The sequence below is a fragment of the Eptesicus fuscus genome, chromosome 24 (assembly GCF_027574615.1).
Source record: "Eptesicus fuscus isolate TK198812 chromosome 24, DD_ASM_mEF_20220401, whole genome shotgun sequence".
Lineage (NCBI taxonomy): Eukaryota > Metazoa > Chordata > Mammalia > Chiroptera > Vespertilionidae > Eptesicus > Eptesicus fuscus.
In genome coordinates, this window is record NC_072496.1 from 557501 (window position 1) to 677041 (window position 119541).

The 119541-nt window shown below is 65.2% G+C and overlaps 8 protein-coding genes and 1 long non-coding RNA gene across 11 annotated transcripts in view; 3 read left to right on the forward strand and 6 right to left on the reverse strand.

The window, feature by feature from the left end:
* ARL8A (ADP ribosylation factor like GTPase 8A) overlaps nt 1-3989 on the forward strand; it is a 9502-nt gene extending 5513 nt beyond the window's left edge. Inside the window, exons 4-7 of one of the 2 annotated variants that reach the window (XM_054713104.1) lie at nt 1806-1899; nt 2028-2095; nt 2325-2395; nt 3883-3989. In XM_054713104.1, coding sequence (XP_054569079.1) covers nt 1806-1899; nt 2028-2095; nt 2325-2395; nt 3883-3893 — 244 coding nt within the window. In that variant the 3' untranslated portion in view covers nt 3894-3989. Of the gene's footprint in view, nt 1-1805; nt 1900-2027; nt 2096-2324; nt 2396-2898; nt 3021-3882 lie in introns of those variants that run through there. The other variant, XM_054713103.1, reaches the window with a different exon arrangement.
* A 3738-nt stretch (nt 3990-7727) lies between these two features.
* GPR37L1 (G protein-coupled receptor 37 like 1) lies at nt 7728-11968 on the reverse strand. The gene is made up of 2 exons (XM_028136959.2): nt 11321-11968; nt 7728-8546 (listed from the first exon to the last, which is right to left on the reverse strand). The coding sequence occupies exons 1-2, from the start codon at nt 11951-11953 to the stop codon at nt 7728-7730; spliced, it is 1452 nt and encodes a 483-aa protein (XP_027992760.2). The 5' UTR covers nt 11954-11968.
* A 29813-nt stretch (nt 11969-41781) lies between these two features.
* ELF3 (E74 like ETS transcription factor 3) lies at nt 41782-45756 on the reverse strand. Its single transcript, XM_054712933.1, has 8 exons — nt 45537-45756; nt 44453-44674; nt 44136-44231; nt 43860-43988; nt 43612-43701; nt 43387-43503; nt 42934-43129; nt 41782-42458 (listed from the first exon to the last, which is right to left on the reverse strand). Exons 1-8 carry the CDS (start codon nt 45715-45717, stop codon nt 42347-42349), a joined length of 1143 nt encoding a protein of 380 aa, XP_054568908.1. The 5' UTR covers nt 45718-45756; the 3' UTR covers nt 41782-42346.
* Nucleotides 45757-50683: 4927 nt separating this feature from the next.
* RNPEP (arginyl aminopeptidase) lies at nt 50684-61912 on the reverse strand. The gene is made up of 11 exons (XM_054712909.1): nt 61446-61912; nt 57834-57974; nt 57235-57383; nt 56357-56473; nt 55571-55806; nt 54613-54726; nt 53837-53949; nt 53609-53717; nt 52680-52904; nt 52165-52307; nt 50684-51389 (listed from the first exon to the last, which is right to left on the reverse strand). Exons 1-11 carry the CDS (start codon nt 61872-61874, stop codon nt 51231-51233), a joined length of 1935 nt encoding a protein of 644 aa, XP_054568884.1. The 5' UTR covers nt 61875-61912; the 3' UTR covers nt 50684-51230.
* On the forward strand, nt 61358-62621 carry LOC129148271 (uncharacterized). Its single transcript, XR_008555335.1, has 2 exons — nt 61358-61473; nt 62229-62621. It is a non-coding gene; the product is annotated as an uncharacterized LOC129148271 (long non-coding RNA).
* Nucleotides 62622-63977: 1356 nt separating this feature from the next.
* TIMM17A (translocase of inner mitochondrial membrane 17A) lies at nt 63978-68474 on the reverse strand. The gene is made up of 6 exons (XM_008159974.3): nt 68398-68474; nt 66637-66736; nt 66481-66544; nt 66204-66332; nt 65454-65564; nt 63978-64374 (listed from the first exon to the last, which is right to left on the reverse strand). The coding sequence occupies exons 1-6, from the start codon at nt 68421-68423 to the stop codon at nt 64289-64291; spliced, it is 516 nt and encodes a 171-aa protein (XP_008158196.1). The 5' UTR covers nt 68424-68474; the 3' UTR covers nt 63978-64288.
* Nucleotides 68475-72900: 4426 nt separating this feature from the next.
* Nucleotides 72901-89368, forward strand: LMOD1 (leiomodin 1). 2 transcript variants are annotated; one of them, XM_054713138.1, is made up of 4 exons: nt 72901-73225; nt 86915-88018; nt 88071-88400; nt 88842-88944. In XM_054713138.1, exons 1-4 carry the CDS (start codon nt 72959-72961, stop codon nt 88866-88868), a joined length of 1728 nt encoding a protein of 575 aa, XP_054569113.1. In that variant the 5' UTR covers nt 72901-72958; the 3' UTR covers nt 88869-88944. The 2 variants fall into 2 exon arrangements, with proteins under 2 accessions (XP_054569113.1, XP_054569112.1); XM_054713137.1 differs by having other exon boundaries at nt 86915-88400; nt 88842-89368.
* A 1399-nt stretch (nt 89369-90767) lies between these two features.
* On the reverse strand, nt 90768-93191 carry SHISA4 (shisa family member 4). The gene is made up of 5 exons (XM_008159998.3): nt 93060-93191; nt 92361-92532; nt 91866-91999; nt 91408-91572; nt 90768-91204 (listed from the first exon to the last, which is right to left on the reverse strand). The coding sequence occupies exons 1-5, from the start codon at nt 93103-93105 to the stop codon at nt 91158-91160; spliced, it is 564 nt and encodes a 187-aa protein (XP_008158220.2). The 5' UTR covers nt 93106-93191; the 3' UTR covers nt 90768-91157.
* Nucleotides 93192-94959: 1768 nt separating this feature from the next.
* On the reverse strand, nt 94960-115771 carry IPO9 (importin 9). Its single transcript, XM_054713136.1, has 24 exons — nt 115578-115771; nt 110244-110305; nt 109946-110032; nt 109135-109336; nt 107921-108009; nt 107244-107330; nt 106793-106912; nt 106590-106690; nt 106405-106463; nt 105870-106021; nt 105028-105126; nt 104301-104407; nt 103918-104057; nt 102381-102540; nt 100656-100882; nt 99541-99689; nt 99046-99174; nt 98230-98505; nt 97895-98061; nt 97459-97592; nt 96792-96914; nt 96437-96547; nt 96266-96342; nt 94960-95814 (listed from the first exon to the last, which is right to left on the reverse strand). The coding sequence occupies exons 1-24, from the start codon at nt 115735-115737 to the stop codon at nt 95704-95706; spliced, it is 3129 nt and encodes a 1042-aa protein (XP_054569111.1). The 5' UTR covers nt 115738-115771; the 3' UTR covers nt 94960-95703.
* Between the last annotated feature and the right edge of the window lie 3770 nt (nt 115772-119541).

The following is a 119541-nucleotide window of genomic DNA, read 5'->3' on the forward strand; positions in this document are numbered from 1 at the left end:
GGCTCAGGGCTGACCTCGGGGTCCCAGGCTCACGGCTGACCTCGGGGTCCCAGGCTCACGGCTGACCTCGGGGACCCAGGCTCAGGGCTGACCTCGGGGACCCAGGCTCACGGCTGACCTCGGGGTCCCAGGCTCAGGGCTGACCTCGGGGACCCAGGCTCACGGCTGACCTCGGGGACCCAGGCTCACGGCTGACCTCGGGGACCCAGGCTCACGGCTGACCTCGGGGACCCAGGCTCACGGCTGACCTCGGGGACCCAGGCTCAGGGCTGACCTCGGGGCCCAGGCTCGGGGCTGACCTCAGGGTCCCAGGCTCAGGGCTGACCTCGGGGTCCCAGGCTCACGGCTGACCCCCAGGACCCAGGCTCACGGCTGACCTCGGGGCCCAGGCTCACGGCTGACCTCAGGGACCCAGGCTCACGGCTGACCTCGGGGTCCCAGGCTCAGAGCTGACCTCGGGGACCCAGGCTCACTGCTGACCTCGGGGTCCCAGGCTCAGAGCTGACCTCGGGGACCCAGGCTCACGGCTGACCTCGGGGTCCCAGGCTCAGAGCTGACCTCGGGGGCCCAGGCTCACAGCTGACCTCGGGGGCCCAGGCTCACAGCTGACCTCGGGGACCCAGGCTCACAGCTGACCTCGGGGACCCAGGCTCAGAGCTGACTTCGGGGTCCCAGGCTCAGGGCTGACCCCCAGGGCCCAGGCTCAGGGCTGACCTCGGGGCCCCAGGCTCACAGCTGACCTCGGGGACCCAGGCTCACAGCTGACCTCGGGGACCCAGGCTCAGAACTGACCCCCGGGGCCCAGGCTCAGAGCTGACTTCGGGGACCCAGGCTCACGGTTGACCTCGGGGTCCCAGGCTCACAGCTGACCTCGGGGTCCCAGGCTCAGAGCTGACCTCGGGGACCCAGGCTCACGGCTGACCTCGGGGTCCCAGGCTCACGGCTGACCTCGGGGTCCCAGGCTCACAGCTGACCTCGGGGACCCAGGCTCAGAGCTGACTTCGGGGACCCAGGCTCAGAGCTGACCTCGGGGACCCAGGCTCAGAACTGACCTCGGGGACCCAGGCTCAGGGCTGACCTCGGGGTCCCAGGCTCAGGGCTGACCTCGGGGACCCAGGCTCAGAGCTGACCTCGGGGACCCAGGCTCAGAGCTGACCTCGGGGACCCAGGCTCACAGCTGACCTCGGGGACCCAGGCTCAGAACTGACCTCGGGGACCCAGGCTCACAGCTGACCTCGGGGTCCCAGGCCAGGCTCACGGCTGACCTCGGGGACCCAGGCTCACAGCTGACCTCGGGGTCCCAGGCTCACGGCTGACCCCGGGGACCCAGGCTCAGGGCTGACCTCGGGGTCCCAGGCTCACAGCTGACCTCGGGGTCCCAGGCTCAGGGCTGACCCCCAGGACCCAGGCTCAGGGCTGACCTCGGGGACCCAGGCTCACGGCTGACCCCCAGGACCCAGGCTCACGGCTGACCTCGGGGACCCAGGCTCACGGCTGACCTCGGGGACCCAGGCTCACAGCTGACCCCCGGGGCCCAGGCTCACAGCTGACCTCGGGGACCCAGGCTCACGGCTGACCTCGGGGTCCCAGGCTCAGGGCTGACCTCGGGGCCCAGCTCAGAGGCCTGGAGTGCCTGCAGGTCTCATGTCCATCAGCCCAGGAGACATCCCCGGGGCCCCCGCCAGGCCCAGGCGCACAGGCCCCAAGAGCCAGAGGTGGCCCGGAGGACACAGGCCCCCGCCCCGGCCGCACTCCTGCCCGCCCTCTCACCTGTGAAGTCACGGCCGTGCCACCCCGTCTCCCAGGTACATGGTGGACGCCGCTGACCAGGAGAAGATCGAGGCCTCCAAGAACGAGCTGCACAACCTGCTGGACAAGCCCCAGCTGCAGGGGATCCCGGTCAGCTGCCCCTCGGGGTCCCAGGGCGGCCGAGGACATGGGGGGGCGGGCGGGCGGGCGGAGCAGGCGGAGGGCAGAAGCCCGGCCACAGCGCCCCTGGACCTGGGCCCGTCCTCCCTTCTCTGCAGGTCTTAGTCCTGGGAAACAAGCGAGACCTCCCGGGAGCCCTGGACGAGAAGGAGCTGATTGAGAAAATGTGAGTCCCGTGACCTCTCTCGCGAGCTCCCCAAACCCCCAGGCACCTGAGAGCCGGCCGGCGAGCTGCTGTTCTCAGGGATGGCCACACGGGGGCAGCAGAGCCCACCCGCCCGGGAGCCGCCTCCTGCCTTGGGGGGCCGACCCCAGGCCCAGAGCAGAACCCCAGCCCCTGGCCTAGGGCCCATTCATCTCTGGTTCTCTCCCCCCACCCCCCCCGTCCCCCCCAGGAATCTGTCTGCCATCCAGGACCGAGAGATCTGCTGTTACTCCATTTCCTGCAAAGAAAAGGACAACATTGGTGCGTGGGTTTGGGGGGGCCAGTAGTGGGGGGCAGGGGAGGACGGGAGGGGCCCCTCTGGGTGATTCAGCGCCCGGGCCCCCAAAGCCCCCACTCCCTCCCTTTCCTGGAAGCCCAGAGCGCGGTGGCTCTCCTGGGGGTGGGGGTCAGGCAGTTGGAGGCCACATTCTTTTTTTCTTTTTTTAATGTACTTACTGATTTTTTTAGAGAGGGAGAGGGAGAGAGAGAAACATCGTCAGTGGGCTGCCTCCCGCGTGCCTCTGGTTCCTGGGTCGATGCTGGACCTCGGAGCCACGCCAGCCGGGGCGGGCGCCTCCCAGACCCCTCCTGCTCCGGCTCTCAGCACCCCGACGCCCCCTGTCCGGGGCTGTTCCGAGCTGGATGGCTCTGAGCTTTGATGCCCTGAGGATGGGTCCTGTCTGCAGTTTGGGGAGCCCTGGGCCTCGTCACTGCCCCCGGGGGACGCCCCCGTCACCCCCTCTCTTCTCCCCCCCCCCCCCCAGACATCACCCTACAGTGGCTTATCCAGCACTCGAAGTCACGGAGAAGCTGAGACTGCGGCGGCCCCTCACCCTCGGACCAGGGACCCACCCGCCACCCAGACCTGAAGCCGAGCTCCGCGCCCCCCCCCCAAACCCCACCCCGCGTCCCCCCAAAGCCCCACCACCCCGCATCGCTGGTGTGGGGAGGGGCCCTCTGGGGACCCCAGAGTCCTGTTCTGCTGAGGTTTGAACTCCTGTTTTTATTGTAAAATAAATCGCTCCCCCTGGTCCCCTAATCTCCCCCTTACCCGGCCCCTCTCCCCGGCCCCTCCCCCACCCTGCTTCCCCCTCTCAGCAGCCCTGGCCCCAGCCCCCCGCCCCCCGCCCCTGTCCCCCGTCCCCCATCCCTGTCCCGCCCTCTTCAACACTTCTGTTATCGTCCTGTGTGTACAGTATATATATGTATATATATTTTAATTTTTTAATTTAAGCAAAGACTAAAATCAACCATTCGATGGTGCGGGGGGCCAGGCGGGGTCCGGGAGGGGCGGCCCGGAGGGGAGGAAGGGTCGCGGGCACCACGTGGGGCAGGTACCAGCCTGGTCACTGGTGGCCGTCCCACGCCCTGCGCACGCCCGCCTCCCAGCCTGGCGTCCCCGCCCGCATGTCACCTCCCCACGGAGCCCCCAGAGGCATCCCTCTCGGCCCCCTGCCTCCTCGGGCCCCCGGCACAGCCAGCTGCCCGAGACCACCAGGCCCGGGGGGCAGGGGCCCAGCACCCCATGCCCGTATGCCCAGGGCCCTGTGGCCGCAGCCCCGGCCCCTCCCAGGCCTCCCCCCACCCCCACTCGCTTTCTGTTCTCGTTTTTTTTTTTTTTTTTTACGGTCGCACAAGGAGGGCGCTCAGCATGGGGGGCGGCTCTCCGGGTTCTGTGTTTGTTTGTTGGTTTTAATTTAATGATTTGTAAAGTGATGGTCCTTTTTATTTTTTAATATACGTTCCAGCTCCTGTTTAACCTCTGTTTGGAACACGATTCTTGTCACTGTACATTTTTTTTTTTTTTTTTGCCTCCTAACAACAACATGAATAAATTAGCCATTTTGTGCTGGGGGGTGAGGTGTCCGCTGTTTTTCCGGGGGGCCCACCCGCACCCCCACCCACGGGCACCAACGGCCACAGGGAGAGGGGGAGGCGGGCGCCCACGGGTTCGCAAGGGCACTTCCCGGGGCGCCTCCCACGGGGGTGCCCCGCCCTCGCCCGCCTCCTCTCTGCTGGCCGCGGCCAAGTGGAGCTCAGGGGTCTGTTTAAGGGACCGCCTGGGGCCTGGGGCATCGTGGGGGGGGGCGGGGCCTCTGTGTCCTCACAGCCCGGCTGGGACCCTCCCCTGCAGCCTGAGTGGGTCCCCCACTCCCCACGGCCCAGCTGGAGCCGCTGACTGTGCCCAGGGCAGAGCTTGGCGGCCTCCCTCCTGGGCTGGGAGGGGCAGTACCCTCACCCCCCTGCTCACCTCCAGCCGTCGGCCCCCCCTCCCCGACCCGTGTGCCCCTCCTGGGCGCCCACAGCTGCCGGCCCAGCTCACCCGAATCCTGAGCCATCTTGACCTAGTTTCTCAGGAGGCCCCGCCTCCCCCAGCCTCCTCCCCCCCCCACCCCCAAGTGGTGCTCGCTCACCTGGCCCTGCAGGAAGGCGGAGCTTCCAGGGCCTGAGCCGGGCCCAGCTGCCCTCCAGGTGGGGCTCTGAGCCGCCGGGGCTGCCCTGTTGGCTCTGAGCTGCCCCAGCCGTCCACACCCCCACGCCCTCCCCCGCCCCGCCCAGGCCTCTGCCTCCTGGTCCTCGGAGCCGCCCAGACGTGGCCTTCCTCACAACATGCCTCCCCGCCCCCCCCCCCCTGGGAGGAGCGTGGGGCTGGGGTCCCCTCTCCAGCGACAGGCGCTGCCCTGGCCTGGAGCCTGGGGAGCAGGAGGGGCTGTTTGGGGCTGACGGCCCTTCTCGGGGCTGCGTCCTGCACGGGGGGGGGGGGGGGGGGGAGGTTGGAGCTGGGGCATGCAGTCGGGCCTGCACACGGCAGACGCCCGAGCACCACGGGGGAGAACCGGAGCGGGGACGGACCTGCATCCGTGTCCATGGTCCCGAGTCCGCAGCCCAGACCAGGCCGCCTCTGGCCCTGCAGAGCTGAAGTCCCGAGGGGAAGGCAGGGGCCGGGGTTACCCCCCACCCCCACCCCCATGCTCCTCGTGTTCTCATCCCACCGGCGTGGGGAGGGAGGCGTCCCCCGACTCCGACAGCAAAGCTGAGCAGAGACTTTCAGCGACGGTGTCCGGCTGACCGAAGTGAGGCGATGGCCACCCCCCCCAAATGCACGGTCCCCCACCCGCCTGCCCGCTGCGGGGGGGGGGCGGAATCCATGGGTCGACCCCCTCCCACCCAGCCCAGGGCCTGAGGGTGCTCTCCTGACGTCCGTCCTGGGGAGCGAGTTCAGCGTCCAGCTCACAGCCGCCGCCCACCCCTGTGCCCAGTGGGGGACCCCTGAGCAACAAAGGCCACATTGTCCCCCAGCCAGCCGGCCGCGGGGGTGGGGGGTGCAGGACAGTGTCCGTTCCCAAGGCCCCGCGGGCCTGCTGGCTGCTATGCAGGCCTTAGCGCTGGCAGGCAGGCGGGGCAGAGGCTGGGCACAGCCTTGGGGACCCCCCCCCCCGCCCCACTCAGCCCTGGAGCTGGCCAAGCCCGAGAGAGAGGCAGAGGGTGCCCTTTGTGGAAGAGGCCCCCAAACAGGATGCGGAGGGGTCCCCCCCGCCCCGCCTGCCCTCCATCCTCAGCTCTGCCCAGATCCGACTTCACCTCGATTCACCCCGGCCCCCTCCTCCCTCGGGGGCATCCAGGACCGGGGACGAGTTGGAGGAAAAGCAGGCCTGCCATCACCCCCTGTCTACCCTCCCGCCCCCCCCACCCCCCCGCCATCTTCAGTCTCCACAGACAAAGCTGGGGCTGCCATCGCCGCGGCAACAGGTCCTCGGAGGGATGGGTGGGTCACCTAGCAACGGCCTCCCTCCCTCCCGGCGTCATGGGCCCGGGGGTGGGCGGGTGCCAGGGATGGAGAACAAGGCTGTTCAGATCCCAGGGCGTGGGAGGGGGGAGGAGGTTTGGGGACAGGGCGGGCTGAGGACAAGGGGTGTGGGGGGGGGGCGGGCTGAGGAGAAGGCGCCCAGGGCCCCGGGCACCCCGCCCCTCCCCACGGGGCCCCCAGGGACCCTCTGAGCCCCCAGGCAGAGGTTCTAGGTGGGCCCGGCGGGCAGACTTGCCGGCGGTTCTGGGGTTCGGAAGGCAGCGGGACCCCGGGGCCGGGCGTGGTCATGGCGGGGCCGATGGTCCCCCGTGATGTGCCCGGTGCCAATTCTCTGGGTCCAAACAGGCCCAGGCCGCCCGCCCGAGGGGGTGGATGCCCAGGGCAGGACCAGCAGGGAGAGCTGCGGGGGGGGGGGGGGCAGGGGGGGGGCCCCGGGGAAGGGGGGGGGGGGGGGGGGCAGGCCGGGGACAGACAGCTGCACCCCTGTCGTCCTGAGTAACAAGAGGAGCTCTCAGAGGCAGCGGCTGGAAGCCCGGGGCTCACGGGGGGCGGGCGGCTGCTGGTGCCCCTCGAATGGGGGCTTTGTGGAGAGGGGAGCGGGGGGGGGGCTCCGGGGGGCCCAGCTAGCTGGCAGCCCTCTGACTCCCCAGGGACCCTGGCTGAGCGCCCTCCATCCACCTGCCCCTCTGAAGCCCTCGGCCAGCCCGGCCGGCGCGGCTCAGGGGTGGAGCGTCGACCTGTGAACCAGGAGGTCAGGGTTCGATTCCCGGTCAAGGGCACAGGCCCGGGTTGTGGGCTCCATCCCCAGTAGGGGGTGTGCAGGAGGCAGCCGATCCATGATTCTCTCTCATCGTCGATGTTTCTCTCTCTCTCTCCCTCTCAATAAAAATACATGTAAGCCCTCACCGGTGTGGCTCAGTGGACAGAGCGTCGGCCTGCGGACTGAAGGGTCCCGGGTTCGATTCCGGTCAAGGGCATGGACCTTGGTTGCGGGCACATCCCCAGTAGGGGGCGTGCAGGAGGCAGCTGATGGATGTTTCTCTCTCATCGATGTTTCTAACTCTCTCTCCCTCTCCCTTCCTCTCTGTAAAAAAAATCAATAAAATATATATTTTTAAAATACATTTAAAATAAATAAGTAAAATAAAGCCGTCAAGCCACAGGTGGCCAGGAGTCCCCCCGGGCACCCCTGAGCACCCCCAGGACGGGCAGAAGGAAGTCCAGTGGGCACAGGGCTAGTTCCGTCTACTTTATTGTTTTAAGAAAGGCCTTCTACGGGGGAGGGAGCACCTAACGAGGGGTGTGGGGGCGGGCGGCCCAGGGCACCGAGGAGGACGAGGACGAGGACGAGGAGGAGAAAGGGAAGAGAAGCCTCCGGAAGGAGAGAGGGCGCCAGGAGGAGGGAGGGTCCAGGCTGGGACGAATCGGGTGCAGAGAAGAGCCAGGTCGGGCTGGTCTCCAAAGAGCCCCCCCCCCCCGATTCCGGGATGGGTGGGGGGCGCGCAGAGGGGCTCAGGGAGGGCACCCCTGGGGGGCTGGGACCAGCGGAACTTGGGGCTCCCAGCTGGTGGGACGGGGAGTTTGGGGCCGTTTCTAAGGACCTACAAGCATCACAGTCCGCCCCCGGCTGGGACAGGAAGGCCCTGCGTGGGGAGGGGCCCCAACTTGCCCGGACCCTCCACACCAGGCCCCCCCCCCCGTCCACCTCCGGAGAGCCAGCCGGCCGGGCCGTCCCAGCCAGACCCGCGGGGACGGGGACACGCGCAGGCCCCCCGGGGCCCGGCCTCAGCAGGGCGTGCCCAGGGGCAGGCGCGCGGGCGACTCCCTGGGCTTGTGGAAGTAGATGGAGGAGGACATCTCCGTCTTGAGCTTGCCGTCGGCGCCGGGGGCGGCCCGGGCGTCCGCGGGGCCCCCGCACGCCTCGCAGCAGCAGCAGCAGCAGTCCAGGAAGGCCCGGCCCAGCGGCCGCGACACGCACAGCAGCAGCACGGGGGTCAGCGCGCCCTTGAAGAAGGCGGAGAACTGGGTGACCAGGCCCAGCAGGCCCAGGGTCTGGGGGCTCAGCTCGGCGGCCAGGTAGGCCCGCACGAGGTTGCAGGCGTTCTCGGGCAGCGTGCACAGGGCGTACACCGCGGCCAGCCCCACCACCGTGGCGTTGGGCTGGCTCTCGCCCTGCCCGTGCTTGGCCGCCGCCGGGCACGCCGCGGGCCTCCGCCCCCCGGGGGGGCCCCGCACGCGCCAGGTCACCAGCTGGCAGGTGACGGTGAAGAGGACGGGCAGGCAGAAGTAGCAGCCGAAGCACCACCACATGCGGGCGTGCTGGTAGGTCATGACGAGCGAGTAGAGGGACTCGGGCAGGCCGGCCGAGGGGCGCATCACGCAGGCGTCCTCGGCGCCCCCCGGGGCGGGCTCCCGCGCCAGCTGCCACAGCAGGAGCTCGGGCACGGCCAGCGTCATGGAGCCGACCCAGATGACGGCCAGCTTGGCCAGGATGGACCGGCACCGCTCGGCGGGGCGCGCCTTGGGCAGCGTGCTGGTGGCCACGTGGAAGCGGTCGATGCCCAGGGCGCAGAGGCTGAAGGTCGTGACCCCCAGAGAGGAGACCTGGGCGAAGACGGGGAGGGAGAGGGGAGCCCCGGGTCAGACCAGGGGCTGAGCGGTGGGGGGAGGGGGGGGCGGCAGGAACCGCCCACGATGTGCACGGAGCATTTGGGGTTTTTTTGTTGTTGTTGTTGTTCATCCTCCCCCCCCCCCGAGGATGTTTTCCCGTTGGTGTTTAGGGAGAGCGGAAGGGAGAGGGAGAGACGGAGAGAAACGTCGACGGGAGAGAAACGCGTCGAGGGGTTGCCTCCTGCACGAGCCCCGACCAGGGCCCGGGCCGGGGAGGAGCCTGCAACCGAGGTACGTGCCCTTGACCGGAATCGAACCCGGGACCCTTCGGTCCACAGGCCAGCGCTCTATCCACTGAGCCACCCCAGCCAGGGCTGCACGGAGCATTTTGTGCTTGCCAGGCACCTCCCCTCTGCCGTCAGGTCCTCGCAACAACCAGCCGCCTTCAGAGCAGGGAATGGCACCCGGCCGGCCGGCGAGGCTCCGTGGTTGAGCGTCAACCCAGGAACCAGGAGGTCACGGTCCCATTCCCGGTCAGGGCACACGCCCGGGTTGCGGGCTCGATCCCCAGTGGGTGGCGTGCAGGAGGCAGCCGATCTATGATTCTCTCTCATTGATGTTTCCATCGCTCTCTCCCTCTCCCTTCCTCTCTGAAACCAATAAAAATACATTAAAAAGAAAAAAGAAGAGGAAGAAGAGCCCTGGCCAGTGTGGCTCAGTGGATAGAGCGTCGGCCTGCGGACTGGAAGATCCCGGGTTCGATTCCGGTCAAGGGCATGGACCTTGGTTGCGGGCACATCCCCAGTGGGGAGGTGTGCAGGAGGCAGCTGGTCGATGTTTCTCTCTCATCGATGTTTCTAACTCTCTATGCCTCTCCCTTCCTCTCTGTAAAAAAATCAATAAAACGTATTAAAAAAAGAAAAGAAAAGAGGAAACTGCTTGTCAGGACAGACCTTGGAGGGCAGAGCTGAGGCCCCACGGGCAGCCGGCCTGGCCTCTCTGGCTGGGGGGTGAGTGTGGGCCCCCCAGACACTCTGGCTCCTGAAAAGTGTCTCCAAGGCAGAGTCCACACAGGGGCTCAGGAGTCCCGGTCTTTGCAGGTTACATGGCCTTGGTCCTGCCCCCGTTACGTGCAAATGCCTGGTCTCGGGGAACACGCCCCGCACACACTCACAAACACACACTCCCATGCTCACCCTGGCCCTGTCCGGAGCAGCCGGGCTTGGCCACGTGGGGTCGCGAACTCGCCCACCCTCCCCGTGGGCGCCCCCTGAGCCGACAGGAAAACCGCCTGGGAGCCAAGAGGAAGCCGCCAGGGCCGCCGCCGCGGCGAGTGCCCGGGAGAAGAAAGGGAGCCGGGCCTCCCGCCGTCCGAGGACAAGGACCACACAGGACTGCGCTCGGCGCCTCCGCCACGCTCGGCCCTCCCGCTCGGGGACGCGGCCCCCCACTTGTGAGCGGGGCCGCCGGGCGTCCTTGGTGAGACGTGCCGACCCCCCGCAGGGCGGCCGCGGGCTGGGCAAGCCACCGGCTCTCTCCTCCTCCCCCTGCCTCTCGCCGGACATCTCAAGAGTCATTCCTGCCCTGACCGGTGTGGCTCAGTGGATAGAGCGCCGGCCTGCGGACTGAAGGGTCCCGGGTTCGATTCCGGTCAAGGGCATGTACCTTGGTTGCGGGCACATCCCCAGTGGGGGGTGTGCAGGAGGCAGCTGATGGATGTTTCTCTCTCATCGATGTTTCCAACTCTCTATCCCTCTCCCTTCCTCTCTGTAAAAAATCAATAATATATATATTTTTTAAAAAGAGTCATTCCTGAGACCCCCCCCCCCTTGAACTTGGTCCTGGACTTCCGCCTACCACCCTTCCTACAAGGAGGGCTCGTGGGTGACCGCTGCCCTCCAAGAGGGGAGAGGGTGGCGAGGAGGCCTGGGGCCAGAGGGTGGGTCAGGGTGGGTCTCCGCATACCAGCAACCCCTCCCCAGGCCACTTCCAGGAAAAACCACCATCTACCGAATTCCTCTCATTCTAAGCCCTTTATCCTAAGCACCACTTAATCCTTCAAGAATTCATTCCGTCCTGGCTGGTGCCGCTCAATGGTTAGAGCATCACCTCCCGCGCACACCCAGAGGCCATGGGTTCGATTCCCGGCCAAGGACACCTTGTCCCTGGGTCGCAGGTTTCGGTCCTCGGCCCCGGTCAGGGCTCGTGGGGGGAGGCGACACACCAATGGATGTGTGTCTCTCACATCCATGTCTCTCTCTCTCTCTCTCTCTCTCTCTCTCTCTCTTTCTCTCTCTCTCTCTCTCTCTCTCTCTCCTCCCATCCCTGCTACTGCCTCTGAACATCCATGGAGCCTGGCTGCCATGGGTCAGGGGTTGAGCATTGACCTGTGAACCAGGAGGTCAAGGTCCGATTCCCGGTCAGGGCACCACCGGCCCGGGTTCGGGCACCGGCAGGGGACCCTCGGGAGAGTCAGGCGCCCGAAGGACGGAAAGGGGGAGAGGTGGCAGGGGCCAGCGCAGAGACAGAGCGGGGACAGCCGCCCTGAGCCGCTCCCACAGGGGACGCCCGGCTGCCCCGCACCCAGGCCCTGCACCCCGGGGGGCCGCTCCCCCCGAGAGCCACCCGCAGCCAGTTCCCTGTGTGCCCCCTGGCCCCGCTGGCAGGAGACGCAGCAAGACTGCGCTCGGGCCCCGGGTCGCGGGGTCGCGGGGTCGCGGGGTCGCGCGCCCACACCTCCCACGGCTAGCGGCCCCCCAGACACCCACCTCCAAGAAGGGCACGGCCCGGCAGGACGCGTCCCCCAGCAGCCGCTGCTTGGCGAGCTCGTTGAAGATGACGATGGGCAGGCAGAAGAAGAGGACCAGGAAGTCCCAGAGGGCGAGGCTGGCCAGGATGGCATTCCAGGCGCTCTTCAGCTGGTAGCTGTGCCCCACCACGCACATCACCGCCAGGTTGCCCACGATGCCCACGGCGAACACCACCAGGGCCAGCAGCAGGACGGCGTAGGCGCCGTAGGAGCGCTGGGTCACCGGGTACAGGGGGTTCTGCATCTGCAGCCGCTGCCCGGGCACCCCCGTCGGAGGGCCCCCCGGCGCTGGCCCGCTGCCTGGGGCGTCCCCGGTGTCGTCCGGGCGGGGGCTGGTGGCCGCCCAGGGCTCGGTGGGCTGCGGGCCAGCGGGGGGGCGGAGGGGCCGGGGGAACTCGGCCCAGGCCTCGGGCACGTACTTCTGCACGCCCCGGGCCTCCTCGTCCTCCGTGCCTCTCCGGGGCCGGCTCCTGGGGTCCAGGGCCCCGGCCGGGAGCCTCCCGGGGTGCAGGGGGGCGTCCCCAGGGACGCCGCTCAGCCCCGCAGCCGACACCGCCGCGAGGGAGACGGCCAGCGGCCACAGCCAGCGCATGGCCGCCGACGGCAAGAGGCAGCTGTCCCGCGGAGAGCAGGTGAGGGCAGGGGCCCCGGCGGTGCCCGAGGACCAGAGAGAGGCAGCTGGCCGCTCGGTCCGCCCCCGGGAGGCGTCTGGCATCACCACCCTCCCCGGTGGCCTCCAGCCGCTCCCGCCCGCCCCGCCGGCCGCGGGCTGGGCAGGGCCCTCTGCTGGACACACAGCTCCCTCTGCTGCCCTGCAGGACACTCCTCCTCGGGCCCCACAGGCGACAGCGTGTCAGCCCCGCAGCCCTCAGGGGCCGCCCGCTCCGGCCGCGGGAGCCAGACGGGACCTGGGTCCCACGGGGAGCAGGGGCGGGACCGGAGCTGGGACCCCACCTGAGGCAGCCGCTGCGCCTGCCGCTGTCACTCACTGGGCACGCAGTCGGCCCCTGTGCGCTCAGCTGACATCCCGTCTCCCCTCACAGCAGCCCGAGGGGGGCGGGGGGGCGGGGTGAGGACAACATGGCCGTGTTTGGGGTCAGAGACCCCGAGGCTGCAGAGCAAGGCGGGGGCCTGGCCCAAGTCCAGAGCCGGGGCACGTGTCCGTCGGCCGGGCCCCTGGCCGCACCAATGCCCTCGGAAAGCAGAGGCAGTAAAAAGCCTCGCCCGGCCCGGCCAGCGTGGCTCAGTGGACAGAGCGTCCACCTGCGGACTGAAGGGTCCCAGGTTCGATTCCGGCCAAGGGCACATGCCCAGGTTGCAGGCTCGATCCCCTCCCAGCAGGGGACGCGCAGGAGGCAGCCGATCCGTGATTCTCTCTCATCATTGGTGATTCTATTTCTCTATCTCCCTTCCTCTCTGACATCAATAGAAAATACATATATATTTAAAAAAACAAAACAAAAAACAAACAGAACACCTAGCCTGGCCCAGCCAGCGTGGCTCAGGGGTGTCACGGTTTGATTCCTGGTCGGGGCACCTGCCCAGGTTGCAGGCTCCCTCCCCAGTGGGAGACACGCAGGAGGCAGCCGATCCGGGGTTCTCTCTCATCATTGAGGTTTCCATCTCTCTCTCCCTCTCCCTTCCTCTCTGAAATCAATAAAAAAAATTAAAAAAAAATTTTTTTTAAGTGGAAACAGGTCCAGCCCTGACAGGTGTGGCTCAGTGGACAGAGCGTCGGCCTGCGGACTGAAGGGTCCCGGGTTCGATTCCGGTCAAGGGCATGGACCTTGGTTGCGGGCACATCCCCAGTGGGGGGTGTGCAGGAGGCAGCTGATGGATGTTTCTCTCTCATCGATGTTTCTAACTCTCTATCCCTCTCCCCTCTCTCTGTAAAAAAATCAATAAAATATATTTTAAAAAAAATAAATAAAAAGTGGAAACAGGTCCGGAGAGGAACAGAGCCGCAGCCAGCTCAGACCTCGGGGCCCAAGTCGGGCAGGTGCCACGAGGGGTCGACCTGGGCACAGGCTGAGCCCCCTCTGCTCCTTCGTCGCTCCCCTGGACGTGCCCCCGTCACCCCGCGCTGCACGGAGGCGGTGCTGGGTGAACTCTGACCCCCGAGAGGGCTTCCCTGGTTCCGTGGGGTCGGCGGGACCAGCAGAGGCCACTAGGGGGAGACAGAGGTCCAGTAACCGGGCCTCGCTCCCCCATCGTCCCCTCCCCCGCCTGGCCCCCAGCCCTCTGCACCCCGACACCAAGTGCCAGGGGATGTGCCCCCCCCACCCCTCACTCCCCCCGAGGGCGCCCCACATGGGCCCCCCCACAACGCTCTGCTCCTGTCCCAGCTGCCGCTTCGAGGGCCACCCCTCCCTGCAGGCCAGGTGCAGGCCGGTCCGAGTCCCCGAGGCCAGCGGGAGGCGAGACTCCTGCCCCTGGGAATGTCTGCCCGATCCCAGGGATTCCCCATCCTCCTCCCTCGGGATTTCCCCACGGCCGGGGACAAAAGGGTGCTTAGGTGGGACGGGGTGGGACAGAGGCGGGGGCTGCCCCGGGGCCTGGACGAGGGAGGCCCCGGGCGGTCACGGGTGCCACTCGGAACCTCGGGCCGGGCGGTCCACGGGCGGGCACCCACCCGCCGAGACCTGGGTCCGGAAGGAGACCTCAGGCCCTGCCCCTCCGGTGCTGGGGGGGTGTCGGGGGGGGGAGCTTGGCCAAGTGCTTGGCCTCTCCGTGCTGTGTTTCTCTGCGCCGGCCCCTGGTCGCGAGCACGGCTGAGGGCACCTACGTCGTCCCGGCCACACGGCCCGGCCCACTCGAGTGTGAGCTGTGGGCGGCGGTGAGCATCACCCTCAGCGACAGACTTGGAGAGGGAGGCGGCGGCGGCCGGAGAGGCCTGGGAGGCAGACTCTGGGCAAGGGGCGCTGGCATTTGTTGGAGAAGCGTTTGCCGAACACGTCAGGCGCCCGGCACGAATCGAGGCCCAGGAGCCCGTGTCGCTAAATGAGCAAGGAACCTCTGTTCGCACCCCTCCGCGGACGGGGAGCTCACTACCACAGAGGGGGTCACCCTCGGCAGGCGGCGGCCCTCTGGGCTGGGACCTGGCTCTGAAGCCCTGCGGGGCGGTGGCGGGGGGCGGGGGGTGGGGAGCCAGCCCCGGGCTGGGACTGCCTGGGAGGTGGGGGAGTGCCAGGGTCCTGCCCCCCGAGTCCCCCCCCCCGCCCCCCGCCCTCTGGTGCTGTTGCCACCGCCTCAGGGAGCCGGCGGGACAAGCAGATTATTCATTGCCAGGTGCCCTGGTGTCCTGACCAGGCTGCTACCTCAGCACAGAAGAATGCTGGGGGGGGGGGGCGGGCAGAGGGTTAACCCTTCCCGGCAGCACCCGCACCAGCCAGGACGGCTAAGCTCCTTCTTTCGGGGTCTCTGAGCCCACGACGGGGCACGGTGGTCCCCCCCCATCTGGCTGGTGAGTCCTCCCTGGACACAGCACGACATCCAACTCACAGCCCGGCCGGGGTGACTCCGTGGTGGAGCGTCGACCTAGGAACCAGGAGGTCAGGGTTCGATTCCCGGTCAGGGCACAGGCCCGGGTTGCCGGCTCCATCCCCAGTAGGGGGCATGCAGGAGGCAGCCGATCCGTGATTCTCTCTCCTCCTGGAGGATGGTTCTATCCCTTCCTCTCTGAAATCAATAAAAATATATTTATTTTTTAAAAAAAAAAAAAAAGAATTCACACAGTTCTCCTCCCCTCCCGGCTGTGCGGCCGCGGGCGGGTCCCCGGGTCACGTGACCTGCCTGACCCCAGTGCTCCGGAGGGCGTGTGAAGACGGTCACACACGCCTGGGGGGGGGGGCTGTTCTGAGCGGTTTGACAACCGAGAGGCATTGCTGACCCGCAGTGGGTGTGCGTGAAGGTGGACCCCCTCCTCCCTCCTCACGGGGTGGGGGTGGAGGTGGGGGGGGGGCCACGACTTGGATGGCCGAGGGTCCCTGGGCTCATGAAGGAGGCGGGCAGGGAGCCCCGAGCGGACGCTGGACCTCAGACCCCGCCCGCGGCTTCCCGTCCCTCCCCCGGGGGAACCGTTCATCCACCTCCGTCCACCTTAGTCATCTCCCGGCCACCGAGACCCGAGACCGGGCTGGGAGTGCCCACGTCAGAGCCACACCCCCCGAGGGAGAGGAGGAAATTTCCCAGATGCAAAGGAGGCTAAAGATAGCCGCGGAGACCCCGCCCTCCCCTCGGCCCCGTTCCCTGGTTCCCTGGAACTGGCAGGGTCACCTCGCGCCCCGGCTGCCCCAGGTCTGGGCAGGCTGGCCCTGTGGGGGAGGGCAGGGTTTCTGGCCCCAGGAGAGGCCCGGCCCTCCCCGGCCCTCCTCGCTGCAGGGCCCCAGGACTCGGTCCCCCCGCTGTCCTGCCCCCCGACCGAGTACACCCACGGGTTGCACATTCCCCGCATTTGCAGGGCTGGGCTGGGCGGGCGGGTTCCAGCGAAGGCCGTGCCTCGGGGCTCCGTACCACAGCCCCTGGTCCGGCCGGCGTGGCTCAGTGGTTGACCATCGACCTAGGAACCAGGAGGTCACGGTCAGGGCACAGGCCCGGGCTGCGGGCTCCATCCCCAGTGGGGGGCGTGCAGGAGGCAGCCGACCCATGATTCTCTCTCATCACGGATGTTTCTCTCTCTCTCTCTCTCTCTCCCCTCTCCCTTCCTCTGTGAAATCAATAAAAACACATTTTATAAAATAAAATAAAGAAAAAATATCCGCCCTCACCGGTGTGGCTCAGTGGACAGAGCGTCGGCCTGCGGACTGAAGGGTCCCGGGTTCGATTCCGGTCAAGGGCATGGACCTTGGTTGCTGTGGGCACATCCCCAGTAGGGGGCGTGCAGGAGGCAGCTGATCCATGTTTCTCTCTCATCTGATGTCTCTAACTCTCTATCCCTCTCCCTTCCTCTCTGTAAAAAAATCAATAAAATATATTTAAAAATAATAATAATGATAATTAAAATTAAAAAACCAGCCTGCTCTATTTGGTCAAACACTTAATGAACTCACCCAAAGGTGGATCTATTGCGACCGCCGGGTCCCTTCTCTTTTGCCCATTTCTGACCCAAGGGGGGGAGGAGGTGGCCGTGGCCAAGGCCAGAAGGCACACGCATGTCCGTGCGTGCCGTGCGTGTGTGTGCGTGTGTGTACGTGTGTCTGTGTCCTTGCAGACCGGGGTGTAGACCGGGGCCCCTCCCCGTGTGCGAGGGGTACGGAGCCGGGCACCTGCGGCCGAGGGGGAGCGTCGGGCCGGGCGGGGTGCGGCCAGCAGGTGCCGCAGGGGTGCCCCCTGGAAGGGCGACCGGGCCGGCCCGTGTGCTGCGGGTGAGTCAGGTGGCCGGGCTCCCGGAGCCGAGCGGATGGGCTGCCCGGCGCGGGCCCTGCCCTGCGTTATCTCCGAGGCCTCCTCCCGCCCGCCCGCCAGACGGACCCTGTTCCCCGGACGGACGGGCAGTGACGCCCTCGGCGGCCGACTCTGGGTCAGTGGGACGAGCCCTTTGGGCGGCTTTTTCCCAGCAACACGCGCGTTCACCCTGACCTCCGTGCTCCCCGACGCCTCTGCCCGCCCGCGGCCAGCGCACCTGCTGGGGGTGACCGGGCGGCCCGGCGGGCGGTGGCTGTGACCTGCACGGCCACGGAGGGACCGGGAGACGCCCCTGACACGGACCGGCCGCCCACACATGTTGGTGGGAGGTCCCTTCTCGAAACCAAAGTCCAGAGGCTGGGAGGGGCCCTGGGGACCTGGCCGGGGGGGGGGGCGGTTGCCATGGTAACTTGGCAAGCTTCGGAGGGTCCGGCAGAGAGGAGGGGAGAGGCCAGGGATCCTTGGTCCAGGGCTTTCACACACGCGTGGATCCCGGCCCACTCTTGGTCCAGACTCAGGCCCCGGGTGCACTGAGACAGACAAAGTGAGGTCATGACAGCGACACGCTCTGCTCAAGGTCACAGGAGTGGACACGGGGTCATCCGCCCCCTAGAGCGCGTGGCAAAGCCCACTTTTAAAAATTATATATTTTATTGATCTCAGAGAGGAAGGGAGAGGGAGAGAGCATCATGGATCGGCTGCCTCCTGCACGCCCCACACTGAGGATGGAGCCTGCCACCCGGGCCTGTGCCCTGACCGGGAATCGAACCCTGACCTCCTGGTTCCTAGGTGGACGCTCCACCCCTGAGCCACGCCCACCCGGCGGGCAGAATACAAGTGTTGTGTCTGGACTGTGGGGGGCCGTCGAGGGGGGACCTGGGCCGGCCCCCGCCGGCTCCCTGTGGCTGCCAGGCTGTGGGCACCCTGGACTCGGAGCCCCTGTCCGCCCGGCCTGGCGCGGCCGCACCCCGGGTGCCCGGGCAGAGGGCCAGAGGGGATTTTCCACCTGCCCGCTGTGCCGTCTGCGCCGTGGTCTGGAGCCGGGCCTGCGGAACGGCCGCCCTCGGGGAGCGCCCCAGTTCTGGGGCTGCCTCGCCCGGGGATGGCCAGCCCGAGCCTCCCTTTTCTCCTTCAGAGCGGAGCCCAGCTGGGTGAGCAAGGAGAGGAGGCTCCGTGGCTGAGCGTCGACCTAGGAACCCGGAGCTCAGGGTCTGATTCCCGGTCGGGGCGCAGGCCCGGGTTGCGGGCTCGATCCCCAGTGTGGGGCGTGCAGGAGGCGGCCGATCAACGATTGCAGTTTCTCTCTCTCCCTCTCTGAAGTCAATAAAAAAATGTATTTTTTAAAAGGGGGCCTTGGGCCCTCACCGGTTTGGCTCAGCGGATAGAGCGTCGGCCTGCGGACTGAAGGGTCCCGGGTTCGATTCCGGTCAAGGGCATGGACCTCGGTGGCGGGCACATCCCCAGTAGGGGGTGTGCAGGAGGCAGCTGATGGATGTTTCTCTCTCATCGATGTTTCTGGCTCTCTCTCCCTCTCCCTTCCTCTCTCTAAAAAAATCAATAAAATATATTTTTAAAAAAGGGTGGGGGGCTTGGATCATCCATGGGAACCCTGCCTTGTCCAGACGGGGATAGTGAGCGACGGACACGCCCCAGGTCACAGAGGGACGCGGTGGCCGAGTGTCCAGGCTCAGGACCCAGGTCCCGACCACACCTTCCCGCCGTCCCAGCCCTCTCTCCCCTGACCTCACTCCCAGCCCTGACCCTGACCCTACACCCCTGGACTCGCTTTCTCGGGGTTTGTGGGCCCGGCCGGCCCTCCAGGCCTCCTCATGAGAGTGAGCAGTAGCTCAGTCACCCCCACCACCCTCAGGGTGCCCCCCCCCCAGTCACCCCAGGCCGGCTGAGCTCCGCCCAGCAGCCTCGGGTTGAGGGTGGGCTCCCGGCCGGCCGGCCGCTGAGAAGTGCCTACAACCCTGGATGGCCCCTCCTCCCGGGAGGAGGTCAGAGACTGGACGGCAGGGCAGGGGGTCCTGAGGCCTGGGCCTCCAGAGAGGGACGGAGCCGGGGGCAGGGGCAGTGAGGTCCACCGGCCCCCAGATCACTCGCCTTGCTGGGGAGCCTTACGACCCCTGACCCCTGGCCTGGCCTTGGGCCACCCGTGGGGGTGAGGTCACGGCGCCCCGTGTGTATCTCCAGCGAGTGCACCTGCTCCGGGGAGTAAACAGCAAATGGGAGGCCCGGGGCAGGGGCGGGGCTGAAACTGGGTGCCAGGAGCAGGTGAGTCACATTCTCACTAGGTGGCCACGAAGGAGGGGGGGAGGGGAGGGGGGAAGGGGGGGAGGCAGATCCCGGCCACAACACAGGCTGAGCCAGGCCCCACACCCCTCCTCCGGGACTCCCGAAAGGTCCTGGGAAAACGGCACCTCCCGCCTCTTCCTTTGACTGAGTTAGGAATTGCCACGCCCAGAGAGGTCAAGTGACTGGTCTGGAGACACACAGCACAGCATTGCCCGGGGGCGGGAGGGGACTCCCCAGCTGCAGGTTCCTTCTATCCTTGGAGCCAAGAATAGAACTCCCAGCAGGCTTGCCCGGCCCAGCCCCGTCCTGGCCCCTCCTGCTGGGGAAAGATCCGTAATCACAGATGTTGCTAAAGAGGCGGCTTAGTCCGGCCGGCCGCAGAGCTGCCCGGGGACAGGGGGACGAGGCCCCTCGGCCTCGCTGACGTCAGCCTCAGCGTCAGCGTCAGCGGGAAGGGCCATTCCCAGGAGCCCAGCCCCGTGTGTGACATCATGACATCACGGGGTGGCGGGGAGAGGAGGGCGAAGAGACCAGCACAGCCGCCCGAGGGGGGCGGGGGCAGGCCCACGGCGGGGGGCGGGCAGAAACTCAGAGTGCTTGCCGCTGCCACCTCCGCCCCCTGAAACCGGGGTCTGGTGCCCACCCCAACCCTGTGGCTGAGTCAGCCCCGGCCCGTGACGGGCAGCATCGGCCAGGCCTGCCCCGCGGCCCGGCGTTGTGGTTGGGGTGGAATTCGCAGAATGCCGAGTTTCAGGTCATCCTGGCACATCTCGGCGAGTCCCCGGGCGGCCGAGACCCGGGCAGGTTTCCGGCCTCCCCGAGCCTCATCTGGAACTTGGGGTGAACTCACCGCCCCCCCCAGCAGGGTCCTCGTGACGAGCTGGCGGGTGCCCCGCGGACCACGCCTGGTGCGATGCCGTGCGGGCTGGATTCCTGGGAGGTTAGAGGCAGACGTTGTAGAAAAGGACCGGGACGCTGACCGGCCAGCGTGGCTCCGTGGCTGAGCGTCGACCTAGGAACCAGGAGGTCGCAGTTAGATTCCCCGTCGGGGCACATGCCTGGGTCGGGGGCTCGATCCCCAGGGGGAGGCGTGCGGGCGGCAGCCGATCCATGATTCTCTCTCATCATGGATGTGTTTTTTTATTTTAAATATATTTTTATTGATTTTACAGAGAGGAAGGGAGAGGGTTGGAGAGTTAGAAACCCCTGAGTGAGAATCATTGATTCAGTTCCCTGGGCCGACACTCCATCCACGGAGCCAAACCGGTTAGGGCTCATCATTGATGTTTCTCTCTCTCCCTCTCCCTTCCTCTCTGAAACCAATGAAAATATATTTTAAGCCCTCGCCGGTGTGGCTCAGTGGAGAGAGCGTCGGCCTGCAGACTGAAGGGTCCCAGGTTGGATTCCTGGCCAGGGGCACATGCCTGGGTTGTGGGCTCGATTCCCCAGTAGGGGGTGTGCAGGAGGCAGCCGATCCATGATTCTCATCATGGATGTTTCTTTCTCTCTCTCTCCCTCTCCCTTCCTCTCTGAAATCAATGAAAATATACACTGAGTGGCCAGATGATGATGATCTCTGAACGCATAATCATCTGGCCACTCAGTGTAGATCCTATAGAATAAAAGGCTAATATGCAAATTGTCCCCTCGACAAGGAGTTCGACCAGCAGGCAGGCCGGCCAACCGCCCATTTCCCCTCCCCCTGGCCAGGCTGGCCGGACCCCACCCATGCACGAACTCATGCACCGGGCCTCTAATATATATGTATATGTATATGTATATGTATGTATATATGTATATATGTATACATACACACACACACACACACACACACAGAGTGGCCAGATAATTATGCTTTCAGAGATCATCATAATCGGGCCACTCCGTGTATTTTTAAAAAAGAAAGGAAAGAAGCATCGTCCTCCAGTGAAGCCACCATCAGGAGGAGGCCAGCAAGTTGGGATGGCGGGAAGCCGGACGACTGACTGCTGGACCTCTGACCTCCACCAGCCGAGACGCGACCTCTGACCTCAGGCTGAGAGGGAGAGGTGAGCCCAGCCCAGAGGCGGAGACGGGTCTCCAGCTGCGAACAGAGAGTCACACGGGGAGGAGCCGGCTGCTTGTAGCATCGGAGGCTCGTCCGCCGCCGGCTGCAGACAGACGCCCCCAGATCAGATCTGGAAAGAAGGCAGCAGCCCAGGGCCTGGTGGTTCGAAATCCCCCGGCCAGGCCGAGGGTCACGGGTGCCGAGGGGCGAAGCCTGGCCGACCAAATACAGGCTGTGGTCGTGGCCGTGGGCGGCTGACGTCCAGTGCGGGGAGGGTGCCCGGCGCTGAGTCGGGACAGAGAGGTGACCGGACTGGATGGGGTTTCTCCACGGTCTCTCCCTCTCTCTCTCTTTTTTTTAAAAATATATTTTTATTGATGTCAGAGGGGAAGAGAGAGAGAGAAAGAGATAGAGAGAGAGAGAGAGAAACATCCATGATGAGAGAGGATCACGGATCGGCTGCCTCCTGCACGCCCCGCACTGGGGACCGAGCCCACAACCCGGGCACGTGCCCTGACCGGGAATCGAACCCTGACCTCCTGGTTCACAGGTCGATGCTCAACCCCTGAGCCACGCGGGCGGCCAGGCGCGCCCCGGTGTTTGAAGTCCCCAACAATGGCAGGAGGACAGAGCCGGGGCAGGTCCCCGAACCAGAAAGCATGAGGCCCAGGCCCTGCCGGTGTGGCTCAGTGGACACAGCATCGGCCTGCAGACCGAAGGGTCCTGGGTTCGATTCCGGTCAAGGTCACGGACCTAAATTGCAGGCTCCTTCCCTGGCCTGGGGCCTGGTCATCAGGGCGCGTGCAGGAGGCAACCCGTCCATGTGTTTCTCTCCCATCGGTGTTTCTCTCTGTCTCTCCCGCTCTCTTCCACTCTCCGTATGCACGGAGTGGCCAGATGAGGATGATCCCTGAACGCATAATCACCTGGCCACTCAGTGTCTATCCTATAGAATAAAAGGCTAATATGCAAATTGTCCCCTCGACCAGGAGTTCGACCAGCAGGCAGGCCGGCCAACCGCCCATGTCCCCTCCCCCTGGCCAGGCTGGCCGGACCCCACCCATGCACGAATTCATGCCTCTAATAATAATCTGGCCACTCGGTGTATATCAATGGGAAAATATCCTCGGGGTAGGATTAACAAAAAACAAACAAAAAAAAAATGAGGCCGAGTAACCAGAAGGTGGTGGCAGACAGAGGGGAGGTGGCAACCTTGGAGGGAGGGAGGGAGGGGTCTCACCGGCCCCGGGGGAGTGACAGCCCTGGCCCCACCCAGCCCTGCCCCCAGGGGCCCCCTCCCGGGAACACACCCAGCGGAGAGCCGGCTGGAGCAGGATGGGGCAGGGACCGGGTCAGTTTCAGCCCCTTCTGGGGAGGGAGGAGGCAGGCATGCCCGGCCCAGGTGGGGGGGCGGGCGGAGGGGACTGCCAAAGTCAACAGCCGTCTCCGTGGGCAGGGACTGGCCTGGCACCTGCAGGCCCGGTGCCCAGCCCACAGGCCTGGGTTCCGGCCTCTCCCGGCTCCGCTGGCGTTTCCCGCTCTCCCCGGTTCTCTGTCTGCATCGCACAGTCTGGTCACTGCCTTTCAGGACCACAGACCTGCCCCCCCCCCCCACGCCCCCGTCACCCCCAAACCCCAGAGGAGCCTCAGGAGGAGTCACCCCGAGGACAGAAACCGCCTACCACACACGCTCGGCGGCCACGCTGGCCTGACCTTTCTCTCGCCCCGGCCGCCCACCACAACGCACACAACCTTTAACCCGTCGCCCCTCCTCAGCCGGCTCCCGGAAACCTGGTGTACGTGATCCCCACCCGAGTCTCCTCAAGACCCCTTGCCCTGCCCGGCCGGCGTGGCTCCGTGGTGGAGCGTCGACCTAGGAACCAGGAGGTCCGGGTTCGATTCCCATTCAGGGCACGTGCCCGGGTTGCAGGCTCCATCCCCAGTGTGGGGCATGCAGGAGGCAGCCGACCCATGGTTCTCTCTCATCGTGGATGTTTCTCTCTCTCCCTCTCCCTTCCTCTCTGAAATCCATACAAATATATTAAAAAAATAAAAAATAAAATAAAAAAATCCATGTGCCCCAGGAGCGGACGGTGGATTTAACTAGCAAATGGGTGCAGGGTGCCCTGGGCCCGGGCAGAAGCCCCCAGTCCCTCCCTCGCTGTGGAGGGGGCCAGGCTCGCGCCCCCCCTCTCTCCACGGCCTGTTTTGTTTTGCAAAATCAGGTGTTTCCTCGCCCCAGAGGCGGGCAGGTGGCGAGCAGCAGGCCCTCCCACCAGACAGACCCTGCGTTCAGGGCCACCGCCTCCTGCAGCCTGCCCCTCGCCCTTCCCTCTCCCAAAGGTTCCCCGAGCTCCCCCCACCCCCGGACGCTCTGCACCCCAAATCCCTCCTCCCTGGCTGCGACTGTTTGCTCAGGGTGGGGACCTGGCCGTGAGGAGCCAGCCTTTTGCCCACACAGAGGCGGGGGGGGGGGGGGTTGCTGAGCGCCCCCATGCAGCCCTCACAGGGATAAAGCCTCCTGCGTTCGGAGCTGTGCACAAGGGCCCCCCCCCCCTGCTCCCCCTCCTGTCCTGGCGTGCCCCTCGCGCGGGCGGGCGGTGGGAGGGCGCTAGTGCCCTTTGCCCAGGTGGGGGCCAGGCTGAGGGGGGCCAGCAGCTGCCTCGCCCAGCCCTCCCCTGCCCCCCCACCCCGGGCGGGGCTGTCCTTCTGCCCGTCCCCCCCCCCCCCCCCATAGCTCAGTCCCCGGGCGGGCGGGCGGCACAAAGGGCCCTTTGTCTGGGCTGGAGATGGTTCTCTCCGTGTGGAACCGCGGGCTGGGGCTGGTACCACGCGGGGGGCGGGGTCAGGGCCTGCGGCGGGCGCTGGGATTAGGGGGCCAATCCCCGGCGCTGACAGCCCTGTCCTAGGCCCCAATCCTCACCTGCTGGGGCCCCGGGCGCACGCCCCTCCTTCGGCGGATGGGGGGCGGGGGGGGGGGGTGCCTCCCGCCTGGCACCCGGGGCTCGGTTTACAGCCCTGCCAGCGGGGCACTGGGTGTGAACGTGCGGAGAGGCACTGCCTGGTGACAAAGGTAGTGCCTGCTTTGGCCCGGGGCCACCCCTCCTCCCAGAGCCTCCGGGCGGGGGGGGGGGGGAGGGGGGGGAGAGCGGGGGGGGGGGGGGGACCAAGCCCTCCGACGCCCCGGGCCGGTTCTCCCATTTGCTTTGGCACAAGGGAGTCTCTGCCCAGAGAGTCAGGGCCCAGGCCCCGCTCTGCCCACAGCCCTGCAGCCTCTGCCGTCACCACCTGCAGCCCGTGCCCTGGGGTCTCCCCACCTCCCCTCACCTCCCCGATGGGGTCCACGGGGCGGGGGGGGGGGGGACCCAGCCTCCAGGGGGCTTGTCCTGGGCCCGAGGACACACAGGTTCCAGACCAGACGTTCCCTGTGCCTCCACGGGCGGATCCCATGCAACTTTTTAAAGAATCCAACCGCCCGGCCCGTGAGGCTCAGTGGTGGAGCCTTGACCCCTGAACCAGGAGGTCAGGGTTCGGTTCCCCGTCAAGGGCACAGGCCCGGGTTGTGGGCTCGATCCCCAGTAGGGGGCGTGCAGGAGGCAGCCGGTCCGTGATCCTCTCTCATCATGGATGTTTCTCTCTCTCTCCCCCCCCCGCCCCCTCTCCTTTCCTCTCTCTCTCTAAAATCAATAAAAATAGGTTTTATTTTAAAAAGAGAATCCAACCAAAACAAGCCCCTGGAGATGGAATCGGGTCCTCCCTCAGGGCGGGAGCCTCCTGGGCCAGCAGCGATGCCATCGCCAGGAGAACAGAAACCACGCGACCCGCCTGACGAACCCTTCGGGACAAAGGCAGGGGCATGTGACCTCGCTCTGCCCCTCGGTCCTGCCTCTTCCTTATTCTGGGGAGATTCGGAGATTTCACTGGTGAATTTAGAAATGAAACACGAGAATCACCGAGCTAGCCCAGTACAGCCCATTTTACAGATGGGCAAACTGAGGCTCAGAGAGAGGAGGGGAGCCCCGGCAAGCTCAGGGTTCCACCTGAGGGCCCCTGGCCGCCGAGAGACCGGGCGGAGGACCCGACCAGAGGCGGACAGGGACCTGGGGACACGCCGGCTCCCCCGCCCGCCGTGCCGGGGACCTGCCGTGGGGGGGGGAGCTGTTGAAACTGGCAACAGGCGAACAGGCCAGACGGGTGACCTAACCCCGGGCATCTCACGCCTTTATCAGTTTCCTCCGAAGCCCTTATCTCCCTGGACTTAAAGCCGAGCGGCTGCTGTCTCCACCCAGCCCGGGCATTTATCAGGTTCTAGAGTAACAGCCTTCCAGGCTGCCGGGGGCCCGGTGCCAGGGCTGCGGCCTGGCGTGGGGACGGCGTGCGTGTCTGCCCGCCCCTCCCTCACCCAGGCCCGAGCCCCTGGTCACCGTCTGGGAAGAGCCAGGAGACAGGGGGGACCCCTGTGAGGCCACCTCGGGCAGGTTCTGAGCTAAAACTTCCATTTTCTTTATTATTATTATTATTATTATTATTTTAAATATATTTTATTGATTTTTTACAGAGAGGAAGGGAGAGGGGTAGAGAGTTAGAAACATCGATGAGAGAGAACATCGATCAGCTGCCTCCTGCACACCCCCTACTGGGGATGTGCCCGCAACCAAGGTACATGCCCTTGACCGGAATCGAACCCGGGACCCTTCAGTCTTCAGGCCGACGCTCTATCCACTGAGCCAAACCGGTTTCGGCTCTTTATTATTTTTTAAAATATATTGTTATTGATTTCAAAGAGGAAGGGAGAGGGAGAGAGAGAAGCATCAATGATGAAAGACAATCACGGATCGGCTGCCTCCTGCACGCCCCCCACTGGGGATCGAGCCCGCAACCCGGGCCTGTGCCCCGACCGGGAATGGAACCCTGACCTCCCGGTTCCTAGGTCACGCTCAACCACTGAGCCACGCCGGCCAGATGGCTGGGCTCATGCAAGTATTTTTTTTTTAACTGTTTTTGAAAAAAAAGGGTCTACACCCCCCCTTCCGCCCCCCGAAGACCGGACAAGCCTCCAGCTTCAGGGGAACATCCCCCTCACTGTGAGTCTGTGCAGTCTCCCGGGACGCGGCCCCTCCCTGGGACACGGTGCCCCTCTCCCTCCCGGGCCTGGGCCAGGGCAACCTCTCCATCAATCTGTTTGTTTTCTACGCGGTGAGTTTATCACGCCCTGTCGGCGGCCGGGGCAGGGAGTGCACGCCTCTGACAAGGCACGCAGCCGGTTGCGCGGTGACCTGTTCGTTTGCCGTCTCCACCCAGATCGCGCTCCCCGGGGGCCGGGGCCGGGGCCGGGACCGGGTCCTCCCACGCACGTCGGAGCCCCCCAGCCTGGCCCAGAGCAAGTGCTGGGCTCCGTGGGGGCTCATGGAGGGAGGGACGCTGCTTCGAACCCTCCCTTTCCCTCTGAGTCCCCTGAGACCAGTTCTGCTCTGTCCCCAGCCCCTCCTCGCCCCCCCCCCCCTCCGCCCTCTGCAGCCAGTGGGGACTCAGGCAAGCCCACCGGTTAGTACGGCCAGGGCATCCTCAGCTTCAGTTCCCACCTGGAAACATCACTGATGTCTCTCTCTCCCTCTCCCTTCCTCTGTGAGATCAATAAAAACATATTTTATATTTTATATATAAGGGTCCAGAGGGCGGTGGGATAACCCGCCTTCACCAGTACCAGCTCTGCCTTCTCTGTTCCGTGCGCCTCTCCCCGGGGGACCTGCTTGCTCCCTTCTTGGAGCCCCCAGAGCTCCTTCATTCACCGGCTGGTTTATATTTAAACATTAATGTGTATCGAGCCGCCGCAATGCCCCGGGCGCTGACACTTAACGGTGAGCAATGGAGACGGTAAGACACGCAGCCCCTGGGGTGGCCCTCACCTCGGACCGGGTGGTAGGACAGTCAGTCACGGGGGGATGGATTCGTCCCACAGACTCTTCCTGAGCACCTACTGGGTGCCAGCCCTGGACTCAGTGCTGAGGACACAGTGGTGCCCAAGACACAGGCCCTGGTTCCTGGTGGTGGAGGAGACAGGCACGGGGAGGGCTCGGACGGACGGACGGACGGATGGATGGATGGATGGATGGATAGATGCATGGGCAGATGGATGGATGAATGGATGGATGGACAGATGGATGGACGGACGGACGGATGGATGGATGAATGGACAGGTGGGTGGATGGATGGATGGACGGATGGATGGATGGACAGATGGATGGATGGATGGATGGATGCATGGGCAGGTGGATGGATGAATGGATGGATGGACGGACGGACGGATGGATGGATGGACGGATGATGGATGGAAGGACAACGGATGGACGGATGAATGGACAGATGGATGGATGGATGGATGGATGGACAGATGGATGGATGCATGGGCATGTGGATGGATGAATGGACGGACGGACGGACAGACAGACGGGATGGATGGATAGTGGATGGATGAACGGATGGATGGATGGATGGATGGATTGATTGACAGGTGGATGGATGGATGGACAGATGGATGGATGGACGGACAGACGGATAGATGGATGGATGAATGGATAGATGGACAGACGGATGGATGGATGGATGGATGGATGGATGGATGGGCAGGTAGATGGATGGACAGTAGATGGATGGACGGACGATGGATGGACGGATGAATGGACAGATGGATGGATGGATGGATGGATGGACGGACAGGTGGATGGATGGACAGACAGCTGGATAAATAGCTGGGTCAGGGGAGAAGCAGTGAGAGGGAGAGGGGGAGGTGGGGGCTGCTGGGAATGTGCCCCACAGCTTTGTTTCTGGACTCTAAGCTCCACGAGACCAGAACCCTGCCCAACTCGGCCTCCCTCAAGCCTCAGTCCTGCCCAGGCGTCTGTCCCACGGATGTAAGCGCGTCCCCGCTGTGTCTGGGTGCACCAGGGGCTCCCATCCAGCCTGCCCAGCCCCTCGCCCTCCCAGACTCCCCCCTGTCCACCTGTCCGCCTGTCCCTGTCCGCCTGTCCATACAGCTGAGGAGCTCTGGGGAAGGAAACCAGACGAGGCAGGTCCACTCGCTGCCCACCCGCCTGCCTGCCCCCAGGCGACGTGTCCCCTGAGGAGCGCAGAGTCCCCGGGCCACCCACAGACACCCTGCGGATCGGCCCTCCTGGGCACCCTGCCTCCTAGGAGGACCCTGACCAGACAGGAGCAGGGACGGCCCGTCAGGCAGGGCGACCAGCCCCGCCCTCCGCAGTCAGGGTCGCCCGGGGAGCTGCGGGGAGGTGACCACCGGCCGAGGGACAGCTCCAGCCCCTTCGAGGAGGGTGTGCTGGCCGGAGCCCGCAGCACCACGCCCGCCCCACGCCGAGACCAGCTTGGGTTTCGCCGGCGTGGCCATGGCGACCGAGCGCTGGGTGGGAGGAGGCCTGGGGGCGGGACCAGCACGGCAGGGCCCTGTCTGGGCGCTCTGAGCGGCTGGGGGTGCAGAGGTCTTGGTTGTCTCAGGGGCCAGGGTCTCGGGGCCGCCTCCCACCCCGTCCACTGCCGGGCGCCTCAGCGAGCCGCTCGGGGCCTGCCCAGACTTGCTCTGGCCGCCGCCCCCCCAGCCCCGGTCCAGCCTCGCCCTTCCCTCTGCTGACCCCGGGGCCTGGGAACAGCTGCAGACACAAGAGGAGCGGCCCCGGGCCACCAGCGCCCGGCCCGCGAGGCATCGCCAGCCTCTGAGCAAACACCTGGCGCCTCCACCCTCGCTCTGTGCCGCCCTGTGTGCCGTCTCCACCACGGCCACCCCGGCCCCGCTCCCCGCCGTCTCAGACGCGGCCGCCGGAGTGAGCTTGGACATGGACATCACATGATGCCTCTGGTCTCCTCAGAAGGACTGCCCAGCCCAGCCCGGCCGGTGTGGCTGAGCATGAACCCAGGAACCAGGAGGTCAGGGTTCGATTCCCGGTCCGGGCACAGGCCTGGGTTGCGGGCTCCATCCCCAGTGGGGGGCGTGCAGGAGGCAGCCGATCCATGATTCTCTCTCATCATGGATGGTTCTCTCTCTCCCTCTCCCTTCCTCTCTGAAATCAATATTTTTATTTATTATTTTTAAAATATATATATATTTTATTGATTTTTTACAGAGAGGAAAGGAGAGGGAGAGAGAGTTAGAAACATCGATGAGAGAGAAACATCGATCAGCTGCCTCCTGCACACCCCCCACTGGGGATGTGCCCGCAACCAAGGTACATGCCCTTGACCGGAATCGAACCCGGGACCCTTTGGTCCGCAGGCCGACGCTCTATCCACTGAGCCAAACCGGCCAGGGCTCAATAAAAAAAAATTTTTTTTAATACACAATGGAATACTACGCTGCGGTAAAAAAGAAGGAATTCTTGCCATTTGCAACAGCATGGACGGAACTGGAGAGCATGATGCTGAGCGAAATAAGCCAGTCAGAGAAAGATAAATATCACAAGATTTCACTCATTTGTGGGTTATAATGAACAACATACACCGATGATCGAAAACAGATCCAGAGACAGAGAAGCATCGATCAGACCGTCAAACCTCAGAGGGAAGGGAGGGGAGGGTGGGGGTAAGGGGGAGAGATCAACCAAAGGACTTGTATGCATGCATATAAGCCTAACCAATGGACACAGACACCAGGGGGTGAGGGCATGAGTGGGGGGGGGATGGGGGAATAAAGACACATATGTAACACCTTAATTCAGTGGTCGGCAAACCGCGGCTCTCGAGCCACATGCGGCTCTTTGGCCCCTGGAGGGTGGCTCTTCCACAGAATACCACGGCCTGGGCGAGTCTATGTTGAAGAAGTGGCGTTAGAAGAAGTTTAAGTTTAAAAAATGTGGCTCTCCAAGGAAATGTCAATCGTTGTGCTGTTGATATTTGGCTCTGTGGACTAATGAGTTTGCCGACCACTGCCTTAATCAATAAAGAAATTTTATTTTTTAATATACTTTATTGATTTTTTTACAGAGAGGAAGGGAGAGGGATAGAGAGTCAGAAACATCGATGAGAGAGAAACATCGATCAGCTGCCCCCTGCACGCCCCCTACTGGGGATGTGCCCGCAACCAAGGTACATGCCCTTGACCGGAATCGAACCCAGGACCCTTCTGTCCGCAGGCCGACGCTCTATCCACTGAGCCACACTGGTGAAGGCAAGAAATTTTTTAAAAAGTTTTAAATGACAGCCCACTCTTCACCCCAGGCCACCAGGGCGTCTCCTCCCACCTGCTGCCCTTAGCTCACAAGGCCCAGCTTCTCCCGTGTCCAGGCCCGGCTTCGGACCCCTCTCCCCCCACCCCACCCCCACGCGTCCTAGCCCGGCCTCCCGCATGCAGAGGCCTCCATCACGGCCCTTCTGAAAACAGGCCGGCCGGGACGCGGCCGCCAGCACGTCGCCTGCCTCTGGGAGCGCATACCTGCCTCCGCTGTCTCATCCCGTGTCCTTTTCCCCGGGTTTATCAGTCCCCTGCCAGCTGGGTCGGAGGCCCGAGGGCCTGGGCCTGCTCCCTCACGGTCACATGCATGTCAGCCTGGACACGCCGCACGGGAGGGAACATTTTTAAGGAATGAGCGATGGGAGCCGTTCGGACACCGCATCCACGCTCGGGCCTCTTGGGAGAAATCCGATGGAAACTCGGAGAAACTCGGAGCTCGGACGTCATTTGCTCCGGAAGGCCATTGGAAAAGCCATTTGTTCGAAAACCGAATCATTTTTTAAAAAATATATTTTATTGATTTTTTTACAGAGAGGAAGGAAGAGGGATAGAGAGGTAGAAACATCGATCAGCTGCCTCCTGCACACCCCCCACCAGGGATATGCCCGCAACCAAGGTCCATGCCCTCGACCGGAATCGAACCCGGGACCCTTCAGTCCGCAGGCCGACGCTCTATCCACTGAGCCAAACCGGTTTCGGCTCATTTTTTTCCCATTAGGAATCCTGTCAATGGCTCAGCCAGCGGGGCTCGGTGGCAAGCATTGACCTATGAACCAGGAGGTCACAGTTCCCTGGTGGGCTCGATCCCCAGGGTGGGGCGTGCAGGAGGCAGCCGACCAGTGATTCTCTCTCGTCATTGATGTTTTTTATTTATTTATTTTTAATGGATGTAGAGAGGAAGGGAGAGGGAGAGAGAGAGAGAAACATCAAAGATGAGAGAGAATCATGGATGGGCTGCCTCCTGCACGCCACGCACTACACTGGGGATCGAGCCCACAATCCAGGCATGTGCCCCCGACCTGGAATGGAACCGTGACCTCCTGGGACTGTGACCTCCTGGGTCATAGGTCGAAGCTGGCTTCAGGGCTAAGTCTTTAATTGTCTGTGATCACTGGGTCTTCCACACCCTTAGCGACATTAGCATTCCAGACGGCCTCTTTATGTTTTAAAATTATGCTAATTCCCCAGCAACAAACGCTTTTGTCTCCTTCTGTTTGTTGTCTGAGAGATGGGTTTTGTCATGCGAAGGTGACCCTTGATAGGGCAGTCCCTTCAGAAACCTGGGTTCGCCCTCACCGGTGCGGCTCAGTGGATGGAGCGTCGGCCTGCGGACTCAAGGGTCCCGGGTTTGATTCCGGTCAAGGGCATGTACCTTGGTTGCGGGCACATCCCCAGTGGGGGAGTGTGCAGGAGGCGGCTGATCGGTGTTTCTATCCCTCTCCCTTCCTCTCCGTAAAACATCAAGAAAAAATATTTTTAAAAAAACAGCCTGGGTTTGGAGGGAGACATTTTTCCTGTGAACAACTTGGTCAAGAGCCGAACTGGTGGAGATGGGAGACGAGGTGGGAGGCGTTGGAGAAACATTCTGACCGCTCGGGTCTCGAGGCTGAAGTGCTAGTGCCTGGCGACCAGGGGACAGACCTCGAGGAGGTCAAGCTGATGACAGAGGGAATGGGGGGCGGGAGGCGGGGAACACGGGAGGTCCAGGCCCCAGGGAAGGGCTGGGCGTGTGGCGGGCGGTCAGCACGCCCGTGGTGACTGCGTGTCCGTCCCTCCGTGCCGAGGACGAAGGGCCGGATGGACAACACCCTCACGTGAGCTCGGCCGCTAATCCTGGGGAGGAAGAGACGTCCATTCTGACTGAGTCACACCCACCCCAGGCCCTGACCCCACCCAGACCTGCCCGGGGCGGGCGAGAGGTTCTGCCTCCCGGCTCTCCTCCCCCTTCTCCCCTGGCTCCCTGCACAGCTGCCGACGGCAAGGTCACGGTCACCCACCCCATGCCCTGGCTGCGGAGCGAAGGGGCAGGATGGAGCCCAGCCCAGCCCAGTGCAGCCACCAGGCTCTGGGGCACCTCGGAGTCTCTCATCAGGGGGGCCAGGGGACCCCACTCTTTTTTATTTTAATCCTCCCCCGAGGGTATTTCTCCGTTGGTTTTTGGAGAGAGTGGAAGAGAGAGGGAGAGACAGAGAGAAGCAGCGATGTAGGAGAAACACACCGATGCGTTGCCTCCTGCATACGACCCCGACCAGGGCCTGAGCCGGGGAGGAGCCTGCAACTGAGGCACGTGCCCTTGACTGGAATCGAACCCAGGACCCTTCGGTCCGCAGGCCGATGCTCTATCCACCGAGCCACACCGGCCAGGGCTCTTTTTTTAAAAAAAATTTGTTCTTATAAATATATTTTTATCAGCGTCAGAGAGGAAGGGAGAGCGAGAGAGAGAGAGAATCATGGACCAGCTGCCTCCTGCACGTCCCCAACTGAGGATGGAGCCCACCACCCAGGCCCGTGCCCTTGACCGGGAATCGGACCCTGACCTCCCGGTTCCTAGGTCAACGCTCCACCACTGAGCCACGCGGGCCGGGCTGTGGGTCCCGCTCTGACTCCGTGTCTCTCTAGACCTCAGTCTCCCGCCAGGAGCGGCCGGCTGAGGACGCAGGCCTGGGCCCCCTCCCCTGGCTCTGGTGACGTGGACACACCGACTCCCCGGACTCCCCGGCCCCCGAAGGCATTTCATCCTCCGCTGCCTGGCACCGGGCTGACAGGGAGGGAGCGGAGCCTGCTCCCCGGGGCCCCACCCCCAAGGCTTCTGCCCAACCTGTCGGGCAGGTGTGTGTGGCTCGGAGCCAACGCACTTACGGGAAGGAAGGATGTAAACAGAGGACAAGGGGCAGGCGGAGGACAAAGGTGGCCTCGCTCAGCCCGAGTCTGCTCCCTTCTCAGCCCGGCGGCCGGCACCCGGGGACCGGGACTGCCCCCGGAGCCCAGCACGCAGCGCCCCGAGCTCCCCCATGGCCCCCCCAGGACTCCCCTTTCGCCTCCCCTGGGCGGCCGGCCCCTCGGTCCCCCCTCCCAGCCAGATCTCTGCCCCGGGGGAGGCCCTGTGGCTCAGCCGATGGCCGGGACACAGCCCCAGGGCACCAGGGGCTCAGGCACTGGCCAGAGGGTGGCATGGGGCGCCCGGAGGGGAGGGGGCACGTTAGGGCTGGTTTTCCATGGCGAGGAGTGGAGAGGAGGAGGAGGGGGAGGAGGACAGAAGGCCCGGGATGTCGGGGGGCCTCAGCCACGATCCCCGATCCCCTGGGAGTCTCCCTGCCTCCAGGGTCAATGCACGGAAGATGCCTCTGAGGACTGGGCCCCAGGAAAGGCAGGGAGGCCATGCATTCCGCGACGAGGCATCGGCTACCCCACGCCCAGGGCCCGCTCCTCAGGGAGCAGAGACCCTGCCTGCCCACGCACGCCTCCTGGTCGCGGGACAAGGGGCATGAAAAGAAATGCATCGCCCTAACTGGTGTGGCTCAGTGGATAGAGCGTCGGCCTGCGGACCGAAGGGTCCCAGGTTCGATTCCGGTCAAGGGCATGTACCTTGGTTGCGGGCACATCCCCAGTGGGGGGCGTGCAGGAGGCAGCTGATCGATGTTTCTCTCTCATTGATGTTTCTAACTCTCTATCCCTCTCCCTTCCTCTCTGTAAAAAATCAATAAAATATATTAAATACAAAAAAAGAAATGCATCGAGCCCGGCTGCTGTGGCTCAGTGGTTGAGCGTCGACCTAGGAACCAGGAGGTCAGAGTTCGATTCCCAGTCAAGGGCACATACCCGGGGTGTGGGCTCCATCCCCAGTAGGGGGTGCGCAGGAGGCAGCCGGTCCATGATTCTCTCTCATCACTGATGTCTCTCTCTCTCCCTCCTTTCCTCTCTGAAATTATAATAAAAATAGATTTAAAAGAAAAAGAAGAAAGCCCAGTCTGGGGTCTGCAGAGGCACCAGGTGACTCACGATGGGAGACCCTGTGTCTGGGAGAGACAAGCCCAGAACCCAGAACCGAGGGGCCCAGGAGCGGGGAGCCCTGTCCTGCAGGACCAGGAGGACAGAGCCGGCAGGCAGGGGTGGGCGGGGCCGCACGTAAGCTCCGCCCCCAAGACCGAGCAGGTGTCCTTCCTGGGCTCCTGGCAGACTTTGGACTCGGCTGGCCGTCCCCTTGGTGAGCGCCTGATGGGCAGGGGTGGCTCGGCCGGCGGGCGACACCTCCAGAGAGGAGGCCCTGGCCCCTCGCCAAGCCGCGGCGCCATCCTCTCCCGCGTGTCCGACGGGGCAGGGCCCGAACAAAGGCATCCAGGGATGGCCACCCGCTGCTGACCCACATCCACGGAGTGGCCAGATGACGATGATCTCTGAACACATCATAATCTGGCCACTCAGTGTCTATCCTATAGAATAAAAGGCTGATATGCAAATTGTCCCCTCAACCAGGAGTTCGACCAGCAGGCAGGCCGGCCAACCTCCCATGTCCCCTCCCCCTGGCCAGGCTGGCCGGACCCCACCCATGCACGAATTCATGCACCAGGCCTCTAACACACACACACACACACACACACACACACACTGAGTGGCCAGATTATTACGCGTTCAGAGATCATCATCATCTGGCCACTCCGTGTATGTCCAGGAAGCGATGACCGGGTGAGCCATCTCTCCAGGAGCTGAGCCAGTCGGGGAGACCCTACTCAGGGCAGGATCCGCGCACGGAGGGGACCCCTTATTATTTTTAAAAAATATTTTTATTGATTTCAGAGCCGGAGAGAGAGAAAGAAACATCCATGATGAGAGAGAACCAGTGATTGGCTGCCTCCTGCATACCCTCAAGCCCTGAGTCACACACACACACCCCTGTTTTTTTTAATCCTCATCCGAGGATTTGCCCATTGACCTTGGGGGGGGCGGGATGGAGAGGGAGGGAGAGAGAGAGAGAGAGAGGAGAGAGAGAGAGAGAGAGAAACATTGATGTGAGAGGGAACATCGATGGGCTGCCTTCTGCAGGTGCCACGACCAGGGGTGGTATCCACGCCCCAGGGTATGTGCCCTGACGGGGAATCGAACCGGCCACCTCTCAGTATAGGGGGCGGCACTCCCACCAACTGAGCCGCCTGACGGGGTTGTGTTTTTTGTTGTTCTTGTTGTTTTTATTTCTAATGCATTGATTTCTGTTCATATACTTTTTTACGGATTTCCGAGAGGAAGGGAGAGAGAGAGAGAGATGGAAACATCCACGATGAGAGAGAATCATGGATCGGCTGCCTCCTGCCCGCCCTGCACTGGGGATCGAGCCCACACCCCGGGCCTGTGCCCTTGACCAGGAATCGAACCCGGGACCCTTCTGTCCGCAGGCTGATGCTCTATCCACTGAGCCACACCGGTCAGGGCCACTTTTTTTTTTTTTTTAATTTTAATTTTTTTTTAACAAATGTTTCCAAAATGGAAAGCGTTTGTCTTCTCCTTTGTTCTAAGAGCAATGCAGGCGTTCGGTGAGAGACACTTCAGGCCACGCACAAAGCCTGCTCCCACCGCCCCCCCCAGGCACCGGGCCTCTCCCCCGGCCGCTTTCCACGCACACCCACGCCTCAGTCACCCCGCCCCTTCCTAACCGACGTCGGGACATCCCCGCCGGCTGCCGTGTAACCAGCCTCCCCGCTTAACCGCGTCTCGCAAACCACACTCCACGTCTCCACGTAGCCAGACACCCTTCTTTTGAAGTTGTTTAAACCGATTTTAGACAGAGAAGGGAGGCGGTTGCCTCCTGCCCGCACCCCGACCGGGGATCGAACCAGCGACCTGGGCAGGTGCCGGGCCAGCGGCCTTTCGGTGCACAAGACGAGACGCCCAAACACCGGAGCCGCCACGCGGTCCGGCTCCAAGCATTTCCTTCGGAAAACTTCTCAGACACGAACTTGCTTCGTGAAAAAGATCCCCGTGTTTTTGTTTTTTTATTTTTATTTATTATTTATTTTTTAAAAAATATATTTTATTGATTTTTTACAGAGAGGAAGGGAGAGGAATAGAGTTAGAAACATCGATCAGCTGCCTCCTGCACACCCCCCACTGGGGATGTGCCCGCAACCAAGGTACATGCCCTTGACCGGAATCGAACCCGGGACCCTTCAGTCCACAGGCCGACGCTCTATCCACTGAGCCACACCGGTTTCGGCTGTTTTTGTTTTTTTAAATACATCGTTTTTTGTTGATGTCAGAGAGGAAGGGGGAGAGAGAGAGAGAGAAACATCCACGATGAGAGAGAGAATCATGGGTCGGCTGCCTCCTGCACACGCCCCGCACCGGGCGTGGGCCCTGGACCGGAATCGAACCCGGGACCCCTCCAGTCCACAGGCCAACACGCTATCCACTGAGCCACACCAGCTAGGACCGTGCCCCTGCTTTTTAAGGCTTTTAAACACTGTCCTTGGCACACACCTGGGCCGAGGGCTTGGGGCCGGCCTCACCAGCTCGGGCCATCGGGAGAGATCTCTCCACACGGAGATGCTGGAAAGTCAGTACCTCCCAGAGTCAGCATCGGCTCACGTTTCAAACAATTCCCCTTCGGAGCGTCCCGTTCCTCAAACCCAGCCCTCGCCAGCCAGCACCAGCGGCCCCTCGGGGCCGGACACCAGCGGAGGGGACCGGGCCTGGGAGGGCAGGGCGCTAAATCCCAGCATGCCTTGCAGGCACCGGGGAGGATGAGGGTGGACAAAGGATGCGGGACTGTCCCTGGGTCCCCGGAGGCTGGCAGGTGAGGCTGAGTCACGAGGGGCCTGGGCGTGGCTGCTTGGACCCGCGCCAGAGTTGACGCGAAGGTTCCAGTAACGGGTGCTGAGCTGAGCTAATTGCTGCCGCCGCCCTGGCCCATCCCTGCACGTAGCAGGGGGCAGGGAGAGGGGGGAGGGGGAGGGAGAGGGGGGAGAGGAGGGAGGGGAGGGAGGGGAGGGGTGGAGAGAGAAGAGGAGGAGGAGGAGGGGGGAGGCAGGGAGGAGGGGGATGCATAAGATGAGGGGATACTCCTAACAGGTGATTTTTTAAAAAAATGCATTTTTACTGATTTCAGAGAGGAAGGGAGAGGGAGAGCGAGAGAGAAACATCCGTGATGAGAGAGACACATCGATCGGCTGCCTCCTGCACGCCCCGCACGGGGGATCGAGCCCACGACCCGGGCCTGTGCCCTTGACCGGAATGGGACCGCGACCTCCTGGTTCCTAGACTGACGCTCAACCACGGCGCCACGCCGGCCGGGCCTAAGGTGGGCTTATGAGGATCTCAGAACTGGGGAACCCACTCTCGTCCCCCACAGGCTCCAGGCGTCCCCGGAACCAGACCTAATGGAACCAGCAGCCAGGCATGTGTGTCTGTCCGTCCGTCCGTCCGCGGGCCCTTCTCCAATGCAGGGCGCGTGGTGGGTGCCGGCGCCGCTCAGAGCAGAGCCGGGGGTGAGCTGAGGGAGGGGGTTCCAGCTGAGCTGCTCCCCAACCTCCCTGGACCCTCAGCTTCCCGTGGCCCGAGGGGTCGAGGGGTTGAAGGGTCGGCCTGGCTTGCAGACCTGCTGGGGGCTCATGTAGGGGGTTGTTCAGGCTCCAGCCCTGCGTGTCCCCTTCCTCCCGAGTTCCTTTGCTGGGCAGGGAGCCGGGGGGCACGGAGCCAGGGGGCGCGGAGCCTGGGGGCGCGGGGCGGGGAGCAGCACCCAGCTCACAGGGAGATGAGGAAGGAATGCCTGATGGACAGCGAGCGCTCGCCTGGCACGCTGCTTGACATCCAGCAGGTGCTCAGTAAGGGGGCCTGCTGCCCAGCATGTAGCTCAACAGGTGAGCGTCGAACTAGGAACCGAGAAGCCGACGGTTCAATTCCCGGTCAGGGCACAAGACCGGGTTGGGTTGTGGGCTCGAACCCTCGTGGGGGGAGGGCGGGGGGGGCGCGTGCAGGAGGCAGCTGATCGACGATGTTTCTCATTGATGTTTCTCTCTAGCCCTCTCCCTTCCTCTCTCTCTAAACTATATTTTTTAAAAATGAATTGGCGGAGGGGGGGGGCCCTGCTGTGTGACTTTGAGCAAGTCTCCTTCTCTGAGCCTCGGTTTGCTCGTCTGTAAAATGGGCTCGGGTACCTGGATCTGGGCGTCCGAGCTGCCAATCCCGGTTCGATGGGAAAGGGCTAGCTGAGGGTCGGTTCTTCCTGCGGAGACTGGTTCGGGGAAGACGTACAGGAAGTGCCGGTGCAGGGGGAGCAGGTTCTGCCGAGCCGAGCGGGACCCAGGTGGACCCGGCTGCTGGCCAGCGGCGGCCTCCGTACGTGGTCAGGGCCGTGGCCCCTCGCAGCCCGCCCTGGGGAAGGGGCTGGCCGGGGTCCAGACACGTGAGATCGCCACAGCCTCTGCTGTCTCCAGAGAAGCCACAGACCCGCTATTCCCTGGGACAGAGATTTTAAAACCTCGGCACCTTCCTCCTCCGAGGCCTCCGTCCCTGGGAGGCCAGGCCAGGCTTGAGGGAGAGAGTCCGCTGGACCCCAGGCAGGAGCTGAGCAGGTTAATAAAGGGCTGGGCCAGCAAGCCTGGGGGGCTGAGCGTGTGACTGTGTGAGTGCATGCGTGTGTGAGACCTATGTGTGTGTGCATGCGTGTATACACACGTGTGTGTGACTGTGTATGGCTGTGAATGTGACTGGTGTATGCACATGTTGTAACTATAATGTGTGAGTGCATGTGTGTGACCTATGTGCGAGTGTGCATGTGTGCACACGCACGTGTGTGTATGCGCATGTTGTAACTGTCGTGTGTGAGTGCACATATGTGTATGGCTATGCATGTGCACACGTGAGTGCACAGGGGCGGGGGTGGTGGGGCAGAGAGCCACCGGCTGTTGAACAAGTCTTTGCCGGCACCTGCTCTGAGGGGCCGAGGTGCGTGAGCCCGTCTCTGCCCAGGGCAGGGGTGCTGTCGACGGGGGAGGGAGAAGCGTGGACACACGCCACCGGAATGGATGGCAGACTGAAACAAACCCTCAAAACACAACCACGGACCCACCTGGCCCAGGCGAGCAGGTCAGGCCAGTTCCCCTGAACTGGGTGGAGGGAGGGCCGGGGGAGAATCCGGGAATATTCCCCGGAGGCCCGAGGGCAGGCACACCCAAGGGCGGAGGGGTGACCTCCCGGTGACCTGCCCGGCAGCACCAGATCTCACCGGAACAGATAAGAGCTGACCAGCTGCTCGGGGCAGGACCGAAACAGCCCGGCCACACCCGGGGAGAGGCCGCCGGGGAGAGGGGCCTGCAGAGGCTGCTGAGCCGGGCCGAGGGGAGGAAGGGTGCTGCCCCCCAGCAGAGGGTGCCCAGGAGGGGTGGGGTGTGGGGGGAGGGGGAGAAAGGCCAGCCCAGGGTGAGCACCCGGCTCTGCAGGGTCCTGGGGACGAGGGGCAGAGGCATCTTAAGAAACATGTCCCGCCCCGGCCGGTGTGGCTCAGTGGATAGAGCTCTGGCCTGCAGACCAAAGGGTCCCGGGTTCGATTCCGGTCCAGGGCACGTACCTCCGGTTGCAGGCTCCTCCCCGGCCTGGGCCCTGGTCAGGGGCGTGCAGGAGGCAGCCCATCGATGGATGTCTCTCACATCGATGCTTCTGTCTCTCCCTCTCTCTAAAAATCCATGGGAAATATCCTCGGGGGAGGATGGAAAAGAAGAAACATGTCCCTCTGGGGGAGATGGGGACCCCTCCCGGGGCCACGGCGGGGGCGGGGGCTGCCCCTGGGCTCCCCCCTGCAGGCAGGATCCCGGCTCCGGTCCCCTCCTCACCGGCAGTGACCTTGGGCCCGCCCCGTCTCCTCGGGGCTGGGGTGCGCAACAACCGCGATAATGGGGCGAGGAAAGCACCTCGTAAACCGAAAGGGGCCGAAGGTCAGCGTGGAGCCGGGCGGGGCCTCCCTCTGCCGGTTTCCCGCGCGCCGTGGGCCCCGAGCGCAGGGGGGGCTGGAGGCGGGCGGGGTGCCTGTGCCCCTCGTCCCCAGGCGCATCCTCCCGTCTTGGCCACCAGCAGGGTGACCCCGAGGTGACGTGGGTGCAGAATGAGCTCGGTGCCGCACGTGGGGCTTTGCAGGTGGGGGACGCGGCTGAGAAGCGGACGTCCCGGGGCGCGGCCTGGCCAGCTCGGGAGCCAGGTGTGTCTGGGGTGAAGCCGGGCCCATCACCTCGGGCGTCACTTGTGCACTCAGAGGCACACGCCTTCTGAGGGCTGCGGGGGGTTCTGGGGTTCACCCAGCCCCCCTTCCGTCCAGCCGCCCCCCCCCCACTTCCCCGCTGTCCTAGTTCCGTAGCCAGTGGTCGGCAAACCGCGGCTCGCGAGCCACACGCGGCTCTTTGGCCCCTTGAGTGTGGCTCTTTCACAAAACACCACGGCCTGGGCGGGTCTATGCTGAAGAAGTGGCGTTAGAAGAAGTTTACGTTTAAAAAACGTGGCTCTCCAAAGAAATGTCAATCGTTGTGCTGTTGGTATTTGGCTCTGTGGACTCATGAGTTTGCCGACCACGGGCCGTAGACCAAGCCCCCCCTCTTCGCACACACACACTCGAACACACTCACACTGCATGCACACACTCCCCATGCACACACTCCCCATGCACACACATCCCCATGCACACACTCTCCATGCACACACTCCCCATGCACACACATCCCCATGCACACGCACATGCACACACCTTCCCCTCAGAGCCCTGCCTTCCTGCCCCACATCCCTCCAGCGAATCCTCCACTTCGCAGACTTCCGACAGGGGCTGACGGCGTGCGCCCTGGAGTACGCCGCCTCCAACTGCAGGGACGTTCCCGGAGGAAGCTACGTGCCGGGACCAGCCTGTGCGCAGCCCCGCGGCGCTGTCCCTGTGCCGACGCAACAGCCCGGGGCCGGCTGAGCCCGAGGTCAGGGGGCCAAGCCCCGCGGCCGTGCCCTGGCGCACTGAGCCTCACCGTCTGCATCTGTGAAACGGGCCCGGCACCTGGGATTCCGAACGGCCGTCGCTGAGTCCGCGTCCCATGACGAGCCGGACAGACACTCCACTCGCAGCCAGCGTGGCGGGAAGGCAGACGCGCCTCCTCCACACGCACGCCTCGAACTCCTACCGCGTCAGCTGGACCCCCCCTCCCAGCGGCCCGAAGGGGCCCAACGTGGCTCACGCAGCGCCGTGTCCCGGCAGCACCGGCCCAGCTCGGCCCGTGGAGCTCCCGTCCCGACAGCCTCTTCCCCCCGAACGGGGTCCTCTTTCCTCCCGGCCCCCGTGTCCCTAACCAGCCCTCCTGGCTCTGGGACCCCCCCAACCCCACACGCCTGCCTCCGCCTCCCCCTCTGGCCTGCAGGCCCGTCGTCCCCTCCTCCACCCACGACCTGAGCGGATGCCCGTGCACAGGGAGTGAGACGGCGGTTACAAAAAGCTCAGAAGGCACTTTATTGGGGGGTTCTCTGTGCCCCGCTCAGGAGCCGGGAGCCGGACCATCCTGAGCGTCAGGCACCCCCGCCCCCCTGCTGGCCCAGCCCAGGGCCGAGAGCGGTCAGGGGGACGTCTTAGAAAAAATAGACCTGTCTGTACACCTGGCACATCTAAGGCACATAAATTAGGGCGTGCTCTGACCCCCGCCCGCGGAGCCCACGCACTGGGAGGGAGGCGGGCCGGTCCGGGGCGGAGTGCCGGCCCCGTCCCCTGGTTCCCGGCGCCCCGGACCTCCCCGCCTCCCGGCCTCCGTCCGGCACCGGCAGGAGGAAGGTGGTGTCGGCAGCTGGTCCGGACCAGGCGTCCGGAGGCCCCGTAGAGGCCACACGTGCAAATTGTCACCGAAACAAGTCACTTCACACCCAGAGCTTGTAACTCCACGAGGCGGCGGCGAGGAGGCCCAGGCCTCTGCTTCCCCCACAGAACAGTCCTCCCGTCGGCCCATGGATCGGGGCCACGGCCTCGAGTCCACGCGTCTGACGCGGGTCCACTCGGACCCTCAGTCCCGACTCCCGACCTCCTCCTCCTTCCAGCCGCTGGAGTTCCTGCCGAACTTGTAGACGAGGCGGCGGCCGTCCACGCGCTCCAGGATCTCCCGCTTGTAGTAGTACCTGAGCGGACGCGGGCGTCAGAGGGCCCGGGCAGGGCACGCCCCCAGAGCCCAGCCCCCCCATGGCTGCCAGCCCCCCCGACCTGAGCTTAGAATTGCATTCTCTCTACGGCTCTGCCTGGGCTCGTCACGAACCCACAAACTTCAGGCCCAGAGACGAGCAACGTGACCCTTTCAACTGGGCACAGGTTTGGGGCGTGCGGGTCAATAATGGCCACTGAGGCCCAGCTGTGAAGAAGGCTCAGGGGCTGAGCATCGACCGAAGAACCGGGAGGTCAGGGTTCGATTCCCGGTCAGGGCACAGGCCGGGTTGTGGGCTCCATCCCCGGTGGGGAGGGGTGTGTGCGGGAGGCGGCCGATGCGTGATCGAACCCTACACACTTCCTCCGGTCACCGTGTACCCCTCAAAGTTGGCGGCCGTGCCGGGAGCCCCCCGCCGCCGCCCCGTCCCCCGCGGTGCCCGCGGGCAGCCTCACCTCATGGCCCGGCTCAGCTTCTCGTAGGTCATGCTGCTGTTCTTCTTCTTCTGGCCCCACAGCTGGGCCACGGCCTCGGAGCGCAGGAACTTGAACACGCCCTCCTGCCGGTTCTCCCACTTCATCAGGCCCTCGTGCCGCTCCGGGTGGAGGAGGATGTCCCGGATGAACTCCCACAGGTGGGTGCCTCTGGGGGCTGCAGGGCCCACGGCCCGTCAGCTGCCGCCGGGGCACCCCGCCCGCCCGCCGGACCCGCACATGCCCCGCCCCCCAGCGCCGTGGGCCCGGGATGCTTTCCTGCTCCAATACTAGATACAAGAGGGACTGACACGCGTCCCCCCAACAGCTGGTGACACTCAGCAACTAAGGGACCCCCAGAGCTGGTCCCGCTCGGGGGAACAACACCCCCAGGGACAGGAATGAACAGCCGGGCCGTGCAGGGTCCGTGCTCACCGTGCTTGCTCTTCCGGCCCTCGGCGCCGTCCCGGGCGTCCCTGCTCAGCTTCCGGGGCCGGCCCCGCTTCCGCTTCCCGTGCTTGGGGTCCCCCTTCTTGTCGTCGGGGAAGTCGGCTGTGGCCGGAGGAAGTCAGGGGGGAAGGTCAGGGGGCAGGTCAGGAGTGAGGGGTGAGGGCGGGGGGCGGGGGACGGGCAGCCCCCTGGGGGACGGCCTCTACTCACCCCTGGAGAAGAGCTTGCTGTCCCTGGGGTCCAGGTCCATGTCGCTGCCCCCCGAGTCGGAGGAGTGGGAGCACCCAGAGGCACCAGTCCCTGGGGGGGGGAGGCGGGTCCGAGTGAGTCCCTCACCGCCCACACGCTCCGCGGACACGGACGCGGACACGCTGCCCAGCCAGCCGGCCTCTGGCAGAGCTGGGAGCCAGGGGCGGGGACACCCGGGGGGGGGGGGCTGCCGCCCGGGGAGCCCTCACCTGCGGGGGAGCCGGTGGAGCCGTCCGAGCTGCCCGGGGAGGGGGCCCCCGCGCCGAAGCCGCCCGCGTGGTAGGGGCTGGGCTGCAGGCCGTCCTCCGGCGTCTCCGGCCCGAAGGGGCTGCCCTGGTCTGGGAGGAGGGGAGAGTTCAGACCGGGCGGGAGGGACGGGCAGGCCAGGCGGGGCCACCAGACGAGTGACCTGCTGACCGTTCCGGCCGGGAGACAGGTGTGGGGGAGGGGCGGAGGGATCGGCGGGGGGCGGGGCGGGTGCTCACCAAAGGGGCCGGGGTCCCCCAGCGTCTCCTGGAACGAGGTGCTGTCCTGCTCCAGGAGGTCCATGATCCAGCTGAGCTCGTCCGGGAAGCTGGACGCTGAGGGGGAGGCAGGTCAGAGCCCGGCCGCCCCCCTTCCCCTCCCCCTCCCCGGGGGCTCCACTGGGGCCGCCCATCCGCCCCACAGTCACGTGGACCCCAGACCTCACCGGGACGCGGGGACCACCCTCGGCCCAGCCTCCCAGACTGAGAGCTGACCCCAATCCCGCCGGCACCCACAGTCCCGTGGAGCCCGGACTCGGGGACCCCCCCGCACTCACTGAGGTCCCACAGCTGGGCGTAGAGCTGGTCCCCCAGCGGCCCGAAGACCCGCCGCAGCTCCTCGGGCGCGCAGCTGCAGAGCGCCGCCCCGTCCATGTCGCAGCGCGAGAAGTCGATGGTGCTGGCGTCAAACTTGTGCTTCTCCACCTGGAAGCTGATCCAGTCGAGCACCTGGGCCTTCGACCAGAACTGGGGCTGCTCCCGCGACCAGCTGGCCTTCTCTGGGGGCGGGGGGGGGGGGGCACACGAGGGTCAGCCGCCACCGCAGACCCCTCCCGGGCAGGACGGGGTTCACGCCCTCGCGGGCACTGCCACCGGCAGCAAGTCCCCCACCGCCACGCGGACCCCCTCCCGGGATGGGACAGGACGGGGTTCACACCCTCTCCCGGACCCGCCACGCGGACCCCCTCCCGGACCCGGTTCACGCCCTCGCCCGGGCACGGCCACGCTGACCCCCTCCCGGACCCGGTCGCGCCCTCGCCCGGACCCGCCACGCGGACCCCCTCCCGGACCCGGTCGCGCCCTCGCCCGGGCACCGCCACGCGGACCCCCTCCCGGACCCGGTTCACGCCCTCGCCCGGGCACCGCCACGCGGACCCCCTCCCGGACCCGGTTCGCGCCCTCGCCCGGGCACCGCCACGCGGACCCCCTCCCGGACCCGCCACGCTGACCCCCTCCCGGACCCGGTTGCGCCCTCGCTCAGACCCGCCACGCTGACCCCCTCCTGGACCCGGTCGCGCCCTCGCCCGGGCACCGCCACGCGGACCCCCTCCCGGACCCGCCACGCTGACCCCCCCCTCCCGGACCCGGTCGCGCCCTCGCCCGGGCACCGCCACGCGGACCCCCTCCCGGACCCGCCACGCTGACCCCCTCCCGGACCGGTTCGCGCCCTCGCCCGGGCACGGCCAGGCTGACCCCCTCCCGGACCCGCCACGCGGACCCCCTCCCGGACCCGGTCGCGCCCTCGCCCGGGCACCGCCACCCCCAGCGAGTCCCCAGCAAGAGGAGCACCTTCTGCCTGACCCCCGAGCCACCTGACCTCAGGGGGACCCCTCTCCACAGCCGCACCCCCCAGAGACCCACCTGGGCCCCCGGGCGGCATCTGGGGGGTGCTCAGGGGCAGCACGAGGTCGTCGGCCCCGAAGGCGGCGGCGGCGGCGGCGGTCGGGGGGGCCGGGGCCGGGGCCGGCGCGGGGTCCTCGGGGCTGTACATGGCGCTGAAGTAGTTGCTGAAGACGTTGCTGATCTCACAGGCGGCGGCCATGGGGCTCCTGGGCAGAGGGGGCAGGTGAAGGGGGTCCGGGAAGCCCGGGTGGGGCCGTGGAGGCCCCCGTTTTTCAGGACACCCCGTCTTTACGCCGGGCCCCCTGATCTTAGAAGGTGCTGGGGGACCCCCGGGCCCCGGCTCGGCTCCCGCCTCGGTCGCCGGGGCCCTTGCGTGGGGCTGACCACGTCGTAGCCACCGTCCCCCTGGGCTCTGGGAACCTCAGGACACCCCGCTTTCCGGCACCCCGCGCACCTGCTGGGGACTCCAGAACCAGAACCCACCACTCCCGGCCCGGGCTCGGAAGGTGGGGACCTACCGACGCGGCGGGCGGGCAGGCGGGCGCGGCGGGCCGGGGCGGTGCGGGCGGGCGGGCGCGGCGGGCAGGCGGGCGCGGCGGGCAGGCGGGACGGCAGGCGCCAATATCGCAGGAGGCAAAACCTGAGCAGGTACTGCGGCCGCGGCGCCGCCCGCACCTAAATAGGCCCCGGAGCCCCGCCCCGCCGCGCCGCGCCCGCCTCCGGAGCGGCCACCTGAGCTGGAGGCTCATTGGACCAGGGCATTTCCTGGCCTTCGGCCGGGCGCCGGCCCGAGTGATTTGCATATTCGGTGCCACTTGGCCCGGCCGCCCGGGTGCTGGGAAGTCAGGCCCGGCTGGTTTAATCATTGTCAGACGGCTCTCCCGCGCCCTCCGGGCGGGCACGGGGCACCGGCCTGGGCGGGCGGCCGCGGGAGGGTCGCCCGGAGGGGTCGCTCTGCACTTCCCACCGGCCACACTCAGGCTCAGAAGTCCCTCCAGGGGGTGGGGGGGGGGCAGGGTACCCCTGGGGGACATGGGCATCTGGGGGGCCACGCGGGGAGAGAGGACCCCGAGGTTCAGGCGCCCAGGGGGCATTCATGGGGAACAGGCCTGCTCCCCCGGCGCTGCCCAGCTCCCTGATGGGTGGCTCCCAGCGGCCCAGCCCGAGGGCCCGTGTGCTGACACCCGTTTTCCCCGCCGGCCGGGACCCTGTCCACGTATCAGAGCTGTGGCGGCCACGTCTGCCCAGAGCCAGATCCGCAGCCCCCGCCAGCCCGCCGCCCGGGCAGTGGACGGTGCAGGAACCCACCTGGTCACCCCGTCTAGTCTCTTCGCGGCTCACCTGCCGCTCACCGGCACCTCTGCTGCCCCCTACTGGCCAGAGCCCGAATACCGGTGTCCAAAGGCCAAGAGGGGATGCTTGGTGTTTACCTTGAACGTGGTCCCCCTTCATCTTCCCTCGTCCCCACTTTGCGTGTTTCTAATGTATTTTTACTGATTTCAGAGCAGAGGGGGAGGGGGCGGGGGAGAGGGAGGAGGGAGAGGGAGAAGAGAGAAACATCAATGATGAGAGAGACTCATGGACCGGCTGCCTCCTGCACGCCCCCCATGCTGGGGATGGAGCCCACAACCCGGGCAGGTGCCCTGACGGGAACTGAACCGTGACCTCCTGGTTCCAGGCTCACCCACTGAGCCACCCTGGCGGGGCGGTCACCCCCACTTTGTAGACGAGAAATTGCAGCTCAGAGCCCAGGCCACACGGAGCTGGTCAAGTGGTGGGGCTGAGAGTTGAGGCCACTGACGGGGCTCCTGCCCGGCACACGCCTCCTGGCTCCAGGACCCCCCACACCCCCCGCGCTCAGCTCCCTGGGCTCTGTGACGTCCTCGTGCCTGTGGTTCTCTCTAGGCCCGGCCCGAGCTGGTGTGCTCAGTGGTTAGTGTCAGTGCAACGACCCAGAATAGCAGGTTCGACTCCCGGTCAAGGGCATGGACATCCGTCGCAGGACCGATCCCCGGCCCCCACAGGGGTGCGTTTGTGAGGCAGCCAATGGCTATGTCTCTCTCTCTCTCTCACTCCCACCACTCTATCTCTTAAAAAAAACAACGTAAAAAATACCCTCGGGTGAGGATTGAAAAACACACAAAGGGCCCGTGTCCTACAGACCCTCCCCATTGAGATCCTGGGCGAGGGGGGGGGGCGGGGGGGGGCAAGGCGAGGTGGGATGATGGAGTGGGAGGCGTGCTTTCTGGTTTCTCCCCAACTGTGATTCTGCACCTCAGTTTCCCCATCTCTAAAAGCAAGGTTTAGCCCGGCTGGCGTGGCTCAGGGGTTGAGCGTCGACCTATGAACCAGGAGGTCACGGCTCGATTCCCGGTCAGGGCACACGCCTGGGTTGCGGGCTCGATCCCCAGTGGGGTGCGTGCAAGTAGCAGCCAATCAGTGATTCTCTCTCCTCATGGATGTTTCTATCTCTCTCTCCCTCTCTGAAATCAATAAAAATATATTTTTTTTAAATGAAAGCAAGGTGGCTTGGACTTAACCCCCAGGTCTCTCCCAGCGTCTGCCTCTTGATGGAGCTGTGACGTGGGCCCACAATCACCCTCCGGCTCCTCCGTCACTGCCCAGCCAGGGTGGCCCAGGGCCCAGTGCGGCCGGGGGTGCAGGTGCAGCGTCACTCCAAGGGGGGTGCCCCCGCCCCCCCCCCAGCTGCCCTCTCTAACTCAGGAGTCCAGCCCAGGGAACCGGCTTCCCGCCCCCCTTGTGTTGGAAGCTGCCGGGGGCCAGGAGAGGGGGTTCAGTCCCGGGTCTCCCCACGGGGCCAGGGGAGCCAGGCTCTGGATTTTCCCAGCGCCTGGGGGGGCCTCCCCCGCGGGGCAGAGCCCGAGGCGGCTCACCCTCCACCGTCACCCAGGAATGTGGCAGAACCAGCTCCCAGCCAGGCTGCGCCCTGCGCCCGCCTCGCAGGGAAGACGCCTGGGGACGAGGCTCTCTGGCCTTGAAGGGGCTGCGAGAAACGGGGGCCCTCCCCTCCAAGGACTTATTTTTTAATGTTTTTATTGATTTCAGAGAGGAAGGGAGAGAGAAGAGAAACATCCATGAGGAGAGAGAATCCTGGATCGGCTGCCTCCTGCACACCCCCCACTGGGGATGGAGCCCTCACCCCGGGCCTGTGCCTGACCATGGCCTCCTGGTTCCTAGGTCAACGCTCAGCCACGGAGCCACGGCGGCCGGGCCCAGTATTTGTGCCTTCGTAGACAGTGATGCTGTGAAATGGGTGGAGCGGCCCAGGACAGTGCCCTGGAGGGAGGGTCGGGTGGGAGAAGCTTCCAGGTCAGAGGTCAGAGGGGCTGTGGGATGGGGGTGGGGCCTCCTGATGAAAGAGCCAATGAGCAGCCCCGAGGCAGGTGCGGAGCGTCAGGACGGCCCTGGACCGTCCGGCCTGCAGCCCGGAGACCAGTCTCCTCGCACCGTGAGGACCACGTGGGACAGACGCACCCACCACTCCGGCCGGTTACGTGGTCGTAGTCCTCGCTCGCTCTCGCAAAGACCGAGAACAAGTCTCTTTCCTGCCGCGCTGGTTCCTCCCAAGCCCAGGGCAGGATGGGGAGAGGCCTGAGCTGATAACCTCCCCAAGGACACAGCCACAGCCGGACACAGCCACAGCCACAGCCGGACACAGCCACAGCCGGGCAGAGCCACAGCCGGACACAGCCACAGCCGGGCAGAGCCACAGCCGGGCAGAGCCACAGCCGGGCACAGCCACAGCCGGGCACAGCCACAGCCGGGCACAGCCACAGCCGGGCAGAGCCACAGCCGGGCAGAGCCACAGCCACAGCCAGACACAGCCACAGCTGGACACAGCCACAGCCGGGCAGAGCCACAGCCGGACACACACAGCCACAGCCGGGCAGAGCCACAGCCACAGCCGGACAGAGCCACAGCCGGGCACAGCTGCAGCCGGACACAGCCACAGCCACAGCCGGGCAGAGCCACAGCCACAGCCGGACAGAGCCACAGCCGGACAGAGCCACAGCCACAGCCGGACAGAGCCACAGCCGGGCACAGCCACAGCCGGACACAGCCACAGCCACAGCCGGACACAGCCACAGCCGGGCACAGCCACAGCCGGACACAGCCACAGCCGGGCAGAGCCACAGCCGGGCAGAGCCACAGCCGGGCACAGCCACAGCCGGGCACAGCCACAGCCGGACACAGCCACAGCCGGGCAGAGCCACAGCCGGGCAGAGCCACAGCCACAGCCAGACACAGCCACAGCTGGACAGAGCCACAGCCGGGCACAGCTGCAGCCGGACACAGCCACAGCCACAGCCGGGCAGAGCCACAGCCGGGCACAGCCACAGCCGGACACAGCCACAGCCGGGCAGAGACACAGCCGGGCAGAGCCACAGCCATGGCAGAGTAGGCTTGGGCTCAGGGGTGCCCTGCATGTAAGAAAGGCAACTTAAAAATGTATTTAGCTCTGGCTGGTGTGGCTCAGTGGATAGAGCGTCAGCCTGCAGACCAAAGGGTCCCGGGTTCGATTCTAGTCAAGGGCACATACCTCGGCTGCAGGCTCCTCCCCAGCCCGGGCCCTGGTTGGGGTGCCTGCAGGAGGCAACCAATCGATGTGTTTCTCTCCCAGCGATGTTTCTCTCTGTCTCTCCCTCTCTTCCTCTCTCCCTAAACATCAATGGAAAACATCCGCGAGCGAGAATTAACAAGGATTTAAATATTTCTTTGCAGCCCTCCCCTCCCCGACCCCGGACCCCCACGTGGAGGCAGGAGGTCAGAACCCAGTCACCAGCGTGAGGTCACCCAGGCTCAGGCGAGCGAGGCCCCGGGGCTGGCAGGGAGGCTCCGGAAGGACACACAAAAGGCACGTCCACACGTCAGCCCAGACGAGACGAGGAACCGCCCTGCAGGGGAGTGCAGGGACCGGGTGCTGCTCCTTTGCCCGCTTCTCCGGGACACGTGATAAACCACGTGGCTGTGGCTTTTTTCACGCATGTGCGGGACCCCACGCCTCCTGCAGCCGGAGCTCCCCGAGGACGGGGACACTGCCCTTGGGGTCTCCCCAGTGACCGTCCTGGGACGCCTGCACAGGGGGGCACCGAGGGGAAGAAATTCCGCAGCCCCTCGACCCACAACTCCAACTTACACACCCGTCACTTAAAAAGATTTATTAAAATGCAGATTCAACCCGAAAAGGGAGCGGCCCAAACGCAGGCGTTTGCACAGAAAGCCAAGAAGTAGCCAGAGGGCCCGGCAGGCGTGGCTCAGGGGTTGAGCGTCGGCCTATGGACCAGGAGGTCACAGTTCAATTCCCGGTCAGGGCACAGGCCCAGGATGTGGGCGCGATCCCCCGTGGGGGGTGCAGGAGGCAGCCGATCATGATGCTTCTCACTCATCATGGATGTTTCTCTCTCCCTCTCCCTTCCTCTCTCTCTAAAAAAAATCATTTAAAAACATATTCTTTTTAAAAACCAGCCAACGGGGAACAGAGTCTCTGCCCTTCCCCACGGAGCAGCCCGCACGGAGGGCCGTGGGGGTCTCTGGTCTCGGGGTCCAGAGCAGCCCCCACGAGTCACAGACTCGGGCCCGGACACCAGACCATCGAGGGGACGCACCTCAGAGGGGGCTGGAGACGGGACCGGGGCGGAGTGTTCCGGAAGCCGGCACAGCGCGGCACGCGGGGCGGCGCGGGGACAGCCTCTAGCTGCCCTTGGGCGCCAGGATCTGCTGCACGTAGTGGACCACGTTGCTGTGGAGCTGGGCGGCCGTGGCCGCGAAGGTCTCCTTGGCGAGGGCCCGGGCCGCCTCGCTGCCGCCCATCATGGCGTGGTACAGCGGGAGAGTGTACTTCTGCTTCCCCTGCAGGACACACACACGTGCACACATGCGTGTGGCCGCGTGGCCTGCCCCGGGGTGGTCCAGACCCTGCCCGGGCCAAAGGTCCCCACGGAGAGGCCAGCGCTCACCCCGACCCCGGGCAGCAGGGCCGTGGGCACCGGACCGGACCCGACAGGCGGGCTCCCGAGGCTCGGAGCACAGATGGGGACAGAAGGCCCGCCTGCTGCCCGCCAGGCGGGCGCCGGGGACAGAGCGTCGGCCGCTCTGCAGGGTCCCGGTTTGGTTCCGGTGGCAGCTCCCCAGCCCTGGTCGGGGGCGTGCAGGAGGCAACCCATCCACGTGTCCCTGTCACATCCACGTTCCTCTCTGTCCCTCCCCTTCCCTTGCATTCTCTCTAAAAACAATGTGAAAAGATCCCCGGGGGAGGATTAACCAAAAAGAAAAAAGAGGGAAGAAAGAACACCCAGGACCCAAACGCACACAACGTGAGTTCCCATGAGTCCCCGAGTCCCCGAAACCCAGGCCGCAGTGGCCGGACCTCCCGCCTGGACGCGCTCGGGCACCTGAGGCCTGGCCCGTGCCCAGCAGGCGGCCCCCAGGGGCCTGGGAGGCAGCAGGGTCTGAGCCCTCCCTGCCACAGGCCCCGGGGCACGGGCGACATCCTCAGTCACTCACCTCCTTGTCCTTGGGCTGAGGGCAGACCCTCCCCGCTCTCCACCCTTCCCCCTGCTCCAGGGGAGGGCGAGGACCCCGCGAGGGAGCTGCGGGCGGTGGGCCCGGGGACTCAGGGACCCACCTGGCTCTGCAGGAAGTCCCTGACCTTCCCGAAGTCCTCCTGGAGGTCGTTCTTAAGGACAATCTGGCCCCATCGCAGCCGCAGCTCCGCGTTGCGGGCGCCTGAGACCTTCGGGTACATCTCCCCCAGCTTCCTCACGTTCCCTGGAAGAGAGAGGGGTCGTAGCTTTCTAAGTAACTACTGTGTATTACTTAGCCTTTTTTGTGTATATTTTTTATTGATTTCAGAGGAAGGGAGAGGGAGAGAGAAACATCAATGATGCCTGGCCATCGTGGCTCCGTGGCTGAGCGTCGACCTATGAGCCAGGAGGTCGCGGTTCAATTCCCGGTCGGGGCACAGGCCCGGGTTGCCGGCTCGATCCCCTGTGTGGGGTGTGCAGGAGGCAGCCGATCCATGATTCTCATCATGGATGTTTCTCTGTTTCTCTGTTTCTCTCTCCCTCTCCCTTCCTCTCTGTAATCCTAAGAATGTATTTGTGGGAAGGGGTTGGGGGGAGAAATCGCCCCCTTTCTTACCGGGCGGCAGAGGGGACTTCTGGAGGACCTTGTCCAGGAAGTACACCAGCTGGTAGGTCTTCCAGGGGGCGATGTCCACGGCCTCGATGGCCGGCACGTCCAGCTCCGGGGCCGCCCACAGCTGGGCCAGCTCCTCGGCGGGCTTCATGAGGGCGTCCCCGGGGGACAGGTCCGGGAGGAACGGCGGCCAGCCCGGCGTGTTCAGCCAGCGGTCGAACTCGAAGCCTGGAGACGAGACGCCACCAGGAGGTGCTGACCTCCCGGCCAGCTCACGACCCCGGCCCCGGCTCCCGCCACCCCATCCCGGCTCCCGCCGCCCCATCCCGGCTCCGCCGCCCCATCCCGGCTCTGCCGCCCACCAGTGGGGCCGGGCCCCTTGCTTCGCCTCGGCACCCGTTCTGTGTGAACCGGGCGAGCCCTGCCTCAGTCGGCGGTGAGGACCGGACACAGACAGTGGGGAGCTCTGCCCGCGGCCGTCAGCGTGATGAACTCTCATTGGCCGTGGAGGCTCGTGACCTGGAAGGCGGGCCTGGGGGCGGCCGGTGGGTGCTCAGCGGTGCCACCCGGCATCAGGGGTGCTGCCTCCCCAACCCCACAACGGGGGGGGGGGGTGTCCAGCACCCCCTCTCTGATGGGACGGCCTCCTCTCTCTCAGGCAGCACTGGGCCTTCCCTCCCGGCATGAGGCAACTCCCTGCTCTGCTCCGGGGCAGGGCTGCGGCCCCTCCTGCCCCCCGGGCTCCAGGCCCAGCCCAGGGTGTGAGCCAGGGTCCAGGTTCCAGGAAAAGGAGGAGGGAAGAGCCTGGGGCCTGGTCGGTTCCCCGGCGCCACCTGCTGGGCAACCTGTGCAGCGTCCTCTGGCCGGACAGCGGGCAGGACGGCCAGATGGTCAGACAGCCCCTGCTGCCTGGGGGCCGGGCCCCTGCTCACCTGGAATGGCGTCCACCTTCCTCTGCTTCAGCTCCGGGAAGTACTCCAGGTAGAACTCCAGGAGGTCGTCCGCCATGATGCTTTGGAACTTAAACTCATTGACGTAGGCCTGGGAGGGAGGAGGTGGGCCCGAGTCCCAAGGTGGGGAGACGCCCTGCGCCCGGAGCCGCCTTCACCCCTGACCTCAGCCCCAGCCAGCTCCCGCCCTGGCCTCCCCCCCCCAGGTACCTTGAGAAACCTGTCAAACTGGTCCTGATCGCCCACCAGGTGGGCCAGGTAGGAGACGAAGCAGAAGCCCTTCTCGTAGGGGGTCTCGTTGTAGGTGTCGTCCGGGTCGACGCCTGGCAGGGGCAGCGGGCGAGCTCTGAGCCTTCGCCACCCGACCCCTTCGCGGCTGCGCCCGAGCTCCAGGCTCAGCTCAGACGGAAGAGGTCGAAGCAGCCAACCCCCGGGGACAGCGAGACAGGACCCCGGACCCACCCAGGCCTCCCGCAGGCACCTCAGAGGGACCTTAAAGGGCCAGTAACTGTGGAGCCAAGAGAACAAAAAAATCAGCCCTGCCCTGGCCGGTGTGGCTCAGTGGGTAGAGCGTCGGCCTGCAGACTGAAGGGTCCTGGGTTCAATTTCGGCCAAAGGCACATGCCCGGGTTGCGGGCTCGATTCCCCCCCAGTAGAGGACGTGCAGGAGGCAGCCAATCAATGATTCTCTCTCATGACTGATGTTTCTATCTCCCTTCCTTTCTGAAATCAATAAAAAAAATAAAAAAAAAGAAATCAGCCCTGCCCGGCCGGAGGGCTGGCGTGGCTCCGTGGCTGAGGGTTGACCTATGAACCAGGAGGTCACGGCTGATTCCGGTCAGGGCACACGTCTGGGTTGGGGTGGTGGGACAGTCAGGACTGAGGTCGGGCTGCAGGGCTTGGCCCCGCCCCGGGGGAGGGTCCTGGGAGCTCACTGACCAATCCCATTTGGGGGAGGGGGTGTCAGAGGGCGGGGCCTCCTGGACCTGGTTCGATCTTCACCCGCAGTTTGTTGAGGGGGTGCTCCTCCCCGGTGACGTCCATGTGCTGGCGGAGCAGCGCCCGCCCCGTGGCGGCCTCCAGGCAGGTGTAGGCAGCGCCTGGACCAGGGAGAGCAGAGACCCAAGAACAGGGTCAGTTCAGGCCGGCTGTCCTGACAGGAGGCTGCGCTGCCCCCTGGTGGCCACAGGGAGGAGGACAGACTCCTGAGCTCAAGGCCCCTCCCCAGGGGTGCACTTTCACTCTCAGAGGCGTCACCGGAGCTAAGAGAACAGGGCATTTCACTCCATGTTCCCATCACACAGGAGCAATATCCCCCGAGACTTTCCCAGCGGGTCTACGCCGCCTCCTGGCTCCCAGTGACTGTGGGGAGAGAGTGTGTGTGTGCGTGTGTGAGGGGGGCGGGGCAAGTTCCTAAACGCCCAGCCTGTCCCACGGGCGCCGCGGGCACCTGTGTGCTGGCAGGGCTCTCGGTGGCCAGTTAACAATCGCAGACAGACAGCCCAGCTGGCGTGGCCCCGGGGCCGGGCGTCCCCCAGGAGGTCACGGCTCGATTCCCAGTCAGGGCACCTGCCGGGTTGCGGGCTCGGTCCCCACGGGGGGCGTGCGGGGAGCAGCCCATCAATGATCCTCTCTCATCATGGTGTTCCCGTCTCTCGCTCGCCCCTCCTCTCTGACATCAGCACATCCGGGCTCAATTCGAGGTCGGCCGCCCCCGCTGAGGGACCAGGCCGGTTCTCATTCTCTCTGAGCCGGAGGGACCCAGTCGTACACGGGCACTGGGAGACCGCTAAAGGCCGCGCTTCCCCGCGTGACCGTCATAACACGGCTCCCGGGAGACCGCTAAAGGCCGCTCTTCCTGAGCCCCCCTCCCGGGCACCAACGCCTCCCCTCTGTGCCGTGTGGACCCCGAAGTCCAGGGGGTCCCGGCGCCCAGGCGCTCACCGAAGAGGCGCGTGGAGATGCGCCGCTGCGCGTACATGGTGAAGCCCTCGTTGAGCCAGAACTCGCTCCAGCTGGCGTTGGTGACCAGGTTCCCGAACCAGCTGTGCGAGACCTCGTGGATGATGACGTCGGCCAGCGAGCGGTCCCCCGCCAGCAGGCAGGGGGTGACGAAGGTCAGGCAGGGGTTCTCCATGCCCCCGAAGGGGAAGGACGGCGGCATGAAGAGGACGTCGTACCTGGGAGACGCGGGGGTCGTGAGGCCCCGCCCGGACCGGCCCGCCTCCCTCCCCGTCCTGGACACGGGACGGGCCGGGGCTCAGATGGCGCCAGGCTCCTCAGTCCCAAGGGCTCGCTGGGACTCCCCCCCTCCCCGCCCCCTGCCTGCTCCCCAAAACCTGTCCCCTCTTCTGCTTCCAAGCAGCACCCCCAAGCTCGCCGGGGGCCACGGAGCCATCACTCTCTCTTTTTAAAGTATCTTTACTGATTTCATAGGTCGATGCTCAGCCGCTGAGCCAGGCCGGCCGGGCTGGGTAAGCTGTTCTAAGGAGCCCTGGGTGCCAGCAGCTTCCAGCAGACCGGGGGGGGGGGGGGGGGGGATGAGCTGGCAAAGGTCCCGACCTCCGAACTGGTCCGGTTTTACCGCCCGGGAACGGTCACCGGGCCCCGCTCTGCACAGGGATCCGGGTCTGGCTCGCCCCTCCCCCTCCCCTCCGGGACGGGGCGCTCTGCTCCAGGGGGCAGGGGTGGGCTGGGGAGCCGGGACATGACCGTCCACAGGAGCCTCACCTGCCCCACACGTAGGGTCCGAAGAGCTTCTCTCCGGCGGCCAGGAACTCCTCGATCACCCCGTCATACTCCTTCCTGGCAGCCTCGACCACGCAGGGCTCGGCCCACACCCGGCTCCTAGGGGCGGGCGAGCAGAGAGGCACCGCTGTTCCCAGGCCTCCCGAGAGCCCGGAGCACCAGGCCCAGCCTCACGGCGGAGCCAAACGCCAGGGCAGAGCGGCAGGAGCCGGAGGCCGGGCCCCACCGAGCACGGCCCATGGGACGGACAAGGGACCGCGGGAGATTCAGCAGCCGGCCGCCGCCGCGGAGGGAGGGTGAGGCTGCGCCCAGACGCGGGGCCTCAGCTCCGGGGTGGGGTTGCCTTTTGCTTTAAAGGTCTGAGGGACGGGAGCGTATCAGGGGCCGGTCGAGATCAATCTTTAGCCCAGCCAGCGGGGCTCCGTGGGTGAGCGTCGACCTACGAACCAGGAGGTCAGGGCACAGGCCCGGGTTGCGGGCTCCATCCCGTGTGGGGCGTGCAGGAGGCAGCCGGTCCATGATTCTCTCTCATCACGGATGTTACTCTCTCCCTCCCTTTCTCCCTCCCCCTTCCTCTCTGACATCAACAGAAACATCTTTTTTTGAAAGATCGACCTTCAGTCCTGCTGCCTGAGCCCCGACCACACTCCCAGGGGACCCAGGTCAGCAGCTGCGACGGGAGGGGGGGGGGCCCGGCGGTGACCCCATGGCGGACACAGAGTTAGAAACGGACGGAGGGAGACAGGAGGAGGCAGAGCAGGGCCTCCAGGCCGCGCGGACACTGCAGACCGAGGGCTCAGGCGCCTCCTCGCCTCGGGGTCCAGCCAACCCTGCCTGGGGCGGGGGGGGGGGGTTCCTACCTGGGCCCCACCTCCGCCGAGACCAGGTCTCCGATGGCCAGCGCCACGAGGTAGGAGGGGATGGGGTGGCTCATGCGGAAGAAGAACCCGTGGGGCCCTCGCCGCTCCCAGGTGTCCGCACTCATCACCGCGGTGAAGCCGTCGGGGACCTGAGGGGAGCGGAGGGGCCTTCGCTGCAGGGACTGGCGAGCGCGGGACCAGCCACCTGCCCGGGGACCGCAGCCGCCCTGAGTCCTCCTGGGGATCCCCCGCCCGCCCCGCTGCTTGTGCTACACTAAGGAGATTCAGCCCGGCCGGCGTGGCTCCGTGGTGGAGGGTCCACCTAGGACCCAGGAGGTCAGGGTTCAATTCCCGGTCAGGGCACAGGCCCGGGTTGCGGGCTCGATCCCCAGTGGGGGGTGTGCAGGAGGCAGCCGATCCATGGTCCTCTCTCAGCACGGATGTTCCTCTCAGCACGGATGTTCCTCTCTCTCCCTCTCCGAAATCAGTAACGATAGATTTAAACTGCGGGACTGGGCACAGGCGAGGGTCCTGAAGGCGGAGGAACCTCTCCGGACGGAGGTCACGCACAGCGGCCGGGCCCCAGGGCCGCCCCTCACCTGGACGAGGGCGGAGTACGGGCACTTGACGGCGGGCGTGTCGAAGCAGGGGAAGAAGGCGCGGTTCAGCACGGCCTGCCCCTGGGTGTACACGAACGGCTTCTCCTTCCCCGCTGTCTGCTCCGGGGCCAGCCAGCACACCTGGGGGACAGGCATTTCAGAACTGAACCCCGCTTCCCCGCCCCAGCTCAGCCCCGCCAGGGCGGAGGGGCGGGAGGGAGAGGTCCCAGGTCACCCCCACGGAGCCTGAGGGCTCTGGCTGGGACCATCTCTCCTCCCGCGTGTCCCACCCACCCTGGCACCCTCGCCACGGTGCAGCACCCACTTCGCAGGGCAGGCACCTCAAGGGGCCCGCCTCTCACCGTGCCCCACGGGTCACCTCACGAATCCCAGACCTGGTCTCTGACCCTGTCACCCTGTCTCCCCCCCCATGTCCTCACCAAAAAAACTAAAACCGCCCTAGCCGGTTTGACTCGGCGGATAGAGCGTCGGCCTGCCCCTACACCCAGGGGCAGGCCGTGCTGAATCGACCTGGGTTCGATTCTGGCCAAGGGCACATGCCCGGGTTGCGGGCTCGATCCCCAGCAGGGGGGTGTGCAGGAGGCAGCCGATCCATGATTCTCTCTCATCATCGATGTTTCTATTTCTCTCTCCCTCTCCCTTCCTCTCTGAAGTCAATAATATTTCTTTTAAAAAAAGAAAACCACAGCAGCTGCACTTGAGCTGGAGACAGGAAAGCAGAGCCCAAGTGGAAGGAGTCTGTGAGTCCAGTGTCTTCTCCCCTCTACACGAACCGTCCCGGAGTAAGTGCCCTCCCCACGAGGGGCGCTGGCTGCGACTCTGCATTGTTTCCCGTTAACCCTTCGGCCTGGGCCGACCGGAATGCCCACCCCACGCCCCGTCTGCACCTGCAGCAGGAAGTCCCCGAGTGTCCCAGCCAGCGCCGGGGAGGGCGGCGGGCACGTTGGCGCCCAATGCCACGGAGAATTCGGGAAAGGACAGAGTTCCAGGAAGTGGCAAGAGAAAGCGAAACTCTGTGGATGGGCCTCGGCGCGAGCAGGACTTGGAGGACGGAGAGGAAGGGAGGAAGGAAGGGAGGGAGGAAGGGAGGGGCCGCTCGGGGTGCACCATGCGGAAAGGCGTGGGCGGATGGGGGCTCTGTGACCTGGAGGTGGGCTCTGGTCGAGGTGGGCGCCTACCTGGGCAGGTGGCAAAGAGGGCTCTGAACACCCCATGAGCATGTTTTGTGTGTGAGAATTTTTAACGAGACCCCGGCAGAGATGGAAAGAGGGGATGCAGCGGAGACCCCGGCAGAGATGGAAAGAGGGGACGCAGCGGAGAAGCCGGGCAGCCCTGCTTCAGCCAGGCGACCGGCTCAGCGCCGAACAGCCACCTCCACACTGACACCACCTCCCTCGACAGGACGGGACAACACGGCACGTGAGACTTCATTCTGCCGTAAACCTACAACGGCTGTCAAAAATAAAGTCTATTTTTTTTTTAAACCAAAATCCCACAACCCCAGTCTAGTGATGAGAAAAACATTAGGCAAATCCCAGCAGAGGGACATCCTACGACACACCTGACCGGTACTCAACGCCGTCACGGTCACCAAAAACAAGGCACGTCTGGGAAATGGTCACAGGCAAGGGCGGCTTAAGGGGAGAGGGCAGTTCAATGTGCTGGACACTAAGGAACAAACCAGGACGTCCGACCAAACTGCAGACGGCAGCGGATACACTGTATCAGCAGGAGCTCTGGCTGCTACAAATGTATCTCCGTTGTAAAGGCTCCCAGGTGGAACCGTGTGTGTGGGGGGGGGGGGGGGGGGCGGGGGGTATGGAGGTATGTGAAAACTACCATCTGCTCAGTTTTTCTGTTGATCTAAACTGTTTTTAAAAATAAATGCTATTCGCCCAAACCGGTTTGGCTCAGTGGATAGAGCGTCGGCCTGCGGACTGAGGGGTCCCGGGTTCGATTCCGGTCAAGGGCATGTACCCCCCAGTGGGGGGTGTGCAGGAGGTGGCTGATCGATGTTTCTCTCTCATCGATGATTCTAACTCTCTATCCCTCTTCCTCCCTCTCTGTAAAAAGTCAATAATTATTTTTTTAAATGCTATTCATGAAAAAAATGAAGGCGTTGACCATAAGTGCTCACACTGAGTACTCAGTGGGTACCAGGCACTGTATCTGGCTCAACTCACTGAACTTCCCTCAAGCAAGCACACAGACTCGTCACTGGCACATCGTAAGTATTGGCCGTAAGTCCTTACTCATCATCCCTGCTTCTTGTTGTGTTTTCATCCTCACCCGAGGACACTGTTCCCATGGATTTTTAGAGAGTGGAATGGAGAGGGACAGACGGAGAGAAGCACGGATGCGGAAGAGATACATCGACGGGTTGCCTCCTGCATGCCCCTCGACCAGGGCCCGGGCCAGGGAGGAACCTGCAACCGAGGTACGTGCCCTTGACCGGAACCGAACCCGGGACCCTTTGGTCCGCAGGCCGACGCTCTATCCACGGAGCCACACAGGCCAGGGCTTGCTTTTTAAAAACACGAAGAAAAGAGAATGAAGGAGCAGGCGATACATACACCATAGAAGGAGTCCGAAGTCCAGGAGAGGCACAACCCCTGTGGTTAAGGTGAGAGCCCTCGCTGGGACGGCCGAGAGGAGTAAATACAAGTGCCATCGAGGGAGACTTCCCGGTGCAAAGGACAGTCTGCAGAGCGTGCACCTCCGCCATCGCGCCCAAGTGCAGACGTCAGCGGATACAATGTATCAGCAGGAGCTCTGGCTGCTACAAATGTATCTCCGTTTAAAGGCTCCCAGGTGGAACCGTGTGTGTGGGGGGGGGGGGGGGGGAGTATGTGAAACTATCGTTTCCATATTTCATTTCGGGTGCACACGTCCTACCGTAAGGTCCATGTATCCCCGAGCGGTGAAAGGGCAAAGGGCAAACGGCGAAGCAGAGAGACCCCTCAGTCCCAGGCAGGCAGCCTCCTGGGGAGCTCACAACCCACCCGTCTCCGGAGAGGGTTTTCCTGCTCCGACAGGTGCCGGCCACACAACCTCCCGTCCTCTATTCCCAGGGCTTGTCCCCCGCCCTGTAAGACTTAGGGGTCAGCCAACAGTGAGGCCACGTTATCACACACTCTAAGTCAGTTCCGACTCTGAAATCCTTCTGTTAATCGAAACCAGGACTTCCCAGAAGTCCACGCATGTCATGATCCGCCCGAGTCAGCATCGCCACCATCAGGCAGAAACCAACGGGCCCCAACGCCCTGGGACAGCCAGTTCCGTTTGGAACCGCACAGGACAAGGTTCCTTTCTCGGAACGGAACTGGTCACGCGGGTCCCGGGAGGGACAATCTGGACAGGTCACCGCAACGGCCGGGAGGTGCCCAGCCCGCGGCTGAGCCGGCCAGGCGCCGGAGGAAGGAAACCGGGGCGGCCTGCCTGGAGGAAGAGGAGGCGGAGGGGGGAGGACGCGGCGGCGGCGGAGGGGGGAGGACGCGGCGGCGGCGCAGGGGGCTCGGGGCCTCGGGCCTGGGGGCTGGGCGATGGGACCCTCCTCCTCTCCCTCCGCGAGGGGCACCCGGGCGAACTCACCCCGGGCCCGGCATCGCCGACGCGGTAGGTGAGCAGCACCTGGCAGCGCTCGCCCGCCGGCAGGGGCTGCGGGAGGCTCAGGCACAGCGCGCAGCCGTAGCGCGCGAAGGGCCGCGTGCAGAAGCTCACGGGCTCCTCGGGGCCGGGCGGCTCCCCGGGGCCGGGCGGCCCCCGCCGCAGCGCCGCCGCCGTCACCTCCAGGCTCGGGTGCGAGTCCAGCCGCAGCTCGGCCGCGCCCGCGGGCACCCGGCAGCGCAGGTCGAGCACCGCCGTGCCGCTCAGCGTGCGGCTCGCGAACTCGGCCCGCAGGTCCAGGTGCAGGTGCAGGACCTCGAAGTCTCGGAAGCTGGACGCCGAGGCCACGTCCTCCACCCGCGCCGAGTGCAGCACCCGCCGGGCCGCGCCGCCGGAAGCCCCGCCGCTCGCCATGGTGCCGGCCGCCGACTGCCGGAAAGCCTCGCCCGCCGGCCTCGACCGCGAGCCCGCGAGCTCCGCCCCGAGCGCGGGCCCCGCCCCGAGCGCACTGCGCCGTCGCGGCCACGCCCCCAGCAGCACCTCTCCGCACAGGCCACGCCCCCAGCAACACCTCTCCGCGCAGGCCACGCCCCCTCCCGAAATCTGAGCCGAGACCACACCCCCGTCCCGGAGTTTTTCATAAAAGGAAATAGTATTGTATCATGTTTCCCAGTGTCCCAGTGTTAAAATACTTTTTACTTTATGCAATGCTTATTGGTTTTTTAAAAACTCCATATAAGGTCAATTTCTCTTTCTCTTCTGTCGCAGCGGTTAGGGACTTCGATCAGCTGGAGAACGCCTCTGCGGTGGCGTCGATCACGGTGCTTGGTACCTACAGACGTTCCACATCCGCCTGGAAACGGCTCCTTCTCTGAGCAAAGCGCACGCACCACACCGCAGCCGTGAGGCCGGGAGCCGGGACAATGTTCCTAAGCCCCGCACAGCCCGGGCCTGGGCTCAATGTACTCACTTTCCAGGCGAGAAAAAGGGCGTGACAGTCCATGTGCTGTGCAGCGCCTGGGGGGACAGAGCACTGTGGGGGGACAGACCCGACGACCACCCACCTCTTCCCAAACTGCCCTCGTTGCCATGTACCTTTAAATACCCAGGATGTCACACCCCTTGGACATTTCAAAATAAAGGGCTGGAGACCTTCCAGAATTGATGAAAAGCATGAGTTCATCAAGGTTACAGGATACAATACAGAAAATCAATCGTTGTAACCAACGGTATTTCTACTTAATAAAATTTGAAATTTGAAAAGTACTATTCAAACAGCATTCTCAAAAATGAAATGCCTAGGTTTAAACCTAACAAAATATGTGCAGGATGTTTGTGCTAAAAAGATGACACACTGACAAAACTTAATTCCAGTAAAACTTCCAGCAGGTTTTCTGTAGATCCGACGGTCTCACGGTGGAATCTGAGGATCGGGAAGGAGCAGCCGCCGCTGAGAGAGATGAACAAAGGCGGAGGGCCCCGCTGCCCAGTGTCCAAACGCACTGCAGGGTGACTGCGGGGCAAGGGTGACTGGGACGGGCAGAACCCACAGCGGCCACCGGTTCACACTGTTTACCGAGCACCTGTGTCACCCGGCTCCTGCTCCCAGGAAGCCGCCCCGGCATAGCTTCTTCCTGCCCCTCCCCAATGGGTTACGTCTCAACTGCAGGCTCTGCTCCTGAGCAAGGAACCCGCCAGGCCAGGGTCCTGCACGTGCAGGGACAGCGTGGGAAGCTCTTCAGAAAGCACGGGTCTTCCCCCTTTTCCGGCTTTTCCCCCACCCGCCCCCAAGTCCAGAAAACTCACTTGTGCCCAAGGATCGCTCAGATACGCAGAGCTGAAGACAGTTAACCAATAAAATGGCAAAACGTGGGCATCCCCCCACACACACACAACCCACCAGGATCAGGGAGCCTACTTTCTGAACTGATAGCCTTTAGGGGTTAGACCTTAACCAGGCTCTCTGCATTCCCGCCCTTGTCTTTAAACTGCTCTCCTCTGCACCGGCCCGGCTGAACGTGAAGAGCTACAGACGGACAAGAACATCTGCACAGACACGCAAACGCCGGCAAGCACAGCATCAACAGCCACGAGAACGCAAACCAAAAGCAAGAGACAGCACTCGCCTGTCTGGGTTGGCTACGTTTCTGAAAAAGGAGAGAAAGTGCTGGCAAGAAGGCGAAAACTGGAACCCCCTGCGCAGCCGCTGGGGGACAGCGTGGTGGTTCTTCCCGTGAAACACCAGGAAACCTGCTCCGGGCGCAGGGCCGGCGGGGGAGCCGGCTCCGGGAGGGAGGTGTCAGCAGCCTCCCGGGTGGAGTTGGAGGAGCTGACCTTCCGCGCACAGGGGAGAGCTGGCCTCGGCCTCCCATCAGGAGGACCTACTGCGGAAGGCGGCGGACTGCACGCCTCCTCACACCACTCACTCCAGGGAGGCGCCGACCCCAGACCCCGGCCTTGAGCAGGCCCTGCGTCACGGGCGTGTGCGCGGGCGAAAGGCGGAGTCTGGGACTCATCGAAGGAGCAATCTCCAGGGGCTTTATTGTCGGACCGACAGCACACGAGCCCGGCAGACGCCCAGAGGAGACGGCGCCACGCTCACCGCTGTGTGCCCGTGGTCCTGCCTCTTCCTGAAGACATCAGACAGCTACTCTGATCATGAACGCACTCCAGGGCGAATAAATAAGTGGATTCTCTTTTAACCCCCCACCCCGTGTTCCTTTAAATAGAAAAAATGCTAATGTCCCTTCGTGGCCTCTTTGGCCGCAGCTGTCCCACCTCCGGTCTGGAAACCGCCGGCACTGGTGTCCTGAGGCCGCGGAGAAGTCCTACTGGTACTGCCGATAGTCTCCAAACGGCGAGGACGGCAGCGGCGCCGCAGGCAGCTGGGAGGGGTCGTCCGCAAACTGAGGCCCTGCAGCGCAGAGGAGAGGATTTACAGACCCCGTGAACGTCACAGTTAAGAACAAGCCCCCGGGAAGTAAAACCATCCACGCGCTGACACGTGTGTGCATCACGCTGCAGCCCGCGTTCTCCGAGAACCTGCCAACGCCCAGGTGGGCCTCCCTCCGCTCCAGAGGAACAGTCCTAAGTGTGGGAGCCAGCTAGCAAGTGGCCGGACCACAGTGCGAACCCCAAAGTAATGGCTGCACACGAAGCAGGAGCGCGAGGGCCCAGTCCCACTGGCGTCCGACGGGCAGTGCGTCTGAGACCTGCCCGGACGCGGGATCTCTCGCGAGTGCCTTGGGAAAACAAATCAAACGGGGAGCTACGATCCACTCCTAAGTCTACGTGGAATCTCGTCCACGCTCCCAAATAAGTTCCAAGCACCGTGTCCCCCTGTTCTGCACACGGCCCCCGAGAGGCAGGTCAGAGTTCACTACTGCATCCCGGAACGCCCGCAACACCCCACGTAGACAATCGAGTTGTCCACAGCTACAAGGCAGGCACACGCTCACAGCTAAGCACATGTCCCCTGACACAACGTAACTTTCCCCCATTCTTCGGAAAACAGGAACCATCAGCCACAGAAACCCTTTCCCGGAGAACCCACAGGGCCTCCGGACAGGAGTCACTTCCCACCACCTCACAGCGAGTGTAGCTGTGAACGTGCTGGTCGCCTTCCCGCCGGACGCAGGTCCTCGTTCACACGTATCGCCAGCACCTCGGACAGGGCCTGGCACACCCCCACGGGACAGGCGTGGACTGACCACCACTCTAGTCATACACTGTCAAGCCCCTCTACCACGACCAGCAATTCCTAGCAGGAGCCCGTGGGGACCACCAGGAAGATCAGGACTTACCCGACCACAGCTTTTTGGCGACCGTGTTGGACGCTCGCTGGGCCAGCGCCTATCGGAACCCTCTGACCCACAGCACATGAGCACATAAAGCAAGCCCCAACGACCACGTTAGCCGGCAAAACGCGTTTTCTTTAAACGCCAGGAAACCATTCCCACCATCTGAGGGAGGGATGAAGCAGAAGAGACTCACCATTGGGGAACTGTGCGGAGGCAAATCGCGTCAGCAAGATGCCAGCTCCTTCGATGAGAGCCAGAAGGATGCCGCCCATCGCGGCTGACCCCACCATGGCCACCGGCCCGTCTGGGAACACGGACAAGAGAGAGACCGCGTTAACAGAGAGCTGGCTGACGCAGACGCAGCCAAGGACAGAGCAGTTCATGGGCTGCACCCGCCCCCTGCCCACGCCCTCTCTCTGCCGAGGCCGGGGGCCAACAGCCCCACCCAGCGCCCTGCCCGTCCATGTCAACAACCTTTCCTGGGGACGGCTGTGCCCCCCATTTGTGTGGTGTGGGCAGAGACCCCCCGAGCCACAAAGCCCAAAATAGTTACTACCCGACTACACACAGGCTGCTGACTCCTGGCCTGAACCATGGAGCCCGAAGGGGTTCTGGTCACTCTCTGTCCCAAAGACCCCGAAGATGGTTCTCTGCACTTTACCGATAACAACCCCGTGTGACAGGAACCAGGATTAATTCCAGAGACTCGAGGAGGAGGAACAGAACAGAGCTGCTCTTAGCCACTGTGACGTGCGGGTCAGGGCTCCACGCTCCCTCTGGCACATTCCTCACAGATCCGCTTACTTCCCCCCAAATCACCATATACGTTTGTTCATGCTGTGCCAACTGAAGCGATGCCCGTTGGACACAGTCCAGGCGTCAGTAAATTAGGCACAGAGGGGCTCCCCGCGGCCGTGTCCGCGGTGTCCGCACGAGCGCTTACTTCTGGCGGCCAGGATGGCTCCGGTCAAGGCCCCGCTCGTGATGGAGTTCCAGGGGTCCTCCTTCCCTCGCACCTGAACCAGGCTGCAGTCGATCATGGAGAACAGACCGCCCCACACCGCAAAGCTGCCTGTTTTACGTCCAAACAAAACAATCCAAGTTTCACTTTTTCATCTTAAAAGTGTCGTCACAAAAAACACGTTCAGCCCTAGCCGGTGTGGCTTCACCTTCACGTAAACAGAAACGTCCGGGGCACAAACGGGACACCTGCTTCTTACCTCCCAACGGCGGAGCCCTGGTTTTGATGGCTGTCAAACTCCCTCGCAGCCGGTGGCTCACTCCCTGCGGAAAAGCAAACACACGTGTATTCAAAGGGCCATCAGTGACGGCGGCAAACCCAGGTCTCCGCGGTGATAAAGCAGGACACCGCTTACCACTGGAGAATTGCGAAAACCTTTGACCGCTTGGAAGATACCGCCGCCGATGGTGCCCATGGTAAAGGCCCCACCGCAGTCGTCCACAATTCGCCAGGGGCTAGGGACAGGGAAGAGAAAAGAAGAAAAAGGAGAGACCTTACTGCTCATTCTCATTCATAAACCTTACAACGGTCTTTGCTAACACAGCAGGGTCCTCTGCGACCAAGACACATCTGTATCCTTACGTATCCTGCCCCAAGTCACCTGAGCTGGGAGCGACGGAACCGGCTAACACTTTACTAGCTGTACCGGTTAATAATGCGGATTTTTTCCAATAGATGGAGTCACACGTATGTTGATATGTATGCGATGTGACATGTGTGCTGTTTTGTTGTATTGCTCCTTCAGACGACCCCTTGTTCCGATTGACGGCACACGCACTGTCTGAGCAGCCCTTCAAAACATACGAAGGAGTGGAAAATTGGGTCTCTGAATGGTCTGCCTCAAAACAAGAAAAGTTCTGTTGGGACGGTACCCACAAATGACCTGAAAGATGGGGGAAATGTGTAGCTAGCAATGGATATTACTTTGAACAAACCACCTTTTTTAAAAAATGTATTTCTTTTTCTTTTTTTAAAATATATATTTTATTAATTTTTACAGAAGAGGGGGAGGGATAGAGAGCTAGAAACATCGATGAGAGAGAAACATCCATCAGCTGCCTCCTGCACACCCGCCACTGGGGATGTGCCCGCAACCAAGGTACATGCCCTCGACCGGAATCGAACCCGGGACCCTTCAGTCCGTAGGCCGACGCTCCATCCACTGAGCCAAACCAGCCAGGGCGAACAGAGCACTTTTGATGGTTCTCTTGAAATTCTCCCGTTTTTTTTTTTATTACAAAACCCGTATGATTATTCACCGGTATCCGCATTTTTAACCGGCAAACAGTCGACCCACATTATTAACCGGTACACCTAGTAACAAAAGTCGGGGGGCGGGGGGGGGGGGGCCTGTGCAAAAGCCAGCAGACAATGTACAATGTAAGTAACGTCGGGGGGTTATGTTATCCGCAGGAATGTGACCCATCCCTGCCCTGACAAGAGACAGGTGATTCGCCCCAACAAGGGGGTTTTTCTCACTTAGGACCCCAGAAGCCTTCAACGCAGGCAACCTGGAAAGGCGATCCCGCCCTCTGCAGTGACCTACCTGTGTGCCTGCCCTTTTCACGCTTTTATTCCCTGAGCCTAACAAAATGCTGAGCGGGGGGCCCTCCCTCCGTAACTGCTGAATGAATGAATGAATGAATGAATGAGTGAATGAGTGAATGAGTGAATGAATGAATGAATGAATGAGTGAATGAATGTCCCTTCTGGGTAAAACCGTCGCCCACTCCTGGGAAAAGCCCCGCCCGGCGGGCACGCATCGCCACACGCAGGCCTCGGGAACGGCACCCCCGAGACCAGGGACGCGTCCGAGGTCACCTCGGCCGGCAGCGGGGGGGGACCAGGTGTGACCCCCACACAAGGTCGGCGCGGCCCGGGGGTGAGAGCCGGTCGGAGGCCCCATCGCGCCCAAGCCTGGACCGCTCGCCCCGGTCCACCGCAAGGTCACGGGGGCGGGGGCTCCGAGCGGGAGGCCCGCGTCGGGGGAGCCGACGGGACGCTTCAGCCCGCGTCGCCCACGGCTCCCGGGCCCGCGTCGCCGACCTGGGAGACTGGAGGCCGAGGAGAGCGGCGGGCGACGGGCAGGGCCAGGCGAGGACACCGGTCAACTCACCAGGGCTCCCGCGCGTACTCCTCCATCTTGACTCGGGCGCGCGAGCGACGCCGGGAGAGCCGGGCAGGGCCCGAACCGGAAGCGGAAGTCACCCCAGAGGAGGGCGGGAAGGCCTGTGGGGATTGGCTCTCCGCTTCCGAATCGCAGCCAATGGGAGCTCGGAAGCATGGAGCTGGCCCCGCCCACGTCCCCCAGGCGGCGGGTGTGGCTGCGGGGCCGGGGGTTCCCGGTTTCCAGTCCCCGAGGCGCGGGGTCCGGAGGGAAGCGCGGGGTCGTCCCGCTGAGGTTGGGGCTCCCCGGCGCCCCAATACGCCCCCTTCCCCTAGCACGTTGGCTGCGGGCTGCGAATGAATGCCGCCTGCTCGGCTCGACCGGACCGCGAAGCTCTCGCCGCCGACACGCAGCCCCCGGGCCCCGGCGCCTGGAGCGGAGCGAGGGGACCGGGAGGGGCCCCCGCTCGACGGCGGGACGGCGACCTCAGTCTCTGCGGGGCCTCCCTCCAGGGGTCCCCGGAGGACGTGACCCGCAGGCCGGGGACCCAGCGCCCCCTAGTGACCGGGGACCGGCCTCGCCCATCCGGGCCGCAGCCTGGAGAGGATGGACCAAGTACGTTCACCTGGGACAACGCGGGGTCGCCCCCCCAAACCCCCCCCCCCCCCCCCCGGCAGCCGGAAATCCGAGTGTAACTTAGGATCCCCCCAAACTTCACTGTAGATAGGGTCCTGTGGACCGGAAGCCTCGCCCATGACACGCGTGGGTCCGTTAGCACGTGTCCTACAACGAGGGCGCTAGAGGACAGGAAATGTCATAAGAAAATCGTGGGGGGCCGGTGTGGCTCAGTGGATAGAGCGTCGGCCTTCGAACTGAAAGGTCCCAGGTTGGATTCCGGTCAAGGGCACGTGCCCGGATTGTGGGCTCGATCCCCAGTTGGGGGGCGTGCAGGAGGCAGCTGATCCATGATTCTCTCTCATCATGGATGTTTCTCTCTCTCTCTCTTTCCTCTTCCTTCCTCTCTGAAATCAATTAAAATATATATTTTTTAAAAATCGCAGGCAGCCTGACCGGTGTGGCTCATTGGATAGAGCGTCAGCCTGTGGACTGAGGGGTCCCGGGTTCGGTTCCGGTCAAGGGCATGGACCTTGGTGGCGGGCACATCCCCAGTAGGGAGTGTGCAGGAGGCAGCTGATGGATGTTTCTCTCTCATCGATGTTTCTAGCTCTCTATCCCTCTCCCTTCCTCTCTGTAAAAAATCAATAATATATATATTTTTTTAAAAATCGCAAGGAAGAGGAGATACATTGGCAGCACCTCGTGTCCCCGTCATCGAGTTAATGCGAGAGGCACCGCCTCCATCGGCGTCACCCCCGAGGTCGCCTTCAGGGGATGTGCCAGAGAACCCACCACAAGTGACGGAGCGGTTCAGGAATCCTTCTTCCCAGCCAGACACTCCCCCCCGCCCCGCCCCCACCCACCACTCAGGAATAAACCCGGTCGCCCCAGCGGGTTTGGCTCGGTGGATAGAGCGTCTGCCAGAGGACTGAAGGGTCCCGGGTTCGATTCCGGTCCAGGGCATGTACCTTGGTTGCGGGCTCCTCCCCGGCCCGGGCCCTGGTCGGGGCCTCTTCTCTGTCTCTCCCTCTCTCTTCCACTCTCCCCAAATATCAATGGGAAAATATCCTCAGGTGAGAAAAAAAAAAAAAAAGTATCTTTAAAGAAACACACACACAAAAAAAAACAACCACACAAAGAAAACCCCGATTGTCATGGTCAAGGCTCACCCACAGGCAGCCCCAGGGTCTGGGGCTCCAGTCGGTGGCTGGGGCTGTTTGCTGGGCAGGAGGTACAGACGGGGTGTGTGTGTGGGGTGTGTGTGTGTGTGGGTGTGTGGATCTCTCCTCTCTTCTGCCCTCTTCCTTAGCACGTGTCACCCCACTTCCTACATTCAGTGACCGCACACCCCTTCCTCAGGCAGGTACTCGTAACCCCCTCACTGCCCATGCCTCGGGCTCAGAGAGGCGTGAGAAGGCGCTCAGGGTCACACACCTCAGACCTGAGCCCAGGTCATCCGACTCCGGAGCCCGTGGCCTTCTCTGCTTTCCTGCACCGCCCCCCCCCACCCCCCACCCCCACTGCCTTCACAGACGCTGAAGCGAGTCTCGGAGAGAAAGGTGGCTCGCCCAGAGTCGCCAGGCCGGTCCACAGCAAAGCCAGGACCCCACACAGGTCGGTCGGCCGAGAGAGGTCACGCTTTGGGTTCTTATCGTGGTAAAGCTGGTGTATACGGTTATCTACACTTCAGCCCTGGCCGGTGTGGCTCCGTGGATAGAGCGTCGGCCTGCGGACTGAGGGGTCCCGGGTTCGATTCCGGTCAAGGGCATGGACCTTGGTTGCGGGCACATCCCCAGTGGGGGGTGTGCAGGAGGCAGCTGATGGATGTTTCTCTCTCATCGATGTTTCTGACTCTCTATCTCTCTCCCTTCCTCTCTGTAAAAAAGCAATAAAATGTATTTTTTTTAAATGGTGTTTATGGCCCTGGCTGGTTTGTCTTGGTGGATAGAGCATCGGCCTGCAGACTGAAGGGTCCCGGGTTCGACTCCTGGTCAGGGCACATGCCTGGATTGTGGGCTCCATCCCCAGTGGGGGGCGTGCAGGAGGCAGCCGATCCATGATTCTCTCTCATCCTTGATGTTCTCTCTCTCTCTCTCTCTCTCTCTCTCTCCTCTCCCTTCCTCTCTGACATCAATAAAAAATGTTTTTAAAAAAAGATTATCTACACTTCAGGGGCACAACATTATCATTCTTTCAAAGTTATTTCTAAATGTACTTTCATTGATTTCAGAGAGAGAGAGAGAGGAAGGTAGAGGGAGGGAGAGAGAAACATCCATGATGAGAGAAAACCATTGATCAGCTGCCCCCTGCACGCCCCACACTGGAGATGGAGCCCGAAACCCTGGCCTGTGCCCTTGACGGGAATCGAACCCAGGACTCTTCAGTCCGCAGGTCGGCGCTCTATCCGCTGAGCCACACGGGCCAGGGCCACACGGAGGTAGTAGCGTCCCTCCCTGCTGGCCGCACAGACACCGATGACGCCCCGGGCCACTCACAGGCCTCCTTCCCCGCTGCCTCCTCCGCCCGCCTCACCTCCGCCTGCCGTCCCACCTGCCAGCACCCTCCCCGCCTCGGCCTCCACCTGAAGCTGCACCGCCGCGGGCATGAGACGCTCGGCCAGGCTTCGTCCCGGCCGATCCGATCCCGGGACCCGGCAGGGGCCGCGCCTCCGGCTCGGGTGGCGAGACGCCAGGAAAGATCGAAGCGTCTGCCCGATGGGTTACACGGGCTTCTCGGCGGCCGCGGTGCTGTGGCAGGAGATTGAATGTCGGTGGCCGCGCGAGGCGGCGGCGTGAGGGGTGCGCCGGGGAGCGCCCTCCGAGGCGTGCCAGGCCCGCTGCAACCGGATCCCTCCCGGTTATGTTTCCCTGAAGACGCGGGGATGCGGGGAATCGTGCTCTGGACGGAGACGTGGCGGCCACCTGCCCCCCCCCCTCACCCCCACCCTCCCCCTCGCTCCCTAAGGAATCCCCACAGACGCCGCAGGAGCGGGAAGAAGCCGAGGGGCAGGGAGGGAGGTTTGAACCCCCTTCCAGGAGCCGGGGCTTCCTTCCTGGAAACGGCACTGATGGCCCTTGAGCACGCTCCTGCCTGCACCCCACTTTCTCCCCCAAACAGCCCGCCCGCTTCAGTTTGCTGCACGGGAGGGCTTACGGCTGGCCCTCTAGGAGCGGCCAGAGTCGCTGGGGCCTCCGATGCTCGCACCCAGGCTCTGGTTGGCAGGGACGATGGGCGGGCGGGCGGGCGGGCGGGCCGGGAGGTTTCCAGGATCCTGAATGGAATGTGTTTCCTGGGGCTGCAAAGGGCTGGGCACCCCTCCACACCCCCCGCCCCCCGCCAGGACCAAATACAGGAGGAAGGGTCAGTGGACCTGGTACCGACCACAGGACATCCAGGCAGCCTGGTGGTGGTGTTGGGGGGTGGGGGGGTAACACATGCACTTGAACCCCTGCACCCCGCGGCTGGCCGGGCTGGCCTGGCGCAGGCCTGCCCCGAAGGCCTCTGCATTTTTGCCTCTTTTTCTCATCGCGGGCGGCTTGTCTTTAAAAGGCTAAATGCTCGGCACTAAATTTGGTCACACAGCGCGCGCTCCAAGATTCCCTGGAATGTCCTCAAGTTTCAGCCTCTGACAGGGCGGTGGGCCCGCCCCCTGCCCCCCTCCCTCCGGGGGATTGGCCCGTCCTCCCCGGGCCGGGCAGGCGCCGGGCCCCATTGGCTGCTGGCAGGCGGCTGGTCCACTCGCCCCGGCCGGAGGCTGCAGCTCCCAGGGACTCGCCCAGCACCTGCCTCGCGCCCGCGGGCAGAGGAGCCCGGTCCTCGAGCAGCCGGGGGGTCACTCCCACGCCCATCAGCTCCGTCCAGACCCACCTGTCCCGCCCGCAGCGCCGCCCCCCCCCCCCCCCGACCCCAGCACGGCCACCGGTGCCCCCAAGAGCCGCGCCCCGTCGCCAAGATGTCCAAGGTGGCCAAGTACCGCCGGCAGGTGAGCGAAGACCCCGACATCGACAGCCTGCTGTCCACGCTGTCCCCCGAGGAGATGGAGGAGCTGGAGAAGGAGCTGGACGGCGCGGACCCCGACAGCAGCGTGCCCGTGGGGCTGCGGCAGCGGAACCAGACGGACAGGCCGGCCACGGGCGCCTACGACCGGGAGGCCATGCTCAGCTTCTGCGAGGAGACGACCAAGAAGCTCATCCGGAGGGAGATGTCCCTGGACGTGGACGTGAGTGAGGGGCCGCGGGGCGAGGGGCGGCAGGGGGGGCGGGCGGCCCGTCACCTCCCGGGATGGACTGTTCCAGAAGGACCCTTTTGAGCGGGCGTGGGACTCCCCCGGTGCCCGTGTCGGGAGGGAGGGGTGTGATGTGCTGGAGGGACAGCACCCCGCGTCAGAGGGGCTGCGGGGGGCGGAGAGGGGGGGCGCTGGAGGCGGCCCTGAGCGTGGCCCCCACACCCGTGGGCTCCTTCACGCGCCCCGCCCGCTGTGAGGGGAGGAAGGACGGGTGCGCCAGCAGGAGGAGGCGCTCAGCCCTCCCTGCGGGGACCGGGGACCGGGGACCGGCCCATGCCAGGAGGCTGGGCGGGTGGGCTTCCCACAGCCACGGAGCCCGCAGGTCTGGGAGGCGGGGCCTGTGTGGCTTGAGTGACATTCCCAGGACGGGGCGGCACTTTCTGGGGGAGCCTCCTGGGGGAGCGGCGCCTCCTCCCGTGAGCTCTGTGCCAGGGGCCAGGCCCCTCTGCTGGGCAGGAAGGTGGTCCCAGCAGCGCCCGCGCCCCCATCAGGCTGGGCAGGAGCCAGCCTGCCCTCCATCGGGGTCCCGGGTCCTGCGGCGCCTCCTCCTCTCGTTTGTGAGTTTTCCTGGGACAAACCGCTCGCTCCAGCGAGGACGGCCCCCGGCCCATCCGCACCTGCTGCCTCCCTCCCACCTGGTCCTGTGCCAGGGGGTCCTGGCAAGGAAAGGCCGGTCGGTCCCTCCATCCTCGTCCTGTTCTGCTCCCGGGGGGACCGAGGCCCAGGCCTTCCCCACCCCCCCCCGCTCCCCCCACGACTGTGTCCTCGCAGAGGAGAGGAGGGCGGTGTTTCTCGTCACAGGCGCGTGGTCACCGCAGCCCTGACCACAGCGAGGGGGTGGGCGAGCGGGAGGAGGGGCGAGGGAGGAGGGAAGGGAGGACGCGGGCCTGGGCGCCGGCTCTGCCCCCACCCCACGGGGACCCTGTTTGAGGTTTAGGAGGTCGGGAGGCAGGGGAGCCCGGAGGCTCGGGGCTCATCGTCCTGGGGGCCAGGCCGTGGCCTCCGAACACGACGGGCACATTCTAAACCGTTTGCAGGAAAATGAGAGGCTCAGGCGCCCCGCTGTGGGGCCTCCTCAGGAAGCAGAGAAAGGAAGGAGACGCCCCCGAAGGCGTTGGCACCTCTAAGTGCCCCGAGGGCCCCCCTCCCTGCCCCCCCACCCCCCGTCCGTCCGCTCCTGGGCCCGCAGAGTCCCAGGCTGAGCTCAGACGCACGCTGATCCCGCCAGGGGCTGTGAGGATGCTCTGGAGGTGTCTTCTCACAGCCTTTCCCTCGGCCAGACCCATGCAGCCCGCCCCCCCCCCGGCCCCCCCACTTGTTTATGCCCACGGAGCCGGGCAGGGGAGTGCGCACGCGTGCGCTCACACGGTGCCCCTCCGGGCCGCTTCCCCTCGTGGCCATGTCTGTCCTCACCCATCCCAGGGCTGCGAGGGCCGCCTGACTGGTCAGAGTTCAGGGTGCATCCTGAGCCTGGGGCAGGGTCCTCTCTGTTAAGTCGGGGGGAATGGGGGGTGAACCCCAACAGGTGGCCACGTCAGCAGAGTGGCGGGGGTGTGGCGAGCACCCGAGTGTGAGCAGCGGCACCACGGTCTGTGGAACCCGCTCACAGGCCACCTACCCGCTCCGTCTCCCATCGACGAAGCGCCCACTCGGAGGGCTGTCGATGCTAAGGGGCCGGGTGGGAGGGGCGGGCTCTGAGCCGGCGTGCAGTGGGCACGCCGTGACCGTGACCGCCGCCACGAAACTACCAAGTCCCTGGAGGCCAGACCCAGAAGTCGGGGAGCGAGCAAAAAGCAAACCTCCCCCCACCCCCTGCCGGGTCCCCCCAGGGCGGTGCACGCCCAGCTGGCTGCTCCCTGAGGAATAAACTTGGGGGGGGGGGCGGGGACTTCACAGACAGCAGCAGGCAGGGCGGGGGGGGGGGGGTGGGGCTCTCGCTGACCTGCCCTGGACTCCACGAAGGAGCTGGAGGTCGATCTAAACAGTGAGGCCACCTCCGCGGACGCGAGGGGCATTTACAGAGAGCCTGCCGTGCGCCCCGCACCCTCACCTGCCGCTCTGTTTAAGCCGCACGGATCTTGGGAAACAGGCCGTTTGTCCCCATTATACAGATGGGGACACTGAGGCCCCAGGCGGTGGAATGGCAGCCCCGGGTCACACGGGGAGTAGCCAGCCTGCCTGGCTGAGGACTGTCCCTCCTCCTCGGCCGCCCCAGGCCGGCCTGAGCGCGTCAGCTGCTCGGGGTCCCGGGTCCCGGCATGAGCTGCTGCAGGTCCCGTCCCGTCTTGTCGGAGGAGCAGTGGCTGCCGCCAGGCTGGCCCGTCCCCCAGGACGAGGAGGAGCGAACGGTTAGCCGGGTGTGGATTTAGGGAGCGTGTCCTGCCTGGGCATCGGGGGCGTGAAGGAGTTCGGTTAATTCCTCGGAGGCGGGACGATGCCGCTGTGGATAAACGTTGTCAAGGATCCTCACCTTGTAGACAGGGAAACGGAAGCGCTCCTGGAAAACCGGTGGGTTAGGGCAGCGGTCGGCAAACGGCGGCTCGAGAGCCACAGGCGGCTCTCTGGCCCCTTGAGGGTTTAGCCAAGGCCAGCGTAGGAGGACCCTAATGAAGTTAACCACAATGCACCTACCTATATGGTTTACGTTTAAAAAATGTGGCTCTCCAGAGAAATTTCAATCGTCGTACCGTTGATATTTGGCTCTGCTGACTCATGAGTTTGCCGACCACTGGGCTAGGGGATCCGCTTTAAAACACTGAGGGAGTGGGGGCGTGGAGGGGGAGTGGGGGGCGTGGAGGGAGAGTGGGGGGCGTGGAGGGAGAGTGGGGGGCGTGGAGGGAGAGTGGGGGGCGTGGAGGGAGAGTGGAGGGCGTGGAGGGAGAGTGGGGGGCGTGGAGGGGGAGTGGGGGCGTGGAGGGGGAGTGGGGGCGTGGAGGGGGAGTGGGGGGCGTGGAGGGAGAGTGGGGGGCGTGGAGGGGGAGTGGGGGGCGTGGAGGGGGAGTGGGGGGCGTGGAGGGCAGCCCCTGGTGTGATCCCAGCCCCAAGGGGTACCCACCTGTCCTGCCCGATGTCTCCTCTGCTCTCTCACCTCGGCTTGTTGAGTGAAGGTCAGTGGGGTCACGGTGAGGGGCGGGGCTTGGCAGAGCTGACCCGCCCTCCCTCCCCCTAAAGGGGCCGGCTCTCACCCGCCTCTGCCAGCCTGGCCCTCCCTCAGGTGGAGGACAGAGCCGGGCAGGTGTGCAGCCTGCAGCGCCGTGAAACCCGGCCCCTGGCTCAGGTTTCGGGAACTGGATCCCCAGTGTGTCAACTCCTGTGTCCTCCGCCCTCAGCCTCCTCCCCGCTCCTGCCTCCATCGCCAGGGCCAGAGCCTCCATCCCCAGGCCAGAGCCTCCATCCCCGGGCCAGAGCCTCCATCCCCAGGGCAGAGCCTCCATCCCCAGGGCCAGAGCCTCCTCACCTGGGCCAGAGCCTCCATCCCCAGGGCCAGAGCCTCCATCCCCAGGACAGAGCCTCCATCCCCAGGGCCAGAGCCTCCATCCCCAGGACAGAGCCTCCATCCCCAGGGCCAGAGCCTCCATCCCCGGGGTCTGAGCCTCCATCACCAGGGCCAGAGCCTCCTCACCTGGGCCAGAGCCTCCATCCCCAGGGCCAGAGCCTCCATCCCCTGGCCAGAGCCTCCATCCCCAGGGCCAGAGCCTCCTCACCAGGGCCAGAGCCTCCATCCCCAGGGCCAGAGCCTCCATCCCCAGGGCAGAGCCTCCATCCCCAGGGCCAGAGCCTCCATCCCCAGGGCCAGAGCCTCCATCCCCGGGGTCTGAGCCTCCATCACCAGGGCCAGAGCCTCCTCACCTGGGCCAGAGCCTCCATCCCCAGGGCAGAGCCTCCTCACCAGGTCGGGTCAGCAGGCTGGGAGGAGGCTCTTTAGGCCCCACGGTGAAGGGGGGACTTGAGAACTCCTCCTGGGCCAGCCTCCTGACCTTCTCCCCCCACCTGCCCTGGTCATGCCCAGCACCCACAAATCCCCGCAGGGAGAGGGTGCTGCGGAGATGGGGGGGGGGGTACCGCAAGGATGGGGTAACACAGGGAGGGGGTGCCACGGGGATGGGGGTGTACCAGGGGATGGGGTCCTGCTGGGATGGGGTGCTGCGGGGATGGGGTGCCGCGGGGATGGGGTGCCACGGGGAGGGGGTGTGCCAGGGGTGGGGTGCTGTAGGAATGGGGTGCCGCGGGGATGGGGTGCCACGGGGATGGGGTGCTACGGGGATGGGGTGCCACAGAGATGGGGTGCCGCGGGGATGGGGTGCTGGGAGGGCCTCCCACCTGCAGCTCTCGCCCTCAGACTGCCCTCTGCAGGGTCCCAGGACACTGGGCGGCACAGCCCTCGGTTAAGGGGATTAACCCGCCTGCTACTCGCCCAGAATAGCCCTGCAGGGGGGTGGGAGGGCCAGAGAGGGGGTGGCGGGGGCAGAGGGGGGGCAGAGGGGGAGGGGGGCAGAGGGGGAGGGGGGCAGAGGGGGGGCAGAGCGGGGGGGGGGGCCGCTGACCCGGAAGGGGGGCAAAGCAGGCGCCCAGCGAGGGTCAGAGGAGGAAGGACGGGAGGGACAGCTCCCCAGCTCCTGCCGGGAGGACGTGAGGACGGTTGGGGGGGGGGGCCGCTCGGCACCCTCACTCCCGCCCACACTGCCCGGCCCGTCGCCTGTAAACGCGCTAAAAAGTCAACCTTTTAAAACCCTCTCATGCGGCTGAAAAGATGGTGGGACGAGGGACCAGGAGGGAGAAGTCTGGGTGCGTCCTTGCCCCCCTCCCCCCCTCCCCCAGGCTCCAGGGCGCGGAGAGGAGGCGCCTCGGCGGGGCTCAGCCCACGGTCCCCAGGGCCCCGCGCACTGGACGCCCGGTCGGCCGTCTCCAGGGCGCTGTTTACCAACAGCGGGAGGGGAGGACGGCCTCTGCTCCCCGCCCCCTCCCTCCCCTCCCCTCCTGCTCCCGCCCCCCTCCCTCCCCTCCCCGCCCCGTCCCCCTCCCTCCCCTCCCCTCCCCGTCCCCCTCCCTCCCCTCCTGCTCCCCGCCCCCCTCCCTCCCCTCCCCCTTCCCCTCCTGCTCCCCTCCCCGCCCCCTCCCTCCCCTCCCCCCTCCCCTCCTGCTCCCCGCCCCCCTCCCTCCCCTCCCCGCCCCGTCCCCCTCCCTCCCCTCCCCTCCCCGTCCCCCTCCCTCCCCTCCTGCTCCCCCCCCCCTCCCTCCCCTCCCCTCCCCGCCCCCCCTCCCCTCCCCGCCCCCCCCCCCCCCCCCCCTCCCCGCCCCCCTTCCCCTCCCCTCCCCGCCCCCCTCCCTCCCCTCCCCTCCCCGTCCCCCTCCCTCCCCTCCTGCTCCCCGCCCCCCTCCCTCCCCTCCCCGCCCCGTCCCCCTCCCTCCCCTCCCCTCCCCGCCCCCCTCCCTCCCCTCCTGCTCCCGCCCCCCTCCCTCCCCTCCCCGCCCCCCTCCCTCCCCTCCCCTCCCCGCCCCCTCCTGCTCCCGCCCCCCTCCTGCTCTCCTCCCCGCCCCCCCTCCCCTCCCCTCCAGCTCCCCTCCCCGCCCCCCCTCCCTCCCCTCCCCGCCCCCCCTCCCCCCTCCCCGCCCCTCAGAGCCCTGGCTCCTCACTGGCCTCTCCCCCAGCCCTCACCTCCCCATCGAGGGGCCGCAGGACCCCCGCCCCCCAAGCCCCTGAGCGAGCAGAGGCAGAACGAGGGGGGTGCGGCTTCCATGAAGCTCTGGGACAGGATGTCCTGGGCCGGCGCTCTCGGTGCTGAGCCCAGCTGGGCCTGGACCCGGTCCGGTCCGCTCTGCTGGTGCCGCCGGGTGAGCCGAGCAGCGGCTCCCTCTCTGAGCGGGGTCCCACCCGCGGGTGGAGGGCGCCCGTCCTGGAGGTTGTGGGGTGAAGCCCTGCAGGCGCCGGGCTGGGAACCGGGGGGCTGGGCAGGCGATGGCCGTGGGGAGGGCAGGACGCGGCGGCGGAACCCGCGGGGGCCAGGAAGGCACGTGGGGGGCGGGGGGGGGCGGGGAGCCTCAGGTCCCAGGGGGCCGCTTCCGCACCCGAACCCCCGGGAACCGTCCCCACAGCAGCCAGGCCTGCTCAGCGTCAGGGGTCTCCCCTCGACCTTCCCTCCCCAAGGGGAAGGGGTCCCCGGGTCCCGCCCCACCCCTCCCGGTGGGCACGGCGCCCGCCCACGCCCCGCTGCGCCCCCGCAGCCTCTCGCCCCAGCCCCCCTTTTCCTGATTCTCGGGGCGTCTTGTCTGCGTCGCATGTGGTACCGACGGCAGGGTTTTCCTGCGTGCGCTTTTGTTGGCATAGAAGTTACACACCAGGGCCCCCTCCTCCCCCTGGGGTCCCCCCTCCTCCCCCGGGGGCCCCCTCCTCCCGCGGGGCCCCCTCCTCCCCCGGGGGCCCCCTCCTCCCCCCGGGGCCACCCTCCTCCCCCTGGGGTCCCCCTCCTCCCCCCGGGGCCCCCTAGCTGACTCCGCCCCACAGTCAGCCGCGCCTGCTGGTCAGTCCTGCACGCAGGACCACACGGTGCCCTTTGCCTCTGGCTCCTCCCACGCTGCCGTCCGTCCGTCCGTCCGTCCGTAGCAGCTGTTCCTTCGGGGCTGTGCGGTCTCACTGGGCGAGCGGGCCACGCTTTATCGGCCATTTCCACTCTCGGACGTTTGCGCTGCTCGGTTCGAGGGATTTGCCATCCACGCTGCTGGAGCGCGCGCGCTGTGACGTCATCTCTGCTGGAGCGCGCGCTGTGACGTCATTCCTGCTGGGCGTGGACCTGGGGTGGATTGCTGGGTCCTAGGAGGTGGTGGTGACTCATGTTCTCAGCTGCAGACAGAGGCCACGCTGCCTCATGGAGACCTTGGGAGGGTCCAGTGCATCGGTGTGAAGGTCAACGCATGACCTGTGGGGAGTGAGCTTTAACTAACGGGGCCATCGCCCTCACTTCCGGGGACGCCCCCCCTCAGGGGACGGAGCCACCGCGTCCTGTCCTCACCCCTCTGTGAACAGGGACACTTGCCCGGCTGGCGTGGCTCAGTGGGTGAGCATCGACCTGTGAACCAGGAGGTCAGGGTTCGATTCCCGGTCAGGGCACATGCCCGGGTTCCGGGCTCGATCCCCAGTGGGGGGCGTGCAGGAGGCAGCCGGTCCGTGATTCCCTCTCATCACGGATGTTTCTCTCTCTCTCTCCCCTCTCCCTTCCTCTCTGAAATTAATTTTTAAAATATTTTTTAAAATTTTTAAAAAGGTGACACTGGACTAAATAAAGCCCAGGTCAGACCCTCTGCCCCAGACTGGACCTTTCCGGAAGGGGGTGGGGAAGGCGTGCCCACTTCCTGCCTCCCATCCCAGCCGCTCGCGCCCGCGCCCACTCCCGTGAGGACAGACCTGCTCTCCTGTTTAGCTCGTGTCTCACCTGCTCGTCCTCAAGCCTCAGCCTCAGCCTCAGTCCTCCTGCTTAGACCCCCTTTCCTCACCCCCGCCCCGGAGGTGCCCCAGCTTGTGCCCATGGACCCCGACTCCCTTCCGAGCTGCAGGTCCCCCCTGGACGGAGGAGCTCCGGGGGTTGAAGCCGGGCCGCCCGCAGCCTCCACAGGTGCCCTTTCACCTCAAAGGGAGTCCTTCTCTGACCCCCGCTGCCTTCTCCCCGCCCCCCCGTCTCTGCTTTCACCTCGCGGACGGCCTCGCGTCCTGTTTCACCGGGGAACCTGAGCTCAGGTGCGAACGCCGTCCAGGTCCCCGTCTGCTCCCTCCACGCGGGCCTCCGGCTCCCGCCCGCCCCCCACCTCCTGGATGCTCGGCGTGACTGTCCCCCTGGGATCTGTCTTGGCTCCGCCCTCCTGTCCTCCTCTCTGTTCCAGCTCTGTCCTCCAGGAGGAGGCCACGCCCCCCAGCTGGTCCGTCTGTCCGTCCATCCGTCCGTCCGTCCGTCTCTCCCGCCAAGGGCTTCCCTGTGTCCCGCACCCGCCTTCTCTCCGTTTTCAACCCTCACCTGAGGGCGTGGTTTATCGATTTTTAAGGAGAGGAAGGGAGGGAGACATCAGTGTGAGCAGCATCGACCAGCTGCCCCGACCCTCACCCGAGGCAGCGCCCTGACCGGGAACGGCACCCACAGCCTTCTGGGTGCACAGGACGGTGCTCCGACCACGGAGCCCCCGCCGGGCCCTCGCGCCTCGCACGCACACCAGCGCGGGTCCGGCTTCATCTGTGCTCCCTGCAGGCGCCGAGGGCAGGCCTGGCTCTCCCTCGGCCCCGCGGGAGCCCAGCGCCCGGCTCAGCGACGTCGGGAACGAGCGCAGGAAGCGCAGGCTGCGGGCGCCATCCCTGTCCCACGAGGCGAACCCGGCTGTCCGCCCACCGCCCTCTCCTGGGTCCATCCCTCTCTCCTGGGACGGAGGACTCCGCGTCCCAGTCCTCGCCCGGAGGGAGAGCTGGCCCTGGGCCTCGTCCGTCTGACAAGCAACCCGTGAGCGCCGAGCCAGCGCGCGTGCTGTTTGTGCTGGACAGAGGCCTCCGGCCTCCCGTGGAACAGCTCCTCCTCCTGCTCCGCTGCCCCTCCCCGGGGACCTGACATTTCCCGGCTGACTCACCCCGCTCGCCTGCGATCCCCGGGCCACGGGCCCCCCCAGCGAGGACCTTCATCCTCGGCCGAGGCCGCCACCCCCCCCGCCCCCCCGTATCTGTCCCTGAATGCTGGGCGGCTCGGCCCTTTGCCTCCAGATCCAGACAAGGGGCAGGAGGGGCCTCAGGAGCGGGTGTGAGGAGGCGGGCATGGGGCCCAGCGGTCGGGCACGCCTGGTGCAGGCAGACGTGTGCCCAGGAGCTGGGAGGTGGGCGCAAAGGCAGGCAGAGCCCAGGACCAGCTCTCTCAGGCAGGTGCCGCCACAGCGCTGGCCCCAAGGTCGCCTGACCTTCCCAATCCCCGCCCCCCCCCCCCCATGCCAACAGCAGGCCGCCCGGATGCGCAGGAGGCAGGTCCTGAGGAGCGCGTGCCTGAGGGCGGGGCCCCGCGATGGGGTGGGGGCGCACAGCCGGGCCGGGACGGGCACCTCATCCTCCCCGCAGAGCTGGCCCGCCTGTCCCTGCCCTACTGCGTTCCAAGTCCCCAGAGCCCGGGGACACCCCGCGCCAGGGGTCAAGGCCCTGCATCCTGGCCTTAAAGGCGCAGTGCCCGGCACGGGGCGACCCCCGGGTGCGAGGGCTCCTCCCCACGGCGCTGAGTGCGGTCCGCGTCCGCCCCGTCGCCGGGGCCGCGGACACACGCCCCGTCACGTTGGGTTCTTGCCTTTGAAAAACCACATTTTCCCACGCCCCTGAAAACGCCTCCTCCTCTGCCTCGTTGCGGGTGGGTGTTGTGGGAGCCGCGGGGCGGCCGGGCTGAGCCGTTTGCCCATATTTGGGCATTTACACGGTTCCCGGTAAACACGGCCCAAGGCCCCAAACCAACCGACCGCTGAGCCAGGCTCCTGGCTGTGGCCTCTGGCGCCCGTCCCCGGGGAGGCAGCCAGCCGAGCGGACGGTGAACGGCCCTCACACGGACGGGGTCCCCCTGCGAGACCAGGGCGGGCGCAGGGGCTGGGCCCGGAGGTGAGGAGACCGAGTCTCACGCAGGCAGCCCCGCGGCCCGGGATCCAGGTCCTGATGCGGATCACGCCGGGCTGACCCCCCGCCCCCGTGACCCTGGGAGGTGTCGCCTGCACGGACCACGGAGGAGCGCACGCGCCTGGTCCCTCGTCTGGGGGAACGGGTTGTTGAGAAGGGGCTCCACCGGAAACTGGGGTGCAGGGAGGAGCGGGGAAGGGCGAGGCGATGGGCCCATCTCCCGCTCCCACAGGCCCCGCCCCGGCACGCGGGAGGCCCGGACCAGACCCACATCGCGCCAACCCTCCCACGGAGGATAAGGGGGTGTCACCTGCGAGCCGGCTCACAGAGGCACAGCCTGCGGGGGGGGCGGGGGCTTCCCTTCGTGACCCATGACCTCCGGCCTGGCCTGCGGGGAAGCCTCCAGCAGCCTCTCCCCCTCCAGCCTCCGGCCTCCACGCCCTCCCCAGGCAGAGGCTGACCGAGGGGCCCCCCCTGGATAGGAAGCCGCGCCGTCTCCATCGCCTGCGCAGGCAGCCTGCGGGCTCCTCACACCCTCGCCCCTCCGCCGCCCCCCCCCGGGGCAGAGAACTGCACCCCCCCACCCATGCCCCCCCCCCAACCCCCGTCTCTGCCCAGTGATTGCTGGCCCTGGCCCTGCTGTCGGAAGCTCCTGCTCCCAGCACACGGGGGACCTGCCGTCTGCCCTGCACATCCTCATGCCACTGCCCGGGGGGGGGGTGGGGGCGAGCGGGGCAGAGCTCCCGGCACCCACAGGAACCTCCAGGGACCCCAGCAGCACCCACTGCACCCCGCCAGGCAAGGAGGGAGGATGATGGGGGCAGAGAGGCTGGGGGCGGGACAGGGGGCCGGTGGAGGTGCCGTTCCCAGGAGGCGAGTGCAGGACACCGGCCCCTCCACCCAGCTCCGCGGTCAGGCCCAGGGCGGCCACAGGATTGTCTGACTGAGGACGTGTGGGGCCCTCGTTCAAGAAGGACCAGCCCTTGGGAGACCAGGACCGAGAGCCGGAGGCCCCGCGGGGCCCTCTGCGCGGGGCGGTGGGAGCACAGGGGCAGCCTGGTTTGCGGCGGCGACAGGAGGCGGTGGGGGCCGGGCCCGTGTGGACAGCCCGGGGCCAGGGACCGCGTTTGGGGGGCCCCTCACAGGCCAGGCGGCAAAGAGCAGGGAGCAGGCGTGTCCCAGGGCAGAGCTGAAGCGGCTTGTTTGTTTCTGCAGAGATTTCCCAGTTTCTCCAAAAATGGGGCTTCGCCGCACGCTCCCCGATGAGTCACAGGCCCGCTGGCCGAGCCCCGAGGTGCAGGGAGCCGGGCACTGCCCCCCCCCCCCGACTGCCCGCCCGCCGAGAGGGCAGAGGGCAGAGGGCAGAGGGCGTGGCCGGGAGGCCCGGGCAGGGGCGCTGCTCTGTCCATCATTCACATGGATCCCAACCCGGGGATGCCGGAGCCACGCCACGTGGCCGTGGGGCCTGGAGGAGACGGGGTCCCCCACTCTCCTCCGCGCGTCCCCCCTACCGCTCCCCGGAGGGAAAGGCCTGCCGCCCCCCTCGGCCGAGCGAGGCCTGTTCTTTCTAACTGCAGCCCTTCCTCCCACCGGCTGGCTAGGCAGGAGCCGGGAGCAGCCACAGGCAGAGCATGCCCTCGGGGGCCACCAGGTGCCCCCAGTCGGCCGGGCTCCCTCTCCGAGGTGCTCCCGGCAGCCCAGCCGGCCGAAGGCTCCTTCTCCTTTTAAGGCCACGGCGTGCCGGGCAGCCCCAGCCCCAGCCCGTTCCGCTGTTGGTGATTCATCAGCCTGTTTTCGCTCGGTTCTTCCTAAAGGGCTGGCGCAGCGCCCCAACAACAGCCACGCGCGGGCCCCCGGCGGGGGGGGGCGCCCGGGGAGCCCTGGGCGAGGAGGGGGCCGGTGCTGGGGTGCTGTGGGCAGCAGGGCACCCCCGGCCCCAGAGGGAGGCTGGGGCGGGTCAGAGGAGGTCAGAGGTCAGGGAAGGCCCCACGGACTGGGTTCTGCGGGTGAGGCAGGTCTGGAGCCCTTTCTTTCCTGAACTTGTGGGTGAAACCGGTCACGTCCTCATCTCTAAGGACCCCGTTTCCTCTGAGGGAGGCCTGGTGGGCAGCGTGGGGGCCCCCGCGGGAAGGAAGAGCAGGACACGGAGGGCGGCTGCCCCTCCAGCTCCCGGGGGCGGCCCCGGATGAGACCCCTGAACCGGGTGGCGGGGGGGGGGAAGGAGGGGGCCGCCGGGCAGGCTGCGGGCAGTCGCAGGTGTGTCCTGGCCCGTCCCTCGTGTGCGTCTGTGCGTCTCCTCTCCTCCCTTCCTTCCAGTTGAGGTGCGGCCGCTCCCTGGAAGGGCAGCCTCAGGTCTGTCGCGCCGGGAGCCAGCGTGAGAGTCGGGGGCTCTCCTCCCCCCACGGGCACCAGGGCCAGCAAGTCCCTTCAGCTGCCCACGGGCAGGAGGGGACGGACGGGCAGGAGGGGACGGGCAGGAGGGACGGGCAGGAGGGACGGACGGGCAGGAGGGACGGGCAGGAGGGACGGACGGGCAGGAGGGACGGGCAGGAGGGACGGACGGGCAGGAGGGACGGGCAGGAGGGACGGGCAGGAGGGACGGCACATCCCCAGGGCCTGTCTCCCCAGGCCCGGCCCCGGGCCCCCCTCGGTGGTGATGAGGGGATGGAGCCAAGGACTGGCCGCTAAGTAAGCGCTGGTCCCGCCGGCCCGTGTGTGTGTGTGTGCGTGCGTGCGTGTGTGTGTGTGTGTGTGTGTGTGTGTGTGTGTGTGTGTGTGCGTGTGTGTGTGTGTGTGTGTGTGTGTGTGTACGCACACGCGCTGCAGGAACAGGCTGTGCCCCAGGCCGGCGCCGTCCGCCCCTCCGGCTGGGGGCGGGGGTGCTGGAGTCCTCCTCCTTCCCCCCTCCCCATCCCCGTCCCCCCCGCACCCCCCACCCCCTGAAGGACAGAAACCCTTCCCACCAACCAGGCCCCCGTCCTTCCTCTCAGCCCTCGGGGAGGAAGGCGCGCCGGCCCCTGAGGCCCCAGCGGCTCTGAGGTCTGTCCTGGTGGGTCAGTTCGCTCTCGCGTCTGCTCTCAATGGTCCTGCCTCCCAGCTCCTCCAACGTGGGGGGGGGGGGCAGTGCTCCCCAAAGTGGCCCGGGAGGTGCGGGACGTGCCCGTCCTCAGGGTCCGTGTGGTCACAGCGGGGTCACAGCAGGGTCACAGCGGGGTCACAGCGGGGTCACGGGGTCCTAGATCCCGGGGTGGGCTGGCCCCGCAGGTCCCAGGGCTCCTCAGAGAGGCCTGGTCCTCGGCAAACTTTCTACCAAAAGGCGGGGGGCGGCGGGGGGGCATCGGGGGTTATCAGAGAGCACGCTCAGCGCACGGCGTGTGGTCGCCTGTACTTCCGTGAGGTGGTGGCGGCAGCAGCAGGCGTAAAGGCCCTGGATTGGAGGTGTCAGCAGCCTGCCTCGGTGCCCCCCCGCCCCCCCCCCCCCCCCGTCCCCTGTACCCCCTCCACCTCCCCGTGTTGAACAGGTATCATGTCTGAGGCCCGCGGACCTCCCTGGAGGCGGGGCCAGGACCCGGGCAGGCAGGTGAGGCCCTGGCCTGCAGCCCAGGATGCAGGGTGGGGGTGGGGGGTACGGGGGTGAAAGCTAGTGACCAGGATGACAGATATTTTCATGAAATTGCAAAGAAATCAAAGTAATGCCAAGGGCCTCGATGAACACCAATTCTCCGCCGTCAATGCAGCCCGGACCAGGGGAGGGACTGCCCTTGGCCCGGTCCCCACATGGCTAGCGGGGGCCTCCCCCCCTTCCCCCCCCCCGGACACAGGCCTGTCTGGGACAGGAAAGGCCCGGGGAGGGGCCGCCCGTGTCCCCGGGGTCTCAGCCCTCGGGTTCGGGGCCTGAGCCCGTCCCTCTCGGCCCCCGGTGGTCACGGCGTCCCCACCCTCGTCCCACCGCCACCCCTCTCCCCCGGGGGGCCAGCGCCTGGTGTTTATTTCCTTCTCTGAATTCTTAGGAGAGCCAGCCGGCGGAGACCAAGGCCGACGCCAAGAACGGCGGCAGGAAGGCCCTGGGCCCCAGGCAGGACTCGGACGCGGGGCGGGCGCCCCGGCGGGGCGTCCTGAAGAAGGCCTTCTCCCGAGACAAGGAGGACGCCGCCGCCGCCGCCGCCGCCGAGGCCAAAGGCGCCCCCCAGCCCCGGGAGGAGAAGCTCATCCGGGGCATCGACCGGGGCCGGGTCAGGGCCGCCGTGGACAAGACCGAGGCGGGGGGCGGCGGGCGGGGGGACGGCCAGGCCCCCAGGAAGGAGGAGGAGCCGAGAGGGGGGGCCAGGAGCGCCGGCCTGAGCAGAGACAAGGATGAGAAGCCGGAGGACGGGAAGGGAAGAGGCGGGGGAGCGCGCACGGAGGCTGCGGGGAAGGAGGGCCCGGCGGCGGCGGCGGCGAGGAAGGAGGAGGAGAAGGTCACCCAGGAGGCGCCCCCCGGCCCCAGGGCGCCCGCGGAGGAGAGGCGGAGCGGGGCGGCGGCCGAGAAGCCAGCGGCCCCGGGGGGCCCCGCCAAGCCCCCCGCCGAGGGCCCGGCGCCCGCCGCGGAGGGGGAGGAGGCGGCCCCCAGCATCTTCGACGAGCCGCTGGAGCGGGTGCGCAGCAACGACCCCAGCCTGACGGAGGTGAACCTCAACAACTCGGACTGCATCACGCCCGAGATCCTGGTGCGCTTCGCCGAGGCGCTGGAGTTCAACACGGCCGTGCGGGCGTTCGCCCTGGCCAACACGCGGGCCGACGACCACGTGGCCTTCGCCATCGCCATCATGCTCAAGGCCAACAAGGCCATCACCAGCCTCAACCTGGACTCCAACCACATCACGGGCAAGGGCATCCTGGCCATCTTCCGGGCGCTGCTGCAGAACAGCACGCTCACCGAGCTGCGCTTCCACAACCAGCGCCACATCTGCGGCGGGAAGACGGAGATGGAGGTGGCCGCGCTGCTCAAGGACAACCACACGCTGCTCAAGCTGGGCTACCACTTCGAGCTGGCCGGGCCCCGCATGACCGTCACGCACCTGCTCAGCCGCAACATGGACCGCCAGCGGCAGCGGCGGCTGCAGGAGCAGCGGCGGGCGCAGGAGGAGGCGGCGGCGGCGGGGCGCGGGGGCCGGGGCCGCCGGGGAGAAGAAGGGGCTGCTGGAGGTGCCCAAGGTCAAGGTCGGGGGGGCGCCCCCCAAGGGCTCCCCGGGCCCCTCCCCGCAGCCGTCTCCAAAGGCCTCGCCCAAGAACTCGCCCAAGGGTGGGGGGGCTCCGGCCGCCCCGCCGCCCCCGCCGCCGCCGCCGCCCCTGGCCCCGCCCCTGGCCCCGCCCCTGATGGTGGAGAACCTGAGGAACTCGCTCTCGCCGGCCACCCAGAGGAAGATGGGGGACAGGGCTCTCCCCGCCCAGGAGAAGAACTCGCGCGACCAGCTGCTGGCCGCCATCCGCTCCAGCAACCTCAAGCAGCTCAAGAAGGTGAGTGCGGGGAGGGGCCTGGCCTCCCGGGGGGGGCACCGCTGTCCCTCAGGGGGGCTGTCCCGCCTTTAGGGGCTCCTCCAGCCTCTCCCTCCAGCTTCCCCTCCTCCTAGAAGAGACACACACGACACGCAGCCGCTCCGCAGGGCGCGGCCCCCGTGAGCTCCCTCCCAGAGCGGCCAGCCTGACCGCGTCCACCCAGAGGCGCCTGGGAGTCCGTGGGTGCAGTGCAGGGGGACCCCCCGTCCGGCTCAGGCCCGGGCACAGCGGCCATGTCATCGGTCATTGGGCCTGCACAGCGGGAGGAAGGACAGCCGTGGTCGTCCCGGGGGCTCGGAGACGCCCAGCTCCTCCTGTGTCCACCCACGGGCCCACCCTCAGGCCCACCCGTGCGTCCGGCCTCCCCGGCGGCTCCCTCGACGCCCTGCCTTGTCCTTCCAGGTGGAGGTGCCCAAGCTGCTGCAGTAGGGCCAGGCCGCGGGCACCGCCCCCCCGGCCGCCCAGACCCGCCCCCGGCTGGCCTGCTGCCGTCCCCGCCTGCCCGGGGTCCCGAGGCCGGGCCACGCTTTCTCATCCAGACGGTTCCTCTCCGCGGGCCGAGGTTCCCGGACAAGAAGAGTCCTTCAGGCACGCGGCGGAGAAGACGGCACGCGGCGGGGAGCCGGGGAGGATGTGCACGGGACCACGTCGAGGCCCAGCCCCGCCCTCCAGGGCCAGGATTCAGCTCTGAGGAGCCCTGGGGCAAGGCTGCTGGGCTGGTGTGCAGGGCAGGGCGGACGCTGGAGAGGGAGAGGGCCGGGGCGAGGACAGAGCCTGGACGGACGGACAGTGCCCGGGGGAGGGAGGGGCCGGCGCGGCCGGACCGGCAGGTTTGATGCCAAAGCAGACGCTGTTTTCCTACACCCACGCGCTGTGCTGTGACCCGCTGTGTCTCCCCGTAAGATTTTGATAATATATACGAGCCTGTAGCTGCGCGTGGCGATGCCCGCCTCCGTGCTGTGCGGGGCCCTGCCCGCCCCGCTCCCTGGGGACCCTGCGCCCCAGGTCCCAGCCGCGCGGTCCCAAGCTGCCCACAGCACAAGTTCACTGCCGAGCGCGGCGTGGGGGCAGCGCCCGAGCTGGCTGCCCAGGCCGGGACCAGGCCTCCGGGGTCTGGGACGGGCAGAGGGAGCCAGGCCGGGGCTGTATGAGGCGTGTTCACCCCCTGACTCCCCCCGGCTGTGGGCAGCCCCACTCCCTGCCCTGCCTCCCTCCACGGGGCGCAGCCTTCTGGCTGGACGCCTGGCGCTGCTGGCCCCCCTGCCTTGGGTCGGAGTCACCAGTGGGTTTTCCTGCCTCCACGGCAGCGGGCAGAGCAGTGTTCCCGTCTTTGGGGTGCAGAGGGTCTCTGCCAGGTGTGGCCACGACGGAGGGCAGGCTAGCCCTCGGCACAGAGCCCCGTCCAGGCCCCCCTCCGCCCTCGCGGTCCCCCAGCCCAGGGCCCTGTGCGCACGTGGGCGGTGCTGGAGCCGGCAGCTCCGAGGCGGAGGCCGCAGCGCCCCCTCCAAGCCTCCGGCCCCGCAGACCGGCCCCCCGGGGAGCCCTTTCCACCGCCGTCCCCCCGCGGACGCTTCCTCCAGCTCCGGGCACCGCCAGGCCCGGGTGACGTCACCCTCCTCGGCGCCCGGGAAGCGGGAGCGCAGCGCCACCTGCTGGCGGGTCCCGCGCAGGCTCCCTGGTGACGTCACCCGCCCCGGAGACAGGCCGCGCGGCCTCCCCTGGTGACACCCCGAGTGCAAGAGCCAGAGAGGGTCTGACGGGGTCCGCGCCCGCCTTTCACCGGGAAGGAACGGGGTTCAGAGGGAGCAAGTCGGTCCGCGGCCCCCTGCCCCCGAGGATGCCCTCCCCGCACCGCTCCCAGGTCCCTGCTGCTCCCCCTCTCGGCCTGGCCTTGGGGACCCTGGTTCTCAGGCCCTGCCCCAGGCTGTGTGACCAGAGCCTCCCCCACAGCGTCTGGGTGGCAGGGACCCCGGGGGGCATGGCTGGCACGATGGCCATCTGCAGACCCTGCCCTGGGCCCTCAGGACACCCACCCCGCCCATGAGCGGAGCCGGGACCTCAGGGGCCCAGGTGGACCTCAGGGACCCCAAGGGAGGAGCAGCCGCACATCTGACCTGTCGCAGGCCGGGCCGGGGCGGGGTGTGGGGGTGGGGAGGAAGCTCTGTAACGAGGGCAGCTCCCCACCCAGGGCAAGACCCACCTCGCGGGCCGTGGGACCAGCCCTGGCCTGGGTGCCCGCCTGCGGGGGGGTGGGGGGGATGCGGGGTGCTGTGCCCTGCCCTGCCGCTGCCCCCCTCCTGCCCTCGGGCGTGGAGCCGGCAGCCTTGCCGGACGGTGAGGACCACGGACCACGTGAGTTGCCTCTCAGCTTTAATGGCAGCCCAGCGGGGACAGAGGGACGGCCAGCGGGCTCCCGCGGGCAGCTGACAGAGCCCCACACAGCCGCCAGGGCGAGCAGGGGGGTCCTGGGAGCGGAGGGGCCGGGCGGTGACCCACACTGCGGTCCTCCCCAGGCCCCCAGGAAAAATAAAAATAGTGCAGCCACGCCAGCCCCCCACCAGCCCTCCTTCAGGGCCGAGTTCCCGCCCAGATCCTGTCCACTTCCCTGCACGGCCCAGGGGGTGGCTGGCTGGGGGCCTGTTGATGGGTGACCCCTGCCAGGGCCAGAGCCAGAGGCAGACACAGGCAGGCCTGTGAGAGCAGCAGACGGTCAGTCCCTCAGGCTCCGGGGTAGGCGGGCTGCGGTGGCAGATAAGGGGGCGGAGCTGGAAGCCAAGGAGACAGGACGTTGGCCACAGGAGCAGTGAGGTGACCCCACCCCCCGGGCGCGCGGGATTCGGGGAGGAGCCAGCCTGGGGGTCTCAGCTGAGGCAGAGGGCAGCGGAGAGGGACCCCGGGTGATATGGGGGACGGGGAGGTCCTGGCGCAGGGGAGGGGCAGGAGGAGGGAGGCTGGATTGCTCGCTCACCTGCAGGGCTGTAGACAGGGGGCCCTGCCGGGTAGAGAGGAGGCTGGGGAGGAGCACTGGGGGCGCACAGGAAGCCCGGGGGCGGGGGGCCGGGGCCAGCCTTGGGGTCCGGCGGGTACGGGTAAGCCGGCTGCACGAGGGCGCCTGTCATTGGAATCTCCTGGCCTGGGTGGGGGGGACAAGGTCAGCGTTGAGAGCTCTGCCTCCAGGGGGCGCCATCACCCCTTCCCAGGGAGCCCAGGTGAGCCCCACTGGCTGCCGGTTCGCTGGCCCCCCAGCCGCCCCCCCCCCACATGGACCTCCCACATGGACCTCCCAGGCCCATCACCCACGCGGCATCAACGCCCATGGCTCAGACCCCCACAAACACCCGTGCGCGTCCGAGTGGCCGCCGGTGTGTCCACAGGGCTGCCTGGGGCCGCCCCACCGGCTGGCTCCCGCCGGCTGCCCGTCCCTACCTGCACAGGGGCTCTGCAGCCGCCGGCGCCGGCGGGCCAGGTAGCGGCAGGTGCAGAAGAAGCAGCAGGCGGCGGAGGCGACCACGGCCAGGAAGAGGGTCAGGGCTGCGGCCAGGCCCGCCGTGAACTTGGGGCTGGAGACAGAGACGGGTCCTCTCACCTGCGGCTCTCACAGCGGGGCCGCCGGGACCCCAGACGGGGCTCCGTCCTGGGGAGACCCCTGCCTCCCCTCATGCCGACCCCTCAGCGGGTATTCTTGTCCCTGGGAGGCAGCCCGGACCTCACGAGCTCGGCACCTTCGTCTGTGGGGGGAGCACGGCCCAGACACCCGCTGGCGGGCAGCGCACCCCCTGGTCGCAGCCCGGTTCCCAACGCGGCCTGCGGTGGGCGCAGACCCCGGGCTCCCTCCTCAGGGCCCGGCCGACCGGGAGGCGGAGGCGGCGGGAGGGAGGCCGGCCAGGTGGCTGCTGGGAGGAGGGACAGGTGGGCGCCCACCTGAAGCCCAGGCAGCGCTTCTGCTGGGACTCGGAGATGAGCAGGCTCAGGTCCCGGCAGCAGGAGCGACGGTGGCAGGTCCCGCAGCAGAAGGTGAAGGGCTGGCAGCTGAAGCCCGGGTGCCAGGCGTCGTCCTCGTCCAGGTACCCCAGGCAGCCGGAGCCGGCCAGCGCTGCGGGCGGGCGTGCGGGGATGCCAGGCCGGCCCCTGCCTCCCTGAGCCCCCAAGGTCCTTCCCCAGTGACCCCACTTCCCACTGTGGTCCCCACTCCCCTGGTGGCCCACCCACAGGCCCCCCTAGTCAGCCCCCAGCTGTGGGGTCCCCACTCCCCTGGTGGCCCACCCCACTGGCCCCCCTACTCAGCCCCCAGCTGTGGGGTCCCCACTCCCCTGGTGGCCCACCCACAGGCCCCCCTACTCAGCCCCCAGCTGTGGGGTCCCCAGCCCCCTGGTGGCCCACCCACAGGCCCCCTACTCAGCCCCCAGCTGTGGGGTCCCCACTCCCCTGGTGGCCCACCCACTGGCCCCCCTACTCAGCCCCCAGCTGTGGGGTCCCCAGCCCCCTGGTGCCGGCAACACGAGTTGCCCCTTGGGGCTCAGGGGTTGGCTTCCCAGGGCCCAGACTCCATCCTCTCCCTCCTGCTCCCTGCCAGCACCCCCCGGGGCCCGGGGACCCCACTCCTGGCTCCCTGCCCCTTACCCAGCGGGGCCCCCAGCAGCAGGAGGGCGACGGCCGTGAGTGGCATGGCGGGAAGAGGGGGCCGCGGGTCCCGGAGCCGCTGGGGGCTGCCCACTGCCAGGCACGGCTGTGGCGGCGACTGCCCGCCGGCCGGCAGCGGTGACCACGCCCAGGGCCCGCCCCCGGCCCCACCCCAGCCGAGTCCTGGCTTGTCCCCTGTGGTGGCCCGTCTCCGCGCAGCGCCCAAGCCGTGCCGTGGACCCGAGCAGCCTGATCCTGTGCCACCCCCTGGAGGGCAGGGCCTGTCCAGCCCAGGACGCCGGGGAGGGGGAGGGGAGAGGCGGGAGGGGGAGCCCCCCACCCCACTCCCAGAACAAGGCCCCACTGAGGCAGCTCAGGGCAGCTTTGTCCCCGCTGTGCCTCCCACGGGCCGGCCTGCCAGCCGCAGCTCCTGTGGCCCCGCCCCCACGCGGGCAGCGCCGACACCAGGGCTGCCAGGCCCTGCCTCCCGGTCTCTGAGCGGCACCTCCTCAGGACGTCCTCGCATCTGTCCCCTGGGCCCGCCCCCACCCCGGACCCTGAGCCTTCCCCACAGGCCCTGAAGCCACGCCCCCACAGCCCGGCTGACATTGACAGCTCGGTCACGTGGCCCCAGGGAAACTGCCTCCAGGGCCGGGGGGAGGACCAGGCAGTGCTGCCCAAGGCCACCCGACCCCGACCCCCCGACCCCGCCCCCCGACCCCCCCCCCACCCGACCCCGACCCCGACCCAGCCCAGCTCCTGCGGGCGGGCCTGGGGCCGAGTCTGCTTCCTTCATGTCACCGTCTGACCACAGCCAAGGGGGGGTCGCTCCCGCCGCAGATCTGGGAGGGGTCATGGCCCCAGCTCCTTCCAACGGGGGGTGGTGGGGGACAAGGGGCGGCACTGGCGGTCCTTGGTGGCACTGGGGAGACGCGGCCCGGTCCAATAGCGCTTCACCAAGCCTGCTGGCCATGTGGCTCTGGTCCCGTGAGCCACCCCTGGGGAATGGGACGCCACCACGATGGGACCCGGCCTGTGTCATCCTCCATCTTCTAGTTTCTCCCACCTTCTCCGCTTCCGTCTGCCGAGCCCCCAAACCCTGGGAGAGCCCTCTGCCCGGGTCGGACCTGCAGGCCGAGCACACCCCGCCTTCTCTCCTACGGCCTCCTGACCAGCCAGCCCTGCCCCTTCCGGGGGGAGGGGTCTCATGGACAGGAGCCGGTTCCTTCCTCCTGCCTGACCCGGAGGCGCCCCTGAACTTCCAGCGGCGGGAACGGGCACCTGCCGCGAAGGCGACGTGGGAGGAACGCGCCAACGCCCGGACACAGCCCAGGGGCCCGACGGCCGGTGTCTGTGGGACAGGACCCCATCACGAGGCCCCCTTCCCCAGTGCGGCTGCACCAGGCTGCTCTCGGTCATCGGGGTCCCTCTGGCCACGCACGGCCCTCAGCACGGGCCCCGAGGCCGGCACCTCCCAAGGTCAAAGGGCACCTCCCAAGGTCAAAGGGAGGAAGAGCAGGAGGCAGAGGCAGTCCGAACACCCGCCGGTAGCAGGCAGACGTCCCTCCGCTGGACACGGGAGCTGGACACCAGGGACACTGAGTGGCAGGCGCTGCCCTGGAGATGCCGTGCCAGGCCCTTCCTTGAGCTGCAGACCAACTCCCTCCATCCACTTCCTGTCCGAGGCCACCCGCCTGCAGGGCGCTGCACAGCTGAGCTGTTACCAACAGGCCCTGGAGGGGGCACCTGGGAGGGAGCCCTGTCCCCCAATGTCGCCTCCTCTCGCCTGACCCACGACAGACCCAGCTTTCCTTAGGCTGCCGGCCGGCTGGCCCGGCCCAGCGGACCCCAGGCCCTTCCCCCTTTATCTCCTCCTCCAGGGACGAGGCAGAGGCGAGGACACGTTCATCTGTGAAGATTCCTTTACTTCTAGAAAAATACACGCTGCCATCTGAGGGCTGCCGCTCGCCGGTCGCGGTTCCTGAGGGAGGCAGCCCGGGACCGCGTGGAGGAGCATTAAATAGTCGGGAGAGGTGGGCTCTAAAAAAATCCGTTTCTCCTATTTCTAGAAAAAAAAAAAAAAAAAAAAAGGAGAAACAGACTGCCATCTGCCTGGCTTCCGGTGTGCATGTATGTGCACAGGAGTGCACGTGTGTGCGTGTACACGGGACGGCTGGGGAGGCCCGTCATGCACGGAGGCAGGGGGCGTCCTGGCGGGCCGTAGTGTTGCCCTGGGAGGGAGCCCGGGCCGGGCAGCGCGGTCCCTCGTCCCCGCCGAGACCCAGGCGTCCTGAGGCAGAAGCTGCTCTCCGGTTCCCGTCGGGGCCGGAGCGTGAACACTGTTGCAGAGCGCGGACGGCCGGCTCCCGGGCTCCGAGGGGCAGCCGCCGTGAGCACGTCCTCCCGGCAGGCAGGTTCCGGACGGGCAGCAGAGGACTCTGGGAACCGGCGGGCGGGAAGGAGCAGGTGGGGAGAAGGTGGCAGACGGTCTCCCGGGACGGCGGGACGTGTCCTGGTCCACATCGCCGAGTGACGCACGAGAGCTCGGCCTCCCGTGGCCAGGTGGCAGCTCGAGGCGGAGAGGAGAGCGCAGCGCCAGGCCGCAGGGCGACACGCCGGGCGACACGCGGAGCAGGGGGCGGACCTAGATGCCGATGGCCTGCAGCACCCGCCTCTCGCTGTCGTTGAGGTGGCCCGAGAACATCACGTAGCAGGGCTGCTGCGCGAACTGGCACAGGAAGTCCGTGAGGTACGCCTGCAGGGAGGAGCGGGCGGCGCTGGTAGCACCCAGGCGTGGCCTCCCACATCCTTGGACCTGGGTTAGGTCCAACCGGGGGCTGAAGTCCACAGGGAAACGCTCTCCCCCCAGAACCTTCACCGCAGCCTCGGAAGTGGAACCAGCCCGGCCGGCGTGGCTCAGGGGCTGAGCATCGACCTACGAACCAGGAGGTCGTGGTTCGAGTCCCAGTCAGGGCATTTTCCTGGGTTGTGGGCTTGATCCCCAGTAGGGGGCGTGCAGAAGGCAGCTGATCCATGATTCTCTCTCATCATTGATGTTTCTCCCTCTCTCTTAAATCAATAAAGATGTATTAAAAACAAAAAATTATTTAAAAAAAGGAGCGTAACCACATTGTGGTACAAACACGAAGCGAAGCCCCGCCCCCGCCCCCGCCCCCAGCAGACAGGCGCTCGGCCCCGGCGCTCACCTGCAGGTCCACCTGGTAGAGGGGGTCCTTCAAGGCGTCGGGGTCGTCCTCCTCGTCGTCCTCGTAGTAGTCCTCCTCTGTCACACACGGGGGTGGGGGTGGGGGTGTCAGGCAGGCGCCCAGGCCCGCAAGCACCGCGGGGGTGGGGGGGGGGGTGGGCGGGGCGCTCACCGTATTTACTCGTGGCGAGGATGTCAGACAGGAGCTGGCCCGCTAAGCCCCCCCCCTCCTCCTCGTCCTCCTGGTCCTCGTCCTCGTCCTCCCACATGTCATTGGAGTCGTCTGGTGGAGAGAAAAAGCCGCTGCAGCCACACACGTTCCCCCCCTCCTCGGGCAGGAGAAATGGGCCGGGCTCTGATGCGGCCTGCAGCCCCCACGGGCACGCCGGGACCCAGATCCCCGGGAAGCTCGAAGGAAGAGGGGTGTCCTTCAAGCGGGGGCGGGGGGTGACGACTGAGGCTGGGAGGCTCTGGGACAGCCCCGAGGCGGGCGGGGGCGGGGTCCCTCCCGGGAGGCGGGCGAGCACCTTGGCCCCACTCGGCGGGGGCGGTCTGGCGGGCGGCATTGGCCTCCATGACGTTGGACAGCTCGTTGATGATCAGCTTCAGGATCTTGACCAGCAGAGGAATGTTGGTCCAGCGCTCGGGGTCTGCGGGAAAGAAAAGGCGTCGAGTCAGACTCGGCTCCCCGGCCACGCCCTGTGCTGCAGGGATGCTCGGCAGTCCGCCCGCCAGCTCCCGCCTCCAGACCACACCCAGGCGCTCCCATCAACAGCCACTCGCTTCACCACCTCATCTGCCTGGGGCCAGCACAGGTCAGTTAGGAGAGGCCCGAGTTCAGGGATTCAAGGAGGCAGGTTTCGGCCAGTAATAAAGCTCGGGCACCCGGTAGGGGCCTGGAGCCGAGCACGCAGTCCCCACGACCTGCAGCTGGAGACTGAACCTACAGGTCAGGGCACTCACTGCCTACAGGTCACGGGGTCACAGGCCAAAGGCGGCCGATAATCAGGACTGGACGTGGCCCCGGAGCCGACGGAGCTGGAAGCAGGGCCGCTGGTGCCGAGAAGGCGCCCCCGACCTCAGCGGAGGGAGACCACTGTGCTGATCCCCTGCTCCTTATCAGCCCGTCACCCCCAGTGCCGGTTCCACACCGAGATCGGGGCGCCCCCGCCTCCCGTCTCCCGCGTCACCCACTCTTGGCCGTCTTGGCGCGGGTGCGGACGCCCTCGTCCACGCCGTAGATCTCCTCGCCCTTCACGCGGATGTCCTGCAGCCGCTTGTCATCCGTGTTGATGCCGTGCTGGAGCAGCTTGCACAGGGCCACGGAGCTGAGGGCACACGCGGGACAGCCCTCACCACCCACCCAGAGGCCACCCACGGAGACGGGCATTACGTCCGAGACTCTGACGTGGAAGCAGAGGTCGGGTGGGTGAGCCCCAGGGCCGCTGGGAGGTGCGCTGGGCGACGTGCCGGGCAGAGCCAGGGCAGGGGCAGGCTCAGCGGAGAACAGCCTCCGGCGGTGAGGGCGACGGCAGAGGAGGGTCCCAGCCCACTGAGGTCAAACATGGCGGCCGACCACCTGGGAAGTTCCGGGACAAGCCAGGACGGAGCAGCGCCAGGAGAGGCCCACCTGACTTTGCCCTCGTACTGGCCGTAGAACAGGTGCTGCCGGCTCGTCCACTCGGCCATCACGAACTCCAGGGCGGGCTTGCCGGTGGGCCCGGGCAGGCTGCACAGGAACTCCAGGAGCGGCTCCAGCTGGGTGTGCACCAGGTGGGCGAACACCATGATCAGGGACTGGGGCAGAGGGAGGCCGCCGTCAGGACACCAGGACACGGAGCCTCCCGGTCGGCGTCAGCGTCTCCGGGCCCACACGCCCGCGCTTCATGCTCTCAGGCCGGCGGAGCTCAGTGACCGGGGAGCAGTGTGCGGACTGCACCCCACCCCGAGGCGGCCCGCCCTCACCTGCATGACGCTCAGCGTCTCCGCCTGCTGCATCTTGCTGAGGATGGCGCGCAGGATCTGGTCCAGGTTCTCGCCCAGCTCCCGCCCGGCCTTGCTGATGAGGGTGGAGACCAGGCGGCCCACGAAGGCGGCGGTGAACTCAGAGGTGCGGGGGTCCAGCAGCTGGCTCACCACCTGCATCACGTACCACAGCCCGCCGTGGCCCTGCTCGTCACGCCACTGCGCCACCTGCTCCAGCGCCACCGACACGTAGGCCCGCAGGCACTCGCCGCCGTTCTGGGGACACGGGCAGGGCCGCGAGGTCAGCGAGGGGACCCCGACGGCCTGGGTCTGCACAGACGGGGCGGCTCTCCAGGCTCACACTCTGAGCGGGACCTCGTCTCCTGGGGGCTCGGCCACCGGAGTCAGCCGCTCCCTCAGACACAGACACCACAGTCCCCGCCTCGCCCACTCCGCCCTCAAGGGACAGTGGCCAAGCAAACCGAGTTCAGCCATAAGGGCCACCCTGGTGCTGGGACACACGTCTAAGGCCAGGTCACGGGCGACAGGCACCTGAGACTCCCCAGAGCCCATCTCCTTGACTTCTCAGAGAAGAAACATCCAGAAAAGCCTTCCTCACGGCCCAGGTCTGTGTCTGTGACGCCTCCACAGTGGTGACCCCCAGACACAGGGCGCCCACATCTGTACGACTGCAGCCCCAGAGCACAGACAACAGGCGTGGGCGGTCTGACTGGCCCGGTCCTCTGGGTAAACACACGTGGACACACACGCCGGAGCGTGACCGGTCAGGCCTCAGCCTCCGACAGCACGCGGTACCTGCATGGTGGCGTTGTCGTCCGTGTGCAGGGTGCACTGCGCCACCGCGGGGAACGCCTGGCAGATGAGCAGCTGGGAGAGCGGCGGCTTCGTGCTGCGCACCACGGTGGTCAGGATGTCGATGGCTGTCTGGAGGAGGAGGGAGGTCAGACCTCGGCGGGAGCGCAGCAGCCCCGAGAAAGAAAGGACCCGAGACGGCGGCGCGTGCGCCCAGCCTCCTCGCGGGGGCGCGTCACTTGGCGGCCGTGGACGGACAGCGGGTAGCGAGCTCAGTGTGTGAACAAGGCTCCTCTGGAACAGCCGTTTTCCTGACGCCTCAGAACCCCGTCCCCGAGGGCAGAGCAGCCGGCAAAGTCACCCTGAACCTCAACGTTCACTGGCGTCCTGCCAGCTGGCCGGTGTGCAGGCGGTGAGCTCACACCTGCTCACACCCACCCACACCCCACCTGCTCACACCTCCCACCCACGCCTGACCGCGTGGCTCCGCCCACTCACCGCGCACAGCCCCGCGGGGAGCTTGTCTGCTGGCGCCTGCATGATGCTGACCAGCGTGGGGATCAGCCGCATCTGCATGGGGCCCTGGCAGGCCTCGATCTGGGACAGCTCCTTGAAGATGTCCTGAGCCAGCAAGGCGACGACGGGATCTGAGGTGGACAAGGCAACACGGACCCGCCCGCCGGTCTGCACATGCCGCTGGCTAGAGACGCCGGGTGCGTGGCCCTAACCTAGCGAGCAACGTCTGCGTGGATGACACGCCACACACCCGGGACCCAGCGGACCAATGAACCACCTGAAACAACAGGAGAGATGCCACCTCCACAGGCACACGATCTCCCAAGGCCACGGCTTGGCCTACAACCAGACCGGCTCTTCCCGGGCCAGTCCTGACCGCCTTACCCTGTGGAGCCCGACCAGGGTGCAGTGCGGACACCTCGCCAGGCCACGCCCCCAAGTGAAACGCCATCACCCACGACGTGCAATCATCCCCGAGCACCCCGAGCCTCAACACCGGAGCCCCCTTTACAAACAAACATCCTCGGTGTTTTTTCTGATAATAAAGTACAGACAATACACACCACAGAGAAGTAGCGCAGAACACGCTAAAAAGTGCTAAAGGAAAGAAACCCCGTAACGCCACCGCCCCAACACGCTGACGTCTACGTACGTATGTTTACATACGTGCTTTCCTAACACAAAACCAGCACTGGGGCCTGTAGTCTGTGCACCTGGAAACACTATCTATTACTTATTGTCACGTTAACGTTAGCTCAGCACGCTAAGCATTCTCCTGAAGTTGCGTTTTCACGGCTGTAGTTTCCCATGTTATGGCATCAGCTAACCCTTTACACGCCCACGTTGTTGCTGCTACAGAAACGAGAGGAACACCTGTCCACCTGTCCTCAGATCTCCTTTCTGGGGCAGTGCAGGCCTCTTCCCAGAGCCCATCAGCTGGCTCCTCTCCCCCCGAGAGCAGCAGCCCTCCTTCCCAGCTCTGCTGGCCCAGCCAGGCTCGGCTCTGCTCACGGACAGCCAGTGCTTGCTTAGGGTACGAAAGAGCACCCCCAGGGACAGGCCTGCCCCGTCCCGTGGGCCCCTCCCTGGCGGCATACCGTTGCTGTACTTGAGGAAGATGGCGATGGTGAAGGGGCAGATCTTGCTCTCCACGCTGGCTGTGAACTCGGGGTCCACTGTGCACACGATGCACAGCGTCTCCATCACCAGGTTGAGGACCTCGGAGCTGAACTGCGCGGCCAGGTGGACGAGGCCGTCCAGCACGCTGGGCAGGAAGGGCTGCAGGACGTGCGTGCTCTCCGAGGCTTTCAGCTGGTCACAGTAACTGGGGAGACACAGCGGGCGTCACTTCCTCCCAGGGCAGGCCCCTCGCGGCGTCCCCATCGGTGCTCGCTGTCGGCGTGCTAAAGAGCCGACAACAGAAACAAGGCCTCCAGAGGCTCAGCGGATGCGCTGGCCCAGGCTGGGGCGGCTCACATCCTGTACACCAAGAGATGCGTGTTCACCCCGGGTCGGGGCACATGCGGGAGGCAACTGATTCATGTCTCTCTCTCTCTCTCAAATCAATTTAAAAAGCTGCGATACTACGGTTAAAGAGAATGTTTAAAAAACTGTGTCTTGCCCTGGCTGGTTTGGCTCAATGGAGAGAGTGTCAGCCTGCAGACTGAAGGATCCCGGGTTCGATTCTGGTGAAGGACACAAGCCCAAGTTTCAGGCTCAATCCCCAGTGAGAGGTTGTGCAGGAGGCAGCCGATCAGTGGTTCTCTCTCATCTTTGATGTTTCTCTCTCTCTCTCTCTCTCTCTTCCTTCTTCTCTGAAATCATTTAAAAAATATACTTTAAAGAAGAGAAAGGAATGAACTATAGTGCATGTGACATCATGGATGAACATAAAAATCCCTGTGCTGGGTAAAAGAGTTCAGGCACGCGCACACACGTGCACACACACACACACACGCACACGCACACGCGCGCGCGCGCACACACACACACACTCTGTGTCTATGACCGCGTTATGCGCCAGCTGCTGCTCCCAGGTCGACCAGGACCAGCGGGTCGTGGCTTTGCTCCCCAGCCGTCAGAGCCTCGCCTTTGGTCAGAGCCCGGTGCCCACGGCCAGCTGCTCTGACCACTTCTTCAGAGCTGGTTTGCCACGTGGCCTGGGGTTTCACCGTGCTCTCCGGGTCTCCCAGGTCCCACAGGGCACTTCTGTCCGCGGACGGAGGGCCTGAGCGAGACGTCGGAGGAGCCCCCTTGCTGACGCCAGCGCCCGCCACGCTTCCTGACGCGCGTCACAATGCACAGCGCCGCCCTCTCAACAGGAGGACGGCAGGCAGGTGCAAGGCAGGCGGTCGTAGGACTTCGGGGAGATCGCAGGATTCCAGTGAGATTCAAGTTGGACTTTAGAGAATCCCCCAACCACAACGGTCCCTCTGGGCCGGGCAGGAGGGTAAGGGAACGACCAGGGGTCCTGGCCTGAGCTGTAGTGAGGCCACACCACCCGCACTTGGAGGCAGCGACCCCAGCACGGCCCGGCTCTCCTCCTGCTCGTCACTCGTGCAGCCCTCGGCGGCGAGGCTCCCCGAGCCTCCGGGGCGGCTTGGTGTTTGCAGAGAAGGGGCCCAGCTGACAGGTCCCGGCCAGGGGGTCACAGGGAACCAGGGGCAAGGGAGCAGGACACGTTCCTGGGACGCCTTCCCCATCCGGTCCCACAACAGCTTCACGAGGAACCTCCAGCAACAAAACCCACTGGCAATGCTGTTTGGACTCAGCTCTGAGTAACTTTCTCTTAAAACAGTGTCACCCTAAGGCGGCGTACTCACCCCCAGATGGCTCTCACCGCAGAAATCCGCACGGACGGGGGCTGCGTCTCGTGGAGACCACTAACTGTTGCCTGCAGGAACTGCTGGATCAATTCAGGGGACATAGCAACAGTGAACCGACTGGCGGCCCAGAGTGCCCGACCCAGGAGGAAGGGAGACACTGGGAGGGAGAGAGAGCAATTAGGGGCTGCACAGCACCATCTGTTACCCCCTCCCCCTCCCCCCTTCCCCGGCTTGTCACTCACGGGGTACCACGTACTAGAGACAACTCGGGTGGGAGTAAACACCACCTTTCACCGTTTGCAAAGCAGACCCCAACACTTCAGATTAAAGACCACCGACGCCCCGCTCTCCTCGCCCCCCACCCCGCACTGCCAGGCTGTCCTGCCCTCGGGCCACTGCTGGACACCACAACCTCAGCTGACGTTCTTGTGCTTAAAGCATGCCCACAAATGCCAGTCTGCCGAGGAACGGGCACCTCGGTCAGCACAGAGTTCGAGGCCTCGAGACCAGTGACTCCGCACGGCCCACGGTCTCCCCACGCACTCAGCCCAGGTGCCCGGTCTGCTCCCACTTTCCAAGCACGCAGCGCAGTTTCCCGAAGGCTGCGTGTGTGCGACACCGTGGCTCTGACAGCTAACGGGGCAGATGCTTACATTTCTTACACTTTACTTTCTCAGTTTTCGCTGCTAACGTGTTAAAATTGACACAAAAATTCCAAGGAAAACCTCTTTGGGATCATTGATAATTAAAAAAGGCTGGTATAGAAAAGCTCTTAGCTACAGACCGGATAATAAACGTGACATATTACACCTTTCCCAGTCCTGACACTAAATACTCTCAAATCCCCATGGATTTTAAGACTGTTTGGAGGGCGAATGCTACAAAAACATGCTGGAGGGTTCGAGCAGTCCCACGCTTTCCCCGGACACGGATCACACGCCTCGCCCAGGAGGCACCACGGGCAGAAGCTGCACCAGACGCGCCTGCTCCTCAGACCTCACGTCAGGGCGAGGACGCAGCCCGTTCCCCAGCCACAGCGCAGTCAGAGGGAAAGGGACCTCCCTACAGGCCGCGCCCTGGAGGCTCAGCCACCTCAGCTCTGACCCAGAGCCCGGAGTGAGGGCGAGGCCCGACACTGCCCCTCCAGCCAGAGCACCGGCCTCGGGGGGCGCTCCCCGGGGCGTCCATTGAGGAGAGGTGAGTGACGGACCGGGGCTGCAGCCTGCACGCCCGGCGTCCGTGACGTCCGCGCAGGAGGAGCGTCGGCAGTGTGTGTGGGTCTGTGGGGCAAGGAGAGCCTACACGCGGGCAGAGGCCAAGGAGCCAGAGACACGGCGAGTGAGCCCCGGCAGGCGGCAGGGCTGGGGCACGTGGGAAAGCGGCCGATGTGCCAGAGGGCGCTGTTCAGCTCAGGGAGCTCATGCTCCAGGTGGGAAGAACTTTCCCCCGAGGACACGTGCCCCTGGCTCACCCACCTCCGGGAACAAGGACGAGACGCGGGTCTCAAGGCCGCCGGCCGGCCGCGGAGCCCTACCTGCGAGGTTGAGGTCGGCCAGGACCACGCTGGTGAGGAACCCGTGCATGTCGAAGTGGGCCCGGCCGTTCTTGACGCTGTCGGTGAGGACGGACTTCACCGAGCCCAGCGCCAGCATGCAGGCCTCGTGGATCTTCCACCTGCGGGGACAGCACCGCTGGTGACCGGCCGTGCCGGGCGTTCCGCTGGGAAAGGCGCTGCAGCCCGACCCTCCCTCTCCACCTGGAGCGGAGACAGACACTCGGCCGGCTTCCCGATTAAACAGTCGAGTTCTCCCCGAGGCTTTGAGAAAGGGGCGGAGGAACAGCATCTGAGCAGATGTCGGGGGACCTGCCCTAAAACCAGGTGGTCACAGGCAGCCGAAGGCCCCGAGGCCCGCTCACCAGTGCTCGGCGCCGCTGTTCCTGGCCTGCTCAGCTTCCTGTAAGTGCCGAGTGGCCGCGGCAGCCAGGGCGGCCGCGCTCTCGCCCTGGAAGTCAGTGGCCACAGCCTGTGGAGACAGGAGACGGCTCGTGTGTCTGTGCAAAGCAAACCACTGTTGCCGCACATGTGACTGCGCCGGAACGTCCGTCCTCACACAGGCCGAGCCCGAGGTGTCCCGGACACACCCTCCTGGTGCAGGTCGGGGGCAGAGCGGCATCTGTCTCTGTGGCTGCAGGGCCCGCACTGGGAAAGGCTCATCTGCTAAGGGAACTGGTGTGACCTTTCCCAGGAAACCAAAGAATGAGCAGAACGCACCCTCAATGGGGACCACCCCCCCCCGCCCCGCCCGCAGCAGGTGGCCCGTGGCAGCTTTGCAGGTCTTGGGCCTAGAGACCCCCGAGCCCTCGTCAGAGCTGGAGAGAAGAGGGGCAGGTGCCTGGGCCGTCCCTGTCTAGCCTCACGTGCACGGCCTCTGACCCTCTGCAGAGCCCGCTGCATGGAGGGGACGGGATGTCCTCTCTGACCCAGCAGCAATGACCTTGGAATTCCTGACCCTCCAACTTCATCTGAGATCCCCTCGTTCCCCCTGGGGGACGCCTGGGATAGAGCCGCCCCCCCACTGCTTGCTGGTCTCAGAGGAGCCGAGGGCCGCGGAGCGGTCGGCCGCCTCGGGCAGCCCGGTATTACCAGCAGCAGGTCCTGCGCGGCGATCCTGACCGTGTAGGAGAACGTGTCGTCATCCTCGTCCTCCACGAACTGCTGGGGGTTGGCCGTCCACACTTTGATCTGAAAGGACCCGCAGGGAAGCTGTTGGAGGCTGCCAGCCGGCCGCGCGCCCTCCTCACCGCGCTCACGCTCGCGCGCGGAGGACTCAGCCCTCTGTTCTCTGGGACAGAAGCCCAGCTCGAGGCGTTTCTCTTTGGTGTGAGAAGCAAATCCCCCGAGGTCAGCAGCGAAGGCAATGCCCTCGAGGGGCCGGCCACCAGCTCTGCTTGTCCATCAGCTGTTACTTTTTAAAAACCCTCACCTGAGCGTGTTCACTGACTGTAGAGGGGGAGGAACACTGACCGGGAAAGAAGCATCAATGGGCTGCCTCTCCTACATGCCCAACCAGGTCCAAACCCGCAACCTAGATCCGTGCCCGACGGGAACGGAGCGCGTGGCCTTGCGTGCGTAGGACGGTGCCCCCACCGAGCACACGGGCAGGGCCACTGCTCCTCTTTCAGATCCCCCTTCTGAAGAGACCAGACCGGATGGGGTTTAGCGTGAAGGTGAGGTCCATGCTGGTGGCTGACACGAGTCATTCTCCTGTGTCTTACGCGCTCTTTCTTTCTTAAGCGGTGACCTCGTCTCTATTTACAGAGAAGGAGGTCATCCCAGGCGAGGGCCTGGGTCGGGGTCCTGCAGGCCGGGTGCCCATGGCCCGTCCACGATGCCGCAGCTTCCCCAGCACGTCGCAGGAAGTTACCCTCCCCGTGTCTATTGTTAGAAACACCCTGGCGCCGGGTGTCCTGGCTCCGGGCGCTCACCTGCTCCTCGGTGATCTGCATGTACAGCAGGATGTAGTAGATCAGCTCCGGCAGGGCTTTCCTGACGGTGCTTTTGAACTTGCTGTTCTCCAGCAGCGCGTGAACAAACTCGAAAATGCTGAAGACGAGGTTTTCAAAGCCCAGGACTTCGCCTGCAGGAAGTGCAGAGACAACGTGAGCGACAGGAGCGTGAGTGACAGGACGTACGCTGGGAACAGACGACACGACCTGACACTGAGAACTCTGCTCCCAGGGAATGCGGGACAGCACCGTTCCCCAGCACGTGTCTGACCTGAGACACTAACACGACGACAGCAGAGGAAGCGTCCCCCCCGACCCCCGGCGGCTCCGACAGACAGAATGCCGGGGCGGCGGGGCCAAGGCCAGGCCCCGTGACGGGGGACGCCGGCACGCGCCCGGTCCCACAGCCGCACGGCGAAGGGAAACCTGACGGGACCGTGCTGAGAGCGAGCCCCCGGCCGCTTTCCCTGCGGCTGCTCTGGCCCAGGCCCCTCGGCGCAGCCGCACCACGCACCGTCCGAGTCCACGGGGTCCTGCACCTCCTCCGTGTAGTTGACCTCTGTCCTCACGTAAGTATGACGGGGAGTAAAGGAAGTCAACTGCTCCACACGCTACAGGGAGGGCGGACACGGGGGAGACACCGCTAACACGGGAGCAGGGACGTGGCGAGCCCGCCCCCGCGGCCAGCCGGAAGGATATAAGGCCGCGCTCTCGGTCAGGGTGTTCCAGACGATGGGCAGGATCTGCTGCATGGAGGACACCATGTGCTTGGGGAAGTTCTTCACCAGGGCGGTCACGGCCTGTGCCGGGGGAGGACCACGGCAGGATGTCAGGGAGCGGACGCCCTCACGCCGCGGACGCCCTCACGCCGCGGACCTCACCGGTCACCGGCCAACGCTCACCTTGAGGACTTCCATCTTAAACCCGCTGTCGGAGGTGGGCCCGTCGGGGATCTGCAGGGCCTGCACGAAGGCCTCGGTGAACTGCTGCACCACAGGGAAGATGAGCACTCTGGCTGCACCCTGAGGCCAGAGAGCCGAGTCAGCACCGACGCGGCCCACCGGGGCCAGGCCCCCTCCACCAGCCCTCGGCGAGGCCCCCCTTCCGAGCTCCCTCTGAACCCAGGGCCGGCGTTCCCGGTGAGCTTCCACACGAGGCCGTGACCCACCAGAGTCCGGGCTCTCGTGTGAACAGGAGCAGGACGAGGTGCTGGAAGAAGTAAGGCTCCCACAGGACCCTGAGCCACCTGCGCCCGAAAACCACCCCACGTCCCGTGTCCCCACTCCCCGGCATGTGCGTCTGCGAGCACGGCTGCCCGCAATGAGCACTGTACCGTGAGCCCAGGTTCCCTACCTTCTCCAGCTCCTCCATGTTACAGATCATATGGGCACAAGTGGTGAAGATCTCCACAGCTCGGGAACGGGTCCGGATGCCATACACCTGGGAAGAGGCACAGACGGCGTGAGACGGTGCCCGTGCGCCTGTGACAGAAGCTGAGCCCTCGGTCCCGACGTGACGGGGCTCCGAGACGGGATGTCGCCCACTCCTGCCCGGGACAGATTCTGCCCTTCGGTGAACAAAAGGCAGCAGACAGCTGGGACTCAGCGGATGAGCCTTCCACGCTCACAGCCCTCGTGGGCGATCTGATGGGAAACCAGGCCCGGCACTGCCTGCACCCCCGGCATGTGGATGTGTGCCGCTCGGGGTGCAGGCCCTTGGGGACAGAGAGCAGGAGGCGGTGCAGCACCCCGCCAGGCTGCTGTGACTGTGAAGAGCTGTTCGTGCTCGTCAGCACGTCGACGGGGGGACATGACACCCTGTGAGCACCGCATCGTGTGAGCACCGCGGTGACAGGCTGCTCTCACTGCCCAGCGGGGAGCGAGGCGGGAGGGAGTGGTCAGCCCGGACTGCGGGCCACAGGGTGCAGGAGGGTGACAAAGGACGGCCACCCTATCTTTGCGCTGGGGATGGGCAGCAAACACAGGGCTCCCGCTGGGAGGGAGGCTGCCGGCCGGGCGGAGACCGCGTACCTCGGCCATGGTGAAGATCTTGTACATCTCCGGGAGGATGACGGGGGCCACGAGGGGCATCTGCGTGTCTGTGACTTCCCGCGTGAATTCTACAAAGAGAAAAGGAGTACAACCCGCTCGGTAAAGACAGTGAGCGGGAAAACTTCAAACTGCTTCCGGTGGCAGCTCCCCAGCAGGCGGCAACAGGTGCAGACACGGCCTGCGGGCCTGTCCCGGGGAGGGAGGAGCTACTACGTGGTAGGAAAGGAACAGTTCAGAGATAAAGGAGAGGACACGAGATTGAGGAAGAAAACCTTCCTGGGCCCTGAAGGAAGTCCGTGACAGAAGGGGGTGAAGCGTGTGAGGCCGCCGTCGGGAAACCCGTGTGAACTCGTCCGTGGCCACGCGTCAACGTTCAGGTGCACATCGAGGCGTTTCCCCTCGGGTTCCGGTTCCCGCACGCGCCTGGCGAGCTGTTCTGATGCACATGAGCTCACGAGGCTCCACCCCCACTCTCCCCCCTCCCAGTGAACGGCATCTACTGGCTGGACGCGAGCCTGCCGCTCACGGGACAGACCATGTGCCCAACGCAACCGACTCGCGGAAGGAGACCTGAAGGTGAGGGGATGCGGGCCGTGCCTTTTCCTTTAACTCCCAAACCGCCACGAGGCAGAGAGCACGGTGGACCGGGCTCACAGCACCGATCGAGCTCAGAAGAGACGCACCAAATCTCCCTGGACGAGTGCAAGCATTTTCATTCTGCTCGACCGTTCCTAACTTTGTCCTGGTGGAACCACGACAAAAACTCCGTCTAATAAAGGTGACGACAACCATAACGGCTAGCACTGACGAGTGCTGGGATGAAGGCTTTACGGAGATGAGCCCATTTAATTTAAACGACTCAGGAGACCACTGAGGCAGATGCTACATCTTACTTTTACACACAAGGAACCCTGACCCGAGGGAAAGCCAGAACACGATCTGAAATCAAGTGCTTAGCCAGCAGCTGCAGCCTGGCCTTGGGCGTGCGGTCTGAGCAGCAGACACCACACCAACCGAGTTCCCTGCAGAGAGCAGACGGGCGGGAGGACGGGCAGGAGAGGAGGAACTGGGAGGAGCCGCGGCACAGCGGAGTCACACAGGCCAAGCCCTGCTGCTCGGAGCCCCCCCCCCTCACACAGGCTTCTAGTAAAGACGACGGCGGTGGGAGCAGGGTCCGCGCCGGAGGCTCTCACCTGTCAGCACGCGCATGGCCCCGTGGACGGCGTTCAAGTCTCCGCTCACCAGCATCTCCATGAGCAGGTTGAAGAGCTGGGGCCAGGCTTCGGGCCAGTCCCAGTGGGCGATGGCCGACACTGCGTAGGCCACGCTGGAGCGCACCTTGCTGATGGACTCCCTCAGCCCGCTGGGCAGCAGCTCCCGGATGAAGATCTTTGCCTGCGGGAGGAAGCCGCCTGCGCTCAGACCAGCTGTGGTGCTCAGCGAGTCCCACCCAGCTGACGGGTTAGCCGACTCTGCATGCGAGAACTAACAATCAGTATTCCCTCGACGTGCAGACCTGCCAAACAATTCAGACTCCCCCGCGGGCCGCCGCCCGGGCAGCCACCACAGCAGCACCGGCTCCATGTGGCCACGGACACCCACGTCATTACGACGGAGTCAGAGGAAACCCTGCCCCCAGCTGCAGGGCCACACAGCGCTCGGCACCCAGCACAGCAGCAGCCACCGTCTGAGCAGACACAGACGGCTCGCAGCTGCAGAGCCCTGGGGACAGCCCGCGCCTCAGAATTTCTCGGGGCCCAGGATGGCTGCACAGCTCTGTCCCAAACAGAAACGTCACTTCATTCAATCCTCACACAACTCTTCGGAAGTTGGAGCTGAGAAGAAAAACACTGCGGACTGGGACGTGCCGCCATCGGCCTGCCACCGAGCACGTCTAACCCCTCACCCGGAGTGTCCACAGCACCAGCCGCCCGCCCGCCCGCCTCCTCGGCCCAGCCCTCCGACCCTCCGCGTCCAGGCAGACTGGTCAGTGGCTGCCCTCACCCTTTCCGTAGTTTCTGGGGGCCTGAACTTCTCCGAGTGGGCACACCAGTGCGTCTCCACATATTGCTTCAGAATGACCGAGGCCAGCTGCGAAGGGAACACGCGTGTCCACAGCAAGAAAAGGCATTTTCACGTGTCAACACACCACACACCCGCCCGGTCCACCCGATGCAGCTAAACCTGGTGCAAACCCCAGGTTACTTACAAAGTGACTTCACTCTTTCTCTTTCCCAGAACAAAGTTTCACGTCCAAGGACAGGGAGTTACTTACGAACTGGGCCAATCCGGCCGGACGTACCTGACGAATTGCGAGGGCCCCCTGGGGGTCCACGGTCAGCTCGGCCAGGTGGACACCGAACTCTGGAAGAGAGAACTATTGTGAGTCCAAGAGAAGCAGGAGAGCCACAGCCATTACTGAGCTGGAAGCCGGGTGCCAGCAAGGAAGGCTCCGGAAGGCCCGCAGGGAGAGCTCCGGCACCAGGTCACCTTCTCCATCACCACACGGCGCCTTCCCGCCCCTCCCCCCAAGGCGGCGACACCTTCCTCCTAAACCAACGGCGAATGCGTACCTAACTGACACCGGTACGATCTGACCCCAAGGAGAAGGTGAGATCTCAGGAGCTGCTAGATCCGCACCCCCAGATAAGAGACGATTTAAGTCTAAGAAAATCTGGCTTTCAAAGGTTCAGTCCTACAAACACAACTGCTGTAAGTTAACAGTTTTCGATGAGCAATGAAGGCAGAAATCTCAATATGCATTTGGGAGGCTAAACAACTTTTACTCCCAAAATAAAACTTAGATCCTTAAATGCAACCCCCATAAAAATCCCAGCAACGTTTGTTTGTTTGTTTGTTTGCAGAAATAGAAACATCCACCCTAAGATTCACCTGGAATCTCAAGGGAAGCACGAAAAGCCGAAAGACCAAAACGGGAACCCTCACCCTTAATGTTTCAGAACGCACACAAGCCTAGTGACCAAGACAGGGAGGCTCTGGCACAGACACAGACCAGTGGAGGGGAACAGAGCGCGCGTCTGCGGTCACGTGACTTCTACTGGACGGGGAAAGGACAGTCTTTTCAACCAATGATGCTGGGACACGGGGACCCACGGGCCGAAGGATGAAGTGAGACCCTCACTTAAAACCAGAACCCAACGGGCCAGAAGCCTGGATGTGAGACCCAGAAGCAAACACAGAAGAGGAACTCACGACACTGGGTAGGCAATGATTTCCTGATGTGACACAAAACACAGAGAACGAAAGAAAAAGACATACCGGACTCCATACAATTTAAAGTATTTGTGCATCGAAAGACACTATCAATAGAGTAAGAAGGCAGGAAGCGTCTGACTCCCTCATCCGCACTGACCTGCCCCGCCCTCCCCACGGCTCCCGGAAGTGGCCCAGCATGCGTGCGTGCGTGCGGTCCGTCGGTCTCGCCTGCGCTTCTTTTGCACGAAGGAGCGGATCGGGCGCATCCCTCCTGTTTACATGAAGAGCAGTAGATACTCTTCCGCACTCGGCTTCTCTCCAGTTACACTGTACCCAGGAGCTCACCCTCACCCAGCTCACCGAGAGCCCTCACTGTCACAGCTGCACAACACACCACCGCACGCCACTGCTGAACCGCTCGCCTGCTGGGCAGTGAGCGCCCTGCACTTGGCTTTTAGAAACAACCGCAGCGCATGTGCGTGCACTGTCACTCGCGGAAGGCTATCTCCAGCTGCAGCCCCCCAGCGGATGCGGGACTCTGAGCGGTAGTCAGAGAGCCTCTCCTTAGGCCAAGGTTAGAGAAGAAGTCGCCATGTTTTCATGTAGAACGTGTGTGGTTTCCGTGTAAGTATTTAGACTTCCATCCGTGTGTGGTGTAAGATCCTGACCCAACTCCAAATGGCCACGCAGGTGCCCCCGCCTTGAAGCCTGTCTCGACCTGTGGTCGGGGAGGCCCCCAGCTGTGCCACTAGTTCCCTCAGGACCCGTGCCTGTTCCTGCGCCAGCGCCAGGGTATGTTCATTAGAGGCCGGCTCTCTGGGTGGCCAGGTCCTCCCACTTAAAAGAAAAGTTTTATTGATTTCAGAGAGGAAGGGAGAGAGAAAGACAGGAACATCCATGATGAGAGAGAACCACTGGTTAACTGCTTCCTGCATGCTCCCTCCTGGGGATCGAGCCCACAACCCAGGCGTGTGCCCTGACTGGGAACCGAACCAGCAGACTTGGTGCACGGGACGACGCTCAACCAACGAGCCACACGGGCAGGGCCGAGGCGAGGTTCTTGACTGTATCTGTAATCCAATCCAAAATGGCTCCCAACGGCCTTGCCAGGGAAGCCTTTACTTACTAACGCCTCCCGTCTTTCCGTCTTTTGTCCCTTCTCCCCTCATCCTTGCTCCCCTTTCTCCCCTTTCGCCCCCCAGGCAGAAGCATCATCTACCTAAGGCTGGTTTAGAAGGATGAGCCGAGGAGAGCAGGAGGGTGAAGCATGAGGCGCGTGCGAGCGGATCCGGCCGGCCGGCAGGGAAGCTACTGGGGGGCACAGGGGGCTGTGAGCCGGCCCTGCGGGAGGAGGGGTGCTGAGCACAGCTCTGGAGAAGCCCCTTTTCTCACGGGGGCCGGGAAACACAAAACCACAGCTGAAAGGGAAAGAAAACTCCACCACTGGCCTTGTTCCGAGCGTGGCCGCCTTCCGCTCGGCGCAGTGCCCGGGAGCGCCATGCCCGGGAGCGCCCATGCCCAGGGGTGCGTCTGGGTCCTCGAGGGGCTGCTTTCGCAGGTGACAGTTTATGCTAAACTGCAAGAGAGCCAGAAAAGCGCCCGTGAGAACGAGGAGGCGGCTCCAGCCGGAGGGGCACCCCGAGGCCTCTGGGGGATGTCACAGACTCGGGCAGCATCTGAAAGCCAGGAAGGGAGGCGAGGCAACGCCCCGCCCAGCTCAAGTGCCGGTGGTGGAAGGAAGAAAAACGTGTTTCTGTGACGATCTGCCGGGAGAAGGCAGAACAGACTAGTCAAGACCCAACGATGGGGAGACACCTTCATTCCGACAGAGAAAAAGAAACAACGGAAAAACGACCAAGAGTCTAAATCTAGTTCTAGCAAAAGTCTGTGCTACGCCGGCCTAGAGAATTAAAGCTCGTGAATGAAATGCACTCCACCGCCTGGATGATGCTACTGAGAGGAAAAGGAGGAAAAAGAAGCAGAGGAAGGAAAAAGCTTTATTCTAAGACGTAAAACAGTGAAGCATAAACACAGACACACGAAGAGCGTGTAAGTCCCACCGAGAGGAGCCGGCGGCCGAGCACCAGCACGGACGCCATCGGAGCCCAGAGCCACGGCCGCTCACGGCCTCTCCAGTCCGAGCTATTGCTTATAAAATGCTCGGTCTCGCCTGCCTAGCAAACAAGACGGATTAGAAAACGCGCCAACAGATCACCTGCCTTCTAGTTTAGCTCCGTTGGGGTAGAGCACCGTTCCCGCAAACCCGGCAGTGTCCTGGGACCAGAAGGCAAGGCGTTTTCTACGACGAGAATAAAACTGAAAAGGGAGGCAACGCCACACGCGTGAGAAGGACTCGCTCATTCGCCGGCCTGCCGGGCCGGACCCGCAGAGCTGGGCCTCAGTGCCTGGGACCTCACCTGAAGGTGGGGAGGGAACTACTGACTGTGAGAGGACAGAAGGTAAGACGGGAGGGAGGTACTCTGCACCCGAGGCCAGGAGAGAAGCGGGGACTGCATCGCCATCCTCCATCGGAAACCAGGCAACCACGGGGTGCGTTTCCGTAGTTCCCCCATAAACTAGGGAAGCGGGCGATTTAAACACCCACCCACCCCGAAACCGGTGTGGCTCAGTGGACAGAGCATCGGCCTGCGGACTGAAGGGTCCCGGGTTCGATTCCGGTCAAGGGCATGGACCTTGGTTGCGGGCACATCCCTGGTGGGGGTTGTGCAGGAGGCAGCTGATCGATGTTTCTCTCTCATCGATGTTTCTGACTCTCTATCCCTCTCCCTTCCTCTCTGTAAAACATCAATAAAATATATTTAAAATAATAATAATAATAATAAACACACACCCAGCCTCCAAAGGGCCCAAAGCAGCATTCAGCTAGAGCAGGCGTCCTCAAACCACGGCCCGCGGGCCACATGCGGGTGTTTTTGCCGTTTTTTTGTTTTTTTTTTTTTACTTCAAAATGAGATATGTGCAGTGTGCATAGGAATTGGTTCATCGTTTTTTTTTAAACTATAGTCCGGCCCTCCCACGGTCTGAGGGACAGGGAACTGGCCCCCGGTTTAAAAAGTCTGAGGACCTCTGAGCTAGAGGCATGACAGGGGCTCAGCCTCCCTGCCCGCCCTGGGGCCAGGCCTGCACCTGCCACGCCCCCGCCACCTGCGGGCCCGCGTGCGCTCCGGTCCACTCCCGCCCACTCCTCCATCCCACGCAGAGCTCCGCACGTCGCTGTAATTCTTCACGCCCAGGCCCCCGAGGAGGAGGAAGGCGAGGGGCTGCAACCCTAGGGCTGACCCGGCCGAGTCGGACCAGGGCCCTGCCTCGGGGGCAGCGGGACGGGTCGGGACGGGACCACCGGGCACCCTCGGGGGAGGCCCTCAGCTCCGTCCCCCGCGATGCCTGGCCGCCAGGAGGCTCCTCGGCCGGTCGCTTGTCCTCCCGCGCACCCCAGGGGGGGCAGGGACTCGGATGGGGGACACCCGGCTGCTCCTCTCGCGGGGCCTGGCGTCCCTGAAGCTGCTGGACCCCCCAAATCATCCCCGCGTCTCAATGGAGCGAAAGTCGCCCCCACAGCTCTGTCGGGGTGCGGGAGGGTGCAGGTCCCATTCAGGGGAGACGAGTCTTGCTTTTTTTTTTTTCTTTCGTTTTAAAGATTCTTATTGACTTCAGAGAGGAGGGAACAGAGAGACACATCCATGATGAGAGCATCTGGGGTCGGCCGCCTCCTGCACGCCCCCGACTGGGGATGGAGCCACAACCCCCGCCGGTGCCCCGACTGACCGGGAATCGAACCCTGACCTCCTGGTACGGGGATCGATGCTCAGCCACGGAGCCCCCGGCCGGGCGCGCTCCCACGCTCCCCCAGAGACACCCCAAGTCAGGGACGGGAGGGACGGGAGGGACGGGAGGGAAGGGAGGGGACGGGAGGGACGCACGGCGCTGGGAGCGGGGGCGGCGCTGGAGGGTCCCTATGGGTGCGGGGTGCGGGGTGCGGGGTGCGGAGGGGGCCCTCGCGGGGGGCGCCCCGGCGGGCCAGGCGCACGTCGGTGCCTGCAGGGCCCGGAGGAAGGCCCGCCCCGCCCGCAGCCGCCGCCCCACCGTCCAGGCGCCCGCGGGACAAAGCGCGCAGACAAAGGGCGGGCGGGGGCGCGCGGGGCTCTCACCGACTCGCGGGCCGGGACCCAGGGCCGCCCTGGCCCGCGGCCTCCGCGATGCACGGCGCCGCCGGCCCGGCCGCTCGGTCCTGGCGCCCGGACCCACCGAGCACGGCCCGGCTTCGGCCTCCGGGCCTGACCTCGATCCCGGGGGCCCGGCCCTGGCCCCCGCGGCGCCGCCCCCCACCCCCCGCCCCCCGCCTCAGGCCCCGGCGTGTCCCGCGTCCCCGCCGCCGCCCCGGCGCCCGCCGCTCACTCACCCTCCGTCACCTCCAGCACCTTGATCTGCTCCTCGGCGGCCGCGCGCACCTCCTGCACCGGGGACAGGATCCCGGTGAGCGTGTCCACCAGCGCCTCCTTCAGGCCCTGGGCCACCGGCCCCGGGAGCCCCGAGGCCGCGCCCGCCGCCGCCGCCGCCATCTTGCTGCGCTCAGCCCGCCAGCCCCGAGGCCGGGCCCGCCCCGCAGGACGGCGCCCGCGCGCGGCCAATCCCGCGAGGCCGCGCCTGCGCACCAGAGGCGGCGGGGGCGCCGGGCGCCGGGAGTGCGCGTCGGCCTCCGCAGACAGCGCCTCCTGCGGCGGGGACGAGAACTGCACCTCCCTCCGCCGGAGTGGGGATTCTGAGAAACGGAGCCCCAAAGCAGAGCACTAGGTGTGCGGGTGAATAATGCGGGTTTTTCTCAATAGATGGGAGTCACACGTATGTTGATATACATGCGATGTGACATGTGTGCTGTTTTGTTGTATCGCTCCTTCAGACGACCCCGTGTTCCGATCGACGGCACACGCACTTTCTGAGCAGCCCCCTTCAAAGTGAAAAATTGGGTCTCTGCATGGTCTGCCTCAAAACAAGAAAAGTTCTATTGGGACGGTACCCACAAATGACCTGAAAGATGGGGGAAAGTGTAGCTAGCGATGGACATTGCTAATGCCCACCTGCACACCCACCTGCCCTCCCACCTGCACACCCACCCGGATGCCCACCTGCACGCCCACCCGGATGCCCACCTGCACACCCACCCGGATGCCCACCTGCACGCCCACCTGGACTCCCACCTGCACACCCACCTGGACTCCCACCTGCACGCCCACCCGCATGCCCACCTGCACGCCCACCTGCACGCCCACCCGGATGCCCACCTGCACGCCCACCTGCACGCCCACCCGGATGCCCACCTGCACGCCCACCCGGACTCCCACCTGGACTGTGGGGAGTGGCCTCCAGGAGAGAGCCCCCACATGGGGGGGTATTTCCTCCAGATAAGTCCTTATGTGACGACTGAGAAGGAATCCTATGAGCTGAAAATGGGCCAGTGGTCGGCAAACGGCGGCTCGCGAGCCACATGCGGCTCTTTGGCCCCTTGAGTGTTTAGCAAAGGCCAGCTTAGGAGTCCCCTAATTAAGTTAATCACAATGTACCTACCTATATAGCTTAAGTTTGAAAAACTTGGCTCTCAAAAGAAATTTCAGTCGTTGTACTGCTGATGTTTGGCTCTGTGGACTCACTGGGATAACCTACTTCCCCCTACGCCCCCCTGAGAAATTAAGGCTGGACATTTAAGGGGGGGAGGGGGGACAGGAGTCATTTTCTGTGGATGGACCAGGGCTGGTCTCACCAGTGACTCAAAGGATAAAGATGCTCTTGTCCGGCCGGCGTGGCTCAGTGGTTGAGCGTCGACCTAGGAACCAGGAGGTCAGGGTTCGATTCCCGGTCAAGGGCACAGGCCTGGGTTGCAGGCTCCATCCCCAGTGTGGGGCGTGCAGGAGGCAGCCGATCCATGATTCTCTTATCACTGATGTGTCTCTCTCTCTCTCTCCCTCTCCCTTCCCCTCTGAAATCAATAAAAATATATACAAAATAAAACAGAAGGAGGTGCGGGGGTCTAGCTGGGGTTGGAATTCATTTTTTAAAAGATGGTTAAAAAAAAAAAAAAAAGGCAAATGGCCACCATCAGTCTCGCCCTCCAGACCAAGGCCCGGGCTACCAGATGAACGGAGACAGAAACCAGACAGAGAGGGGGCTGGAGAGCGGACAATTCAGGCGATAACTTTATTGAAATGCAAATGGCATCGGAACAGGGGAGTCTTGCTGGACGGAGTCGTGCCCCCCGGCCGGGGGAGGGCAGAGGGCCCAGATGGGGGGACCTCTTCAGCGGGGGGGGGGCCCTGGGCGTGGGTTTAATTTCCAACCAATTTGTTACATAGAACGAATGACTGGGGGGCAGCCCAGCTCCCGACAGGATTGTTCCCGCACTATATACATCGCTCGGCTTTCCGGACTCCGCCTCGCCTTCTCTGCATTCGATATAAAAGGGGGCAGAGCGAAAGAGGAGGGTCCAAGGAGAAAAAACAAACAAACCATAAGCGCACAGACACACACACAGCCTGGTTGGGGGTATTCTCTGCCCAATAAATTAAAACAAAACAAAAAAAAATAAATAAAAAGGAGTTCCCCCTGAGGATCACCATGCATTTGAGAAACAGACTCCATTGCGTGAATAGTGAGGCCTAAAACAGGGGAGTTGGGGGGGCGGGGGGACCTCGCTGGGGCTGGAATGCATTTTTTTAAAAGATTGTTAAAAAAAAAAAAAGCCATTAGGAAGTGGAGGCTACTACACAGCAGCAGCCAAGACTGGGGGGGGGGACAGGGGGGCTCCTGCCTCATCCCCAGACACCTCCGTCTCAGAGAAATGGCAGAGAAGCGGAAGGTCCACAGGAGGTGACCCCAGAGGGCCTGCCGTCGTCTGCCTTCGGGGAACCGAGGGGTGATGTCGGCGCAATGGCTTCAGCCCCACGGTCCTCGGGTTCCGGTCCCCCCGCCCGCCGAAAGGCTGGGTTCCGGAACTCAGAGGCTGAGTCGTAGTACGCGCCTTTGTCCTCCACCCACGAAGCTCACTCACAGGGAAAGTCAGTCGGCACACATCCACACAGAACCAGGCATACAGAGCTCATCTCCCCCAGGACCCGACCAGCTAGACTCTGCGAAGTTTGGACCGATACCACCGTCCCTTTTTATAAAGGACTAGTGACCCGGTGCACGAAATTCGTGCATTGGGGGGGGGGGGTCCCTCAGCCCCCGGCCTGCACCCTCTCCAATCTGGGACCCCTCGGGGGATGTTGGACCGCTGGCTCCTAACCGCTCATCTGCCTGCCTGCCTGATCGCCCCTAACCACTCCGCCTGCCAGCCTGATCAACCCCAACTGCCCACCCCCCCTTCTGGCCTGATCACCCCTAACTGCTTGCTCCTGCCAGACAGATTGCCCCCAACGGCCCTCCCCCGCCGCCGGCCTGCTCACCCACAACTGCCCCTCCTGCTGGCCTGATCGCCCCCAACTGCTCCCGCCGCCCCCCCCCCCCCCCGCCCCCGTCAGCCTGATCACCCCTAACCGCCTCTGCCTCGGACAGAGGCTGCTGGTCCGGAAATGCACATGGAGAACCACGTCTCTAAGAAATGAGAATTGTTGCCCCGGCCGGTTTGGCTCCGTGGATCGAGCATCGGCCTGCGGATTGAAGGGTCCTGGGTTCGACTCCGGTCCAGGGCACGTACCTCGGTCGCAGACTCAATCCGCCAGCCCCAGTCAGGATGTGTGCGCGCGGGAGGCAACCCATCGATGTGTCTCTCTCATATCGACGTTTCTCTCTCTCTCTGTCTCTCCCCCTCCCTTCCACTCTCTCTAAAAAAATCAATGGGAAAATATCCTTGGGTGAGGATTAAGGGGAAAAAAAAAAAAAATCAAGTCCACTCACTGCTGTGAGCACTCGCATCGTAAAACCTTCTCCAGGCACGACCACGGAGAAAAACAGCCGGCCCCCGGCACTGGGAGGACCCGTCCCACAGGGTTCATTTCCCACGGCACCCGGCTCCCTGCGGCCTCGGCATTCCGGTGGGTGCCCTCACGTGGAGACCCCGCCGTTCCCCGTTCACGCTCCTCTTTGCCAGGGCCAGGCGGAGCGGACACGCACACACGGGCCCTCACCGGCGTGGGGCGGACCACGGTTGACTGAGGACTCGTGAAGATATAGAGTTGATTCAGCCCGGCCGGCGTGGCTCTGGGGTTGAGCATCGACCTAGGAACCAGGAGGTCACGGTGCGATTCCCGGTCGGGGCACAGGCCAGGGTTGCGGGCTCGATCCCCAGTGTGGGGCGTGCAGGAGGCAGCCGATCCGTGATTCTCTCTCATCACGGATGTTTCTCTCTCTCTCCCTCTCTCCCTCTCTGAAAT

Coding starts and splice junctions, on each gene's coding strand:
- LMOD1 (XM_054713137.1), top strand. CDS start 72,959: ATGTCCAAGGTGGCCAAGTACCGCCGGCAGGTGAGCGAAGACCCCGAC. Junction 73,226..86,914: donor AGATGTCCCTGGACGTGGAC/GTGAGTGAGGGG, acceptor CTGAATTCTTAG/GAGAGCCAGCCGGCGGAGAC. Junction 88,401..88,841: donor ACCTCAAGCAGCTCAAGAAG/GTGAGTGCGGGG, acceptor TTGTCCTTCCAG/GTGGAGGTGCCCAAGCTGCT.
- RNPEP (XM_054712909.1), bottom strand. CDS start 61,874: ATGGCGAGCGGCGGGGCTTCCGGCGGCGCGGCCCGGCGGGTGCTGCAC. Junction 56,474..57,234: donor TCGGCGGAGGTGGGGCCCAG/GTAGGAACCCCC, acceptor GCCCGCCCCTAG/GAGCCGGGTGTGGGCCGAGC. Junction 53,718..53,836: donor AGTTTGACAGGTTTCTCAAG/GTACCTGGGGGG, acceptor CCTCCCTCCCAG/GCCTACGTCAATGAGTTTAA.
- SHISA4 (XM_008159998.3), bottom strand. CDS start 93,105: ATGCCACTCACGGCCGTCGCCCTCCTGCTGCTGGGGGCCCCGCTGG. Junction 91,573..91,865: donor GCTGCAGAGCCCCTGTGCAG/GTAGGGACGGGC, acceptor CCCCCCACCCAG/GCCAGGAGATTCCAATGACA. Junction 91,205..91,407: donor CCCTGTCTACAGCCCTGCAG/GTGAGCGAGCAA, acceptor CTTGGCTTCCAG/CTCCGCCCCCTTATCTGCCA.
- TIMM17A (XM_008159974.3), bottom strand. CDS start 68,423: ATGGAGGAGTACGCGCGGGAGCCCTG. Junction 66,545..66,636: donor GTTTTCGCAATTCTCCAGTG/GTAAGCGGTGTC, acceptor GCTTTTCCGCAG/GGAGTGAGCCACCGGCTGCG. Junction 65,565..66,203: donor AGCCATCCTGGCCGCCAGAA/GTAAGCGCTCGT, acceptor CCGTGTTCCCAG/ACGGGCCGGTGGCCATGGTG.
- IPO9 (XM_054713136.1), bottom strand. CDS start 115,737: ATGGCGGCGGCGGCGGCGGGCGCGGCCTCGGGGCTCCCGGGGCCGGTG. Junction 109,337..109,945: donor CCCCAGAAACTACGGAAAGG/GTGAGGGCAGCC, acceptor TTCCTCCCGCAG/GCAAAGATCTTCATCCGGGA. Junction 106,913..107,243: donor ACATGGAGGAGCTGGAGAAG/GTAGGGAACCTG, acceptor CTCTGGCCTCAG/GGTGCAGCCAGAGTGCTCAT.
- GPR37L1 (XM_028136959.2), bottom strand. CDS start 11,953: ATGCGCTGGCTGTGGCCGCTGGCCGTCTCCCTCGCGGCGGTGTCGGCT. Junction 8,547..11,320: donor GGGCCGTGCCCTTCTTGGAG/GTGGGTGTCTGG, acceptor GTCTTCGCCCAG/GTCTCCTCTCTGGGGGTCAC.
- ELF3 (XM_054712933.1), bottom strand. CDS start 45,717: ATGGCCGCCGCCTGTGAGATCAGCAACGTCTTCAGCAACTACTTCAGC. Junction 44,675..45,536: donor GATGCCGCCCGGGGGCCCAG/GTGGGTCTCTGG, acceptor CCCCGCCCCCAG/AGAAGGCCAGCTGGTCGCGG. Junction 43,130..43,386: donor GGGCCGGAAGAGCAAGCACG/GTGAGCACGGAC, acceptor TGGGCCCTGCAG/CCCCCAGAGGCACCCACCTG.